The sequence below is a fragment of the Pogona vitticeps genome, chromosome 1 (genome assembly GCF_051106095.1).
Source record: "Pogona vitticeps strain Pit_001003342236 chromosome 1, PviZW2.1, whole genome shotgun sequence".
NCBI classification, from domain to species: Eukaryota; Metazoa; Chordata; class Lepidosauria; order Squamata; family Agamidae; genus Pogona; species Pogona vitticeps.
The window spans coordinates 69,477,188-69,621,366 of NC_135783.1; the positions used below are offsets into that span (position 1 = coordinate 69,477,188).

The 144,179-nt window shown below is 40.3% G+C and overlaps 4 protein-coding genes across 11 annotated transcripts in view; 2 read left to right on the forward strand and 2 right to left on the reverse strand.

Annotated features, from left to right (window-relative positions):
- The first annotated feature begins 11,032 nt into the window (after positions 1 to 11,032).
- On the forward strand, positions 11,033 to 58,327 carry EZR (ezrin). 5 transcript variants are annotated; one of them, XM_078383221.1, is made up of 14 exons: positions 11,033 to 11,363; positions 13,991 to 14,087; positions 31,726 to 31,809; positions 37,841 to 37,936; positions 40,007 to 40,281; positions 41,673 to 41,756; positions 42,283 to 42,429; positions 46,155 to 46,251; positions 50,259 to 50,422; positions 51,799 to 51,929; positions 53,028 to 53,188; positions 54,125 to 54,217; positions 55,708 to 55,959; positions 56,893 to 58,327. In XM_078383221.1, the coding sequence occupies exons 2-14, from the start codon at positions 14,076 to 14,078 to the stop codon at positions 57,055 to 57,057; spliced, it is 1,761 nt and encodes a 586-aa protein (XP_078239347.1). In that variant the 5' UTR covers positions 11,033 to 11,363; positions 13,991 to 14,075; the 3' UTR covers positions 57,058 to 58,327. The 5 variants fall into 5 exon arrangements, with proteins under 5 accessions (XP_078239347.1, XP_078239348.1, XP_020665129.1 ...); XM_078383222.1 differs by having other exon boundaries at positions 11,282 to 11,445; XM_020809470.3 differs by lacking the exon at positions 11,033 to 11,363 and adding an exon at positions 11,700 to 11,970.
- On the reverse strand, positions 58,324 to 114,752 carry SYTL3 (synaptotagmin like 3). Of its 3 annotated transcripts, XR_013540544.1 has the most exons (18): positions 96,950 to 97,234; positions 93,299 to 93,348; positions 92,777 to 93,028; positions 90,900 to 91,115; positions 88,908 to 88,972; positions 83,371 to 83,422; positions 79,492 to 79,558; positions 78,119 to 78,191; positions 74,927 to 75,054; positions 74,070 to 74,210; positions 73,408 to 73,586; positions 70,515 to 70,617; positions 68,793 to 68,963; positions 67,733 to 67,859; positions 65,883 to 65,991; positions 64,489 to 64,588; positions 62,812 to 63,017; positions 58,324 to 59,900 (listed from the first exon to the last, which is right to left on the reverse strand). XR_013540544.1 is itself a non-coding variant. In XM_078383219.1 (17 exons), the coding sequence occupies exons 3-17, from the start codon at positions 92,884 to 92,886 to the stop codon at positions 59,770 to 59,772; spliced, it is 1,878 nt and encodes a 625-aa protein (XP_078239345.1). In that variant the 5' UTR covers positions 92,887 to 93,028; positions 93,299 to 93,348; positions 114,634 to 114,752; the 3' UTR covers positions 58,324 to 59,769. The 3 variants fall into 3 exon arrangements, 2 of the variants coding, with proteins under 2 accessions (XP_078239345.1, XP_072850843.2); XM_078383219.1 differs by lacking the exons at positions 64,489 to 64,588; positions 96,950 to 97,234 and adding an exon at positions 114,634 to 114,752; XM_072994742.2 differs by lacking the exon at positions 64,489 to 64,588.
- A 178-nt stretch (positions 114,753 to 114,930) lies between these two features.
- DYNLT1 (dynein light chain Tctex-type 1) lies at positions 114,931 to 120,755 on the forward strand. The gene is made up of 5 exons (XM_020809516.3): positions 114,931 to 115,082; positions 116,022 to 116,063; positions 119,035 to 119,158; positions 119,392 to 119,469; positions 120,362 to 120,755. The coding sequence occupies exons 1-5, from the start codon at positions 115,056 to 115,058 to the stop codon at positions 120,430 to 120,432; spliced, it is 342 nt and encodes a 113-aa protein (XP_020665175.1). The 5' UTR covers positions 114,931 to 115,055; the 3' UTR covers positions 120,433 to 120,755.
- Positions 120,756 to 126,749: 5,994 nt separating this feature from the next.
- Positions 126,750 to 144,179, reverse strand: part of TMEM181 (transmembrane protein 181) — a 52,999-nt gene continuing 35,569 nt past the window's right edge. For both annotated transcript variants that reach the window (XM_072994770.2, XM_072994776.2), the window contains exons 9-17: positions 143,553 to 143,683; positions 141,778 to 141,869; positions 139,515 to 139,572; positions 137,417 to 137,519; positions 137,263 to 137,314; positions 133,150 to 133,232; positions 132,758 to 132,847; positions 131,598 to 131,664; positions 126,750 to 130,453 (exon numbers count right to left, since the gene is read on the reverse strand). In XM_072994770.2, the coding sequence (XP_072850871.1) occupies positions 130,375 to 130,453; positions 131,598 to 131,664; positions 132,758 to 132,847; positions 133,150 to 133,232; positions 137,263 to 137,314; positions 137,417 to 137,519; positions 139,515 to 139,572; positions 141,778 to 141,869; positions 143,553 to 143,683 (755 nt within the window). In that variant the 3' untranslated portion in view covers positions 126,750 to 130,374. The remainder of the gene's footprint in view (positions 130,454 to 131,597; positions 131,665 to 132,757; positions 132,848 to 133,149; positions 133,233 to 137,262; positions 137,315 to 137,416; positions 137,520 to 139,514; positions 139,573 to 141,777; positions 141,870 to 143,552; positions 143,684 to 144,179) is intronic.

Consider the following 144,179-nt stretch of genomic DNA (forward strand, 5'->3'; position numbering starts at 1 on the left):
CTCCATGCTGTCCAGTTCCAAACTATGGATGGGCAAATTTAAATCTCCCTGTTTTTGTCTTTACAGTTCTTTATCTTTAAATCAGAACTTGGACAGCTCTTCAAAGAGGCTTGTCCTCAGTAAAAGAAGATACTGTACATAACAAACTAGTCAATGAGACACATACTTCCCTTACCTTTCTGAAGATTTAAAAATAATCTTCTGCTGGTTTTGGAAGAATGGTTTAATTTTAGGGGATAAAGATTAAAACTGTCTTTCACCTGGACTGATTTCCAAACATAGTGGAAGGTTTCTAATGCTTGACCTGGAATGTTTACTTTGTTGGGGTTTTTTGTTTGTTTGTTTTTCTACCAACAAGTTGATCCAGTGAGAGATACCATCTAAACTTGCTCTGACTTTCTGTTCCCAGTGTGCCAAGAATAATTGTGGATGAATACTGAAGAAGACAGACCTATTATTGTTGCTGCATATGCACTTTTCTTTCCTCCTTCTTTTGCCCATAGCCCAGAAAAATCACACTTCATATGTCACAAAATAAGCATTAATGATTATTCACAACCAATGACCAGAAGAATCCTTTATTTCCAGATGCCTAGTGCTCATAATGCTCTCCTCAGGTATTATTCTGACAAGGCTTAGAGACAAATTGGACAATATGACAACAGTCACGTTTATTTTAATTACCTATTTGTCCCCATGACACATAGAGCAGAGTGCATATGTCTCATGAATGTGCAGACACGTTCAGAGCCAACAAAGGTATGTGGGAGAGAAGCACACAATTCTCACTCTCCTCCCCCCTATATAAAGTGTCCCTTAGAGACTGTTTGCTCAGCTCAGCTCTGTCTTGGCATCAGTCTGAGGGGAGAAAGAGGTTTAGGTAAGATGGTGTAGCGTTCCCCCTTATTAGGTAATATGAGTCAAGTATTATTCATGTTCTATGCTAATGTGGTTAGGAGGTGGGGCCACAAGAGATGTTAAAAGGCATAGCCTGAAGAGAAGTTAAGTCAGTCAGAATCTGCCTTAGAAATCTGAGAGAGAAGGATAGTTTGGGGTCTGAGGAGTCATTAGTCTGAGTGTAAACTGTGATAATTACTATAGAAGGTTAATATTGAAGCTTGAGGAAACTAGAAGAATGTGCTAATGAATTGTTCCAGAAACTAACTGTAATCAATAAACCTGTTCTATTAAAAAGTATTTACTGAATGGACCTTTGTCTTTTCTGAGTAAAGTAAGTTGATAAGGAGATCAACTGGTGGCAGTGTGTCCAGGGGAGTTTTGGGTTTGCCTTTGTGAGCTCTGTGTTTAGTGAGACAAATGGGGGCCATGAGGGCGAACACCACAGATCGTTCAACTCCTCACACCAATACACTTCTTTTGATGTCATGAACATGTCTTTCCCCCTTCACTTTATCAGTAGTTCCCAGCCTTGGGTAGCCCAGGTGTTTTTGGACTGCAAGCCCCAGAAACCCTGGCCAGCACAGCTGGTGGCAAAGCCTCCTGGAATCTGCAGTCCAAGAACACCTGGGTTACTCAAGGTTGGGGACCACGGCTCTAAGCCAACAGTGCTACAAGTCCCCTCACTGTCTGCAGTGAAAATTGTCACAAACACTTGCCAACATTTCATACAGTACTTTGGCAAAATGACATAATATGTGCCTCAACCAACACCTCTAAAAGTAAGGGCCTTTGTTTATCCATTTGTGTACTAGTGATTGAAGAACAAACCACCCTGGCCGCTGCTGAGAGACTGGCTGCTTAAATGACAGACAATGTGGTGTAATGGTTAATTTGTAGGAGATCCAGCTTCAGATATCTGCCCTGTCTTCCAGGTGACCTGGAGCAACCCATTGTTTCTTAGTCTACCTCACAGGTTTGTTGTAAGAGTCTTCTGAGCTCCTTCAAGGAAAGGAGAGGAAGAAGGTAAGAGCATGACAGTTCAATGTTTGAGTTCATGTCATATACGAGGCCCATCTCAAACTCTGTTTGCTACAGGGTTAATTTAATAACACTATTGAAACAGAAGACAGCAAGGTTTTCTATTGCTTCACTAAAGATGGAACAAAGCAGATAAAATATTTGTTTTCTCCACTCTAATGGTTTAGTTGAATTGAAGGGTTCCATCCTCTCAGAAGCCTCAATTTTCTTGAACAGTATTCAGGAACCCCTTTTAAAGCTAGGATGCAGAATCTGGTAATTAAAATCATCTTCACCCACCCTGCATAAAGGGGATTGCTTGGCTACAAATATAAGCATGCTAATTCAATCAACTGGCAAAGAGTTTTAGCACTCAATGGTAGAGCCATACATGTGTAGGAACATTTGGCTGCCAGATATTTACGACTAAAACTCTCATGGTACTATATCATTTGCCACATTGGGGGGGGGGGGTGAAGGAAGTTGTTGCTGTTGGTGTCTATAGAGAGTAATTGAGTGCTTATATCAGACTTGCACAGCTTTTGAGCTACCAAGGTGAAAATAACTCCAAAGCCAATGGTGGCCATCTGGAAGTCAATAAACTTTTTTGATTATCTGCTAAAGACTGCAGAGGTCTCACCAAAATAAACACTGGTGAGAAGAACTTGGATCAACTTATATTTGTCTTACCCAACCTAGTCATGCCTTTCACCTGTGTTTGACCACAAGTCCCAACATGCTTGCTGTCGGATTACAAGAGTTGTAGTCCAATTCATCTGGAGGGCTCTAAGTTTGAGATAGCTGGCTTCTACAAAATGGAGGGGAAATTAACCCTAAACTAACATTCCTTCTCCTTAGGACTACTGTTGCTGCAAGAGCTTCATACTACATTTTGAACCAGTCGATGCAACTGGAATTCCCATTTAAAAATTTCAGCCCTATAAAATGAATAATGTAACTTTTTTTGCTTCTAGTGTGCCTAAATGGTTGTGTGAATAACTTAAATGATAACTTGATCAACGTTAAATCCTGGAGTAAGTAAAGATATAGGAAGAAAAATACTCTATACTGCATAAGGAGGAAAAAAGTTCTGAAAGCATCCAGGTTATATTTTTAAAACCTGTCGGGTTACATTCAGGGTTAAATAATATGATAAATAGTGTTAAATCACTGTGATTGCAGTTATTATAGGGTGTAGAGAACTAAAGCAGGGTATTTCATTTTACAGGTCTCATCACAAAAATGGAAATGAGGGAAGTCATTCTCAGATAAGCCAGAGTCATCTGAAATTCACAGGCAGGCAGGCAGATGAATACTGTAGACAGACAGACAGACAGACAGACAGACAGACAGACAGACAGACAGACAGACAGACAGACAATAGAATAACTGCCTGCTCAGGCACTATCCATGAAGAAAAGGACACATAAAATGTTTGGTAGTGAAGTGGAAACTTTTGTGTGCAGCTGATGCAACTAATAGGCTAGTGTATTTCCAGAAGGGTAACAATGTGGAGGCTGGTCCAATAGTAACAACAGAAGGGTTTTGCAGTACAGTACTAAGAACAACATTCAAAACTTTTCTTTGGTATCCAACATCACTGAAATTGGGTCTTGCTCCCTTTCCCCTCATTGCTTCTGCAGTTCTCCATGAGGTTAAAAAAAACCTGCTCCAGAAGACGTCCCAGCACTTTAGATCAGAGGCGAGGAATCTCCAGAGGTTCAAAAGGTGCAGATGTCAATCCCGGGACTTAGCAAGACTATATCTACACCACCCCCTACACCTTGAATTGTTTTTACTCCAGGTCAACACTGGAGGGGGGTTTGCACAAGGAAGGGCACCAACTCTGGTAGAAAGATACATGCAGTATTTGGATTCTAGCTTAAGAGATATTTTTAAATGTAAGCCTTCCTTTCCCACCAGATGTCTCCAGATGCTTTGGACTGCAGCTCCTATAATCATAGTCTTCGGCCATGGTGGCAAGGGATGATGGGTGCAGTAGATGAACACATCTAAAAGACACCAAGGTGAGGAAAGTTGGCACGAGATTTTTTTTTACCACAGGAATGAGCATGAAGATAGATTGGGATCTACTGGGAGAGCTCTGGGAGATCTGCAACAGATCAACAGGGATTCCTCAATTCAAATTGTCTAATAGTGAGGAACCCCACATACCAAGTCAAAGTTTACTAGTAATGAACACATGAAAGAAAACAAGAAATGGATTTTTTTAAAGGACATGGTAATGGTTTTTATACTTATCACAAATTCCTGGCCTGATCACAGATACAACAGCACCCTGTTTCTAAATTCATAGAATTATGTCCACCTACCCAAACCATTATTTGGCAACTACTGCTTGGTTTTGTAACCAATGCTGTCAGTGGACTGATTCTAATAGAAACATAAACTGGATCCCTTAGAATTGTCCACTTCTCAACAGGAATCTATTATATCTTATACCATAATAAAAGTACAGTACTAAACAAGACACTTCTGAAAAGAGAGAGTGCCATTGACTTGAATAACTTAATTCAAAACTTTACTTTCATAGAAGTTAGTTTACCAGTTGTCCTTCACAAACCATCTTCTCGTAGCCTCAGACCATTTCAAGGACTGCTTTTAGTCTGCATCTTCTGGGTAATAACTGATGACAGAAATACATGACATGACATTATCCTTTACAGCATCCTCCCATCTGATGAAGGCAGCAGGAAAGATGTAGATTAACAGGAGGGGGAAAAGATGAATGTGAGGCTTTTGTGTCACAAATTTCTCAAGGCCAGCCTTATAGCTAGGCAAAGAGAGGTAGCTACCTCAGAAAGTACTTAGATGCTGGGAGTGGGCAATAAGCATCAGATATTCTAGAAAGAGCTCTGTGTAAGCCCTGATCTGTCTTATACTACTTGAAACAGACTGGTACCCTTTGTGAGTGGAGGATGTTGTCTCGTACACAGCAGTGACAGAAGACTTCAGTACAAGTCCAGTTGACTTCAGTATCTGGAATGGCAGGTATCATCTTGTCCTTCATGTGCAACAACATGTCTTGGGCTTGTTTTGTATTAAACTAAAGTTTTTCAGGAAGACCTGGAAGGAAATTCAGATAGACAGCTGTCATGTCATGTCTGCCATAACTTGCATTTCCACTACATTCAGTGTTTATTTATTTGATTAGTCACTTTGACCATATCAAAAAGCATACAAATCACAAAGATCCAAAGTAAACAGCTAAAAAGAGATAAAATACATTTCAATAGCAAAATATAAAACATGTACATATTTTAATTGAGTGAGTCACCCCTGCAGGGAACCCGTTTCATCAACGTAGTGAGATCTTATGCCCATCACCTTAAATACAAACTTTGCTATATTGCGGACAACTTTCATATTGGCACTCTAAAGAAAATACAAACGTCTAAAGTTCACATTCCAATGGGCTGTTTTCCCCAACAGGACTTCTAGTATGGAGGCATACAGTGACAAGATTTCTGAGTATAGCAGGTAAGATTTTCGTGAATATGTGCATCACGACAAAGTACTTGCTGAACTCAGATACATTTTTTAAAGAAACTGTTATATTTATCAAGGATGGGAGAAAGCTTTTAGGCACTCTAAGAAGTGATGAGTGTTGGTACTGTACCTGATGAAGGATCAGGGTTCCTGTTTCAGTATTCAAAAGGTGAGGGAGACGTTATTGAACATTTTCACAAGATATATCCATATAAATAAAAACCACGTGTAAATCATAAGGCATAAGTATCACACATGAGTCTGATTTGCAACATGTAGAGGAACAGGAAGCCAGAACTGTGGTTTACCAGCACATATGTATATAATCGAATTCATGTATAATCACCACATAAAGGGGACATGCAAATGCAGGCTGAAGTCACCTCCACCAAATATAGACATACTGACAACAAAAGAAAAATACATACACAATATAAAATTTGGCCTGTGCTGTGTAGAGAGCTAGTGTGTATATCAGAAACATGGGCATCTGTGAGGCAGAAGTTGGAATGTTAGTTTAAAAGGACCAATCTGTTAAGCTTTCAGTTTGTTCTTGTTATGTGTCATTAAGCCTCTTCCAACTTACATGAATTGTTGAATTCTAAAAGGTTCTACCAGTAACAACCCCACTAAGTCATGCAGAATAAAACCTGTGGCTTCCTTTGTTGAATCAATATACTGTATCCACGTTAGGTCTTCCTTTTTCCCTATTACCTTCAACTTTTCCTAACATTGTCTGGCACCTTTGTCCATTGGAAATCATTCTGGAATAGTCATTTTCATACTTTCTCCCATGATAATCACTCTGGTTTTTGCTTTCTCCTATCTGGTTCCTCTTTGATTTCTCCTATGATAATTCTGGTTTGTGGTCAATTAAGTTTAATAATTCAGTTTGTGGTGTTTCGAATCCTAGAGGACCCCCCCCAAAATAATTTTGTGTAGATTAACAGTAGAAGATAGTTTTTAATTCGATAAGTTAAACATTAAATTTACTAGTTTTAAAGGAAACCACAGGAGAATCATCATCATCATCTCAGAACTGTACAGCTGGAAGGGATCCTATGGATCATTGAGTCCAGACCCTGTCAAGGAGGTACAGTGGAAAATTAAACTCTGAACCTCTTATTCTGCAGCCAAATACCTAAACCACTGAGCCATCCAAAGAAAATGCATATGTTCCTGTTTTTGACACATTGCTCCCATTGTGTTTGTGTTCACTGACCCCCTCAAATTTGTATTTTTTGTAGTTTAAATTGGCTTCCCCCACCTCGTACTTTCTGGTTGTCTGAGACAACAAATCCTACAATCCATTTTCTGGGTTGTCTTTGGTACTTATTGGATTAATATTACTAAATCAGCCTAATAAGGTGTTTTTTTTTTAAATCACTAGTTTATTCCAAGTTCTGCTGTGATGTATACTCATTTGCGGCCAGCCTGAATCTTTTTAAATAGAATCGCTGCAATACTTGAGAGAGTGAACAAAATACCGACAGAGACTTTTCTTAAAGCATTTAGTTTTTCTCAATAAATACATAATAAACACTTGATTTGGATTTGTTTTTCTTGTTTGCTACTGTTTCTCTGCTCTCAAACAGTTTGTATATCCTCTGTTAGCTCTACCAGTTTTCTACCTAAGTCCCATGCTACAGAATACTGGAGGGCAGTCTAGATCTAAAAAATACTTTCAGCTAGTTCCTTCATATAATCATCCCACTTCTCCTATCTCCATCTGCTACTTTCAACATTCCATCCTGGAGAGACAGGAAGGTTTCCCAAGAGGGAATAAATCCACAGTGACAACTTGTCTTGTAAAATAAGCAGATCATTGATAGAGTTCCAACATTCATTGACTTCCTGCAAGCATCTCATGTCACCCCTTTCCACAGTCTGAAAGCTAAATGTAACTAGCAGATTTGAAAACATGTACTCCTCTTCTTCCCAAAGAACTCTTGATTTGTTTGAAATAAATAGAGTACAAAATAGTGATAACTCTGCCTCTTAGGGCAATTTCAGTTTAGATACTAAACAAGAGGAAAACATGGGTGATTAATGAATAACCTGCTTCGAAATATACAAAGAAAAGTAGTTTAAAGCTTTTCAATGGGTAAACAATTTTGTTTCATGTGAACTACAGAGCATTTGATTGATTATGGCTGTAAATCAATTATCTATTCCACTTACTGGGAATCAGTCCCATTGTAGAACATTTTTCTCAGTGAACATTTTGTGTAGCAATATTTTCAAAAGGCAGCAAGGGCAATACCATGGGCATGCTTTCATATTTTATTTTATTTTATTTTCCAAGAGAAAATGTTCTCACACCCAGCAACATTATTCTAATCCTGAATTGTGCCTTTGGGGTGGGAGGGGTCAGCCTATAGAATACCTTCTGTACAACCCAGATCAAGAGTGCCGTATAGAGGGAGGGGCCTAATTCTGTCCTCTCAGCTGTAGTCCTGTTGACAAACACACACTCCAATTCCCAGAAGTCTCATTCAGCATAGCCAATGGTATGGGACTGTAGCAGTTGTAATCCAGAATATCTGGAACGGCAAATGTGCTGTACTTGCATAACAGGATTGAAGTCTTACCTTCCACTGTACAATAGCTACAGTATTTAACCTCCACATCTTTCAGATACATTAGGTGTGGTCATGCATGTTATGTCATATGTACAGTAAGCTTAGTTTGGGTTTTTGCTTGTTAAGCAGCTGTCAAAAGCATTTTTAAAATGGTATTCTAATACATATTATACCCTTATTTATTTAAAATATTCTTATCCCACCTTTCTCGTTAAAAGGACCCAAGGTGGCTTACATCATTAAGAAGACAATATTTAAAAACTATAAATAGTAATTATACAAATATTTTAAAGGAATTAAACAAGTTCTAAGATTATTATTAGTAGTAGCAGCAGCAGCAACAGCAGTATATTAAATATAGTAAATAAAATAAATACTAAAAACACATTTAAAGGCAACAGAGCACAACCCTTGTACCTCAGTTCTCCAAGCTGAGAGAACTCCAGGGATGTAAGTTTTATTAATGATGTTGTTTCCTAGCAGTAAAATGCCTGAAGACAGTCATTTTGTGATTTATACTTTATTGAGTCACATGTATGTTGCCCTATCTATGCCATCAAGTTGAAACTGACTTATAGTGACCCTAATAGGGTTTTCAGCTGGCTGGATTATTCAGTGGTTTAAGTATCTGGTTGTGGAGCCAGAGGTTGGTATCCACTGTGCCTTCTGCGATTAGAAGCAGCCTGTGTAGTCATGGACAAGCTGTAGAGTCCCAGGATGCCCCCAGAAGAAGGGAAGGGTAAACCACTTCTGTGTCTTCTCTACCTGCAAAAAGCCCTGGAAAGGGCTGCTGTAAATCCAAATTGACTTGATGGCAAATTTATTTAAAAGGCTTTCAAGTAACATATTTAAGTAGCAGCTTTACTGGTTCCAAATCCCAGTGAGTTTCTATGGCTGAATGGGAATTTGAACCCAGGCCTCCTGAGCCCTAATCCATCATTTTATCCACTACGCCAGTGGTCCCCAACCTTGGGCCTCCAGATGTTCTTGGACTACAACCCGCAGAAGCCTTCACCACCACCTCTGCTGGCCAGGATTTCTGGGAGTTGTAGTCCAAGAACATCTGGAGACCCAAGGCTGGGGACCACTGCACTACACCACACTGGCTGAGGATAAACAGAAGATCCTAGCATCAAAACTCCAACATATTTCTCAGGGTTTTTTCCAACCTAAGGATGCTTCTGGAATTCAACCACCACTTCTGACAGCTATTCAGCCTGATCTCAATTTTTAGGTTTATCTAAACTAGACTTTATGTGCACTTCCCTTGCCCCAAATATAAGTTTTACAAGGGTCCAGGCACTGTCACAGTTGTTTTTCATTTGCAATTCCCCTATGTTTTGCCACACCTTCTTCCATTCTGTGCTTCTCCCCCCATAATTAAAGACAAGACAAAATAATGCATAATACCTTTTGAGTAGCAACACAAATTGTCCATCTGGAAGCTTTCTTTCTCAAGATGCTCAGATCCACATATAGAAGTGGTGCTCATTGGAGTGATAAACATGATCTGATTGTACTAACATTATAATTTCTCACCTCCACATTTACAAACTAACTTGTTTTATTTATTTATTTATTTATTTATTTATTTATTTATTTATTTATTTATTTATTTATTTATTTATTTATTTATTTATTTATTTATTTATTTATTTATTTATTTATTTATTTAGTGATTGGAAAGTACCAGCCTTTGTTTGATTATTTAGCCATTCTGAAGAAATAGCATCACATGAGATCAGATGCACCATCAGCTTCTTATTAGTACTTCAGTGTCTCCTGTAGTTTGTTGCTCTGTTGCCTCAAAAGCTGAACCTGCTGCTACTTCTTCACAAAAGAAGACATCTGCTCCATCAGGGAGGGGTTCCAGTAACAGTCTGCTGGGACAAAGCCTCAATGAACACAAAGGAACTTGCTTCAGGGTAGGATTGGATAGGATTAGTGTGGAACCCCAGGAAAAAAACCGAAAAAGTCATGTGATCCTTGGACAAAATCCAAAATGTCAAAGACAGACATGATGTCCAGTTCTGCAGGACTCTTTCTCAGGGTGGAAACTTGATTCAGAAAATGCTGTCTTCTTCCACAAAAGTACAACTGCATAAGGACATTTCTTTAACAAAAGGAAAAGTGGTTGTAGTTGTTATGCGCCACCACGTTGCCTCCCAATAAGTGATCTCCCAAATGCCCTGTCTTCAACTGCACTTCTCAGCTCTTGCAAAACTCAAGGCCATGCGTTCCTTTCAGGGAGTCAGTCCATCTTGTATTTGTTCTTCCTCTTCTCCACCTGTCTTCCACTTTTCCCAGCATTGTCTTTTCCGGAGAATCCTGCCTTCTCACGACAATATGGCTGAAATAGGACAGCCTTGGTTCCAACATTTTTGCCTCTGGAGATAGATCAGGCTTGATTTGATCTAGGACCCACTTTTTCCTCTTTCTAGTAGTCCAGGGTATCTGCAAAGCTCTTCTCCACAAGGAAAAGCACTTGGTTGCTCTTGGACCTGCCAAGGCTAGATCTGTTTGGCAGGTTTGGCCAGTTAAGTAGTCTTCAACCTTCCATCCATAAAATGCATCTATGACTGTTAAAATCATTGACCCGCAAAGGACTTTGAGATCCCCCAGGTTATCTGTCTATTTTAATATACAAAAAAGAATAAAGAGGATCAGACTGCTTAGTAGTAGCAACTAGAGCAACCGAGGGTTTTGTTTGTTTGTTTATCCTTTTCTTTCGCAACATTCCCCTGACTGGAAATGGTTTCTCACCCGCCTCAAGTTCCTGTAACCCGCAAGGGGACGGATGTAGTTTCCCTCTTGACGAACAGCGGTTGCTTGGAGAATCATCTGTGACTGCTGAGAAAACTCAGGGGAAAGCCTCCGTCTAATCTCCGTTCCCTACAAAGGGCAAGGGATCTGGTTACGGAACTTCCGTCTAATGAAGGGTATTTTGGCCAATAATTAGGACAGCGTCAAGTGATTTGGGGGCAGTGAAACACATATACAGAAACTTTAAAAATACTGAAATCAGTACGACAACAGTGCGCCAAGAGTGAAGTTCCCCAGAGATGAATAATCCAGCCCCCATCAGAAGTAAAGGGCGAAACCCCAAAGGGAGAATAAATTACCCTTTCTTCTGCTTTGCTTTGGAGTTCCTGGATACCAGCGCTTATTGTGCTTTTTGGTTGGTTGGGTTCTGCTTAAGAACCGGGAACATATGCTCTACAGAGGGGTATTTTGGTTAACCCTGTTTTGTTCTTGTTGTTATGTGCCCTCAGATCGGATTTTCAGAGACACTAACAAGGCTTTCGTGGTCAGTGAGATATTTAAGACGCGCTTTTACCTGTTTCCACACCTCCAGTGAGTTTCCAAGGTTGAGGGGGAATTTGAACTCTGGCCTTCTGAGTCCTAGTCCATCATTCTAACCACGACACTACGCCAGGTATCCAGTCCTGTCCTATCCTCACTTGATTCCCTTCCCCACTCCCGGCCCTACATGTGTGGGGAGGACGCACCTAGTGGTCTGAACTTCGGTGGTCGTGGGATTGCCACCTCACGTTTTAAGCCCTAAACCAAGACGTCTCCGTAATGGTTGCCCAGCGAATCTTTGCACGACTTCAAGGTTTTGTTTGCTCTGTCGGCAGAGCCCTGTTGCTCCTGCAACGTGACTGCTGCGCCCGCCTGAAGCGCCTGGCCAGTGGCGAAGGAGCCTTCCAGGCTGCGGCGGGAAAGGAGCGGGGAGGCAGCAAGGGAAGAAAGAGCGCCGAGAAGAAACTTTGGTAGGCGGGCTTCTTTCTTCCCTTCCTCCCTTCCGTGGTTAAGAAGTCTCGGTCTCCGGCAGGATTTGTCCGCCTCCCTTTCCAAATTGCAGAGCTACTCTCGGGCCTCCCACCGTTTCAGTCCCGCCGCCTCGTCGTCTTTTTTTTCCCCCAGGTGAAGAGGCGGCAGAGTCCCGGCGAGGAGGAAGGTGAGCGAGGGTTTCGCGCGTTGCTGGCCGGCGCCCCGGGGGACTGAGGGAGGGGGAGGAGGAGGAGGGAGGGCAAAGCACAGGACCTGTGGGGCTTGCCCACTCCGCCCTGTCAGCCATATTGCGGCGGCCAGCGGGGAGGGGCGGGGAGCGACGCCCACGGGGGACCAGAGAGCAGCCGGAGCGGACGCGCAGCCGCTTCGCCCCGGAGTAACCAAAGGACTGGCCGGCGAGGTAAGGAAGGGCCGCCGAACGAAAACAACCCACCCAGCCCGCTTCTCGGGGGTGGTGGTCTGGCGGGAAACAGGAAATAAAGCGGAGGCCTCGGAGGGGGCCACGGGGGGTGCCTCCGGGGAGGAGGAGGAGCGGGCGAACAGGTGTCGTGGCGGAGGGATTAAGGCTTGGCTCTTCTCCCTGAGAGGGAAACCAGCCAAGCAGGTCCTTCGCGGAGCAAGACTTGCGTTTTCCCTGAACGGCCCATTACTATTTCTTCAACAGCTTTCCTCTCCCCACCCTTTCAAAAGGGACTCCTTTTCGAGGTGCATGCTAAGGTGTACCTGCCTGCCTGCCTTTCTTCCCTCCTACCTCCCCCCCCCCCGCCGCCTTTCAGTACCATTTCTTTGACCCGCGCTCTGCTCTGCTCACCTCCCATACCACCGGGAGAGAGTCCCGCCGAATTAAGAGGAGACGGAGCGCCCCGGTCAGCGTCCAAAAGAAGCCCCACGAAGTGCGGCGGTAATTAATATCGGAGGAGCGTTATATAGCTTTGCGAATGCCCGCTCAAGATGACCTATAAAGCCGGCCTGCTTAGGGGTCAGCCCCGCCGGGTTCACTGGGGCTGACCCTCAAGTGAGCGTCCTTCGGATTGCCGCCTTAAAGAACAGGACGAGGGTATCAGGAAATTATTTTTAGTCAGCCAGGTTTTTCGTGTACACAAGAGCGGTAGGTAAAAAGTCTGGACACCGCAGCCCACCTTCCGTACGTGGGAACGAGAGGACCGTGAATGAACCCACTGTAACGCTCGTGCTGCTGCGTCCAGATTCATTCACGTGAGATCCCAAGACAGGCACTTTATACACGTGGGAACTCTCAAGAGTTTTCCCCTCAGACTTTGAAAAGTCAAGAGGCTGAAACGATTCCAATGGAAACCCTGTAGGTTACATCATATGTAAAATTCAACCTATCAGGAAATTCGCCTGGCCCTGCTTGGTTTCAGCGAGGCAAAATGAAGTTGTGATTGCATTTCTTGAACCTGTTGGCAAAATTAAAAAGAGGATAAAGAAGAGAGAGGGAATGCAAGAAAGAAAAATCTTGTAGCACATTAATATATTTCAGTATGTGATATTGTAGATCTAAATCTATTTCTTCAGACACAGTGGGTGGATTTTTGATGCAGGAAAGGTTGCACTGAACTAAATTTATTAAGTCTTTGAAGTGCCGTAATATTTTACTTTCTCACCCAATCCCCTTTCTTTTTCTCTTTAATTTTGCCAACATGCTGAGACAGATTAACAGGGTTTTACTTGGGAAATTTGTTGAACCTGTAAGGTTGCTGTGTTCCTGGAACTCTTATGGTGGATTTGTTGCTAGCAACGTGCTTACTCCAGAGTAGTCTGATCAAGGTCATACTGCTATCTTGAAAAAGGAAGGGTGTTGGTGTAGCAGCTATTACTGTTTCTAAGGAAGAGACTTGATAGAGGTTTCTACTCAATACTTGCTCAGATACTTGCATTAGCTCAACCCCCACATACCTACACTCTCCCTACCTCAAAAAGTCTTGAAATTCTAGTTGCTGCCATGGGCGTGGCTGCACAAGTGACCCTTTCTACTTGCAGTAGGACTCTTCTTTCACTGGGTGAGGCTGTTGGTTTTATGTTTTCCTCTAAAGCAGTGGCGTTACTAAGTAATTATTGGTCATGAGTGAATCATCACTGCTTACTTAACTTGCTTATAACTTCTCTACCATGCCATGCTCATCAGTTTAACTTTCATGTAATAATTATATGGATCCTTTGCTCAGGTCTCTTGGAAGAAAGAAGCAACATTCTTACGCTGCTGCATGAATATTTGCTTTTGGACCAACAGGAATACTTCAAAACTCCAAAATGCCAAAACCAGTAAGTGCTTTATTTCCCCCAGAGGTTTCACTGTTTATTAATTAATGACTGTTCTTTTTTTTCTATGACAGAAGTATTGTAAAATGTAGAGATACAAAAAATTGTTCATTAGGTATATTTAAATGGACTTTAATAGTATCTGTCCGTGTTCCCACTCAAACAAAATGTTGATTTTTTGGTTACAATATGTGTAAGATAACTTATTCTCATGATATGAATGAAATTATAATCATTATAATAGCTGATTAAAATTATAAGTGCCTAATTACCTGACTAATGATATAGTCTTATGCTCATTTCCCTGGAGTAAATTCCATTAACTCCATGGGACTTACTTCTGAACATATGAGATTGGGTTGTCTTCTAAAAACGAGAAACAAGTCTATTTCCTTTAACAAAGTTATCTGGTCAAAGTACATCGAATAGTAGACACGTGTATGTGTGTGTATTTGCATGAGCATTCCATATTTTTCTGTGTACTTACAAAATATGTTTTCTGCTGAGTAATCAATTGAATTGAGGTTGTCATTTTTCCTTAATTTGGAATAAATGTGTGATGCCACAGACGTATTCAACAGAGCTTGCTTCCTAATTCCACTTAGAACTGGCTCTTAGTAATGGAACTGGAGGCAGCTAATGTTTGTGGCTTCCTTCATTTATTTAATTCAAAGATTTAAAAACTACTCTTACAAGAACCCCCGTCCCCAAAGCACTTTCTCTGTTTAAAAACAATCATATTCAGATATACTTCAGGGATGTTCCCACATATATGGAGAGGACCTGATATCTCTCTTCACTTAAGAGTTTTGCCTGGAATAGTTGCTGTGGTCCTCTTCTGACCTTGGACTGTGTGTTCACGCTGAATGACTACTGTTATGAATTACTTTGCACAGGTCACATGGAGACAAAGAATTTGCTTTTTCTGCAGAATTGGTATCTATGAAGCAGTTTAATAATGAACTTGGGTTTCAGAGGAAAAGCAGAATTCATTATCTTGATAAAAGGGAGTTTTTTTTTCAGAAACACACTGAAGTATTAATGTACATAGTTTAAGCTTACTAAATGAGCTGTGGTTTGTAATGCTTTATATCTCATTCTTTAGCTATAATTTGCATTTTAGTGTTGTGAGTTCATGAGTAAGGGTGCTATATGGAAAGCTCCAATTCCGCCTTGCTGCAGTTTAATTCATAGCATGTATTGCATTTGCAATTGCAGTCAGTGTTCACACAGGGGCTGCAGATTGATTCCGGAGTCCACCATTCATACTGGATGCAATGAGATTTGCATTCCAGCCCACAGCATCTTCTTTCTTTCCTTCCTCTGGTCCCACCTCTGCTGATTCTTTTGTGGAATGTAAATGCAGGAAATAATAATAACACGGACCCAGCAATAAGGTGATAGGGTGATCTAGTGCTAATTTCAAATATGTAAGTTTTTTAAAAAATAAAAATTTGGGAGGGCAATAAAGGGAGAGGAAACAATGCGAGGATGTCTTTGGTGAGGACACAGGAGAGGGCCTTCTCTGTTGCTGCTCCTAGACCTTGGAATTCTCTCCTATGGGAAGCTAGGCTGGCCCCATCTTTGCTGTCCTTCCACAAGCAGACAAATACCTTTCTATTCAAGCAAGCTTTCCTTGACTGACTGGCTGGCTCAGTGGGGTTTTAAATGGATTGTTTTACCTCAAATGTGTTTTGGTGTTGCTAATGTTTTTTCATATGGTGTTTGACCTTTTTGTATTTGTACACTCACCACTGTTAGTATGAAGTATTGTCTTTTAATTATGTAAGCTTCCTGAGGTCCTATTTAAGAAGAAAGGTGGGGTAAAAATATCTTAAATAACTAAGTAAAAATTTTTAAAAGCTGCTTTGAGAGCAAAAAAGGGCTGGACTGATTCCAATCAGTCCTTGCAGTGATCAATACAATTGCTTCAAATTCACCTATTTATAAGCAGAGCATATCTCATAGTATTTGACCATGTAGTCACAGCCTTAGTTTCAGTGTATGTATGTTACATTGCCCAAGCTACAGAGAAAAAAATGTAGAATAGCAATCAGTCTATTCCACCCTTCTCTGTGTGGAATAGCAATTGGTCTAAATATAATGTTTATATTTTTGAGATCTGTTGCTTATATAGGATATTCACATGCTTAATTAAAACACTATAGCTTCAGAGATAGGACAGTTGCTTTTAAGAAAAGTTGATAGAATTATATGATAAAGGAATCCACAACTGAGTAAAGGCGATATGACACTTTGGGACCTGAAGCATTGTTTTGTTGCTGCTCAAATATAGATGTTTTCAGTATATTATTGTATTCATTTCTCAAAAGTAACTTTGGTGAGCTTTCTGTGGGTACTATGTGCGTTCCTTGCTATGGTAGCATCAGCTCTAGAACACTGTGCCCAAGGACCATTGTGACTATGCTTCTAGCCAGATGGTTTGTATGGTGATTCTCTCGGGAAACTTACCATATTCAGGATGAAGTTCTGTCCTCTTAAGTAATTAGAGCTTTTGTGGTCCATTTCAAAATCTGCAAAGCTCTTGTCTCATCATGTCTTCTCTCTTGATCTGATCAATATGTTGCAACAGCTATAAGAAAAAAAAAACTACACATAGAACTCAAAACTTGGAAGAAATGCTGCGCTGGCTTGGGAATTGTTTCTCCAGAAAATGGACTTTTCCAAGTTCTGTTAGAGCTTTAGCTACTCTTCCCCCTACCCTCCCAGTACCCTACAGAAGAAAAAATAGTGGCCAAAATTATGCAACCAACCATAAACAGCTAGCGGTGTCTGGGGAAACCAGTCTGCTGTTCATCAAAAGAACTTTAGAGCCTTCAATCATATGCATGCTTAGTTAGGAATAAGTCCCACTGAACTTTGTGGGACCTCACTGTGAGTTAAACGTCCTTGGGTTGGGCTATAAGAATGCTCGAACCCTAGTGTAGCAAAGATCTATAGATGGTTTGTATTTGGAGTAATAATTATGAAATGCCCTTTTTTCCCCTCTAAAAGAGATCATTGCCATTACTGCTACTAGTTGAATTTGGAAAACAGGCTATTGTCTCTGTGAGCAGAAAAAAGAATATCTTCTTTCAAGGAATTAAGACCAGCTTTAAAGCATTTGAAGTGAAGTCTGAAAGAGTGGGGGGGGGGAGTTGAAATTTTTTAGCAATTTCCTGATACAAGCCCACTCCTTTTGAGGAGCCTTGCTGCCACAGTGTATCGGGAAGGTCTAGCTCCCTGATTCAAAGGTTTTTAATCAAGAGCCAGTTGTAATAAGTCAGTGCTATGCTTAAGACCATTAAGGCCATGCTTCTGTGAGTTCATGACTGCTTGTTACTGCTGTGGACTTTCCTCCTAAGTGCAGCATAGTTTGACAGGTGTGGCAAGTTGGACCTGTAAGGAAGGTAATAGTTAAGGCTGTGACTTGTGAAATGGGAAGATAAATACTGTATGTTTGCCAAATACTGATAGCTATGTTTCCACCCTTGGAAACTGAGAAGTTTACTTAATTATGTGTATGTATGCTAAGTATCTTTCTGTTTAAAACTAACCTGTTGTTGCTTAAACAAGAGGATTAAGTGGCATTTTTTTTAAAAAAAAATGGCATGAGGATTATATTTGCTAATATCAAGTTGTTTGCATTTTTATTTTTATTTTTATATTTCTGCAATACTAGCAGCTCTTCAAAAGTATGAATTGCTTTGCACCTCCCTTAACGTTTTAATCTTTGGGATGGTCCTCCAAAAGTCATTGATTGTCACTTTACTGGAGTTGACTAAAAAGAGTTGTGGTAAGTGACCAGGAAAGGGGGAGGCAGGTTTGTGGTTGATAGTCTGATTAAGATAGCCAGTAGTGTGATAGCGGGGGGGGGGGTCATTCTCTGTTTGGAGATGGAGTGGGGAACAGCCAGTATTGTAGTACAGTGGTGCCTCTCTTAACAACGTTAATTTGTTCCAGCGAAATCGCTGTACAGCGAAAACGTTGTAAAGCGAAATAAAAAAGCCCATTGAAACACATTGAAAGCAGGTTAATGCATTCCAATGGGCTGAATAACTCACCGTCCAGTGAAGATCCTCCATGGGGCGGCCATTTTCCCTGCCTGTAAAGCAAGAAATCTGTCCAAAAACACAGCGGGGGGCCATTTTGAGCAGCCGGTGGCCATTTTGAAAACCTGACGATCAGCTGTTTTGATCGTCTTAATGCGAAGAATCGGTTCCCGAGGCAGGGAAACGATTGTCGGGAAGCGAAAAAAGCCCATTAAAACATTGTTTTGCGATCGCAATTGCGATTGTAAAAACATTGTCATGAAGCAGATTCGTCGTTATACGGGGTAATCATTAAGCGGGGCATGACTGTATACTGTGACCAGTCTTTATATACAGTACACTGTATGGTTCTGGTTACTCTACGTAAAGATATGGGAAGAGATCAGGAAAAAAAGGAAAGCAGTATGATCAAGGAGTAGAAGCAACCCTACAAGGAAATATTACAGTGTTTGAGGAATTGTAGCTTAGAAAAAGAATATGTAAAGAAGGACAAAACAAAGGGGGGGAAATTATTTCTAGTGTGGCAAAAGTAGCTAGGGAAATCCCTTTTATAATACTGGAACTTGGCATCTAATGGGTAATATGTGGAAGATCTGACATGAACAAAAGTAAACATTTCTACATGTAGCCACCATTGGTTAATTTGTTTCCACCGGAATGGTGATGCCCATCAAATTAAATGGATTTCAAAGGGGAAGTTCATGGAGGATACAGCAGTCAGTGGCTGCCAGAATTACACATCACATGTCTGTAGATATCATTTCTGAGGAAATTCATAGTGGGAGAAGGCTGTTCTCCTTGTGGGCTCCCCATTAACATCTAATTGCCCATGTTCTGATCGGCATGTTGGAGGTGATGGGCCTTTGTTCTGATCCAGTAGGGATCTTACAAAGGTCTTAATGTTGATGGGATGGGTGAGCTACAGCCAGTAAATCTGTAGACAAGCAGCATTTTGAATCTGTATGTGCTCTATAATTCTGATGTCTTTTCATACAGGGTGTAACAGCTGTTTTATTCATTGTCTCGGATATGAAGTAGGGATACTGTACACTTGTTTCTAAATTTCCCGTGCAGGATATGTGTTCATTCAATTAGTACTGAATTTGATAGCCTTACCTGTTCCTTTATTTCCAAGTGTGTCCGGGCTGTCTTCTGCTTTCTCCTTTTGAGCATATTTTTCCACTGTGCACCTCCACCCCCAACTACCATGGATTATTATTGCTTTCCTGACAGCCTTCCTCTTCCATAATATGAGACTTTCGACACTTTTCAATCTAGCTACATAGAGCGATGAAATAAATGTGGTAATCAGTCTGTGTGATAAGGTTCCTGGTATGACCTCCTAGGTTCTCTCTAGTTATACAGAAACTTTCTGCTGCTTGAGGAGAAGTTCTTTCTTCTAATCAACAAAAGCTGCTTACAATTGTGTTCTTAATTGTGCCTGAGCTGTGTTTGTCTGCCAACACTTGAAGCCATATCTAGGAGAGGTGAACTTGTCCACCCTCTCCTACAGTTAACAAAAGTCAATGAACCAAACTGCTGATTTAGTCTAGAAGGTAAATTGGGAGTACTTGGCGAGCCACCATTTCCTTTCTAGGGATTTGTAAGCTCTGTAAAGTTAGGGATTTGTAGACATGACTCACTGGAAGCTTTTACTAATACACTTCATGCTCAGCTTTCTGTATAATTGAGAATTAAGCAGCTCCCTGACTGATACAATTATTAGGACAGGGAAAGAAGAATCATATGGGGATTACCTTGCTTAAACATATTGTTCATCTAATCAATTTCTAAGGAGTAAAGATTAGCCTTGGAATCCTTCACTTCTTTCCCCTTGCCCAGCTGTACATGATTCAGGTACCACTAAAGAGATGTGCATATTTGTTTATAAGCTATCTGTATTAATAAACAAGCATGTGTGTGTTTGTTTCCACTATAACTCCAAAGCCATGAAACCTATACAACCAAAATTTAAGGTGGGTACTAAAGGAGCTATTAGCATGCACATCTCAAGGTTATTTTTAAAAAGATTACTTAATTTTAAATGCATTTCTCAACACCAGTATCACTTAAAGTCACTAGATGCCAGACACCAGGGTCCTGGTAATTAGGAGGTCTTCTCAGATGTAAGGGTGGTCCACAACAATAGGAAACCTCATGATTTGATCCTAATGTTTGTAACCTAGTTTTGGTTGAGGTACTAAGGAAGAAGTGCTTACATTTTCTCTTCTGATTTCTGTATTGTTAAAGCAGTACAGTGGTGCCTTGACTTGCGAACGCCTTGACCTATGAACATTTTGAGTTACGAACAGCTCCATTCACAAAATTTTCCTTTGACTTGCAAATGGAGCTTTGACTTACGAACAGAAAAAAAGACAGGGGGAAAGGGTGGGAAATTCAAATTTCTAACTGTAGATGGCAACGAGGCTGCTTCTTTGTAGCTCTTTCGCCTCGGCAGTTAGAGAGTGTGCGATCCGAGGAGGCTGCCTACTAAGGTAAGGTGCTGCTTTATACTTTTAAAAATCTGCTCCGGGTATTTTTGCAGCATGATTTTCAGCTGGGGGGTTATGTTTCCGTGCTGTGATATGTCTTGGGGGGTTTTGTTTTTTGGGTTCCCCCCATTTCCAATGGGGGTGGTCTTTTCTTTTTGAAGTGTTTCTCCCCATTTCTGATGGGTCTTGGGGAATTGGTTTGGTTTTCTTTGCCCCCCCCATTTCTGATGGGTCTTGGGGGGTTTGATAGCTTTTTTGGATTCCCCCCCATTTTTGATGTGTCTTGCATGCTTTTTGCTTTGTTCTCTTTGCATTTCTGGTCTGCTCTGTTTTTGCAATGGTTCCTGCATGCTTCCCTTGCTTTTTTGCTTCATTCTCTTTGCATTTCTAATCTGCTACGTTTGTTTTTGCAGTGGTTCCTACATGCTTCCCTTGCTTTTTCACTTTGTTGTCTTTGCATTTCTGATCTGCCCCGTTTGTTTTTGTAATGGTTTATGCAAGCTTCCCTTGCTTTTTTGCTTCATTCTCTTTGCATTTCTGATCTGCTCCATTTGTTTTCTATGCTTTTACAATGGTTCCTGCATGCTTCCCTTGCAAATCAGAAAAGTTTTTGCAAGGGGCTGTGCTGGCTTAGTTTAAAATGCGTGGGTTTAAAATGTATTGGTTTAGCATGTGTTTTAGACTACAAACTCTCTCCCTCCCCCATTGTCTTCTCTCTGTGTGTGTCTCCCTCTTTTCCTGCCCCCTTTTTAAACCCAAGTCATTTTAGGTTAAAAAAAAAATTCCCCCTAGTGGTAGAGGACGGATTAACCGGTTTTGCATTAGTTCCTATGGGAACGAATGCTTTGACTTACAAACAGTGCCTTGACATAAGAACAAAAAACAGCCGGAACGGATTAATCAGGTTGCAGTACATTCCTATGGGAAATGCTGCTTTGACTTATGAATGTTTAGACTTACCTACAAATGCCACTCCATTACGGATTAAGTTAGTAGGTCATGGCATCACTGCATAACTTGCACTTCAGTGTAATTCAACTCTCTGATAAATCTTGCGTGTTCCTGACTTCAAGTACGTGTGTATAGAAAGAGAAGATGAATCAATGTAAATTTGGATTTAAATTCCTGATGTCTCTTGGAGAACAGTGGAGGGGAAGAGAGTGAATGGATACTGGTGATAGTACAGGGTGGAGAGTGAGAAAACATCATTGAGAAATAAAAGGAGTGAAATGCAGTTGCTGTGTTGCAGATTTGACTAGATTTTCTCAAATTCTAGCCATGGCACCTGGTGCTCTTTTAGACCCCATTATAGGGCCTGATCCCTACTTTTTGTTGTTTTTAATGGTCCTGTTCAAATGAGTCAGGAGGCAAAACACATCATTACTATTCTGCTGAAATGTTTACAAGACAAAACCTGCTATTATTTTTCAATGTATCTAGCCAGTTAGTGAAGTTACATTGCATTTTCAGACTGTACAGATTAAAAATATCTCTCTTTGCACTGAGCCTCGTGGTGCAGTGGTTAAACCACTGTACTGCAGCCAAAACTGTGCTCACGACCTGGGGTTCAATCCCAGGTAGCCGGCTCGAGGTTGACTTAGCCTTCTATCCTTCTGAGGTTGGTAAAATGAGTACCCAGCTTGCTGAGGGGGCAATGTTTAGCCTGCATAATTAACTTGTAAACCGCCCAGAGAGTGCTTGAAGCACTATGGGGTGGTATATAAGCAGCATGCTTTGCTTTTTTTTTCTTTGCTGCTGCAGGTGAGTATTTACATTGCATGTAGCCATGCTAAGTGGCACTACTATTGAAGACTTACAGATACAGCCCTTAATCATGAATACTAGAAGAGTTCATAATGTGTGTTAGAAGGCCAGATTTTAAAAAGTTATTATTTTCTAGCTATAACACCCATAAAACCCCCAACAGTAGGGTTGGTGGGCAAGTATTTTTAACCGGTACAAGTCCCATTTAAGAGCTGCTATGTTTTGTAGATCCTGTATCAGCTTACTCAGAAGTAGACCTCATTGAACTCAGCAGTCCTTTGAGTAAGCATGAATAAGATTGTGGTGATGGTAAAGTTTAGTGTTGTTGAGGTATTTTTCAGCATATTTATTTATCTCATTTATAGGCTACCTTTCTCCTGATAAGGGGACTTAAGGCAGCTCCCATGGTTTAAAATTAGAATTAAAAACACGAATTGTACATTAAAAATAGTTAAACTATAAGAGTCATTAAAACTAAATGATTAAAGCCATTTAAAACTTTAAAAAAGTAACTTAAAATAGCATAAAAAGCACTCTCCTGCATTAATTCACTGATACTTACTAGTATTAGTGTTATAGGTCCACACCTACCAATAACTGCCATTTTTGTTCCTAACCCTCTCTGACTCCCCCCCTAGTGTTACCGGACATAATATCCAATAGCACAGTGGTCCCCAACGTTTTCTGAACCACAGACCAGTTGTGGGGGGGGCAGTGGGGCAGAAGCAGCACCAGGATGGAGGGAGCGAAAGACTAAGAAAGAAGGAGTGAGGACAGAGATAACAATGAAAAAGTGATGTGTGTGGTGGTAGGAACTGTTTTCTAACCATGTGAAACTAGAGATGCTAAATGACACGTGTGAAAGTATTGGAGGGGAAAGACAAGAAATTGCATTGGGGCAATGAGGGAGGGTAATAAAGGGGGTTTTTAAGTCAGGCAAAGCCAGGCATGTTTGCTTGTTAGAATATATATAAGACTGCTATAGCATTGATTTGATTTGCATCCCATGTTTCTTTCTCAGAAGTATAGGGCTTAGAGTCAAATTTAATAGGGACTTTAAAACCTTGAGATTAATGTCTTATGCACCTGCTTCTGGAGGGGAAAAAACCCTTGGATACAACCCATTGTATTTATTGAGCTTTGAGATTTCAGTTTAAAAGGCAAAGGTACATAAGTTGGGAGACTATCTTGCTGCAGTTATAAATGCACTGGGAAGTCAGCCCCATAAAGTGCATGATCATTCATTTCTGAGTAAACGGGCATAATGCTGTATTATAAGTCGTTGAAGCTCGTGCTATGCAACAGTATGAAACTAGATGATCTCTTCCAGGTAGATTTAAAAACACATTTTGAATGTACTAAGATCCAGCAGATACTAAGATCCTTAAGGTCTGCATATAAACAAACATTTCACTCATCTTTCTAAATTGTCCTCTAACATTTGAATATAGATTACTCTTCCTGTTGGTAATTTCTTCTACAAATTAGTATGGAACTGCTGGATAGCTCAGTGGTTTGAGTATCTGACTGTGGAACCGCAGGTTGGACATTCAGTATCCCACTGTGCCTCCTTGACATGGGCTGGACCTGATGATCCAAAGGGTCCCTTCAAGCTCTGTGGTTGTACAAATATTATAAAGATAGAAAGGCACTTTTTAAAAAAATAAAGATCTACAAAATCTTAAGGAACAAGATTTTAAACACACTACTGAAAAGTCTAAATGAAACATTTCAGTAACAGTGTTGTTTTTCTGCTTCTTTGAGAGGTCTAAATTATAGTTTGGAATACCAGTTAATTGGTATGAGATGGAAGGGAGGAGTATTTGCCAGGTGTGGTCCTTCCTGTCATTTGCAATGCATATGCAGGTAGTAACATCTGATACCTGTACAGATGGTACTTCTTTATCAAAATGCCCCTGAGCAATAGTTTGATATCCTTTGCTGAACACGCATTCTCTCTTACTCTGGATGAGATATTCTAGTTCTGCTGTGCAAAAGACAAGGGCCATGAAACTAAAGGCTCCCGAAGCCCCAATGGCCACCTGGCATCTTCAGCTGCAAATGCTGAAGCTTTAGAGATTCAATAGGCATTGTTTTATGCACTGTCCAGATATACCTTTGCCATCATAGCAGTCATAAACTTGCTTCTTAAGATGTGAAAGTCAAGTTTCTTAAGTTAAATTATGGAGCCATTACCATGTTATGTGGATTTTAAAAGTGTTCCTTTGAAATTGTGGCTTAGACACAGCACAGTTTTCCTGAGTTCTGTGGCTGTTGAGGCAGCAACTGAATTGGGAATGAAAGAGTGAAACAGCAGAAAGGAAATTTGTTTACAGCTTCATTTGCTGGCTGTGAGATAAAGAGCATTCTTCATTTTGCACTATGGTTTGATTCAGATTTTTGTATGATGGTCATAACTCTTTGGTCAAAATCCTGTTCTGTAGCTCTGCTGGTGCAGCACAATGAGATCACTGGCAGAGCACATTGCCAGTACTGTATTTAAGGATTTCCTGCTTCAATTCCGGGTGTTGTGCAACTTTGTTTCATTGTGTGTGAGTTGGATGCAAGCAAAAACTGAAGCAGGAACTCTTTAATTAGCAGCAATCTGTTGCAACCAGTGATGTTATTTCCACTACACCGGTGGAGCCATGGGATAGGGTACTGGTGACTTTGTCTTCATGTGCAGATGCACAGTTACTTAGAAATGCAAAGTAGGCTGCAAACAGTTTTATATAGCAATTCAACATGGTCTGCAGAATCTGTCTGAAATGGAGCGTGTGGGGTTTTTTTATGTTTCTGCATCAAACCGAACAGAAGCTCTTTGCAGAGGCAATAATTGGGAGGATTACTCTTGATTTGTTTAACAAATCTATTTAAGCAGTAGTAGAATGAGACAAAATTCATGCAATTAGCAATTGTGTGGATGCCTTTTATTTATTAATTGCATCAGTTGCTGTTTTTACAGACATAAATAATATTAGCCAATGTGTAGTTTAACCTCTTAGTCAGGTTATTCTCATATTGACTTAGAATACAAGCAAGACAGTCTCTTGGCTAGGCCTGTTATCATGAATGTTTTCCAGTATAACTTGCATAAAGAGATACATACTGGGAAAAACTAGAGAGTGCATATACCGTACTTGGAATTAATTAAATAAATAATTAATTACATTTATTTAAAATGTTTATCTCACCTTTCTCCTTGAAAAGGACACAAGGCAGCATACAACAATGAAAGACGATATTTAAAGTTGAAAATAATGAGTATATAATGGTGATAAACATTATTAAAAAGCAATATTTAAAAATTAAATCAAGATGGTGGGGGTGGGGGATCACTTGGGTCCCCCTTCCCTCCTCTTCCTATGCCCAGGCTGGATGTGGCCCACGGGCCGTAGTTTGGAGACCCCTGTCCTAAGCCCTCTCTTTAACACCTGAGCCAGCTCATAATGGGAGATACGTATTTTGAGATAGCTTAGACTCAGGCCATTTAGGGCTTTAGAAGTTAAAACCGGCACTTTAAAGTGTGCCTGGTAACTGATCAGCAGCCAGTGGAGCTGCTGTAACCGGGGTTATGTAGTCCCTGTAACCAGCCCCAGTTAGCAATCTGGCTGTTGCATTTTGGATCTGCTGAAGTTTCCTGACATTTTCCAAAGGCAGTCCCATACAGAGCGCATTACAGTAATCCAGCCGTGAAGTAACTAGGGCATGTATCACAGTGGCCAGATCAGATCTCTCAGGAAACCAACGTAGCTGGCACACTAGTTTTAATTGTGGAAACGTACTTCTAGCCACTGTTGAAACCTGGGTATCCAGGTTCAGGAATGAACCTAGGAGCACCCCCAAGCTGAGTTTTGAGTATCTGCTTGTCCTGAAACACAATTCAGTCTACTGTAGTAGGGACATGGAATGCATAAATAAAATTTGGGGTTTTTTGCTTTATTTTTCAAAATACATGCATATGTATTCTTGAGTGCAGGAGATGCTGAAAGACTGGAGCTCTTACAATTATAATATTTGTTTTACTTGATTTTAATTTTTAGCGCTAGTCAGAAACAGATAGATTCTCTTAGAATGTAAGAAGTTGTGTCATGGCTGTCCTGTCCTCTTTCTTCCTACTTTAGCTCTTGTTGTGTATGTATTGTTATTTAGAATACTACAGTATCTAAATGAAGCTTGAGCATATGTTCTTGTAGTATCGTCTCCTTTATTAATGAACAGCTAATTTGCATACAGCTGTTGCAATAAAGCCATCAGTTTAGGGAAGAGTTTAGTACAATTGTTCCTTTTTTCTGTATTTGTTTGGTCTTTGATACAAAGAGTCTTTCTGTTCTCATGCAGTCTCTGTGACACAAAGATTCACAAATAATTTCTCATTCCAAAGCGAACCGTATGAACATAATTTATGAAAATATATATAAAAATCTACCACCTTTCTAATTAAATTGTTTTTCTTTCATTTCTCTGGTGAGATCTGCACTACTGTAAAAACTGGGGCACAAAAATTGAACCTTTTCTGTGAATCCCATGGATTTTTTTTCTTTTATAAGAATATTTATTATGTTTGAAAAGCATGGTGATTATAATCCAAAATCTTGTTTGCCAAAGCTGGAAAGAATCTCTCAGGAACATGAATATGTGTTTGTATCGATTGTGATGAACAACATTCAGTGTTTATTTGCCAATATTATGCCACTAAACATTTCCTTGTTTGGGAGAAACCAGAACTGCATAGAAAGAATCCCTGTGTTCAGAGGAAAGTTAGCAAAGGGAGTATGTGTGATAAAAAAAATTAAAGTAAGGCTGCACTTGCCGAAATGTTTTGGCCAAAGCTTTTACTCCTTGATGTCTGCACATATGTTTTTAAGTTGCAGACATTTGTGTGAAATCATAATTAAGCAGCTTTGACTCTCCAGGTCAAAATTACACTGGCTCCTAAAGCCAGTTAAAGAGTGAAGAGTCCTTTGGTACTTTAGAGCTTATAATTTTTTCCCATTGGAAACAGATTAAAATTTTGCAGATGTGGAAAATCAAGATCTTTTAAAACAAATTCAAGCAGAAATTGGAGATGAGGAATTTGTTAAAATATAAATACAAACAGCAAGAAATCCCAGTTAGTGAAAATGAAGAGAACTTTCACACAACTTCAAATCAAATGAAATATATTATAGCATGTCTAGATTGTTGCTTAATGTAAACTTTCAGTCACTGGCATCCTAAGAGCATTTTCTGTTTTCAAATTATTTGCTGTCTTGTTTTATTCAACAGCCATCTAATAAAATTTGTATCTGGGCATGAGCTATAGTGATTTTTAAAATTTATTGCATTGTTCTGTCAGAAGTTTTGTGGGCTCTCTATTGTTCCATGTCACATGTCTATTTAAATAGTAGTAGTAGGCATCCTTCAGTCTCGAAAGACTATGGTAGCGTGCTCTGTATTGAGGACTTGGAACAGCGTCTAGTGTGGCTGAGGAGGCCAATTCGAGAGTTACAATCTCTTCCACACTGAAGACAAATCCAATCTGTCCCCTGTCCAGCTCCCTGGTTTTGCTTCCTTTGTGACTTCCTCTTTGCCTCGGCCTGCTGGACAAGGGTCTCTTCAAATTGGGAGAGGCCGTGATGTACCGCCTGCCTCCAGGCTGAACGATCAGATGTCAGAGTTTCCCATCTGTTGAGGTCTATTCCTAAGGCCTTCAGATCCCGCTTGCAGATATCCTTGTATCGCAGCTGTGGTTCATTGTGTTATCCTACGACAGTTCAACTACAGATGCTGCGCATTCTAAGAGTTGGTTCTGCTCCTCTCTCCTCCCATCTCTCTGCTAGCTAACAAGTTTCTTAGCATTAACTTGTAACCTTCGCTGGGAAGATGGACCCATGTTAGACTTCTGTCTTTGGTGTATCCAAAGAAAGGCACGCATTGGGAATCTTGAGATAAACTCTAATGTGCTACACCAAAATAAAGCTGTCACCTGGAAGTGAATAAACTACCAAAGAATGTCAAGCCTTGATGAATTTCATATAGAGATAATTACATAGTTAATATATTCTGAAATGTATCTTCTTCCAATCCTTAACTTGTTAAAACATGGGAAAGGGAACTATAATTAGGGATGAGATTTAGGGAGTTTTTGAACTACAGATACTATAATTCTCTATCCTGGAGTTCTACTTCCCTTGCAGGCACCTTTCAAATGCCTCAATGAGATGCACACGGGCAAAAGCCCTAAATTAGAAGGCTTTGAAGCTCAGCTAGGCCAAGTTCCACCCAACCTTCATGCCCAGAAAGAAAGCTTGCAGCTAGTCCTGGGGGTGGAATAGGACGTTCGGTAGAACTCAGCCTACCAAAGCCTCAGAGCTTTCTAATTTTGATCGTTTTCCTAGGTATATCACATTGAGCTCTTTGAAGGTTGAGCTTGCAAGGTAGGTAGAACTTCCAGAATGGAGAATTATGGTATTTTTAGTCCAGAAATTCAAAAAATCCCACTCTTATAACCAAACAGGCTTGAAGAGCTTGACCACAGAATGTGTGGCACAATCTAATGTTAGCACATACCCAAATTGTGTGCAATACAGAAAGTTGACTTCATATATGCAGCATTTAAGGTATGTCATCACTGAAAAGACTATATGTTAAGATGAGAGGACTACTGTCCATAGACTTTTAATATTTGTAAACTGACTCACACTTTACGATGATGCAGGAATCCAAGTGCTTATATATGTGTGAAGTAGGCTTTCATTGTGGTATCGTCTTCCTAATAAGAGGTGTTTTCTGAAAGGCTAGGGTAGTGGTTCCCAAACGTGGATCCCCAGATGGACTAAAACTCCCAGAAGCCTTTACCACTAGCTGTGCTAGACAGAATTTCTGGGAGTTGTAGTCCAAGAACATGTGGTACCCAAGGCTGAGAAGCCCTGGGCTAGGGGATTAACCCGTGCATTTGTGAATGTCTGAGGTATGTAGCCGTGCTATCTTAAGTTTAGTACCTGAAAGTATTTTACCCTTCCCTTATACAAGACAATGGACTGAAGAGAATGCCCCCCCTTTTTAAAGGAACATGATGTCAGTATAAAAGAAAGATTTGTACCATGGGATGGAATATTTTTCAAGAAAATGCCTGTCTTTTCTGAACCTTCCTTAGTAATTCTGTGTGCAAGCTTATTTTATGTGGATACCGGTTTTCACCAAGAATTGAAAATAATATGTAGGAGTTGCTGGTTTTGTTTTTCATAAAGAATACAACTACTGTACATGTATTCTTTCAGGAAGGGCTAGAAAGAAATCTTGTATGATTTCATTGTACCATGGGATTTGGAAGGAGGTTTCCTTAATTAAAATACCTTAAATGTTATATTGATAGGTTTTGTGACTACACTTTTTATGGATATCCTTTGACATTTCGGCGCCAGGTCAAAACCTTCCTGTTCCAGAAGGCTTTTAATTGAAATAATATTAGCTGTGGGTCTGATGGCAATTTTAATTGTATTTTAATTGTATTTTAATTATTTTATCTTTTACTGTATTGAATTTTAATTATTGTAAGCCGCCCAGAGACCTCTGGGTAGTGTGGGCGGCATATAAATTGAAAAAAAAATACTGTACAGAAAGGAAGAGCATCTATTGTTTTAAAAATGGGAAGTAGGTGTACATATGGAATAAATATTTGAAAAATCTGAACTTTATTCCACATTCCTCCATTGTCTTTATTGTGAGTGATGGGGATTCTTATTTCAGGGCAACGGAATCTTCAGCCAATTCTTCCTTTTTTTCCTGGCTATGAATAAGCTAGCTAAGCAGTCTTTCTTGATTACTAAATAACAGAACTTGTTTTATGAACAGAGGAAACAAGGAAAGAGATGATCAGGTGATATGTTGAAATAACCCAAAACTAACATATAAATTTTGATAATTGGGCTCCCCTTCCCACTCCATTTGCACCATCCCTATTGATCAGAACCTAAAGGCCTGATTCTGAAAATGCATAATCTGTGTGTATTATTATAATTGCTTTCAACTGAGATTGGAATGTTTGGAATAAGAATTTTGATCAATTTTCTGATGCTTGAAATCATGATAAATCAATAATAATAGCTGTATACTGCAAATCTCTGTCATATAGATCCCTCTCTTTCATATTAATAGTTCTCTAACTTTGTCCTTTGTGGTGAGGGCTTGCAAACTTTAATTCTTGTATATAAGTCTCTATTTCTGTTAGACACATATTTTTTTCTGGATTTTTTAGAAGGAAAATATCCGTTATGCAATTTATTTCCAAGTATTGTCCTGCAAATTGAACTATTTCTTTGATTCATTTGTTAAACACCTGAGTAAGAGCTGTTACAGTCTTGCTAAGCATCCACACATTTATGGACATGTTGGACACATTCTTGTGAGTGGTTTTGACAGCAGTAGTATACTTCCAGGATCAAAGAAATGAATCCAGACTAGGTGTGTCTGTTACTTTTATGTTCTGTGTATGACCTTTGAGGTTGAGCATTAGGGTGTTCTGTTTGGAAAACAAAAGGTAGGGACCTAAATGGACCATGGCCTTATCTAGCAGAGCAGTTCTTATAGTAGCTTCTGGCCCACTGAGATCAGCAAAAGAGAATTGCTAGTCAATCTTTGTTCCTTTTGATTTTTGTACAATAAGACATTTTGCATGTAAAGACACAGTTATAGAGCAGTATTTAATGTCTCACTGTTTGTAAACACATCTAAATTCATTTCTGCTTTCAGTGGAACATGTTTAGAGGCAACATAACAGTGCATGTCTATTGGATTAATGTTAATTAGCTTGGAGTATAATCAACATCCTTTTTACCTCTTTAAAATCCTAGAATAACTCCAGGTCTCAGTACAACTAGGAGGACTATGTTATAATTTAAAATCTGCCCCTTCATGTTGTCAGCTCTTTGTCCTAAATCCAAAAGGATTTTAATTAACACGGCAAATTCTATACTAATTGTCGCCTTGCTTGGTATAATTGTATACTCTTGAATAATCAATACTGAAAGGTCATCTTGCTCAACTAAAAGCACAATCCAATTCATCACTAAGTTGCACCCATTAGAACATTCATGTAATGTTTGTCCCAATTGCTTTGATGGGCTTAAGGAATGAATCTCCCAGCGGGGTTAGGTACTGATTTTGTCTTTTAAATATTACATTAACTTTTTTGTGTATAGTTTACAAATATATTCCATCTTGGAAAACTATGAGTTTTTTATCTACAAGTTGTAAGCCTGAAGTCTGCATGTAAATTACAAATAAGCTGGCAAACTCTAGAATTTGTGCATCCTTCTGTTTTCTTATCCATTATTTTTGTCACTTTTCTAGGTCAATGTTCGGGTTATGACTATGGATGCAGAGCTGGAGTTTGCCATCCAGCCTAACACTACTGGCAAACAACTATTTGACCAGGTTAGTATGAATATGCATGGTGTTTTCTTTAAACATTTCTGCAGAGGAACTGCATGAATGCTTGAAGATCTGCCTCCATCAAGAGCCAAAATCCTTTTGGTTTTTACTGCATGCAAAGAGAAATTGTGGAAAGAGTCGCTAATGATGCTGTGGCTGTTGCTTCTTGATAATGTGCCTCGCTATGACTGGCACCTTGTCCATTAGTTGTGATCTCTTCTGTCATCTTCCAGGGTGACTGTCCATAAGGTGTAGTAGAGTAGTAATGCGTATTTGATGAATGTGCTAGAATTCCAAAATAAGTTATTTGTTGTACTTTGAAATAATTGAATCCTTCCTTTTAAAAATAAGTAGGAAAGACTATTAGAATGATTTTATTTATTAAAAAATAAGTAAGAGAAAATAATACCAAGGTGGCTGTGTTTAGACATCTGCTGATTTTCTTAATACCCCCTCTATCATCTTGTAACATAATAGTGTTAATAAAGGTTGCTAGATTAATTAGCTACTAATCCATTATTTTTAGGGGCCAAAAGTACAGATTCTGTTACATTGAATCAACATGAGTAATTGTAGAAGGAAGTATTAATCATACTAAAACTACTTAGCACCTGTCACTGCTGAGGGATTAACAAGTGGGGAGAAGAAAATACAGTGTTGTAATGAGGAAATGGGTAATGACTGAATGGTATCTATCCCAAAGAATACGGGGGAGCTTAATGTGTTTGATCTATGTGCTTGGGAAATGGACTCCCATTTTGTTGTGTTTCTGCTGAGCAAGGACATCACAAACTTTGTAAACAGCAGTTCTACTTGATAGTTGGAGATTTCAGAGATTAATCTGTTCTATGTAGCAATATTAGACAAAGACAAGACACAAAAAATATGGGAAGGATTAAGAGAGTGCATAAATGTTCCAGAGCATTAAAAGGGGTGATAGGTAATAAATGCAAGTTATTGTTGTTTTGACTTATATACTGCCCATAGTGCTTGGAGCACTCTCTGGATGGTTAAAACATAATTATGCAAGGAACACTTTGTCCTCCACTGTCAGGTGGATACACAGTTGGCTACAGAGTTGTACTCAGAGGGTGATGATTAATGGCTCCTTCTCGAACTGGGAGGAGGTAACAAGTGGGGTACCATAGGGCTCAGTCCTTAGCCCTGTGCTCTTCAACATTTTTATTAATGACTTGGATCAGGGGATACATGGAATGTTAATCAAATTTGTGGATGACAGAAAAAATTGTGTGGAATAGCTAACATACTGGAAGACAGAAACACAATTCAAAATTATCTAGATAAGCTTGAGCACTGGGCTGAAAACAACAAAATGAAATGTAACAGACTTAAGCACAAAGTACTGCATCTTGGAAAAAGAAACCAAAAACACAGTTACAGAATAAGAGATTCCTGGCTCAGCAATGCTACAAGTGAAAAGGATCTTGGAGCCATTGTAGACCACAAGCTGAATATGAGTCAACAATGTGATATGGCTACAAAAAAGTCAAATGCTATTTTAGGTTTTATTAACAGAAATATAGTTTCCATATCCCATGAGGTACTAGTTCCTCTCAATTCAGCAGTGGTTAAGCCTAATTTTGAGTACTGTGTCTAGTTCTGGACACCGCATTTCAAGAAGGATGCTAGCAAATTGGAACAAGTTCAGAGTAGGGGGAGGAGGAGTAGACTGGAAACCAAGCTCTGAGGAAAGACTGAAAGAATTGGGCATGTTTAGTCTTGAGAAATGAAGACTGAGGAGAGATAGCATAGCACTTTTCAACTACAGTACTTGAAAGGCTTTTCATACAGAGGAAGGACAGAATCTATTCTCGGTCATCCCAGAATGCAAGACACACAATGGGCTTTAGTTACAGGAAGGTATATTTAGACTGAATATCAGGAAAAACGTCCTAACTGTTAGAGCAGTATGGCAATGAAACCATTTACCTTCAAAGGTGATGAGTGCTCCAACCCTGGAGGCATTCAAGAGAAATGTGGACGACAACCTGATTTGTACTCCTGCACTGAGGAGGGGGTTGGACTCAATGGCCTTATAGGCCCCTTCCAACTTCATGATTCTATTCTAACTTGGTGTGGAACAAATAATGTCTACGAAGATTTCTAAATTCATGGGAAGTCACTTCCAAAAGTCACACCATTTGCATAATCGTGCAACAGGATTGGAGTCACTGTTTCCTACTTAGGGACAGCAGGGAGAGGAGATGAAGAATGAGGCAGGAGTGTGCAAGCTTGTTGATGACTTACTCTGTTTTCTCAAAAGGCACAAAACTGTCCAAAGCCAGGGTTAAGAGAGAGTAAAATGCCAGAGAGTCCGCCCTCCACCCAGACTGCAGCATCGAAAAGCAGAGGAGCAGGTCCCCTGAAAGAAGGGCTTGCAAAGCAGTCGTTCCTGATCTGCCATACAAGCTAGCCAAGCTGAAAAGCTGCAGAGAAAGGATGTGATGAAATCCAACACCTTCCAAGGCTACACCTACATCTAGGGGGGGGAAAAATCTTCCCTCCAAATATTAGACTTTGAGCACAACACATCCACCAAGTCATTTCCTCACAGGGCTTAGTTTCCAGCCCCTTAATCATCCTTGTTGCCCTTCTCTGAACTTGTTCCAGTTTATCAGCATCCTCAAGTACTCAAGATCAGGCCTAACCAGTGCTGAATTGAGGGGAACTAGTTCCTCATGGGATTTGGAGGCTATACTGCTGTTAATGCAGCCTAAAATAGCATTTGCCTTTTTTGTAGCTGAATATGAGCCGACATATGTGGGCTCATATTCAGCTTGTGATCTTGAATGATTTCTCTGTTACCCCTGAATGATAGGATTAAGAGGTCTTTCCCTTTAGGATTCTTACATCAGAGGTAAATCAAGAAATGACTTGGTGGATGACTGAAAGAACTGGGCATGTTTAGCCTTGAGAAATGAAGACTGAGGTGTGATATGATAGTACTTTTCAAATACTTGAAAGGCTGTCATACAGAGGAGGGGCAGGATCTGTTCTCAGTAATCCCAGTGTGCAGGACACACAACAGCAGGCTGAAGTTACAGGAAGTTACAGTTGAATATATATTAAAAAACATCCTAACTGTTAGAGCAATACGACAATGGAACCAATTACCTTGAGAGGCATTCAAGAGAAGTTTAGACAACCACCTGGCAGATATCCTTTGATATGTATTCCTTCATTGAGCAGGGAGTTGGACTCAATAGCCTTGTAGGCCCCTTCCAACTTCATGGTTCTATGATTTTACCAAACTTGGAAGTCAGCCTTGAGTTAACCTTGAGCTGGCTACCTTCACCCATCGGGATTGAACTCAGGTTGTGAGCAGAGGCTTGACTGCAGTACTGTAATTCTGCCCTGCAGGGCTAGTTGTTTTATCTTGGTGCAGCAATTGCATGCAAGTGTGAGTAAGCTACCTGCTGTCCTTTTTCATTCATTTTGATGGAGCACCCTAGCTGAAAAGCTATGATTCCATTACTGTGGACTATCAGGTTAGCTAGTGTAATAAACTATGTTGTATAATAGTAGCACTGTCTCATTTTAACTACGAAGAATTAAGAGAAGTTGTATTTATTACATGTTACAAAATTACTTCCTTCTGATAACTTAAGGAGGCCTTCTATTTTTGAGAGGGAGGATATGCAAAGAAAGAGGACATTCATGGAAGAGCAGTATACAGTACTTTTAAAGTTATTTTCAAAGGTATTGCAGGAGAAAAAAAGGGGGGGGGGTTAGTTATTAATATACTGTGGTGGCGCTGTGGGCTAAACCGCAGAAGCCTGTGCTGCAGGGTCAGAAGACCAAGCAGACGTAAGATCGAATCCACGTGACGGAGTGAGCGCCCGTCACTTGTCCCAGCTCCCGCCAACCTAGTGGTTCGAAAGCATGCAAATGCGAGTAGATTAATAGGGACCACCTCGGTGGGAAGGTAACAGCGTTCCGTGTCTAAGTCGCACTGGCCATGTGACCACGGAAGATTGTCTTTAGACAAAACGCTGGCTCTATGGCTTGGAAACGGGGATGAGCACCGGCCCCTAGAGTCGAACACGACTGGACAAAAATTGTCAAGGGGAACCTTTACCTTTACCTATAACCGTCAGCAGTCAGATTTCTGCCTAGCGACATAAGTCTTTATTTTAAAAGCAAGTTTTACTTAAGAACAGAATTTTTAGCGCAGTATTTTTGTTGCCTTTTTTAGTCAAGAAAATGTAGACCACCAGCAGGCTAGTCAAAGTATGTTGCAGAGTGCAGGTTTGCTACTTTTAGGAAGAGGTGGGAAAGACTCAATGGTGTCTGTCACTGCCACCTTATTTATTTATTTATTTATTTATTTATTTATTTATTTATTTATTTATTTATTTATTTATTTATTTATTTATTTATTTATTTATTTATACCCCGCCTATCTGGTCATTTTGACCACTCTAGACCCTATAGACTCTACGACCACCTTCTCTTTCACACACTTGATGATACTATGGAACTGAGAATCAAGTACTGTATTTGCCGGCGTACAAGATGACTTTTTGGCCCTGAAAAACATGCCTTCAAGTGGGGGGGTCGTCTTGTATGCCGGGTGCACTTCAACACCAACAGCCCAGAGCGGGTATATCCGCGCGCCCCTGACAGGTGCCGGGTCCCAGCGTCATTTCCAGAGTCTAGGAGGGAGCTCCTCCGAGTCAAAGCCCAGGCAGAGCTCCACAAATATTTCAGACACTTTGAATCAGACACCTCACGACCCCAGACACCTTAGCTCGCAAACGAACAGGCAGGTTGAAGAAAGGAGACACACGGCACAGGGCAAATGCCAAAAGAATTGAAAAAAGGAAAAAAGAAAATGTCCAGCAGTCAATCCCCTATCATGGCACCAGCAAAAAGAAAGAAATATGATGCAAGTTTTAAACTTAAAGTTGTAAACTTTGCCATGGAACATAATAATTATGCTGCTGCAAGACAATATGGAGTAACAAAAAAGATGGTTCAGGACTGGAAATCAAATGAAAAAGCATTACAGAGTATGCCAAGGGGTAAGTGTGTGTTAAGAAGAGGCACCCCACACTGGCCAGAACTCGAAAAACATGTAGCAGACATGGTGGATCAGCATCGCCAAAATGGTTATGTGGTGACACGAAATACAATACGCTTGTTTGCACTTCAGTGAGCCAAATCTAACTCAGAATACAGCAACAATTTTAAGGCCACTATATCCTGGTGTAGTAGATTCATGGCAAGGCATAATCTGGTACTAAGGAAAAAGACAAAAATTGCCCAAAAATTACCTGCAGATCTGGTTAACAAAGTGGATAGTTTCCATCGATACGTAATACAACAGCGCACTAAACATGGCTATGTGTTAAGTGATATTGGAAATATGGATGAAACTCCAATGAATTTTGATATGATTGGAAATAAAACTGTCCATCAAAAAGGTGAAAAAACTATTTTGATAAAAACAACAGGACATGAGAAGTCAAGTTTTACAGTGGTACTGGCGTGCACAGCTGATGCCAACAAACTGAAACCTATGATTATTTTTAAAAGGAAAACAATGCCAAAACTCAAGTTCCCTGCTGGTTGTTTTGTGTACGTGCATGAAAAAGGCTGCTACTAGAGTTTTCAGTGAGAGCCTGGAGCAACAGTTGTACTATAGAAAATTGTTTTTAAAATGCAAATTCAACTATGATTAATTATCTTTAATCTCAGCTTGCTCAGTAATTTTTCTCTTCTGTTACGACAGTTGATCCAAATGTCCTTTGCTCAGTTCTTCAGACCAGCGGTTCCTTTTGTCACTTGGTGCTTACAATTTTCTCCCTTTATCCTTATTTCCCCATCCCCATTTGAAGGGGAACACAATGCCTGGAATAGTTCTACCAAATTGAACTTTGAAACCTGCGCCTTTTTAAGTGGCAATTGGTTTATCTTGGTAAACAAGGGTTTGGAAAGTCAGCTGCATCTTACCAATTGTTGTAAGAATTTGACCTGTTATGGCAATGAACTCTTCTCTCATTTTTTTAAGGTGGTGAAGACTATAGGGTTACGTGAAGTCTGGTACTTTGGTCTTCAGTATGTGGATAATAAAGGATTCCCAACCTGGCTGAAACTTGACAAAAAGGTAAAATAAATGTTAGTTAATTTCAGTAGACAAGAGTCTTAAACCAGGATGTGTGCATGGTCTATTTATTGTACCATTTGTAATCATACCTATTCTAAATGTACGATATAGGAAACATTAATTTGAAAGGAAAAATGTATTTTTCAATACTGATCAGTTGAATCCAGTAAAAATGGGACATGTACCAAAAGCTCCTCCCAACCACCTCCTGCTTACTTTCCAAAACCAAGTTGTACAATTCCTTGCAATAATGTTCAGATTTGGGCATTGTCAAGAAGAGATGGAAACACAATAATTACTCGTTCTAGCCAGGAAGGGTGGCTGAGGGGCCTAACGCCAAGGGAGGCCCGGAGAGAAAGAACAAGAAACCAGGCCTTGGCAGTGGCCCCTCGCCTTTGGAACAGTCTCTCTTCAGAGAGCTGTCTGGCTCCCTTGCTGGGTGTTTTTAAGAGCCACCTTAAGACCTGGCTCTTTAGGCAGGCTTTCCCTCCTGTCATCACTTGATTCTTTTTATCTTTTCCACATCTTGAACGATATTACTATTGCTGTTTTCTATTTTATTATATCAGTTTTGTGCCATTTTTTATTGTTAGCCACCCGGAGTAAACTTGGGTCTAAATGGGCGGGGTATAAATTTAATAAATAAATAAATAGTGCTTCAGCCACCTCACCTACATTTCTGCATGTCCCTGTAAGCAAGGCAAAACAACAGATAACGTGGTTAAGAAGCTGCACTTAGCCATTAGTCTGCAATGAAACATGTAGGGCAAGGCAGCTGTAAAGTTTTCTATGTTGATATCAGCCTTGAATTGTGGCTGGCAGACACTAGAGAGGCAGCTAAACCAGGCGCTCAATCTAATGTGTTTAGCAATTTCTGCTGTGACTTTCAGAGGTAAAACAGTATTGGGACTTTATTTCAAAGAAGAAATATACAATTAAAGGTTTTTTAGCCTTCTAGTGACTAATGTAGCTTGACACAACTTGAATACTGGCTTAATTTCTATGCATGAAACTGACAACCTGAACTGTTTGTACATAGTCTAGTCCCAGCATGTGCTTGCCAACCCCAGATAGCTGGTTATTGTGTTTATTTCAATTAGTGAAACCTCTTAGTATACACTGCTTAATCTCCAAAGGCTTTGCAGGTCTAGTTGCCAAGCTTCCTAGAATGAGTTGTTCTCATGGATGAATTATAGTGTAGAGGCTAGTCTAGACATACTTGTTCAAATGGTATTGGGTTTTTAAAAAATAGAATAAGCCACTGTTTGTGTCCTTATCTATAGCGATCTCTCACCCAACTTTTAGCAGCCATTAAAGCTGATGCTATAATGAAAACTTAGAGAAAAGCATTTTACTGTAACTGCTTTTCTAATAGTTGAACATATGTGGAAGTACAATTACTCCCCCCCCCCCAAAAAAAATTTCCCTCGGAGAAGGTTTTATTTGCAAGAATACTGTTTTTCCCCTCTCCTCTTTACAAGTTATTCGCTATGAACTGCATAGAATATCTGGGCTGGACGAAGAAACGTTTAAAATTGCAAAGGACAAGTGAGAAGGAAAAGGGAAAGTGACATAAGCAGGGTTGGAACCCTGAATGCAGTTTTTCAGTGACTGTCATGTAGAAACGAATGGGGAAATCCACAATGTAAAATTGTACCATGTTTCCCCGAAAATAAGACAGGATCTTATATTAATTTCTGCTTCAAAAACACATTAGGTGTTTTTTTTTTCCATATATAACCATCTACATACAGTCATGTTATCTTCTTCTGGCTGCTGCACAATGGCGTAGGGCAGGGTTTCACTTAACTGGGGCTTACTTTTGGGAATAGGCTTATATTACAAGCATCCTGAAAAATCATACTAGGGCTTATTTTCAGGTTAGGTCTTATTTTCGGAGAAACAGGATAAAATAGGAACGTATCAGTGATCAGAGTCTGGACTGAATCTGTATGATCTGTAAAATAGAAAATAACTTGTTGATAAAATCTATTTCATTCTATCTAGCAGTTTGCTCATCTTTTTTCATCACCATTCCTTTTTCCTTTCCCTCCCCTAATCCCATTTTAGGTCTCTGCTCAAGAGGTCAGGAAAGAAAACCCCATGCAGTTCAAATTCCGTGCCAAGTTTTTCCCTGAGGATGTATCTGAGGAGCTGATCCAGGAAATCACACAGAAGCTATTCTTCCTGCAGGTGAAGGAGGGTATCCTTAGCGATGAGATCTACTGTCCGCCTGAAACTGCAGTCCTCCTTGGATCATATGCTGTGCAAGCCAAATATGGAGACTACAATAAAGAAATACACAAATCCGGATACCTCAGTTCTGAACGACTAATCCCCCAGCGGTGAGAAGTTCTCTTGAATGAATGGCTAGAGAAAGCAGGCTTCTAGAATTTATCTTTAAAACTGGATGTCCAAAAATGTAAAGTAGGGTTTGTAACTTCCTCACTACAGAAGACCAGTTACTTAGTAAACAGTGATTTATCACAGCCAACATGGGTGTGGGAGGAGATGTTTTATTGAACAGTGTATGGAATTTTTTAGCGAAAATACCTGAAACAGAGAAGCAATAAGTGCACTATAGTTCTTTCAGTGTGATTTGGCAGAACCTAAGATATGAACCTGTAAGTAACTATTCTGGGCACTTTTTCACTGATGGAGACCCACTTGTTAAAGTATTAACCAGAAAATAAAGAGAGTAGCACAATTAACATTGAGCTTTAGGTTTTTTACAAGAAGATATTTAGAAGTATCTTCTAAGACAGTTTAAATGCTGATAATCTATATCACCCCTCTCTTCTAGGATGACCAAGTTTTAGTTTCTGCTTCTCAAAGATCATGAGCTGTGTATAAGAAACTATGAAGTTTAATGGCTTCATCAGTTTGGAAAACTTCACATTTGGTTTTGATGGCTTTTACCTGAAACTATGAGGTCTTGAAACTAGCAGTAGTACTATTTTTTAAAAAAACAAATTTTGGTGGGCTTTGTCTTTTAGGAGTCCTCATTCCTCTCTCATAATTGGACCATATGCCATTTGCTAAGAATGGGTGACAATTAAAACATAAAAAATAAGAATAATGAAAAGAATAAGAAAAGAAATAATAAAGTAACCTGGTATATTACTCTACTACAAGAGAGACCTTCTCTTCACTCTTGCCTATAAGTTATCCTCAAAAATTTCTATATATACCTCAGTATAGGTATGCATATAAATATATAATTGTATAAAATATATAAAGAAATATATCTGTAGCCTGAGGAGCTAGATCTTAATTGACACAAAGCCTGTGGGACTGTGCATATATAGAACAACCTTGTGATGTTTGATACCATGTTTAGTTTATACATGCACTTTTCTTCATGGAAAGAATGATAGAAATTTAATGGACAACTTTCTTTCTTTGTTGTAAACTTTGTAGGCATGCTTTCCCTTGTTTCAGGCTTTGCTAGTAAAAGATTACTATTGTTTTTCTATAAAACTTTTAAAACTCCTTTGAGGGGCTTTTGAGCCTTGCACTAGACTGAATCAATTTTATGTTGTATATATAGCTGATTACACCTTTTAAAAAAATTCCAAAAAGTTCACACACAGAGTTTTGTTTCCTTTTTGTTAGCCTAATAAGGTATGACCACCCATGGATTTTTTTAGGGGGGGCAACTTTGTAAGCTAAAATATTTCAGTGAACCTTCTGAAAAGCTATCAATTTCATAATATAGTTTCTCTTTCTATGTTAGTGTAATGGACCAACATAAACTATCAAGAGAACAGTGGGAAGAACGAATTCAAGTATGGCATGCTGAACATGGTGGAATGCTTAAGTGAGTTATGCTTTTCTTCACCCTTGACGTTCTTAAATGTTTTAGTACAATATTTTAAAAGTTAGATTTTAAGCATCTCCAGGGCCACAGCATTTGACACTATTACTCCACTTCCTGCATTTAGAGAGGAGCTAAGCAGTTATCAGTAACTTCAATAGGTTCTTAAATATAATTTGTTCTAAGCAGTATTCTTTTCTTATTAAGTCTACAGAATGGGCAGCTAATAAACATAGACTTTCTAGTACTTTGCTTCCTGTGAAGCACAATATGACTGATCAGCTATCAAAATTATATTGAAAGTATTGGGGAGAATGATACTAGACTGAGGATTAGCAAAACCAGAAATTTCACAAAAAAATTGATAAGGTGATGCCTATTCTGTAGCAAGCTTTGAAAAGTTACTTTTTGGGGAATAAACTGGCCCTTCAGATATTACAAAGAGTCTTTTGCCCGCATAAAATTGTGTGTCAGTACTAGAAATTTTTGCTAACATTTTTTTGTGTATCACATAACTGTTAACAACCAGAGAGAGTGCCATGCTGGAATACCTGAAGATTGCCCAAGACCTGGAGATGTATGGGATCAATTACTTTGAAATCAAGAACAAGAAAGGGACAGATCTTTGGTTGGGCGTGGATGCACTTGGCCTGAATATTTATGAGAAGGATGACAAGTAAGTTGAAGTTTCATTGCACCTGTGTGAAGCTGAAGCCTTAGTGCTCATGTCAAAGAATTTTCTCATTATCTCTATTTTTCTGGTAGTTTTATCAGAGCAAGTCACCTTGCCTTTCAAAATACTTGCTGAATGCAGTTGCACTGGGATGCACGTGGGCAGAAAGTGACTTGCCTTTGTTTATTTCCATGTGACCTGTTTTCTCTGTAAGTACATGTACCAGCTTGTTACTCCAGAAGGGCAGGCAGGGGTCATATGCAAGAATCCTTATATGGTTGGAAAAGCAAACCATATATCAGATGTGGGTTATAGGGGCTGGAATGAACAGCAGAGTCCATCTTTTTTCAGTTATTTTCAGTGCCACAAAACCATATATGAGTAAGATTAATCACTTATAACCCTGGCTGTTGTTACATAGGCAAAGAGGATACTAGTCATGAATGGTGTTTAAGCCAAAACATTATGTGGAACAGGGAGTTTATATACAGTTCCTCTGGAAGACCTGGAAAGCCAGTTGCCGTAATACTTCTATTCTGTTTGTCAAACTGGTTATCCGATGCAGGAGAGCTATTAGATTGGGTGTATACAATATGCTGAACTATTGGAGGCAGCGCTCTATTTTGCCCAGTGGCTCTCTCCATGCTATGAGCCATTTGTGTGCACTGATACTTAACTTACCAAGTTGGGGTTCATCTGGAAGCTAATTAGGTTGAGACTTCTAGCATACTGTGATTTCCAATCAATCTCTAGCAGTAGGTAGCTATGGGATTTCTAATTACATTGAAGAAAGAGCAGACTGGTAACCAGGCAATGAGAGGAGAGAAATGTTATGAGAACAGAATATTTTTAAAAAAAACCTGTTCCTATTCATATGTCTGTTTGCTTAGAGTACAGAGAAAGTGCACAATCAGGATCTTAGGAATTGCAGGATAATAGTTTAGAGGAATCTGAAATAAGGAGCATGCTTGAAATGCAACAAATCATTGGTCGGTACTCACTGCTTCATAATTTGTGTCCAAATAAAGCTGCAATCTTTATAACCCTACAAACAGGAGATGCATAAGCAGTCTATAAGGGCTGGGAAAAGGATAGGTGGGATGTTTATGTTACTTTAGGTCAATAATTGTATTGAGCTCACAGAATAGCACTCTGATTCAGCTGTGCTATTGTGTGCCCTCACCAAAAAAAAAACAAGGAGTGTCCCTCTAGGTATTACATGGTTGAAACTGCTTCTAATTTCTTGAATGACAGGCCTCTTTGTGCAGCCAAAGTAATGCAAACAGGTTTTACAAGCTCTTTAAAGACTGCAGAAAGGAACATATACCTGTGAAAGAGAACTGGTGAGGGTAGTACACACAACAAATGAAACATTCAACACATCTAGTAGTCCATAATAGCATTAATATGAAATTAATTGGATTCTTTTCTACCCCCTTTATTTATGCATTCAGAACTCTCAGCTCACCTAAATAAATTAGAGTTGAGATGCACAGGGAAGGCTGCAGAGTATAATACGGCTATCTGTACCTATTACTGATACTGAGTATAATAGTGTACTGTATCTGCTTTTCACAGTGGAAACAAATTCTGCTTTTATTTTATTTATTATTTGGTTTATTTATAGGCCACCTTTTTCCCAATAAGGGGACTCGGGGTGACTACATAATCTCATGCCAATGGTTTAAGGTGGTGGATGATGGTGACAAATTAAAATGTAAACATATTAATATTTTAAGAAATTATACTTTCCATGCTACAAAAATAGAGAGTAAACTGGATGACCCCTTGTGGATAAGATTATAGTTCCAAATTAAGGATACAAACTGGTGAACATGCCGACATTTTTAACCCTGCTGGTTAGTTAGAAAGGTCAGAATCCTGTTGGTTAGTTACATCACTGTAATTAAAAATAATAGTTGTGTATTTTAGTCCAGAAATTTAATATGAGAAGTGGTATTATTATGTCCTTCTAGACAAACGTCAAGTTCTGTTTTTTTTTCTCTCTCAAAGTTTAGTTTATTTCAGCAGCCTGATAAAGAGCTAGGCAACCCCGTACTCCCCTTGTATTTGTTCAGTTTTGTTTGTTGAGATCCAAGGATGTGGACAAGGGACTTTGAGGTGTTTGGCCAACCATTTGCAAACTTAGCCTTTGCTGATCCTGCCTTGCTCTATCTGGTGGGAAACCAGAAGGTATTAAATTCCTCTTTGAGGGAGGAAGCAGTACCAGCTTCTTTAAAAGAGACAATCTCCAGGCTGCTCCTGAAGAAGTAGGCCAGTTGCCAACATCCTCTACCAGGACAAGGTGTTTAAGTTAGTGGCTGCTGATCAAGCTCTCTTGAATGAATCTGATTTTCTAGTGCCATGTCAGTCTGGTTTTAGGCTAGAGTTGGAACAGAAATTGCCTTTGTTGCCCTGTGCCAGGAGAGAGATGGGGAATGTGACAATGTTGGTTCTCTTGCACCTCTTACTATCTGAACTGCTGTTGCTTTGCATAATAAGTTGCAAATAGAATAGACCCATTTGAATAACTGGAGCTTACAGAGGAATTGACTCACTAAATCTCCACTGATTCAGTGCACCTACTCTAGTTGTGGTTTTCTATTCTAAGCAAAAGGATTTCAGCCACTGTTTGTCAGTGGTTAATTTTTCTGACCAAGTGGAAGTCACTTTTTCAGAGCAGTTTGCACGTCCCATCAATCGGGTGGCCAAAGTATGGCCCTTTATATGTTGTTGGCCTGCAACCCACAGCATTCCTCACTATTTATCACGCTGGCTTAAGACTGATAAAGGTTGCAGTCCATTGTCTGGAGGGCACATTCTTGCCTACAGAATCAGGTTTCTAATTTGGAACTGCCCTTACGTCCATTTTTGGCAGATGTAACAGTAGTTTGAAGCACCTCTTACCAGCTTAGGTTGATGTACTAACTATGACCCCACCTGGACAGAGGCAGGGTTGCAACTGCTATTCATGCTCTGGTAAAGGTAAAGGTTCCCCTTGACAATTTGTCCAGTCGTGTTCGACTTTAGGGGGCGGTTCTCATCCCCGTTTCCAAGCCATAGAGCCAGCGTTGTTGTGGGTTTTCCGGGCTCTTTGGCCGTGTTCTGAAGGTTGTTCTTCTTGATGTTTCGCCAGTCTTTGTGGCCGGCATCTTCAGAGGACCCAGCATTTGTCCAAAGATAATCTTCCATGGTCACATGGCCAGAGCGACTTAGACATGGAACGCTGTTGCCTTCCCACCGAGATGGTCCCTATTTATCTATCGCATTTGCATGCTTTCGAACCGCTAGGTTGGTGGGAGCTGGGACAAACGAGGGGTGCTTACTCTGTCACGTGGATTCGATCTTACAGCTGCAGATCTATAGACCTTACAGCACAGAGGCTTCTGCGGTTTAACCCGCAGCGCCACCACGTCCCTTCATGCTCTGGTAGTCTCCTTTTTAAAATTATTACAGTGTATTTTATGCGGGGTTGCTTTGCAATCACTCTGGAAATGTAAGCTTCTTGAAAATGGAGTTCTAGAGTGTTCATTGGTACCTGGCCAATATCATCACATTTCCCCAGTATTTTGCCATCTTCACTGGCTGCATGTGTTTCTAAGCTCAATTCAGAGTTGGTTTATTTATTGCACTTCGACTCTGCCCCATAACTTGTGGCTGTTGTTGAAACAAATATAATACGCCTTCAGTAACTTTTCTTTAAACCATATACAATTTTTTGTTTCCAGATTAACCCCTAAGATTGGCTTCCCTTGGAGTGAGATCAGAAATATCTCTTTCAATGATAAGAAATTTGTCATAAAACCGATTGACAAGAAAGCACCAGTGAGTATAAGTAACAAGTATTTCTGCTAATCTGAAAATGTTAGCCTCTACTTTAGCAGTAACATCAGTCTCATTCCTTCCAGACTATGTGTATCAGCAGCCACAACATGTAGATCGTTAGATGCTTCATTGTAGATAATGAAATGAAAGAATATGTTGGCCTTGAAGAAAATTCTTCACATTTAACTTGCTTTTGTTTCTCTGCAGTATGTTTGCCAAAACACTTCAAAAATACCTTTTGACTTTTTGTTGTTGTTGTTTAGTTGTTCAGTCATGTCCAACTCTTTGTGACCCCATGGACTGGAGCGCGCCAGGCCCTCCTGTCTTCCTTTAGACTTTAATGACCAAGATTCTCTTGCTTAGTGTAATAAATTGCACTAGAGTAGGCCCACTGACCCAGTGAGGATTTAGTGAGTTAACCCCTCTGAATTCCACTGATTCAGATGGGCCTATGTATGCTAAAGACAGTTTGTGAGCCCTTTTGGATCAATAGAACTTACAGAGGAGTTGATTCACCAAACCTCCATTGATAAATGGGCCTGCTGTAGTGCAGTTTATTACGTTAATCAACAGAATTTTGTCCATTATAATTTTGTTCTTCCAGGACCACAAGGGCAAGGCTTCACCAATTCTTCCAATCAAAAATCCAGTGTATTGTTTATATCTGAAGGAATAATGTATCCCATGGACCAGCTTTTCTAAATAAATTGTACTTGCAAATTATTATTGGTTTTTTTTCTCTCTGATGCTATTCCAACAGTATGTCTGAAGCCTCTTCAGTAATAGCTACAGGCCTTTGTTGTTATGCTCTGTCAAGTCACTCTTGACTTATGGTGACCCCATGGATAAGTGATTTCCAAGATCTCTTCTCCTCGGCAACTCTGTTCACCTCCTGCAAACTCAGGCTTCCTTTAGGGAAGTCAATCCGTCTTTTATTTAGTCTTCCTCTCTTTGTGCTGCCTTTCGCCAGCGTTATTGTCTTTGCCAGAGAATCCTGTCTATTCATGATTTGCCCAAAGTAGGACAGCCTCAGCTTCAACACTTTTGCCTCCAGAGATAGTTCATGCTTGATTTGATTTAGGGCTCGTTTGTCTACAAAGCTCTCCTCCAGCACCACATTTCAAATGAATCCCTTTTTTTAAATTGTCAGCTTTCTCACTAAATTTTTATGCCATTTGGCCAGGGGTGCAGGCTTCAGTGAGATCCATTTGTTCATGGGAGTGGAGGGAGAAAAGGACTGAAGAGAGAACACACTGTGGTCTATTGCCACTCCTTTGGTGAAACTCTGGACCATGTTAGAAAAAGTTTTGGCCACAGATTAGAAAAAGACCATGTCGAAGTAGATTAGGAAGCTTCTGAATTAACACCACAAGTACACACAGTTTTTCTTTTCTCTGGATTTAATAAATAGCAGTCAGGTGCTGCAGAGAAACAATGTATATACATATAGACTTCCATATATATCTCCCTCTCAAAAAAAAGCAGGGGTAGCATTATGTGAAACAACATGAGTGGATGTGGTTTGAGAAAGGATTGAAATGGGCATGCAGATCCAGAACTAGACTAACTAGCCTTAGCACAAAGGAGAAAATGTTCCTGCCTCCTCAGACTGTGTAGAGCAAATAACTGGACAATACTGAAAACTTCTGTTTCCACTCAGCAAATCAGATTGGCAGTCAGCGGGGATTCAGTGAGATCCAAAAGGGTTCCTTCTTGCTCTTGTTGCATTTAAGCTGCACGCGTTGGAAATGTGTCATTTCTATTGAGTTAAGCATTCATGAATCGTCTGAGAAATTTGTGAAGGTTTCCTTTTTCCATTTTTTTGCCAACTGGAAAAAACTGTACTTTTTGAAACAGGGGCATACAAAAAACTATTGCAGAAGTCAGTGTGGTGAGAAACATGTTTATAATCAAATGTTTTTATGTTTCTATTGTGACATGTATTATGCAGGTCATATGTTTTTACTGTACAGTGTGCCATACAATGTGCTTTGGTTATGATCCACTGTTATGACCTTATGAGATGTATTAGCAGAGTTTTGTGTGCATAGCCCTGGAATATAACCTACACTGAATTTATGTGGGAGTGGAGCTCCCTAAATTCATGAAAATAGCTATGATTCTCACTTCCTGTCTTTTTAAAATGCAGCATTTATGACAGTTCACTACCAACTTGAAATTCCATTCCACACACTTACTATCCTTAGAGGATGTCCCCCTCTAAGCCAAAATGTAGACATTCCATTTTATAGTCAGGTTGTGAGCTCAATGAATTGTTCATTGCCTGCCTAGTGCAGCTGCCCAATGTGAAAGAAGCAATATTTGTATAAAGTCCTCTGTTAATAACACTAACAGAATACAAAAATCATAATTACTTCAAAATTTATCCATTTAGGAGCTGGGGTTATCAACTGTATTGACAATAAAGCATTTGCAGAGAGTTAAAAAGAAGCAGCTGCCTTCTCACTGTGAAAAAACATGCCACCATTTTGTATAATCCAATAGTTTTATTGTAACGAATAGCCTGATTCCCACTAGTAAGACATTAATTTGATGGGGAATAATATTTTTCTGTACAGCAGCCATTTTTTCTATTCTTCCCCCACAGATCCATTTATTTTACAGCAGATGTGGAATCGATTCATTGAAATCAATTCCACATGTGTGAATGACCTCACAGCCATTTGTTCTGTGGCTCTCACAGCCATTTGTTCCGCATTGTTATTTTATTTTAATTTTTAAAAAAGTTTTGCAGTCTGGGTACAGCACTATACCAGAAAGCAACAATTAACAAATAAAAATAGAAACAGAGTTTTGCCCCATCAGCTGATGGGCAGCCCATCATCTGTTTTGCACAGCACCGGGAAGCCCAGAGAAGAAGCAGCGCCCAATGCCCCAGCTGTGGGGAAGCCACTTCCACAATCCCCCCAACAACAGGATCACCACTAGGCTGTTAGGAAGCGGATGAGGAGAGGAGATGGGGCAGCCGAGCATCTCTGGGGAGAGGATGTACCTCCCCTCCTTGCTCTTGTGTTGCTGCTTCCTCTGCTGTGGGATCAGGATGTGGAGCTTCTGGATGTTGCACAAACCAGTTGACGGGTGTCCCAGCTGCCAGCTTCTTTCCAGGGGCTAGCTGGTTTTTTGCAGTGATCAAAGAGGGTGACCTCAGCAACTGGGAAAATTCAGCATCATGGCTTCTTACTGTGTAATATGCTGTTTAAACACCAGGATTATAACTTGTTTTGTTTTAGAATGCAGCTTATTGCAGGGTTATTGGGAAATGTAAACACGCTTTAAGTTTTGAAGGGATCTGAAGCAGACCACCGGAAGGAGCAACAACTTTTGTTTTCCATTATCACAAGGATGTTTCCTACTAGATACCTGAAAAATGGTGCTATTATATTGCATAGCATGACACTTAAAATAAAAAAGAGGCTATTTCTATATCCAGTGACAGGTTTGAGAATGGTTTAGTAGTCTCAATATTCATTGGCAGATGTTGGTTTATGAATACCTTCATTTATTCTAATTTCCTTAACATAATAGCATCAAAATCTGCTCCTGCATTTATATTCCCTATTTCTCTTCTCTGTCATACAGTCGTTAGTGTCTGGGTTTGCTTTTCCATAGAGACAGATCTCTTAAGCACTGGGAACCTTCCACCCCCTTGACTTGCAAACCACACAGACAGTCCCACATGAACATTTTAGAAAAGGCTTTTAGGAAGTGGTATCATAGCGGTTATTGAAAAGATCAGGTTCAGGAATTATTAATAACTTTGAGATGTTGAAATAGGCAATTGTGCATTCGTGTTACAGGAAGAGAACAAGAGCCTCATACAATTATCCATATAAATCACTGTTAATGTGTTACTAACTGGATTTTCCATTACAAAGAACAAAGGACAAAGTAAGACATCTTGAAAAGCTGTGGGATAAATTTATTTAGCTGAAAACCAGGTATATGTTTAGAAAAACCATGAGTTTTGCTCTTTCTTTTATCCTCAGGACTTTGTGTTTTATGCTCCTCGACTAAGAATTAACAAGAGGATCCTTCAGCTGTGCATGGGAAATCATGAGCTTTACATGCGCCGTAGGAAGCCTGACACTATTGAAGTCCAACAGATGAAAGCCCAGGCCCGTGAAGAAAAGCACCAGAAACAGCTAGAAAGGTAAAATAAAATGGAGAGAATGGCTGACTGTCGTCTGTCATATAAAAGATGTCAGGAAAAGGTAGAGATTTGTGACTAAGGTACATATGTCGTGAAAGCAAGTTCATGAGTCATGATCTTCCTACTGTGTTGTCTTGCTGTATCTCACTATAAGAGCTAGTGTAGTATAATGACTAGAGTGTTGGCGTATGGAATTAGGAGAGCAGGGCTCAAATCCCCACTTGGCCACAACATTAACTCACTGAGTGACCTTGGCCCAGTCACAGGCTGGTTGTCACAGAGTTGTAAAGATAAAGTGAGAAAGAGAGAAGCCATATATACCACTTGGAACACATTGGAGGAAAGGTGGGATAGTGAATCCATATACACATACACTCGCAATACTGAGATGAGAAGAACTGGCAAGCCATAATGGATATTATTCAGAAGCATTATTATATTGAATCACAGTAGTTATCTTGAGTGTGGTTGTATCCAGCTGCTAGAGAGGTTGGGTTTAAAGAAATCTTTTAACTGCTCTTATGCAGCAGTATGCAAACTAGCTAAAAACAAACCAGGAGTTTTGTGCATATTAAAATCTCTCTCCATCTATAAGGGGTGGGCAGGTTTGTAGGATCCAGGGGGGAATCTTCTGCCCTCAGAATTCTCTGGGGCCAGAGTAGAATTGGCCAATAGTTGGGGGAGGGCCAAGAGGAGGGCAAGTGCGACCTATTTAAAATTGAAATTGCCAGTCTAGAGACTTCCAAGAGCATCAGTTCACAGTTCTTTTGGTGGCTGAATTTTTTTTTTTTTGAAAAGGCAGCTTCAAGGGGATCTATGTGGCACGGGGGGGGGGGTACAGAAATAACTTTTAAGGATCAAATATACCCTTAGTACCACAGGACTTGTGCTCTCAGTGTGCAAGATAAATCATGTTTCTCAACCATTTTGCTCCTTGTCACATAACATATATTGTATTACGTAGGTGGTTTCTACCATTTTCTCCCAAAAGAAATTTGTGTTTGACCGTTCTCCAGTATGCATGGTGATAACCTTACAATGCTGTTCATATCCATAGAGTGTGGGCTCCCATGGAGCTAATGGAAATTGTAGCTGCAATAGCTTTCCTACCCCTGGTTTATATACATCTTTTCATAAGAATCATTTTATTTTCTTAACATTAGTGTTACTGGTGAGCAGGAGTTAGCCACTAGCAATATATGCAGCATTGCAGATTTAAAGGAGTGTTTATCTACTATATTTTAAGCATCCTGCATAGTAGAATCACAAGAATGAACAAATAAAAACTTTTCAGTCCATCTTATCATGCTTGTGAAGGGTAAGCACAATTGTACTCTCTGAAATTTTTAAATAAATTTAATTTCATATCCTTATAGACAGCAGCTAGAAAATGAAAAGAAGAAGAGAGAGACAATTGAAAGGGAGAAAGAGCAGATGTTAAGGGAGAAAGAAGAACTGATGATGAGACTACAGGAGTATGAACTGAAGACCCAGAAAGCAGAAAAAGGTACTACTCGCATTTGTTCAGCAGAGAAGTGTTCGTATCTGTTTAGATATCCAGCATAGTGGTGTGTTTACAAACCGGAATAAGTTAAACAATACCATTCCTTGAATTTTTTTTCTAATTTAGAGAAATATGCAGACAGAGAAATGCCTTCACAGAACATGCCGATTGAATGGATTTATGGGCTGGAGGGTTTACTAACATCTTCCTCTGAATTTTAGTCTTTGATTGAGTTGTCTTACCCATGCACATTGCCCTGTGAAATGCAACTAGCATTACATCCACTTACATATACAGCATAATGAGTGAAACTAAGCAGTTTCCCAGAAACAACTTCTACATGCTTCTCATTTTTTCTATACATTAACAAAGTTGCCCCATTAGTCACGCTGAAATAAATAAACACAAACATCTCAGGCTGTCCCTTAAACCAGGGGTCCCCAACCCCTGGTCCGTGACCCGGCAGCGGTCCATGGCCTAGGCAGGACCGGGCTGCAGACACAGATCTCCTGCTCCCCCCAAGCACCCACTGCGGGTGAGCGTGCTCCGCCCCTGTGAGTGTGCCGTGTGCACAAGCACCGCTGCACGCATGTGCGCAAGCGCGTTCCACCCCCCTGCAGGTGCACCACACCCCCATGAGCGTACCACGCCCCCCCCACCGGTCTGCGGTTGGGAAAATGTTGGGGACCACTGCCTTTAACAACAATTGTGGCTTTTCCATTGGCCAGAACTGAAATTTGAAATGGTGCATTTGATTTGTTGGACATTCTGATTTGGCTGAAACAACATCTGTAAATGAGATTGTGAAATCCAAATGTATAATATTGACTCTTCTCCCTATAAGCGTGCTATGCTGGTGCTTCAGAATCCGCTACTTGCCTGTATTCCTGTAATTCACTATATAAAGCTGTAACAATTTAGTTTCAAAGTAGAAAGCTTTGTGTTTAACATAAGGCCCCAGATGCCACCTTTCTGAAAACACAGCCCAGTGGACCACAGGTATAGAGAAAATGCTGAATTGGCTTGCCAACCTTTGGGGTACCTTGGTAACCTTAAGCCAGCAGTTTAATCTGAAGGACTTTTGTCTTTCTTTCTTTCCAGAGCTCTCAGACCAACTTGAAAAAGCCAGGCAGCTTGAGGAAGAAAGGAAAAGGGCTCAAGAGGAAGCGGAACGTCTAGAGAATGAGCGTTTGGCTGCTCTGCAAGCTAAGGAAGAACTGGAGAGGCAAGCTGCTGACCAGATGAAGAGCCAGGAGCAGCTGGTGTGTATCCCAAGGCTTTTGGGAGAGAAAGTTGGAAACGCGCATGAATGCTAGCAAATGGATCTGGCTAGCAAATGGTTCTGGAGCATTAAATCAGTTGAAAAATCTTGCCATAATGTAGATCAGATTCATCCACAGTTGTGTGAATCTATATTTCTGAATAGCACGTCTGAGAGTAAGAATTAAAATAGGCTTTATGTCTTTAAAAGATAAAACCTTATTCTTTTCTTCCATTACTCCAGTGGTAACATATGCCAACTGAAGTTTTTAATGTTTTATCAAGGAAGTCTACTTGTAGAGAACAAGTTGCAATAGTTCAGGTTTTATGTAAGTAAGGATGTAATTATGGCCTGACCTGCCTTTCCCAGGCAAATTACTTCTGTCTACCCTGTCCCCAATCTGACAGTAGCACCTCAGTTCCAGAAGCAACTCCAAATCACAACTCTGATTTTTCATAAGTGGGCACAAATCCATCTAAGGCTCTGACTGCACTGGCAATTCATCGGTTTTACATCTGCAGTAAATACAGTACCATTATATTTAACCCTGTAGTTTCAACTTAAACAAGGTCATTTTCCCTTCTGGTTGTTGTGGGTTTTTCCGGCTCTTTGGCTGTGTTCTGAAGGTTGTTCTTCCTAACGTTTCTCCAGTCTCTGTGGCCGGCATCTTCAGAGGACAGCACTCCCAAGCAAACTACACCAGAGCACAGAGTGCTGTCCTCTGAAGATGCCAGCCACAGAGACTGGCGAAACGTTAGGAAGAACAACCTTCAGAACACGGCCAAAGAGCCCGAAAAACCCATAACAACCATTAGATCCCGGCTGTGAAAGCCTTCGCGAATTCATTTTCCCTTCCTTAGATAGAAAGATTTACTAACCAAAAGTACTTCATATTTCTGTAGATTATTTTAACCACCTTCTCTTTGTGTCTAACAAGGCTACAGAACTTGCAGAATATACAGCCAAGATTGCTCTTCTCGAAGAGGCAAGGAAACGCAAAGAGAATGAAGTGGAAGAGTGGCAGCACAGAGTAAGTGTGGAGGGATTGTTCTTAACAGTTGGGCACCAGCTTTCCATAGGGCTACCATTTTTAGACCTTCACAAATGCATTAGTTTTGATTCTTTCTCTCTCTCCTGTCTCAGTTCTTATGACTGCAGTTCTTTATTTGTTCTATTCATTCTTTAACTAGTAAATTAAATTACTCTGATCTTTTATTTACAGCTGTTAGTCTGATAATATGGAGTGTCTGTTGCATAGACTGGAATCCTATTGGTGTTTGCATAACTTGCTGTGACTGATTGTGGCTATTTAACAGCATGCTGGCTGGCTGGTCAGGTGTAATGAGGCACATAACTGAGATGTGCCCTGACACTAGTAGAATTCTAGCTGTAGTAAAATAGGTTTTGGTACATCTGCAGCCATAAAACCAGAAGAAGAACCAAGCTGGATTGGGCCAAAGGTCTGGTGTTGTGGTAGGGGATCTCTGTCCTCCAGATGTTTTGGATTTCCCAGAAGCCTCACTCTACACGGTCACTTACAAAGGACTGTGGAAGTTCAAAACATCTGGAGTCCCACATATACCCTATTCCTGGCCTTGCCAGATCCAGTATTATGTTCACACAGTTTTGCAGTTGAATGCTTGTGTGTAGCCCACAATCTGCCAGAATGCAATTCCTGCTGGCTTTTGTTACATAGCAATGGGGACTGCAAAGTAGTATCATGACAAATGGTCATTGTGTGTCTTTATCTGCTATAAATTTGTCTAACCCTATTCTTAAGCCATCCAAAGCTGTTGCCACTACTACCATGTTTCCCTGAAAACAAGGCAGGGTCTTATATTAATTTTTGCTCCAAAAATGCATTAGGGCTTATTTTCAGGGGATGTTTTATTTTTTTCATGTACAACAATCTACATTTATTCAAATACAGCTGTCATCCTCTTCTGGTTGGTGCACAATGCTGCACAATGGTGGTGTGCAAGGTTTCACTTAACGGACTTATTTTGGGGGGTAGGGCTTATATTACGAGCATCCTGAAAAATCATACTAGGGCTTATTTTCAGGTTAGGTTTTTTTGGGGGGGGGGAAATTGTATATTCTGGAGTAATATATTTCACAGTTTAATTCAGTCATGCAGGAAGTGTGAGAGGACTATGAAGATGCAGCTAAGCTGTATTTATTTAAATTCTTTGTATACCACAGTACAGGCAAACCTCAAAATGGCTTACACAAAAAGATTGAAATAAGAGGCATTTGTAAAATAGTGCAAAAAAAAAAAACACTGAAGGAAAAACATTATAGATTGACTGACTCTGCAATCTAAGACAATGGCATCTGGCTGCAGTTCAAGGAGGTCTAAATATGCGTCTCTTTGGCCCTACTTCCTTAGCTGATCTCCTATGTGCATTTACTTGGGAGTAAGCCTCAACTGATAAAGTGAAACTGACCTCTGAGCTGGATAAGCACAGGATTGTGCTGTTACTGTCACACTGTAGTTTGTTTCCTGATTTCATTTTATAGGCTAAGGAAGCCCAAGAAGATCTTGTAAAAACAAAGGAGGAGCTACACTTGGTGATGACTGCTCCACCTCCTCCACCCCCACCTGTTTATGAGCCAGTGAGCTACCATGTTCAAGATAGCCTTCAAGATGAAGGAACAGAGTCATCTGGCTACAGCGCAGAATTCTCAAGTGAAGGCATATTGGACGATCGCAATGAAGAGAAGCGCATTACTGAAGCAGAAAAGAATGAGCGTGTACAAAAACAGTTGAAGGTAACATTTCTGAGCTTTCCATTTCTTACAAAAGCTTATTCAGATGTATTGCGACAAGCCTAATCTCTCTGGAAATTCAGAGTTGTAATGCGCTAGATTGTCTGGGCACAATTAGAAATAATAGATTGGTAAAGTACTTGGTATGCTGCGTTTTTTCCTACTATGTTGCTGCTGACTACTTTGCAAAGGGGTAGATTGAGTGTATGATGCCTCTGCTTTTCCAGGAGACAAAATACATGACAAAGGGCAGTGGGGCAAGTAAATTGGGATTTTGGTGATCCAGTTGCCATGGGTATTGGATTACTGGGCACCTAATTACTGGGACCTGGCTCCTGCCTATCCTTCTAGACCATAATTCAGAAGTCATCTGGGGATGTCTGGTCAGCCGTAGGTTTATGGATCCTGGCAACCTTTGAATTTAGTCTGACACATTTACATTACTGTATATACATTGACCAGCTTTGAACGTGCAACTCTAACGGCTTTAACACAAGGACTATCAGGAATTGATCTGAACTTGGGTTGGACACTTGCTTCCTCATAAAAATTAGCTCCCAGAGTTCTTTGAAGAAATCCATGCCCATTCAGCAAAACACTTCTCAAAAGTTTCAGCCTGTGATACAGAACGTTATGATCCTGAGCATCTTTCCTAAAACATTCCTAAGGAAGGATAAAATTATATTTAGCAGCTCTGCATGGGAAATGTAGCTGTTTCCGAGAATGGAAGATTCCTGGATACAACTTTGTGTGGTAAATCATTTTGTTTGAAGTGAATTCTCTGTCGCTTGGATGCAAACACAATAGCAGCCACTTCCTTAATGTGTCCTACATTGATTCTGTGCATTAAGTGTTATAAGCACCCATATGTATAGTTTAATTTTACACACATAAAGGTATTCATTGTTGTGTAACATAGTTATTTAAATATTGCAGACATTGACTGATGAACTAGCCCAGGCCAGAGATGAGAACAAGAAGACCCAAAATGACCTCATCCACACAGAGAACATGCGACAAGGACGTGACAAGTACAAGACATTGAGGCAAATCCGGCAGGGCAATACCAAGCAGAGAATTGATGAATTTGAGGCTATGTAAATACATTGAGAGCAGACTTTGGGAAAGGCAGGTTTTGAATGCAGATTTTTCTTTCTGAAGGTATCACTGGCCAGTTGTAGCAAAAAAAAAAAAAACAAGTTCCCCAGGGCATCAGATTATCAGATGCTACCTGAATCTAGCTAATAAAACTATCAACTTTTTAGTGCATCAGGATAGCAGCCAAAGAGTTTCAGTCAAATCATGGCAATATTTGGTTTTATATTAGTGCCAAAAGGCCTCTTAGAATTGCTTCTTCTCTCTCTGTTAATAGTGTTACCTGTTAACATTGCTTGTGTTCAAGCATCTCTGCCATGACAGGTATGTCTGGGGAGGGCACTGCTAGTATATTGTGCCATGTTCCTTGCTTTTAAACACCACAGAGTTGTAAATCTAACATTGTCCACCACCATTGTTATCTTCAGCCCTTGACCATGATTACTGTTGTAGAAATGTCCAGCAGCATATTGGAACCCTTCTAAATTTAACTGAGAGTCTTTTTAATTGCACTGTTGAACTGGAGAAGCTCCCACAGTGATCAGTCAGAAGAAATGTATTGCAGGCATGCTTAAATGCCTTTCTTACATAATAGTCAGTCAGGAACATTGTTGGTCTTCAATATTATTGAAGTGTGGTACTCCAGCTTAACCAATCAGCTGTAGTGTAGTATTTATATATATTTTTGTTAAAGGATGTTAAGTGACAAATATAATTCTAGTTTGGAAAGGGAGGATGAAATTCTTTTGCTTTGTATATTTTGTTACTACTTCAGACATAATATTAAAATAATAAAATGTAAAAGAATTAAATAGTATCTCTTAGTCTCTGGGGCAAGGCACTGTAGGAAGCTGTTTATGATCTAGAAAATATTTGTAAAGATTTTTTTACTTAAGAAGATTGTGATACATGCTCATGATTGAGTATATACAATTTCACTGTACCAATTTTTTCTAACAGATTTTCTAATTTTTTAAAAATGATCTAGTTTCAGACTCCAACCATGAAGGGACTTGACACCTTTTTATTTTCTCTGTTAAAGAGAATTTCTATGGATTTCCTTCACCAAAATGCCCATCTTAAATCCCCTTCCCCCAACAATCCCATCTTAAGCTTTAGAAATCTGCTAGAATGTCAGAGTACTGTACATTGCTCTACATAGAACTTCCTGTACTGCTTTATACTCAAATGTTTAAACCTTTGTATCCTGATACAGTGTTTGGGTGTAATTCAATGTTGTGTAATTCACCCACAAATAAAAAACCTGCAAAGCAAAGTATTGTTTGATTTTATTTTTCTGCAGCAAAATGAATTCATCCCCTTTGGAAAAAAATACATTAGAATAACTGATAGTGGAGATGAAGTAAATAACACAACCCATGTATCCAACTTAGAGGGAATGTTAAAACAGAATGGTTGAAGAAAAAAGAATTAAGTGATAGAAACAATCGTCTCAAGGGTTTATGGGTAATAGAGAACAGCTTTCTGTTCAGGCCCTGACTTCTGTGGTTAAAATGATCTTGGAAAAGTGGACATTTATCTTAAATTTAAATGGGTGTGTTTCATTTCAACTAATTCTGTAGGCTGAAATCGTCTACACTATGGTTTTCTTGTAGATACAACGAAAATTCACTTGAATTTTAAGTACCGGAATTCTGCTCTTGGACTTCAGTAACTGGGTATTTTTCCTGTTTCTTGAAGTATTTTGGCTGCTCTTACAAATGTCCTCCAAATTAATAAACACTGGCATATAGTTCTACCGACTGGAATTCATGCTCACAAAAGCACACAAAGCTGTTGAATGTACTAGCTCAGCTACAGTGACTTAACAGAAGAACGGTAACAATGAAGAATGTAGTAAAGAAACGTGGAAAAAAGAACAGTATTGGGACTGAGCAAGACGCAGCATCATACAGGCACCAACAAAAACTCAACACCTGCTATCGTCACACCAAGCAGATAAGTCAACATGTGTTTACAACCCCAGATGCATATTACTGGTAGGATACATAATGGTATAATAGTCTATTGGAGAATTCATCTCTTTTAAGAGGTCATTTTCTTCTTAAGACCTGCATTTTCCATGACTGGTAAAAATCCATCGGCTTGGGTCTTCTCTAGGTCAGCTATCTTAGCCTTGAGAGAATGAACTTGTTCCCCGAGAGCCAAAACATACTGCACTAAACACCTACCAACAACCTTGGCTGAGCAAGCCAATAGTCATATAGGTGACAACAGGTATAACAAACTGCAAAGGCCCCACACCAGTCCTACAGTTCTGCCATTGCTTAGCCTGAAGCTGGGCCCAAGTCTTTGGAGTCTGCAGAGAGCAATGCCATTAACCAAACCAGATGGAATGTGTTTTCCAGCAGTATATAGAATAGTACTACTTCTACTGAAAACCAACACAACTTAATTTAACTTCACTACCTTGATTTTTTGGCTTGGAGGTTTTCATCTGGCCATAATATTCAGTCCATTGCCCAGAAACATTGGAGAGTTGTAAGAGATCTTGTCTAGCTGGATAGAGATCGGGGGTGGGTGGGTCAGATTTACAGCATTGTGAGGGAGAGGTGAAAACATCTGTTTTGTTTCTTCATGGCATGCATTTTTCAGAGATAATATAACTTGCATTCCATACTTGTTTTGGCAGGTAGTGACCAATGCTACAAATACCCTTCCTTCTGTTACAGCAGGAGACGATCTGAAATTGACAGTTTAGAATTTATAAGCAGTAGCATGAGGGTACAGTGCAAGTGCAAAATCCATCCATGTGTTTGGACTGCTGAGCATCTTTTCCCACTGAAGACATGCTTGAGAGCTTGCATCCATTATGCCCGTTGTGGTTTCTGCAAACATAAGAAAGGGAGTGTGACCCATCTTGATTCTGCTCATTCAGTTGCTTTCAAAATCCTAACATCTCATGCCCCATACAAGGCAACTTAATGCTGAGTTGTAATTCCTTGTACAATTAGTTCAAGGCTCCTCACTTTTACAAAATCTTTCAAAATACATCATTATGTTTGCAAAACAGAGCATATCTCAGCTGAGAAAACTCTTGGTTTCTGCACTTATCTTCAGTGCTGACACACAGAGAACAGAACAACTACAATAAAAACTACAATAAAAAAGCTTACTTTACTTTTTAAACCCAAGCATCAGGAAATAAGTCAAAATTCTTTATCGGGGGGGGGGAACACGTCCCTCCTACAGCAGTAGAGCTTCTCAAAATCATCAACAGTGATCCAAGGACAAAGTAAAGGCAAAAAAACTTCGTTTTTCACCTTTAAGGCCTCTACAATACATGAGCAGTCCAGAGCAGATTGGACCTGAAAGCTTACCTTTTATGTTATTTTAACAGTCCAATAAAGTTATCCTAGACTAGGCATCCTTCAGTCTCGAGAGACTGGTAATGTGCTCTGTATGGAGGACTTGGAACAGCATCTAGTGTGGCTGAGAAGGCCAGTTTGAGAGTAACAATCCCTTCCACACTGAAAACAAATCCAATCTGTCCCCTGTCCAGCTCCCTGATTTTGCTGCTTTCGTGACTGCCTTTTTGCCTTGGCCTGGTGGACAAGTATCTCTTCAAATTGGGAGAGGCTGTGATGCAACGCCTGCCTCCAGGCTGAACACTCAAATGTCAGGGTTTCCCATCTGTTGAGGTTCATTCCTAAGGCCTTCAGATCCCACTTACAAATGTCCTTGTATCACAGCTGTGGTCTCCCTCTGGGGGGATTTCCCTACACTAATTCTCCATACAGGAGATCTTTTGGAATCCAACTATCAGCCATTCTCACAACATCCCCAAGCCAACGTAGACATCGCTGTTTCAGTAATGTATACATGCTAAAAATTCCAGCTCGTTCTAGGACTACTCTATTTGGAACTTTGTCCTGTCAGGTAATTGTCTGAACTATACAATGATTGAAAGATACTTCCTGCACTATACAGTGGTGCCCCGCATAGCGACGTTAATCCGTTCCAGGATTAACGTCGCTATCCGGAAACATCACTATACGGAACATAAAACCCCATAGGAACGCATTAAACTCCGTTTAATGCGTTCCTATGGGGGGAAAACTCACTGGTAAGCAAAGATTCCCCATCCGGCCGCCATTTTCGCTGCCTCGGTAAGCGAGAGCAGGACACGAAAACGCTGCAGGCAGCCATTTTCTGCACCCGGTGGCCATTTTGGAACCGCCGATCAGCTGTTTTCTAAACATCACAATGCGAAGACCGGTAAGTGAAACGCTTACCGATTATTGCAATGCAATGTTTTGCCACCTAAAACATCACAATGCGATTGCATTAGTGACCGCAAAAAACGCATCGCTATGCAGATTCGTCGTTAAACGATGCGCTCGTTAAGCGAGGCACCACTGTACTTTTTAGTGAATGCAGTCACTATTACTACCCAATTAAGATATATATTCCCCATTTTTGTTTAGATCATCTGGAATGCTATGCAAACTGTTTGCTATATAACTTTGTTTGCCAGTTGACCTCGGTTTGGAGTTGCTAATTGGTCCAGCTGCGAAATCATTTGTGTCTGACCAGTTTTTAATTAGATGGGTCTCTGGCAATAGGGAAAGAATGGATCACCACAGAGAGAGTGCCTAGCAGGAAACAAAGCAAGCTGAGAGCAATACCAATTAGTGTTGCTAATGGCATGTCAGTATTCCTTGTCCCTTTGATTGTGGGCCAGAGAGAAGACTGTTATGAGGAGAACCAGAATAATGGAGGATACAATGGGTTAATTGAGTAAGCAACAACTAGGTCAGTGGTTCTCAATGTGTATGGTAGGCCTCAAAGTACGAGTATTGCTGGGGTTAGATTTCCATAGCAACTCCATCCTAGGATGTGGGCTAAGTAGGCCAGCAGCATGCTAACACTTAAGTCTATTGGCTGGACCAAGGACCAATAGGGCAACTATCTATGCTCTAGAAAATGTCCTTCTAAGGTATGATGTGATCACATTCACACACAGAAAAGTTCACATACTGTGGTCCTGTTGACATCACTACCAGAAGAAGAACTTCTTTGCCACCACTTTCTGAATCCCTTTGTAAGCTCCACATCATGTGAGTGGGGCTTCCAAAGACTCAAGTACCCGCAGGGGTAGATTTGCTCATACGGTGCCCCCTCAGTCAGGCTATAACAATAAGGCAGTGTATTATAGTGAGCAGTGTGGTGTGATGCTGGTTTTCATCAGGATTTCATCATATTAGAGGAATCTTAAATCTATCCAGCCCCCACAATTCTAAGGAAAATCCCTCAATATGTTTTTTATCTGAGGAGCAGGAAAGAAGGACTCTAGGAAAGCCATGCCCTCTTATCGTTTTCTTCAGAGTATAGCACAGCCCATATAAAACTAGGTAGAGGGAAACACAGAGAACACACAGATCCTCCACATATCCCTTAGACACTACAGTTTGCAAGAGTCTTTTCATTCTACCTAGCGGAAACAGCACTTTCTCCTCAAGCATTCCGTAATCATCATTTCAATAATCCTTGCGGGAACTTTTCAGTAAGCCTGTGGTATCACCCTCATGTTATAGACATGAGAGAGGCTGAGAAATCCAGTGAATTCATTACAGAGGTGAGATTTAAACTAGAGAATTCCTCCTCTCTGCTTACTTTTTTTCAACACTGTCCCAATTGCAATACTTTGTGTTACACTGGTTTGTCTGGTGTTTAGTAATACCTGTCTATCCCAGAATAGGCAATTCTTTAATTTTATTTCCCTTCCAAAGTACTTACGTGGTCCTAGCCGTGCCCCACCCAAGAACTGATCACGTAAACCGAACAGTGCTTGATCCCAGATGGTTAGGTCCAGACAAGACTGATGCAGTTGAGACATTGTAAACCCACTAAAGACAAACAAGTGATTCCATTGTGGCTGAGCTTGCTTCTTCAGCACAGGCGTCCTTTGTTTTATGTCCCGTTGTCCCAGAATGCAAAGACAACTTCCAAAAGAGAACATTTAAAAATTATTCAGAAAGTATATGATCAACAGTTAGTTATGATGTGTTCTTGTAGAGACAGGGAGCATGCCTGTAAGTGGTGTTTCAGTGATGGAGACAGTTAGGGTTAATGTTCAGAACTAGGTGGAACATGCCCCAACATTCTTTCCTCGACCCTGATCGTCCTCCAAATTTTAATATATTTTTAAAAATCCTTACATGTATGAGATTAGTGCCAGATCACCCTATCACCGAGTCATCAATAGACATGGTAGACGAGTAGACATGGTCTAGAGGGGCGGGGTAAAAATCAAATAAATCAATCAAATAAATAAATAAATAAATAAATAAATAAATTTCCCATATTTCTGCCCCTACTAGTTCTCGGTGAGATCAGCAAAGACAGGACCAGAGGAAGGAAGGATTGACTGGCAGAGGTTAAACCAAAGGAAGGAAGGAGGGAAGGGCTATGGGCTGGAATGCAATTCACATCGCTTCCAGTATGAAGGGTGAACTCCTGAATCAATCTGCAGCTCTTGTGTGAGCACTGACTGTGGTTTCAAATGTAAAATCAGGATGCAAATCAAATTACAGCAAAGCCAAATCAGTCCAATTCGGCTTTCCAGTGTAGTCACACCCTTAGTCTATAGGGAGTTTAGGTCTTTTTCCATTTGTGTGTAGGCATCCTTCAGTCTTGAGAGACTATGGTAACACGCTCTGAATAGAGGTCTTGGAACAGCGTCTAGTGTGGCTGAGAAGGCCAGTTTGACAATCCCTTCCACACTGAAGACAAATACAGTCTGTCCCCTGTCCAGCTCCCTGATTTTGCTTGTTTCGGGACTTCCTCTTTGCCTCGGTCTGCTGGACAAGTGCCTCTTCAAAATGGGAGAGGCCATGCTGCACCGTCTGCCTCCAGGCTGAACGCTCAGATGTCAAGATTTCCCATCTATTGAGGTCCATTCCTAAGGCCTTCAGATCTGCTTGCAGATATCCTTGTATCGCAGCTGTGGTCTCCCTCTGGGGCGCTTTCTCTACACTAATTCTCCATACAGGAGATCTTTTGGAATCCGACCATCAGCCATTCTCACAACATCCCCAAGACAACATAGACATCGCTGTTTCAGTAATGTATACATGCTAACAATTCCGCCTCATTCTAGGCCTACTCTAGGACTACTTATGAGACTACTAGAACTTTTTCATTTAAGTTTTGGCAAACAGGGACGCATGTGTGGAACTGCCTGCACAAAAAAGCAGCAGTTTTCTTGGGATAACGTCAAGAAGCACAGTTCTTGGGACCTGGCACAGTTAGAGTATTCTTCCCACTCCAAGCTACCTTGATCCATGCTCTGTCTACACAATGTGTATTTTCAATAGCTGCAGCATGTCCTGAAGTGGAAATACAGTGATGATGAGAACTTCACTTCTGCCAATGAAATTATTATTAAAGGGACAGAGAAGAAAGTGGGAATACTTTGAGCATTGCTTTGGGGAATGGCATTTTATTTCTCTGAGTTCTGTGAGGCAGCAGAATGTTCAAAAAGAAGAGACCATGAAGGTGACTGTGTGTAGATCTGGCAGAGTGCAACAAAGAGAGGACAGTCTTAAAGAAGCTGCTGCTGCTGCTGCTAAGGTATAGAGATGGATTTCTAATCACATTGAATACAGTCTACATCTGTGTTTGAGTTGTTTTGTTTTGTTTGGCCAAAATCAGATTTCAACATGTTCAGGACTATAAAGAAATACAGCCTCTGGAATGCTAAAGTAGCATGCTCCTAATGAGATGAGTTGCAGGAAATGAGCTGCTACAGTTTGTACCATTTACTGATGATTTCAGCCTTGATTATAACCATTATCTTCAACAGCAATCATATCTGTTGACAAGGAAGTGCTAAATAAAACATTTTATTTAATTGAAAGTACCTCTTTTATCTCATTCAAAATACATCATTGAAAGTACTTCCCCTAATGCTGTCCAGCATTTCTGTCAATTACGAAACTTATCAAGGCATCACACTGTGTTTTATCTTCTTCATATTTCAATATTTTTAACAGCTGGCAAACATCATTTCCCCCCCCCCAAAGCCACTTGCTTTGTGATGCAGAGAAACATTGTGCAGCACAGCAAAGCCATTTTCTTGCTTCACTCACTTGACCGAAATGATGCGGCCACAGTTAGGCAATTTTGAACAGGAAAGTGTTAAGTGCACAGTTAACTCTTTCATGGAAAAGGGTGGAACGCGGAGGTGCTTAATGGCTTGCTAGTACGTGCAGTTATTCTTAGTCTTAACAGAAATGAACATCTCAGGGATAAGCAAACCTTAAGGACTGGGGGACACATTTGCACATCCAGACCTTGTCATTCCTTCAGTCTTGAAATAAAATCTGTAGGGCCAAAAACAGCCAAATACCATGTGGTCACGAAAGATTACATAAATGTAAGAGGGTAATACCTTTTATTGGACCACTAGAAATCAAACAAATTGCAGGCTTTGACAAAGAAAATGCCACTTCTTCAGTCTGCAGAGAGGCTTGAGGCTGCAGCCTCAGAGAACTTATATCAACTCTCACAGACATGTATCACTAATTTCTGGACTCTTGTGTACAAATTTTCTCTCTATCAGTCACGGGGTTGTGCTAAGCCTGAAGAAGTGGAATTTTGCCCACAAAAGCTTGCAGTTTGTTTAATGTTTAGTGATCTAATAAAAGGTATTACCCACTCTTACATTTGTGTAATCCTACCGTTCACAATATTTTGGCCTACAGGCTTCTTTTTCTTCTAAACCAATGTTCTTAAAATCTCCCACACTGGAATGATAGAATAACTGGAAGACAAAGGGGAAGAAAAAAGAATATGGACAACCATACCTCTTAACTAATGCGTTTAAGAAGCCATCAGGTCTTATCATGGGCAAGTTCTTGGCGCCAAGTATCATAACATGAAGCTGGTAACCAGGTTGTGCCTGGGCTTCTATACCTGAAAGAGGAAGCAAGAGCTAAAGGAAAATGCTAGAACTCATAACACTATTCCGTTAATTAAAATGCACAATGACTGTTTACAAGTGAGTTTCCAAAATCACAATGACAGGAGAACTTAGTTCTGTCCAACTCTCTAAATACAAAAGTCATGAACAGAAGTGGTGCAACCCTAATAATTGCCAAGAGTGCAAATATGCACTGACCTATCTCAGAAGAAGCTAACTTGATTAGATTTATTTCTGAATGCACATAGTGCAAAATTCTACTGCACCAGTTTGCTCCCAATACCAAAAACATTTACGCTAGTCAAAAGCTTCCTATCTCCATTTTAGGATCTAGAACTCTCTAGTGGTCTCTTTTCCACTGCGGAAGCTTTTAGGAGCCTTGGCACATGAGGAGGGGCTTTAAAAGTAAAGAGTAACTACCAGTTTGCCTGGGGCACTCCCAGTCCCTAGAGACGACAAGCCACTGGCTAGACTGTAGGACCTAATGAGGTGAATGCTAAAATGATGAACTACATCTGTTTTGTTTTAAATGCAGCACTTGGGAAAGTACCATGTAGCTGAGAAGATAATACTTATACTCTTCTTCCTGCCAAGTCAACACTTTTATGCGTGAAAGGTCTTTGGACAGAGGTATACCTTTAGTCATTGTATACCTTTAGTATACCTTAAGGAATCCCAAGCCAGAATTAAGATTGCCAGAAGAAATATCAACAACCTCCGATATGCAAATGCTACCACTCTGATGGCAGAAAGTAAGGAGGAATTAAGGAACCTTGTAATGAGGGTGAAAGAGCAGAGTGCAAAAAACGATCTGAAGCTCAACATCAAAAAAACTAAGATCATGGCCACTGGTTCCATCACCTCCTGGCAAATAGAAGGGGAAGATATGGAGGCAGTGACAGATTTTACCTTCTTGGGCTCTATGATCACTGCAGATGGAGACAGCAGCCCCGAAATTAAAAGACGCCTGCTTCTTGGGAGGAAAGCGATGACAAACCTCAACATTACTTTAAAAAGCAGAGACATCACCTTGCCAACAAAATTCCCAATAGTCAAAGCAATGGTTTTTCCTGTAGTGATGTATGGGAGTGAGAGCTGGACCATAAAGAAAGCTGACCGCCGAAGAATTGATGCTTTTGGATTGTGGTGCTGGAGGAGGCCCTTGAGAGTCCCCTGGACTGCAAGGAGATCAAACCTATCCATTCTAAGGAAATCAACCCTGAGTGCTCACTGGAAGGACAGATCCTGAAGCTGAGGCTCCAATACTTTGGCCACGTCATGAAAAGAGAAGACTCCCTGGAAAAGACCATGATATTAGGAAAGTGTGAAGGCAGGAGGAGAAGGGGACGACAGAGGATGAGATGGCTGGAGAGTGTCACCGAAGCAACCAACATGAATCTGACCCAACTCCGGGAGGCAGTGGAAGACAGGAGGGGCTGGCGTGCTCTGGTCCATGGGGTCACAAAGAGTCGGACACGACTAAACAACAACAACAACAATACCTTTAGTCATGTTGAAATCAGCTGTAGTGGTGCAGCCTAAACCTAAACACAAGTGTCTTCCATTTCACTATCAGCTAGCTGCAGCTCAAAATGTTATGTAGCGTGAAACTTTGATTTCAGCAATGTAGAAGTCAACCGATCACCCTTCCCCACTTTTCAGTATGGAAGCTTGGTGAGCAACAGGGCCCGTACGTCAGTAGATCAGGTAAGTGCTAGCAAAATCAATACATACAATGCTCTGCATTTTCTTTCAGATGCTCCTCGTACTGGAACTTGTTACCCAGGGAAGGTGAAACCAGCTTTGCACGGACTAGAAGTTCTCCACTGTACTGGGCCACAGAACTTCCAGAGTTTTCAGGCTGTACAGAAGTTGAAAGACAAATAGCGTCATCTTTTTGTTAAGCTATCAACAGAACCCAATAGTTATTTCCTACAGTGAAGACATTTTCCCCTTAGAGAATACAATTTCTTCAGAAAAACAAGCAACCGGGCTTAAGTTACATTCATCCTCCAATGAACAATCACAAAAGAAAGCTTACTGGCATGAAACACAGGAAGCTGAATGAAGCTCATGCTATAGTAGGCAGGCATCTTGCCTTACTTGGGAGAGTCCCTCTTCTAAAAATATGCTACATGTGTTCTCTAATTTGTCCTTCTGGGAACCTCTTTCTATGAAATCTGCACAGAATGGAAGCTCACAAGAATGGCATGGAAGCAATACAGCCATCTACAGCATCCAGTCTTCAGAGGCATACTCTTTTATCCTATGGAGGTTATATTCAGCGGTTAATGTCTAATGCCATTATGGCATTTATAGAGTCATCCGAGCTGATGGTTATCACCATATTTTGTGACAAAGCACTGCCCATCAGAGAACAGCAGAGATGAGAAGAAAGCCCCTCCAGATGCTTGGACAGTCATTTATACCACCTGGACTCTTTTTCATAAGAGAATTTTTTGGACAGATGCTGAATGGCCATACAACAAGGATGCTTTGGTTATGGACTTCTGCATTGCTATGGGGTTGGAATAGGTAGCCCTTAAGAGCCCTTCCAGTGCTGTCAGATATGATTTATGTCCACCTAACTATACAAGACAAAATATGTTTGTAGCACAATGTTAGGAATCAATATTTCCTAACACTGTGCATGTATATACAGACATGCGCAGAAACACACACACATCTGCATATAGCTGCTCTGTTGAACTTTTATTTCAGGAAGGAACGATTACATGATCTGTCTGTTGTATGTCTGATTTTAAAATATGAAGCAATTGGAAGGTTTAAAGACCTTAGTTTTGAGCTGATACCAGTTGAATGACAGAGATGAATTGTCTTCAAAATTGCAAGATTTTAATGGTATCACCACTTCTCCAAGGAACACTTGTTGTCTGAAAGTGCCACAGTGCCACACAGATACTTGAAGTTGTCGCGTCTCCAGCTGGGAGTATTCAACCTTGTACTGTGAAAACAAACAATTCAATTAGTATAAGACATAATCTGCATAGCACACATTTTATGCAGTTGGAACACAAACATCTAGCACATTATTTAGTTTATTAACCTATTTCTGCTAGCTATCACTAAAAAACCAGCTGGATAAATAATGTTATGTGTCAACAGTGTGGGAAATAACATTAACACCGCATTCTGCCTAGTAGGTAGGCCTGTGCACAGTGAAAACATTCATTTTTGTCCTGTTTTCATTTCTTTCAGAGATGCCTTTTCCATTTTGGGTATAGGCTTTTTTTGTTTATTTGTTGTACATTAGCCCTTTCATTTAGCATGAAAGGGTCCGTCTCTGGGGTTATTTCAGTTTCTGTAGCTTTAAAAGGTAAATTATTTTATCCATCTGCTTTAAGAGCAGCTTTCCCTTCACTTTCTAAAATTACAGCATCTTCTGTAAAGTTCTCTTTCTTTGAAATAATCTTTCAGCCTTGCATTTCTCCTGCATCGTTCTTCAGTACATATTCTTTCCATCTTCCCTACACTGCCACTGTTTTGAGAATCTATTCAATTTTGCTTTTTAAGCTTTTAAAAATCTTCACTCACTATTGGGATTATCTAAATAGTTTTATTATGATGATATTTTAATGGTCTTATCTAATTTCTAATGTGTTTTAATGATGACTATTAGGCACACTGAATGCTTTTTAGTGGAGAAGGGAATAAAGATGTAATTAACAATAAAACCTCCAATTTTGGAAATCTACTCAGATACACATTCAGCATTGAGGAAGTAGAGATGCAGTCCCTAAATGACTAATGACTCAGAGCTGCCAGATGTAATGAGATCTCCTAATACTCTTTAAAGTGACAGCTAAGACTTTTACATGAATGAGCCCAAACAGCAATGATGAATAGTCACTGAGATAACTGGAAGCATATCCAGTGCATTTTAACTCCTTTTCAACTTGAAAAGTATTCAGTCCAACTCCCAATTCATTCTATGAGACATACAATATAACATTAATACAAAGACATTGCTCAAGATGTTAAAAGTATGTCCACTGTAAGAGATGCAGTTGGTGTAAATCCATGTTTTGTGGCCAGGGTTTTTAATCTTTAGTATTTTCACTATATCACAATGCAAGTTTTCATAGAAGAAAAATAAATCTTGACTTCTGATCTGTAGTTATTTTACAGGGCTACCTTCAGTTGCCCCTTTTGTTCTGATTGCATCTGTTACTTGTTGGAAGCTAACAGGTGCAATCAGAACAAAAGCGAAAACTTTTGCCAAAAGGTAAAATCCTTGAATGAAGGACCTCTGCTTCCTTTTTTTTTTTTTTAACAGAAAGTGCTGCCTATGAGAAGTTTAGTAACAGGTCAGATTACAACAGATACTCAGCTTTGCATTCAAAAGTGGAGTTCCCTTAAATGCATCAGTTCTCATCACTGAAGAAAAAAATCATGCTATTAGCTTCTTGTTATAAGTTCGGTGTCTTGTGCAGATTGACTCTAGGTCTGTCAAAGGGTGGCCAGATATCCGGATTAAAAATATTGCTTAATGTACCTTTAATGTTTCTTGATACACAGGATCCAGTGTGTTCTTTTTGAGAGAGGTCTTCCTTTTACTCTGAGCAGATTTATCAGGCAGCAAATAAGTTTTAATGTACCTTGCAAAATCAAAGATGAAGACAACAGTTAGGAGCCATGAGAAAGGAAGGGCAGAAGGAAAGAGAGCCATACGGCTGCTACTACGCTTCTCCCTTAAATTGCATGGATCTGAGCAGCACGGCTTTGGTTAAACACAGGGCTTTTTGCAATAAATAAATATTGTGCTGCTTTTCGTCTCTGGGAAGTGGCCTGAAAAAGGTGGGTTTTGGGCTTAGCTAGGACCCTGTTGCTCACAGTGCAGCAGCTCCTGATCTGATGGCAGCAACCCCCTCTCCTGTCACGGCCGTTTCATAACTGGTAGGATGCTGGGGCGTGCCTGGAGGCTGACCCTGGTTGGGGCAAGGTGTGTGTGTGTGTGTGTGTGTGTGTGTGTGTGTGTGTGTGTGTGTGTGTGTGTGTGTGTGTGTGTGTGTGTGTGTGTGTGTGTGTGTGTGTGTGTGTGTGTGTGTGTGTGTGTGTATCAGTCGTTTATACTTTGTACTTACAAGAGGGTGGGCATTAGATTTATACATGGATTTTGAACTACATGGCGGTCCAGCACCTCCAGCATTCTTGAAGGGAGAAGTGTAGTTGATCTCTGCAGAATCCCCCACCCTGCACACTTCTTTTCTTTTTGTGCCATGCTGGTTTATCATTTATCAGTTTATCATTTATTGCACACAATCTTCACAACTACCTGCCACGGAAATCAGATGAGCCAGCTTCAAGGTATCCTGCAGTATACAGAGCCTGTTCTCATACACACATAGATTCATGCACAGCATCCAGTATAATGATAATAGGAGCTTGGAAAGTAGCTTTTAAAAAAGCCATGGGTGGTTGTTATTATGGTTTCAAGACCCCAAAAGCAGTTAATCACTTTGTTTTGTTGCCTTTGTTTTGTGTGTCTATATTTACCTATATTTTCCTGATAACTTCGCAAAAACCACTTTCATTCTCTCTGGGCACCAATGGAAGAATTTTCCTATTCCCCGCACTCTTAAGAACATCCATGAATGCAGGGACTAGGAGTGCTTATATAGATACATTCCTACTTTCTAACACTGCACTTCTCTCTAGGGTGAGGAACTGAGACAAATAATTGTGGGCTTATATTATGGAACAAAGCCAGGAAAGCAAGATGCATAGCTGGGAGAATTAATATGGTTTTATAACCAGACATTCCTGAAACAAAGAGATCATTTCTTTCTAGATACAAGGTTAATGTAAAGTCTTCTACTTTTGGCCTCAAGCAGAGATAATCATCTTTCCTCCTGCTTCCATCTTTCCACCCTGTACCAGACACGGAAAGAGCCTTCAAAGTTCAATTAGACAAATAGCCTGACATTAAAACTAGAATCTTGTGCACTTATTTGGGAGAAAACGGTGGAAATCAATGAGAATTAGTGAACATATTTAGGACTAGACTGCAGAATTCTGTAGGTCTGGGATCTCAATATATGAAGAGCTGCCTTCCTAACCACTAAGCCTTGCCCATGAGGTCCCGATCACAGATCAACCAGTAAATTATATCATGTTGTTGAGACAAGGCAATATTGGTAGCGGCTTCCTAATGACAGAACTCTATTACTTGGGAAATTTTGCTTCGCCCCCTCTGTGTTATGTTTTTAAACATAGCTTTTGAAGACTTGATTATCTACACTTGATTAACCTAACTTGAACAAAACTTTTCAATGATTTTTAATTGTTTTTTATTATCAATCAAATATGGCATTGCTGAATTATCACTGCTACTGGGTTTGTAATTTTTAATTACAGTATTTGTTTTATGATTATGTTAATGTGCAAACAGCCAATAGCAGCGGTACGGTCCTTAAAGTTAATTTATAAATACTAAAATAATTAAATAACACTAGGCTTAAATAATCTTGACAAAGATGCTTATTCAGCTTAAGCCCTACTTTAAAATTTTGGTTTAAACAGAAATAGATTCTATAGCTCGATTTCCTATTATTGTAACATTATGTTGCCCCCTGCTGGTCAATGAATGCCTGCAGCAAAATAAGCTTCTGAAATGACACCAATGGATTTACAATAACATGCCATCAAGTTGATTTCAACTTATGGAAACCCTTTACAGGGTTTTGGAGGCAGAAGTGACTAAAATATTTGCATTGATTGGCATCTTGTGCTGGTCTCTAGATATTTGTCTCTCACTTTTGCTTGATTAAGATTTCTATATATGTTGAAAGCTTGCTCCTACACTAGCTGAAATAAATCTAATAACAATAATGGTTTATTTTGTACCATTAATTAGGGGGAACACAACAGTCACTAGCAAAATAATTTCCTTACATTGTCCAATACAGTCTTCCTGTGACTATTTCTTAATGTTCAACCTGAACATTTCCTTCTCTTCCTCTGCAATAACCAGCAAATACGCCCCTTCTTTGTGGCAACTGTTTAGATGAAAACTGAAAGCTACCTTAAATAATGAAAAATGGTCATTTACAGATCCAGTGAAAGAAGATTTTCCTTCTTTGGCTGAAATTCTGTTGCATAGCTCCAGATATACAACATGAAGCTGTGGAACAAGCTCAGAAAACGGCAGCACAGCAGAAGTGCTACTCATGAATTACCTCTGCATGCGTACCATGCAATGGTAATGACGGGAAGTGCACGATGGATTGTGCAATTAAACTGCACAATCCTTGTTGCCTGAGTATAGTGCCAGGCAAACTTACACAGGCATAATTTTACATTCATGAAGACAAACGGGAGTTCAGCCATTGTCTGGCACTGACATTTTAAGCCTTATGCTTTGGATTGGGCAACCAAAACAAACTTACGCATTGCATTTTTTCTTTGCCTTCTCTCCATAAGCCAAGTTCTTGCAGGCCTTGATGCATACTTCTAAAATGCCAACTTTGAAGTCATATCTGAGGGCAAATTCTATTTCACCGCTGACATCAGCTTCCTCAAAGTTGCCTGCCTCAGTGCATGTGCTATTAATGCTGCATAAACTATCCTGTAACAAGACAAGGAATGAATACAATGGGATAAATTCAACTTTAATCCCAACTAGTCCTACTGAGATGAGTGGTATTTATGGGTCAAACCCCAATACAACTCATGTTCATTTCAAGGTGAGTTCTATTATGGCTTGAGCCTCAAGTACCACTGGGACTAAATTAGCCCATCACAAAAAGCTGGTAACACATAAACATTGGTATGCCTTTTAAGTCTAAGTCGGTGTACATTAGCAGGTGAGAGCCTTGGAATATATAAGGCCACTTGTAAATGCGGGCAATATTAACATTGATTTGAGATATCGTAGCATCTCTCTATGAAAGAGATGTTTCATGAAGCTGTGTTTATTCCTGAAAGGCAGAAGGACTTTTCCACAGTTTGACCACAAAAGCAGTAGTGGTAAATTTTTAAGCTTCCGGGGTATAATGTATTCATCATGTGAAATGATGAAAAACAGCAAGAAAACAGGATCACTACTTACAGATCGTATGCCTTGAGAAAACAGAGTGTCACTCTTGGGACTCAGTGGAACAATCTCTTCACTAGAGTTTCTTTCCAAAGCAACTTCAGGTTTGCCTTTCCCCCCACTTATAAGACGGTGAAGAGTTGGAATACTATTTGCCTGAGAAATCCAACACACTACGTTTTATTATTCATTCGTTTGTTTGTTTGCTTGTTTGTTTATTGTACCCCACATTGCCCCCTAAAATAAACTCAAAGCAAAAATAATTAAAAACAGAGAATATTATGAATTGTTTAAATGACAATGAAAACAGTTCACGTTATAATAAAAAAGTATTCTATTTCATACATTAAAACCAAGAGTAAGACAATTCAGTATAAAAGTGGGAAAGCAGACACTTAACTCATAATGGAAGTGTGCAAAATGGAGGTCCTGGCAGCTTGCCTGAAGCTTTACAGAAGCATTTAACCTGAACTCTCTAAGAAAGAAGTCACACAACCTGGGTGGCCCTGTTCCTTTACTTGTTAGAACAGTTGATGCAATCCAGCCGTTTACAGTGGATGCAGGACCTCTACTCAAATGGGGCACTGTCCCAATCACTTCAGTGGAGGGGGAAAGGCTTTCACACCATCGAAAAAGACTTTTATATAATTTATTAAATTCAGAGAATTTGTTTAATTATCTGGTTGAAGAATGGTGTTTTTTCTGTGTGGGATTTTTTGTTGTTGTTGTCTGGCTGATGATTTTGATACTAGTTTAAGTGCAGTATGTTAGGTCCACATGCATATTTATTTTTAAACAGTTTTTCAAAATACTCAGACATTTTTATATATATAAAGAGACTTCTCCTCAGGTCATATATATAAACTGAATACCCTGGATGCAGTATTTATGGCAGTATCAGAGAGACTTCTCCTCTCCTTCACTGGATCCATTTGCTGCTGATAATCCGCAGTTAGAAAACATTTCTCAGCTGTCACATCATTCTGGGACTTTGACATTTCTATAACGAAAAAACGTAGAGAGAGAATAGAGAAAAATATCAAACAGAAATTCATTTATGTTTATAAAGTTAGTCTCATGCATTACAGCATATTAGGTTATCAATCTAGTACAACTCTTCTGAACCTTGGGGGGGAAGTTATCTATTTAAACACAGGGTGTAACTACACAGGGATTTCTGCCACTGTTGGTCCCCTCTAGGGAAGAGCTGATTCACTCCTTCTTGTGATCTCATGATGAATGTGCCAACACAAACCAGCCTGTTTCCAGAAAGCTCATACCTGCAAATTTGTGACTCTCTGACAGGAACTGCTCTCTTTTTTTAGGTGCAGATATGATTGCTCCATTTTGGTTTGGTTCCAGTATGTTTGATCGCTGGGATCGAGAAAAGCAAATGGCTTACAGCTTTCAATTTCCCAATACTGTTAAGTAATTTAAGCAGACAACCTATCTACTCAGTGATGCTATGAAATTAAATTCCTCTGCACCTCTGTGAAGAGGAAGTTTTTTAAAGCCTATTCGGGCAGTCCTGATGCACTGTACGTTTTAGGGGCGGAAATGAAAGCTTCCTCTTGGAAGGAAGACACATCTGAGTCAGTACTTGGCTCAGAGTTGGAGCTGTCCTCTCTGCAAGATTGCTGCTGTAAACATACATAGAGGTATCAGAAGAAAACGTATGGAACACAAGCTTTAAATAACATAACATATGAGCAATGTATTTTGCAGTTTTAGAGGAACAATAAGATTACATTTCTTTGTCCACCTGGGACTTAATGTAAAGGGAAGTTGCCTAAGATAGGAAAGGCTCAACAGAACACATACTTTGCATATAGAAGGTGCAAGCTCAATTATGGCCTCTTCTGGCAGGTTAGGAAAGAAGGTTGCCTGAAATCCTGGGCAATCATTTCTAGTCAATATGGAGCTAGAGGACTTAAGAGAAGGCAAACTTCCTATATTTCATTTCAAGTATTGTTGGTATTACATGGTTTCAGAGGCATGTCTGACTTACAAACCCATTCCATCAGTGTTCTTAAAAATAATAAATATTTACCGATTGCTTGCTTCCAGCAAAAGGGTTGCATAAGAGACCTTACAAAGCTGTACTTGACATTCTCCAAATTGTTAATACAACATGTCTTTTCAACTCAGAGATAAGAAAAATTACTTCTCTGGATAGTGATCTACTGGCTAGAACATTCCAGTAGCCATGATGCAAAAGAAAGAGAGAAAAGGAAGCAAGAGGAAAAGAAACCAAAGGAAAGGAAAGACTAATTTTCCAAACAAATGTCAAGTCCACTAAAGCTTAGTTCTCACATGATTAAATGTTCCTCCATAGTTGTAAAAAAAAGCTGATGCAGCACCTAGACAGAGAAAAGTGGCACATTGGAAACCAGAAAACTCTGCAGATCCATCCTGCTTTCCATATCGGTCAACATGATACCTGTGTTCAGGATCTAAGGGCAACTGGCCACTATTTCTTGGCAGCTGGTATTCGGTACTACACTGCCTCTAAATCTAAGCATTCACTGCAGCCACCATGGTGGATTGCAAGGAAGAAGACTAGACGGGTGAGCTCATTTCCTGGACATCCTTTCCATCATGTGAGCGGATGACTGCAGTTCAGAAATTGGTATAATCTCTAATTGAAATCATCTCAGTGAAATCAAGAAGGCGAATATTTACATCCAATTTGCTTCAAGACCACTCAGTCACAGGCCCCGTTAGGAGGAGAGACTTTGAACAGAAATGGGCAAGAGAATAAGACTGGCCACTTTAAACATGAAAGGTTTGGGATTGATAGTGAAAAGAAGAATAGAAGCATTATTGCAAAAAATAAGGTGGACATTGTCTTTTTGCAAAAAACTCATCAATCAGAAGACAGAGTTAACAAACTTAAGATGAATAATATAGACATTTATGAAAAAACTTTGGAACATCTAAATCTAGAGGCGTGGCAATCATAATTTTTTTAAATTGTGAATTTGCAATGAAACAGGTAGTAGAAGATTGTAATGGTAGATTTATAATAATACAGGGTAATATGGGTTTGGAAGAATATACTTTGGTTAATGTTTACGCACCTAATATTAAACATGGAGATTTTTATGACATGGTTATTAAAGAAATTGAGAAGATAAAGAAGGGTTATGTTATTCGGCAGGAGATTTTAATATGGTTATGGATAAGATAAAGGATAAAACTTTTTATGATTGGAATGATGTTCTCCAGAGAAATACACTATTGAGCAAGAAGGTAAAAAATAATCATTTGAAGGATATTTGGAGGGTAATGAAAGGTGAGGAAAGAAGATATACTTATTTTTCAGCAGTACATAATAGTTATTCCAGAATAGATTTTATATTCACATCTCAAGATTTAATTTCTAAGACAGTTAACACTGAGATTAATTCTATAAAAAAATCATTCTGTGATATACTGTAAGTATGATGTGTGTTTCTAAGAGTACAATCTCCTCTCCTGCAATCAAACAGAGAAACCAGTTCTGCCAGTTTATAGCAGAAGCTGACTCTATACAGTGCCAACTAGTTGGCAACCATGAACATCTCCCTGGAGCACTCTGCAACTTTTAAAAAAAAGCCCCCACTCAGTTGTTATTTCCCCTTAAAAATAAAGCACTCAATGGGTTCTTAGATACATAAACATGCAAGGTGTGCTTTAAATGATTAAAAAGAAAACATGCCCATGGCACACCCCAACAGAGAAGGGAAGAACTAAGTGGAAAATTGTCTCAGCACTGCAGTCAGAACTATTTTCATTTGCAGTACATTGTTAAGGTGGTGCAGCAAAGTCCCTGTCACTTCCTAGAGAAGAAAATCCATGATGACTCTGGTTCTGAGGCAGGTCTGCACACTCTTAAATTTTCATTAGGCTGCATGTTTTACTACTTTGACTGTGCATCCTCATCCATTAAAGACACTCAAACCTAGAGAAAGTTAGTTGAATGCGCTGCTAAATTTCCTGACCCATTTTCTTAAAGTGCATGGTGACAAACTAAAATGTGTGGTACCTTGCTTTAAAACACCAAAGCCCCTAAGAACACTTACTTTTAATATGTGTAGTAAAAGATAAAAAGAGGTTTTCCACAGAGCTGTGGAAACTTTTACGATGGTCAGATTCCTGCAACGCACAAAAAGGGGGTGGGAACAAAAGATAAAGTTATCATCATTTAAAACATTCTGTTGTCAAGGCTTTCCATGCGACATGCCCACAAGCTACTGCAAAGGAACTGTGTGTACAAGAATGCAAACAGAGCTGTCCTTTTGGTAGCCAAGCAATTAGCGGAAGTTGTTGGAATGAGCAGAACAGGTCACATTTCCAAAAAGAACAAAGAGATTATTTTGTACTTACTGAAGCATAGATATCTCCAGTAATTATATTAGGAATAAAAGGGGGAAATCCCTGGTATGCTGTTATAATGTCTGCAATTTATTTTTGCAGAAGTCTTTCTGTAGAACACAGAATCTGACAATTTGAAATGGATACTTACAGGGGTGGAATGTGCTTGCATCTGCCCATGTGCACATAACACCAGTATCTATCAAATTTAAAGCTAGCTAAATTCTGTATTTTATTTTATAAAATCATCTACCACACCTAGCAAGCTTAGCTATAGTCTCGAAGCAGTGAGCCATGAAAACTCACCAGAATTTAAAGACACACACAACCAAGCACCTGTAATAAACACCAGACACTTGTGTTATAAGAAGATGGTGTCTTTGAGCTTGAAGCTAGATGCTTCATTTGAACAGGTGGCAGTTCAAACTCAAAAGAAAGAAAGAATTTCATTGTCATGTTTACCATTCAGACAAGAAAATGGAAGTCTATATGACTGTCGAATTGAACCATGCAGCGAGTTTTTCATTCACCCAAAGCCCTGATGTAATCAAGCAAACTGCAGTAGGAAGTACATCTGCCTATTCATTAATTTTCATACAGTACTTTCTGTCAACTGAGTTGGATTTTCCCCCTAGGGACTACAAGCCAGACGTAGCCACAATGGCTGCACATTCCTGAAGCCTAAATTCACATGATCATGTAGAAAGCAGGGAAAAAGCAGAAGGACCCTATTTGAGGAGTACAGAATCATCCATCTGTTCCTCAAATATATTTCCTCCAGCCAGGTTCAATTCTTATATGGAGCACAGCTGAAAGGAAAATGGCATCAGGGAAAACAATGCAAGAAGATAACCTGGATAGCTCTCCTTAACAACTTTGCTCTTTAAATCCCACCTTGTTCATCCATGACGGCAGCAAATCTAAGTTCCAATGAATGGATCTCAAGCTGCCATATTTAGTCCAACCCTTAAAAACTTAGAGGACAGGTTCACTATCACAAGTCCACCAGGCAGAAAAGTAACTTTTAGGATCTGTATGCACACAGGACACACACAATTTTCATTTTAAAAGTATACATTACCACTGTATTGACTCCAGTTGTGGATTCAGCAAACGGAGGAGGTGTTGGAGGAACCACTGATATGTTACTGAGGATTCAAGGGAAAAGGAATGAGACCAACCTTATTGAAGCAGATTTCTGCAATGTTCCATTGCCTCTTCCCACTTTTCCAAATCTGGTCATTTAAAACTTCATCAGCCATCACAAAAGCATATGGCTCTCAATTATTGCTCAAAATAAGTGTATCAATTAAAAGGTAATAGTATAAAATAGTATTAAAATTAGTAGATACATGCTATGATTCCCAGTGTGGTATAGTGGATAGGGTGATGGACTAGGACTCTGGCAAAGAGGGTTTGAAGCCCCACTCTGCCATGGAAACTCACTGGGTAAGTGGAATTGTTAAAACCACTCCTTAAATATCTAATTTATCTTGAAAGCCCTATTAGGGTAATTATAAGTCAGTTCTGACTTGATAGCACAGAACACACACACAATACAATGACATAACTAAAATGAATAGGCCAAAACCCAGTCAGCTCAGCATCTCAAATGGATTGTAAACAAAGCAAGGCCCATAATCTCTTGGTAACCAACAGCACAAGTCAGGATTCTCATCGCTTAAACCGATGGGCATATAGTTCCAATTGATCCAGCCATTCATTATCTTATAGAAAGGATGATGTGTGTACTTCAAATTTCACCAGCAGTGTCAGCCACCAATCTAGTAAGGAGCAAGTGTGTCTTTGAAGAGATACCATGTACCATAAAAGGTTTGAAGCTACTGTTATTTTTATATTTTACAAAGGTTGTTGATTACCCCTCTGTTGGATCAGAAGTCAGGATGAAGACCAGTATGTGTGAAAATATACATACAAACACACAAATCTGGTCTCTGAATATCCATCATACTGGTGAAATCAACCACTTGAGTGCCATGAGTCCACATGATACACCTATGCACCACTGGTAGGAAGCAAGATACAGTAGTTTGTTTTATTTATCTTTAATGTATAGAGTTAACTCAGGTCAAAATGATATTGTGGCATACCATGTTCATAAGGGCAATTGTGCAAGCAGTTTTTGCATCTTGCCAGCTGTGCATCAAACATCTCAGAGCACACCTCGGAGCATGACCAAATAATCTGGGCGTGTCTGAATGTATGGCCACCAACTGATACTCCACAATTCCAACAGGATTTTGGTTATACAGTGTTACAGTGCAAGCATGTTACAGTGGAAGCATAACTATTTAGATGCAAGTCTCACTACAAAGCATATTTAGGATTGCAGTCCATAAGAGCTACTAGGACATTTAGTATTAGAGTATGGAAGTAGTGAGTAGTGAGTAATGAATGGAAGTAGTCACGCCATTCATTACCTGTAACACATTTCCTTTGGAGACAAGGGCATTAACAAAATAATTTTTTCAAACATAATGCCATTACTTTTTTTAGTGTAACAAGAAATGATTGCAATACACTGATTTTCAAAGTACTCTAAGGGGCACTTTGGGCTATTTTTGTATTTCTATTTTAGCTTTATTTAAAAAAACATATTACTGTACTTTTTAAACACTATGTGACAGCAACAAACCATTCTTTTAAAAACAGAGAGTAATCTGTAAATGACTTTACGAAAAGCATTCAGAGCTCTGTCTGGTACACACAGCATATCTAAATGCAATAATTAATGTTCATCAGCAAAGCCATTGGAAATTACATGAAAAGGGAGGCAATGTCTTTAAACGCGTTTTTAAAAACTTTGTTTTCCATACGTATGAAATATAACATTGCAAGACTGGTTACTGAAGCGAACATGGCCAAAGAGCCCGAAAAACCCACAAGAACGAACATTTAACAGCTTAGCAGAATGTAATAATAATAATAATAATAATAATAATAATAATAATAATAATAATAATAATAATAATAATAATAATAATAATAATAATAATAATAATAATAATAATAATAATAATAATAATAATAATAATAATAATAATAATAATAATAATAATAATAATAAATAGCTGCTGTCAAATTGACTCCAACTTATAGTGGCCTTTTTCAGGGTTTAAGATTCCCTTCTTCTGGGGGGACTGTGCAGCTTGCCCAAGGCTACAAAGGCTGACTCTTCTCCCAGGAGGCACAGAGAGGAATCAAACTCCCAGCCTCTTACCTACACTGCTTAGCTATCCAGCCAGCTTAGTAGAATGTATGGAAACACAATGCCTACTCACCAAATTAAATTTTAGCTTAAACAATAGCAGGAAAAGAAAAGTACTACATGTCAACTAGTAACTAAGGGCCTAAGTTCAATGTTATGGTTAAGTATTTTGCTGAGAAAACATCATTCCAGGTCAAGTAATAAACTCAAAACATTCAGTGAATAATATCTATACAGTCAATTTACTGTCTACTTGTCACATTCCTGTAAATCTTGGTTATTTATTTTTCACCTTTAGTCTTTAGTCTTTCAGTAGAGCTGTAAATGTGAAAGGTATTTAGCAAGAATTTACTGAACATTTACAAACAACTTAACCCCTCCATCACTTTTATCTTAATAATAAGCTCAATAGCCTACTTCATTGTGGTTATGGCCAAAAGGTTATAACATCTGGCCTTGGAAATGGCTCCCTAAGGACAACAGCTCCCTTCTATTCCTCAGAAGACACAACACAGAGCATGCCATTCCTCAGTGTTGAAGGAGGAGGCAGTTCTTTGGATGGCTGTAGCTGAACTTTGTCATAATCTTAATATTTCCTAAATACTTGAGATCGCAGGTTTCATTAATCAGCTTGACAGAGATGTGTTTTCTATCTATCTATTCCTTCCTTCCTTCCTTCCTTCCATCTGAAATATTTATATGCTGTCTTTCTCCTAAAGCAGTGGTCCCCAACCTTTTCCTGACTGTGGACCAGGGTGGCATACTTGTGGGGGTGTGGTGTGTTAGCAGGGACCAGAGCATGCTTGCACACATGCACACAGTGCGCTCCTTCGTGCATACATGTGAATGTGAGGGGGTGCCCCACCTTCCCCAGCTGGTCTGCGGGGTTAAAAAGATTGGGGACCTCTGTCCTAAAGGATCCAAGGCACAGTATTAAATGAAACAATGTTAAAAGCTAAAATAAATTATTACAATGATAAAATTGCAATAACAGTGTTTGATCTACACCGCATTCAGTGATGCTACACTAAAAGTCATGTTGATTAAGCATCTTCAGCAAAAGCAGTTTTTGAGCTACATGATACTTGATTACTTATTCTGAAATCTAAGGAAGACTTCCAAATAGTGCCTTTCAGATCAGAACACAAATGAAGGAGGCCTAGACATTTTGCTGCCAGAATTCCCCTTGCTCCTCTCAGGATCTCTACAGTGTTGCTGAGAATGCAGAAACACAATTTACTTATTTAATTTATTTATTTAAAATATTTTACCCCACTTTTCTCCTTAAAAAGGACCCAAGGGAGTAGCTTTATATGATATTGGATTATGACTAGTATTTTCTGTGCAAAAGATCCTGCATCACTCACCCCAAACTGCATGCTGCTTCATTAGTATCCCAAAAATATTACTCCTGCATGCATGACAGTACATGTAAGTTTCCTATGGGCAACTGGCCGGCATTGTCCAAGACGTATGCTAGACTAAGGAGGCCTTTCCTCTGATACAACATGATTCTTCTTAGGTTCTTGTATTTTGGCTAATACAGTAATGCTTTGCTGAATGTATGCAATAAAAAGTCTCGCCATTTTGTTTGCTGCATTACAAATGTTTAACAAAGCACTGGTATTTTGTGGAAGTTTCATGTGAAAGTATATTTCATATTGTATAATAAATCTCTTAATATTGCATCACCCTTTTTAGGACAAATCCTCCCCCTTGACTTGACTTTACCTTAATTTCTGGTAAGTTGTCAAGAGCTTTGCGCCGGCAGTTTCACGTTTACCTTTGAAGAAAGAAAATACCCCCATAAAGTTCATTTAGTAGCAATAAACGGTTACTGACATACTAATTCTTTTAGCTGCAATTTTTTGTCACTTGTTTTTCTTAATATACTTCAGTTTGCAAACTCTTAGAAATTCTCAACATCAGTGCATGTTTTTTTAAAGGCTATGAATGTAATGTTTTCATGATTCTGTATGAATTGGCACATGAGAATTGAACCAGCACAAAACAAATGATGGTAGAAATCAAAACTACAGTTGAAAAACATTGCCATCAACAATACCATGATAAGAAAGTAGGAGATTTTCCTTTCTACATATAATACAATTTGAACAATTGGAGCTCTGCATAAATAATAGCCTACCACACAAATAATTGTATTAATACAAGAAATATTATTGCTTGAAAAGTTTTGGACTGACAACTAACTAAGAGAAAAGCAATACTTGTACTTCAACTATTAATCAATAACATGCAACACATGGATGGCACATAAAAAAAAACTGGAAAATAAACCAAGAACAGTGGATGCCCATTCTTAAAAGTTGAAATTATAATATGCTATATATTTAGATAAATTATTAACAATTTACTGATCTGGCAATAAAAAATGATTTCTCACAGCGACTATCTGATCCTCCAGACTATGCCAGCTAAAGAAGGAACTAGTTATGCCTCTGCAGGTCATGCCACAAAAACCCTGCTGCTTCAGGTTTACTCAAGAGGACTTCTGCGTAAATCAGAAATTTCCACTTCCATGCCAGCAAAGCCTGTAATGCCACTACAGACTTGGCAGGACTTTGGGCAACAGGGCATTAAAGAAACAAAGTGAGAAAGAAAATAACTGTGTAAAGGTTAACTATGTCTATTTTGTTTTGTTATAAGGAATGGGAACTCATCCATTTTTCTTAACAGAACCTTCATAGGCATCCTTCAGTCTCGAGAGACTATGGTAATGTGCTCTGTATGGAGGACTTGGAACAGCGTCTAATGTTTTGACGCTGTACGTGAAGCTGGAGTGTCCTCTCCAGGGCACGAGGCCTGGATAAAATAATATGGAGTATAGGCTGTTACCCAAGCAGCAAATCCCCCCCTCCACATCACTGAAATAGTCCAATGGAAAGGCAACAGCCAATACAACTGGTTCCAGCGAAGTCGCAGGAGTTGGCAGAACGACACACACTGCCTCCGGGACTCCGGCTCCGGATTTTGCCTTGAGGTTAACTCTTGAAGCCTTTTCCATCGGTGGATATAGCCACAAGGCAGTGGAGGTTTGAAGTCAGAGTTTTTTATTATTGTTGTTGTTGTTGTTGTTATTGTTGTGGTGGTGGTAAGCATTTGCAATTTCATCTCACCTCCGTTTTTATTCTTTGTGTGGACAAATACTGCATTAAGGTACATTATTCAAGGGCCAGCATTGTACAACTGTACTTATCTCACCCTTGTCGTAGAGGAACATCCCCTCATGTGTTTCCCCAGTGCCAACAATATTGCAGGGCTTCCCAGAGTTCCAGCCTACTTTTTGTTCAAGAAAGAAAGTTATCTTTCTCTACAAGTGGGCAGCCTGTCTTTGGGGTGAAAGTGCGGTGAAAGACAAGAACCACATTCTGAGTGCCTGTGGTGAGCAGGGCAGAAGCGTATGCCTCCCTCCTTTTCTCTTCCCATCACCTTCTCTTTCTTATCATGCCCTCTTCTGCCAAGGAGCTAAAGCAGCTGTAGCCCTCCAGAGGTTTTTATTTTATTTTATTTTATTTATATGCCGCCCACACTACCCAAGGGTCTCTGGGCGGCTTACAACATTTTCACAAACAATACCCATCATGTCCAATCTGGATGGACAATAGTAAGGGATTATGAGAATTGCAGTCCAAAAACATCTGGAGAGATTGTGAAGCAAATGGTTAAAAAAAGGTAAGGAACATAATCCTGAGAAACACAGTCCCGCCTGTTTACTTCTCTGCAAATATTTTTCCTTGAAGTTACTACAAGTATTTTGGTGGGCAGAAAGCACAAGAGAAGCACTGAGACGTACTCTTAGCCCAATGCTATGCTCCAGTCTGTGCCATGTTAACCACTCAGCATAGGCATTGCTGACACACCAGGTGTCTACAAAAGTGGCCTGCTACTGAGGCCAAGAGTAGCCTCTGGGACTCCGGCTCCGGATTTTGCCTTGAGGTTAACTACTGAAGCCTTTTCCATAAGTGGATATAACCACAAGGCAGTGGCGGTTTGAAATCGGAGTTTTCGTTCTCCTAGATGGGCTGCCTTCCAGGCTTTGGACCCAATAGTCCAAAGAATTTTAAAAACGATGGTTCCAAAGCAAAGACAAGTGCTTTCTGTATACTTGTTTCCAATTTGCTACCAGTAAGGAAAACAAGGCAGGCCTCCCATGTTTGGCCTGCTGGGTAACAATACCTTGACCAAACTTTGTCATCCCACTTTGTGATGCAGTTCATCACCTTTATAAATATCTGGTCCAGCAGAGACTTTTTGCCCCTCTCTGAGGTAGAGCCATGTTGTCCTCAAGAGACAAGAATCTGGAAAGCAGCAGAGGCTCGCTGTCAGCATAAACAAAAAAGAGAGAGGAAAAGACCCCAGAAGACGTTTCCTCAAGCAAGAGATCCAGGGCGGGGAAGTTCATTCTAACTTGCTGCTTATGTTGCATTTGTGTCTCTCCACTGAAAACACCAGCAGGGTTGGCAATTGATGACAACTCCAAAGAGGGAAAAGAGTCAGAGGCATAACACCATTACCAGGTAAAGTATTCTAACAGTTTGGGGACTGAAATGGGTGGCAGGGAAGGCCAGGGAGTGTTCCGGAGGCCAGAACCTAGCTTCTATAAATAAACAATTTACATTTGCATAAGGAAAATCATGTAAGTTTCAGCAGGAAATTAATTATCCTCGTTAATGATGTGCTGCTTGCATTCCTGGGCACGCAGCTGTGTGGGCAATTTGGAGCACAGTCAGGAAGGCAACCAACACTTTCTCAGTGAGTGGTAATTTGCTGCCATGACTTACACAATTCCACTTATGCATGCTTAAGTAAGTAATAAAATTATGGCATCGCTCAGTGGCAAAATACATGTTTGACATAAATTAAGACTTTAGATTCAATCCTGGCATCTTTAGCTGAAAGTGTCAGGTGGCAGACAAGCGAAATAATTTCTGCTTGAAATTTTGGAGGGAACTAAACAGACCAGTAATTTGAAACTGATAATACAGCTCTGTAAGCCCATTAAGAATCAAACTAGATATTGGCCAAAATCTTGTTCAGAGCAGCGTAAGGTAAGTTTTAAAAAAAGTAAAGGCTCCCCTTGACATTTTAGTCCAGTCGTGTCCGACTCTAGGGGGCAGTGCTCATCCTGTTTTTCAAGCCGTAGAGCCAGCGCTTGTCCAAAGACAGTTTCCGTTGTCACGTGGCCAGCGTGACTAGGGAATACCATTTTACCTTCTCACCGAGGTGGTACCTATTCATCTACTCGCATTTGCATGCTTTTGAACTGCTAGGTTGGCGAGGAGCTGGGACAAAGCGATGGGAGCTTACTCCGTTGTGTGGATTCGATCTTACGACTGCTGGTCTTCTGACCCTGCAGCACAGGCTTCTGCAGTTTAGCCCACAGTGCCACCACGTCCCTAGTGTAAATGTGTCTCCTGGGCCCAGTGCTCTTCAATATTTTTATTAATGGCTTGGATGAGGGAGTGCAGGGAATGCTTGTCAGATTTGCAGATTATGCCAAATTAGGCAGAATAACTAATACCCTAGAACAGTGGTTCCCAATCTTGGGCCTCCAGATGTTCTTGGACTACAACTCCCAGAAGCCTTCACCACCACCTCTGCTGGCTAGGCTTTCTGGGAGTTGAAGTCCAAGAGCATCTGGAGGCCCAAGGTTGGGGACCACTGCCCTAGAAGACAGAAACAAAATTCAAAATGACCTTGATAGGATGGAGCATGGGGCCAAAAACAACAGAATGAAATTCAACAGGGATAAGTGCAAGGTACTGCACCTCGAAAACCAATTGCAGTTACAAGATGGGGGATATCTGGCACAGCAAAATTACGAGCGAGAAGGAGCTTGGAATTGTAGTAGATCACAAGCTAAATATGAGCCAACAGTGTGATGTGGCTACAAAAAAGACGAATGCAATTTTAGGCTGCATTAATAGAAGTATAGTTTCCAAATCCTGCGTGGCGCTAGTCACCCTCTATTCATCACTAGTTAGGCTTCACCTTGAGTATTGTGTCCAGTTCTGGACACCACACTTCAAGAAGGATGCTAACAAATTGGAACAAGTTCAGAGGATGGTGACAAGGATGATCAGGGGGCTGCAAACCCAGCCTTATGAGGAAAGGCTGAATGAATTCGGCGTTTAGCCTTGAGAAAAGAAGACTGAGGGGTGATACAATAGCACTTTTCAAATATTTGAAAGGCTGTCATACAGAGGAGAGGCAGGATCTGTTCTCGATCATCCTAAAGTGCAGGACACACAACAATGGTCTCAAGTTAAAGGAAGCCAGATATCACGAAAAACCTCCTAACTGTTAGAGTAGTAGGACAGTGGAACCAGTTATCTCAGGAGTTGGTGAGTGCTGCAACACTGGAGGCATTCAAGAAAAACGCTTTACGATTGCTCCGCATTACAACGAATCTGCATTACGATGCTCTTTTTGCGATCACAATTGCGATCGCAAAATGATGGTCTAAATGGGGGAATTTCGCTTTGCGATGATCGGTTCCCTGCTTCAGGAACTGATTCTTCACAAAACGACGTTTTTTAAACAGCTGAGTGGCGGTTTAAAAATGGCCGCTGGGTAAATAAAATGGCTCCCCGCTGTGTTTAGGGATGGATTCCTCGCTATACAGGTAGCGAAAATGGCCGCCGTATGGAGGATCTTCACTGGACACTGAGTTTTAAGCCCACTGGAACACATTGAAAGGTTTTCAATGCATTTCAATGGGCTTTTTATTTTCGCTTTATGGTGTTTTCGCTTAACTGCGATTTTCCTAGAACTGATTATCGCCGTTAAGCGAGGCACCACTGTAATCACCTGGCAGATATGCTTTGATTGTATTCCTGCATTGAGCAGGGGGTTGGACTTGATGGCCTTGTAGGCCCACTTCCAACTTCACTTTTCTATAATTCTATGATAATTTGTTGTATCTACCAGAACAATGAAAATGACATAAGCAGTAGCCATTTTTCTCTAAAGCAAAAGAGTATCAGTAGTTATTATACTAACTACATACAGGGAAGGAAGAGTACATTGTACTTGGTTAAAGCTCTACCTATCTCCTCCTCGATTGCTAACTAAAACAAGCTGAATATTGCAACCATATGTATGCATATTTATTCATTAGATAATCCATTGTTTATTTTAGATTATACATATATCTTGCTGAAACAGCAAAAAAATTAAAGGAAAATAATATGTTAACAGTTTATCTTGCATTCAACATTGCAGTTTCTGGTGCTTTTAATAGCTACCTTCAGCCGGGAATTTCTTTGCTCGCATGTTAAAAAACCACTCTCCTGTTTTCACTTTAATATCCCTGCAAAAACAAACAATACATATTGTAAAAGTCTACCCAGTGAGTAATATATCTGTGAAGATTCTCAGTCATTCTGGTGAGGTTATCTAGAAGTTGAGTCATGGTAACTGGACTTCAAAAATACTAATAATAAATCCTTTTCTTATTAAGAATTAGAAAAGGATTTTAAAAAAATTAGTTTAAGGTGGTATATGACTCCGTTGAAATTGAATGTAATAAATTCAGACTATTTTAAGGCCTGTTGGAAATGTGATGAAGAAATTGGCATATATTATGATATACAGTATGGTGGGAGTGTAAATGGATTCAGATATTTTGGAAACTGATTTTTAAGGAAATCTGCGATATATTTGGAAAAGATGTTGAAGTCAATTCTAGAATTGCTTTGTTGTCAATTTTTGATAAAATAGAACTTGATTATTGCCCAGAGGAATTTATTTCCAATTTTATGACAAGTGCTAGAATATTAATAGCTAGATTCTGGAAAGCTAAAAATGATATTAAATTAGAAGATTGGTATAAAGAAGTATGGGATATTGCATTAAATGACAGATGGACTACTGAACTTAAGATGAAAAGAGGGGAAATAAGTTCAAACATTTTTATGCTATTTGGGGTAGATTTGTTGAATTTGTATTAGTGAAAGGAAAGGGGAAGCCTCTAAACAACAATCAATACAATTTTGGAAAGGAGGTTTGTATTAAAAGTATTGTTCCAAAGGGTCCCGTGGGTATGGGGGAGCACTGTGGTTTAGATTGTATTAGTAAGTATTTTGTATTTTTGTATTTTTGTATTTGTTATTGTTTTCAAAATTTTAAAAAAGAATTAGAAAAATCTCTCACATAACAAGGGTGGAGGCCTTAGATACAATCGGTCTCCTATTTATCATGATGTCCTTTCATCCATCCCCAGACGATCAGGACCACACACCAGAAAGACCACTGTTGTTAGTGACCCATGACAATGGGTGGAGAAGGACTGCATAAGTGAGATTTTCACTCACCCCCAGTCCTTTGTCCATCTAACGAGCCTATTCAGACCAGGTGGAAGTGCAACCACGGGTCTCCTAACAACTCTCCTCGGACTGAAGGAGCTACTTGGATGAGTAGTGAAACATTTCAGCCTAATAAGAAAGACATCCAGTTACCATGACTCAACTTCCAGATCTACCCAGTGAGTTTCATGGATCAGTTGGAACTTTGCACCTGGATATCTATAGTCTCTGTCCATAACTGTAAATGTTACTCCACACAGGCCCCAATAACCTTGACATTTAGTCCAGTCGTGTCCAACTCTAGGGCACAGTGCTCATCCCAGTCTCCAAGTCGTGGAGCCAGCTTTTGTCTGTAGACAGCTTCCGTGGTCACATGACCAGTGTGACTAGACACGGAATGCCATTACCTTCCCACTGTGGTGGTACCTATTTATCTACTTCCATTTACATGCTTTTGAACTGCTAGGTTGGCAGGAGCTGGGACTTCGTCGTGTGGATTCAATCTTATGACTGCTGGTCTTCTGACCCTGCAACATAGAGGCTTCTGCGGTTTAACCCATAATGCCACCACTTTGGTGAGCTTCTACCTGCAGTCTAAAGCAGTAGTGTAAGGTAACAGCTACTGTGAGAGCTATCACACAGGATATGGAACAGCTGTGACTTGACCTTATGCCCTCTTTTTACTAAATGCAGTCCTCCTCATGGCTTTAGTGTTTAGTGAAGAGAGTTTAATCCTTTCCTCCCACATCAGCCTCTTGATGCATCTCACCCTACAGTTATTATTATTTCTATTGTTATTTATTTATTTGATTCCCCAGAAACTGGGACTTGAGGCATCTCACAAAATGATTTTTAAAATCACCTTGATTTGTTTTAGAAAGCCATTAACAAATGACTCAACTCTGTTTGAGCAATGTCCGGAAAAATGCTTACTCTAGAGCATAGCAGACAGTGCACATCCACAGGTAGGGTTTCAGAGCAACACGACATCCAGAGCATACTTGATGACTGCACCCGTTGCACACCGCCCCTCTGTTGAGCAGCATTCCAAGAGACTTCTGACAGCGGGCACAAGACCTCTCCTGATAGTCATGGTTGGTGTTTTTTTCCTTTTTCCGCCAAAGTTGCTGAAGCTGCATTTTCAATTTCCTGTTATCATCCAGGGAAAAAAAATTAAAATACGTACATATTTTCATATAGGTGATTTTGAAAATAAACAAATAAATGCTTCCGGGATACCTGTAACCTGTAACATAGCAGTTTCAAAACAGCTGCATGGAAGGACTTTCCTTAGTAATGCACTACAAATGGAGCAGTCAGTAGAGGCCAACTCTTCTACTAAATGTCTCCACTGAAGGATGTTACCAAATAAATCAAACTTGAACTGCATTTGTACTACAGATAGATTTACTGAAGAGACCCTGGTTTTTTTTTTGCCCACCAATAACAACCAGACTGTTGGGCATTAGATACTGTCTTCTCCACAGTGGTACTTATCAGATTCCCTCTTTAGGATGGACCCAATTTCCTGTTACCCTTTAAGTGAACCTTTTACAACTTCAGAGCCTTTGGTCAAGAATGTTTTTAAATATTTTATGTAATATTTTAGCTTTAATTCCACTGGATTTTAGATAATAAAATTAAAAATGTCTTGATCATGGTATTTAATAGTTAGCATTACGCTAAAGAAATTATTTAATGTCATGGATTTTTCTGGAAAAAAAATTATTCTCATTATAAGCCACTTTGAGGGGAAATACTTAAACAAACAAATAAATAAATAAATAGGAAATAAATAAACAAACAAATTTACAATTTCTTTTTCAATAGCATGAACACAATGGCATGTTATGCTGAAGTAACTGTTTGACCTTAGGAACTGGGGCTTACTTCCTTGCCCCTCACCTAGAGAACTTTTTTATTTCTTCAAAAAGTTTCTGAATCATCCTACTGCAAGTCCACATAGGTGGTATGTTTAGCATGTTTTTCTGGAAGAGCTATTCCATCAATTTATGATGTCTGTTTTATATGTCTGTTTGTTGTGTTTTCATCACCTATGTATTTTCTATTTAGTGTGTTTTGTTTTACAATTGGTCATTATTGGAAGGTAGACAAGGGTTTAACTGGCAAATCTGTTTCCTGATGTACTGTATCTGAGGAAGTCTCACTGTGGGAGGGGAAAATGGTTAATCTTAGAGAATATACACTGACTTTAGCATCTAGTTTGGCCTTAGTATTCCTGATAATTATGTGCTGTTAAGTTGATTCCAACTTACTGCAATGCTTGCCAGGTTTTTCTAGGCATGAAGTACTTATAAGTAGTTTATCACTCCCTTCTTCTGGGAGTGCAGCTTGCACAAGGCTATATAAGCTGGCTTGTCTCTTGGGAGGCACAGTTGGGGAATCAAACTCCCAACTCCTGACTCACAGCCAGGTAGTCCACTGAATTATCAGTGCTTACAGTATATCCTATTGCTAATTATAACTAAAGCAAACTGTTGACCCACCTGAATGGTAAGTCAATGGGTCTACTACTGGTCTACTCTAGTTAGGACTAATAGGATATTTGTCAAGCAAGTTCAAAATAAATTATTAGCACAATGAGAAGATTTGAGCTGTGTGTTTTGTAAGAATTATCATGGCCCCATTACATTAAATAGGTGTTTTCCTACAAACTTTTTCACCCAGAATTTCATCATTAGAATGATTCAGCTAAAGAGATGAGAAGAATACTGGGAAAACACTGGATGACAAAAATCAAAGCAAACAGAAACAAGAATAAATAATCACATCAGATAACTGGAACATACCTTACTCTTTCTTCATCCACCTTTCTCAACATCTGGTCACGGTACAGAACATCTAAAATAACCTCTCTCTCCAACCCCTTAAGTACGTTGAGGTCTGGTGCCTGGGACATTTTGTGTTTTTTTAAAGCCGATCTTGATCTTCTATGGATCAAATTAAGCCACAAATAGGATTCAACGGTCAAAAGAGCTGTGTCTCTTCAACTTCCTGTGTCCTTTTTTGCTTTACGGATACAGTTGTATTGTTTCATACCTCTGAAGAAAGATGAAAATAATCCTTTCCAAATTAAACCATTATTTTCAAAGTGTCATCAGCTGTTAATCACAGCTGATGAGCCTGTGATGTTTTGTTGGGTTGCAGTTAGTTAATCTAGTGTCATCTGGAAACAGGAAGACCTTGGGCTTTCACTCTGTTCCAGATAGCACTCAAACTGATAAAATGATAGAAGTTTGGTCTAGATTAATACATTGAGGTGTGTGTCAAACTAAGAAACAGCAAGAGAAAAAGGGAGAAATTTCACATACCGCGCTTTATGTTTATGAATGTCCTATTAACAGATGTTATTTCTCAAGACCTACAGAAAAAAGTAAAAATTATCAACTTCATTTCACTTCTTTTAACTTTTAGTACAGTGACAGTTTCCATTTCTATTTAAAAATAAACATATATTGCTAAATTTTAGAAGAGGTAACCATTTTAGTCTGTGCTAGCATATCAGGCAAAAAAAGAGAGAAAAATTTGAAATGAATTAAAAAATATGTGGCACACTAAAGACTAACTGCTGTATTTTAATGTGAGCTTTCATGGAAGTTATATGAGGAAGTGGACTTGTTCATGAAAGTTCATATTAAAATAGTCTTCAAGATGCCACAATGTTTTTGTCTTCTTTTTAAAATATTTTTCCTTTTTTTCTCCTGATAAACACACAGTATATTGTGCTGACATGCAGTTGATGAAGTCATTGGGCCATAGCTGATGTAAGAAATATGATTGTTCATCATATGGACTTACAGTATTTTAATGTGATAAGCACCACTACCCATCACAGTGTTAACTTACCCTGGTGCTAAAAAGAGAAAACCAAAATATTATAAAGATTTATGTACAGGCCATTTTTCTTTATGTAAATTAGGGGAAATAATGAGAGGAGGAAGAGAATAAAATTATCAAGTATCAAGATGGCATAAAATTCACAGATTGCCTCCTACCCAAATGGAAAAATGAAAGCATTTTAACTGCAATACTATCCTTCTGCTTACTCACTGATGTTCATCTTATTCTGTTGAAGTGAGGCATGTAAAACGAGTGTCATGTATAAGAGAGATGCTCCAGAGTCTTTTTTTTTAAAAAAAACCAAAACAACCAATTATTTATAGGCCTTAATAGGTAATGGCCTTGTCATCAGAATTGTGTCTGCAGAGGTAGATAAAAAGGTTTTCCCCAAAACAATGTGGTTATCATCGACAACACACTTCCCACACCAATCCAAACAATGTCATTTTCTTTCTGGCATGACACACTGAGAGCAGCTCACGGGTTAGCCCTGTGCATAAAACACCAAGGAACAGGAAAAGTCACATCTCTATTGATGTATAAATGACACAGTGAAAAACTTAGCGCATTTTAATAAAAGCATCAGTATTTGGGGAAAGGGAGATAAAGCTAGAAAAAGGAGATTAAAAGTAAATTGTATTTTAGTGAAAGTTAACTCTCTATCTAGAGTTCTACAAAATGTAGGACAAGCTTCCCTACCAACAATTGTCAGAGGAGACACAAGAATGTGGGTTTTTAATGTAAACTGCCCAGAGTAGATACGTTCTAGATGGGTGGTATATAAGTTTAAAATAGATAGATAGACAGACAGACAGACAGACAGGCAGGCAGGCAGGCAGGCAGGCAGGCAGGCAGACAGACAGACAGACAGACAGACAGACAGACAGACAGACAGACAGACAGACAGACAGACAGACAGACAGACAGACAGACAGACAGACAGACAGACAGACAGACAGACAGACAGACAGACAGACAGACAGACAGACAGACAGACAGACAGACAGACAGACAGACAGATAGATAGATAGATAGATAGATAGATAGATAGATAGATAGATAGATAGATAGATAGATAGATAGATAGATAGATAGATAGATAGATAAGTCACTGCAGTTCTAACCAAAGGTTCTGTCTCCATGCCAGTTAATTAAAATGGCATGTAATCTGAAGGTGCCTGGATAGCTCAGTGGTTTAGGTAGAGGCTGGGAATTAAATTCCCCACTATGCCTCCAAGCCTGTGTGGCCATGGGCAAGCTGCACAGTCCCAGGATGCCCCCAGAAGAAGGGAATGATAAACCACTTCAGTGTATTCTCTACCTGGGAAATCCTGGAAAGGGTCACCAACTACCTATCCAAAAATTTTCAAAAGCCTCTAACTAGAAGTTACGAAGAATCTGCTGCGAAATGTACTCATAGGCATTGAAGGAGATGGCTCAGAAAAAAGAGATATGAGCCTTCCAACGTTAAGAGTTTATGTATAGTACAGAGGAAGGAAGGGGCGTTGCATAATGCATAACTCACTACTCTTTTCACACTGTGCAACAACAGAGAAATTGTCACCTTTGGAAGTTAGAAATTCAGATTTAAATTGAGAATGCACATACTGTATAAATATTCTTTCTTTTAATGGAGAAATAAATACTCTTGATCTTCATCACCAGAAGAATTTTTTGTTTTATAATTCAGTGAACATTTTTTCTGCTAGAAAAAGCGACATAAATATTTTCACCTAGTATTTATTAAAAATGCTGTATCAAAACAACGGAAAATAGGCAGAACTGGCCAGCATACTTGGTCCATCCGCTTATTATGACTTACCACAGGACTGGGTAGACTGTGGCCCTGCAGGTGCTATTGGGAAAAACCAGCCATCAGCCCTAACTAGTAGAACTAACAGTGAGGGATAGTGAATCATGCAGTTCAATATATAGATGGCCACAATTTTTCTACCCCAATTACAGCACAATAGTACTACTTCAACCACTATTCCAACTGGAGAAAAGGTAACCTATATTGACTAGCTTTTGTTCAGAAAGACCAAGGAATCACTTCAAAGTCTGAAGCTCAATTTCTAATATTGTGTCTGTTTAATTTCTCTTAAGGTACAGGTAACACTAGCATGTATATCTTAAACAGTTTTTTAGCTTGGCATATTGCTCTAATTTAGACAGAAATTCTTGTAACAGTTTTCCAGTTACCTGCTACATGCACTTGTCTCCCAGGATTCTATAGTACAGTGCAGCTGTATATGCTCTATCGCCATTAGTTAGTGAAATTTAATGTAATTGGCCTTTATTTAACAATAAAAGCAACAGAAACTGACATTACCTGGGCAACATCACAGAAGGTCTTAAAACATGGGCCTATATCCTATTGCTGTTATAAACTCTCATTTTTCCAATGATTCAACAAGACTTATGTAAGTCTTGACTTAGTATTCAGCAACTGATCCAATAAATCTACTTCTTTGTTGGGACTAGCTATAGGATACCGGTTATGTCAATTGGTCAAAATGTTCCACAGATGTATCTGAGTAATATAAATCGGAATCCTGTCAAGCTAAGCCATGATCTGACAGATCATCTTCTCCTAAAATTGATCTTAAATATCAAGTTTGTAGCTAAAGCAACATTGAATAGGAACCTCCTGGTTTACAACACATAACTGTAGCAACTATATTGTGTCACAACAACTCTAAATGACATATAAAGGCATGTTAGAAAGAAGTAAAATCAATGCATCTAGAATGTGTTATCGTATCAACAATCATGAGAACTATGAATCTTCAACAATTATGGTGACAGTGTACTATCTAATTAAAAATGAAATAGAAGGAAGGAAAGTTGCTTCCCTTATTGGAAATAACTGGTATTTTTGTATTTTTAGAATCCATTAACAAGGTTCCCAGTGTTTTAAACCTATGCTACCTTTGAATAGAAATGTCTACTATCTGAAATAAAATGTTTGATTGCTAATTCACAAAACCCTGAAGAACAGTATGTTCTCATTCTGCTAGGAACACAGTTATAACAAACATAATGAGTACAGCACTTGCCTCACAAACATCTATGTACCAATGTATGAAAAAAAGTCCCTCTAGTAGGAAATATTAACTTACCTTTTCGTCCTACAGAAGAAAGAGATGCACCATGATTCATATAACTGGAGAAATTTTTATATCATCTTCCCATGTTTTTTTTCCTGGCACCAATTTTGACCGAGTACCTCTGGACACATCACTATATCATCCTACAACCTTGTGTATCAAAAGTTAACTGCCATTAATGTAATTTCAATCACAAAGAAGCTCTAAGTGCCTTAATGATCTGGGAGAAGGCAGTTCACTGTGAGAAAAGAACAAGCTGTGTTCATTAAAATGTACTTCAAACCTCTATGCCACCCAACAGGAAGAGCAGTAGCTGTTAAATACAATATTTTCAGTGGCTTCCCCCCCCACAACTCACCAGTGTTAGATGTGTGCAATACTGCAAACCACAACTTCCGTGAACAGTCAAAATTAGAACAGAGAGATCTTCGATATATCATTTACTAGAAATGACAGGTGTTTTCCTTTGACAAGAATGTTATTTAATATGTATTAATTATTAATGTATCTATTTTATTGTTTTACCATATAAAATAAACTTATATGCTTGTAAGGTGTCAACATACAACCCCAATCCATTTATAATTCATGTAAGATCAGGTACATAATTCATATCTGGAAATGTCTCAAATGCAGGCTCCAAGTCGTTATGGGGGCTACAGAACCTCAGAAGACCTGTGTAAATCTATTCTTAATATCCTTTTAAAAAACAGAATATTCATATACGTGCACAAACTAGTTTTGACATCAAAGTTTTTGCTCTTTTTGTACTTGTTTTTAGGAATTTTTGGAGCACTGCTTCCCAAATCCCCCTGCCAACATGAATATTTTAGTGCTAAGTAGTTTGTGGGAGTCATTGGGCCTGTGCAGACTGGCATGTAGACTGGTACATGGATTACTGTTGGTATGGTTTTGTTAGAAGCAAATGATGGTGACCACAGATGTTTCTATTCGGGTTGACCCATCCTGTCCCTTTAAGAACTGTTGTACACCTTTCTTGCACAGCATTAGGGCATGTATTATTCTTGGTTCAACATGATCCTAATGATCTCATTGTGCACCCTGTGTGGTTAGTTTGACTCCAAATGGAGCTGTGAGGAACCTTAACCAGAGGTGAAACCCTGTGATGTAATAAGTTAGTTGTGTCTGTGAAGATTCTGTTATCCAGGTGAGGTTATCTGGAAGTTGAGTCATGGGAACTAACTCTAAGAAAAAAGTCCAGTTGCCATGACTCAACTTCCAGGTAAGTTAGTTGTGATATTAAAAGGGAGGATGGATAAACCATCTCCTCTGTTTTTGTCTCTTTTTAAAATATTTCCCTGATGCAGCTCAATTCTAATACCATACTAGATTGATGCATTGCTCTTTCCAAATGGCACTTTGTTTAATCAATAACAATAATTAAAGAAAAGCAACCGCAGCCAACTGAATAATGGCTGTGAGAAAAAGTGGCAAAGATGGCTATGTCAACTTCATAGGGTCCACCCCACAAGGCAGCACACCCCCAGCAGGGCTCTGGTAGGGGAAAGGGGGCATTGCCTCCCTTCCATCTCCCCAACCTTCACTCCAATGAGGACTCTCATATCCACTGGGAATTGGTTCCAAGCCCCCTCTGTGAATACTGAAAACTAATAATAGCAAACTCTATACATATATAAGGGATGTGGTGGCACTTGCGGGTTAACCCGCAGAAGCCTCTGTGCTGCAAGGTCAGAAGACTAGTAGTCGTAAGATCGAATCCATGCGACGGAATGAACTCCTGTCGCTTGTCCCAGCTTCTGCCAATCTAACCTTTCGAAAGCATTCAGATGCAAGTAGATAATAGGTACCACCACGGTGGAAAGGTAACAATGTTCCGTGTCTAGTCGCACTGGCCACGTGACCACAAAAACTGTCTATGGACAAATGCTGGGTCTATGGAAACGGGGATGAGCACCGCCTCCTAGAGTCGGAGACGACTGGACTAAAACGTCAAGGGGAACCTTTGCCTTATACATATACTGACATTTTCACGTTCCATCCATTAGTCCAAACATTGAAGCAGTTTAGCCCCTATCTGGGAATAAGATTCTTCAGGTAAGGGAACAAAATTTCCTTCTAAGGTGTTCTGCATTTATACCAAATCTTGAATATACCATCTTTCTATATGCTTCAAAATCTCTAGCCTGCTCAAGAGGCATCTGAGAATTCTGTTCCGCTAAATCTCCACTTATTTGTGATCTCAAAACTATCATCCTTTCATCATCCTTGATATCAAAGTCCCAACATGCCCTCTCAAATGAAATGAGGAAAGATTCAGGGAAATCTCCTTTCCTATATTGTGGAAATTTCTTTAGGACAATTTCTGACAGATTTCCCTCACTAGAGTTGTTATTGTTATTCTGAGCAGTTAATTCTAATTGTTTCATTTGTATTTGAAATTCCATTTCTCTTTGTCTTAATTCCATTTCTCTTTGTCTATTTTCTTGCTCAAATGCCATTTGTCTGGCCTCTTGCTCAGCTTTGGCTTTTTCTCTCTCAATTTCTAATTGGTTTTTCATAGCTAGCTCCCTCAATTTAAATTTTTGTTGTAATTTCCATTTCTTTTTTTAAACATTTTGTTATTTTTTAAACCATACTTACCTACAAGACAAACAAAAACCTACAAAACAATAACACATAAGACTAACAAAACATACAGGACTAACAGAACATACAAGCAGGGAGGTATTTCTCATACCAGCTTATCTATTACATAATTTCTGACTACAGGAATAATATGTCCGTGTGCATCTACACATGTTATACTTCACATCCCTATTTTGTATATCTAATTAGGTATCTAACATCCTAAGTTTATATTAAATTTTATAAATTCTCTTATCTGCATTTCCATCCATCTAAATCTCATCATAAACATTCCTCATTTCCTCTTTAAGATTACTTATCCACCCATAATATCCACACAGGCCTGTTCATTCCTCAAAAATCTCCATTCTTATAAACAGAAAAGTATATGTCTAATCTTATCAACATAATCACTCTTATAATTCACACATATTTGGTATTTCAATATACATGCCTCACAAACAAAACATCCAATATTATTTTTCATCATCATTTCTAAAGTTCATGAATCACATATGCTTATCTAGCATTAAATTTCATATCTGGCCAAGTTTGGTTATAGTATATTAGTCATGTTGCTTTATATGTTAATCATATGTATCTTAAACCAATTGATTTCTATTATTTGTTCAGCAAGTAACTTCCTCCTTTTTCATTTTTATTTATCAACTCCAGTGTTATCAAACCAGGATTGGCCTCTCTAATCTTGTCAGCATTGTCACTATTATAATCACACATATTTAATGTCTCAATATGGCTGCCTCACAAACAAAACATCCACTATTATTCATCATAATTTCTAAAATTCATGGATATCAACCAGAATTATCCTCTTGCCACCTTTTCTTCATTTTTTTTCTTTTCCCAGTTTTGAAATGCCATCTATAATATTTCTTTAAGGCATGTTCTATACGGTTGACTAAATTCATCTCCATATAGTCAGTGGTTTGGTTTTGGAGCAACATAGTGTGTGATCTCTGATCGTAGATTTGTGCCCTCAAATTTGCCAATTTCTCCCCCTTTACATTTTTTTCTTTTTGGAACAGTCTTGAGATACTTTCTCCCTTCCCAGCCCCCCCTTTCACCTTTTTAGGCAACTTTTGAAGAAAAGGAGTCTTCTTCTCTCTCTCTGACGACGGGAGTTGTTGCATAAGTTCTGTGATTTGTCTGTACTGCTTTGAGGCAATCTCTCTCTGACGATAATGGCTGTTCATTAAAGATTTGGTTAAGTTTGTCCTTACTCTCTATCTTTTCATGCAGAGCATAAAAAGTCATCTTCAAGTCTGTTCTGATCTCCGCAAGCTGGAGATATGCCACAGTTTAACTAAGCTGCCACCAACCATTCCCTATAAGAAGTCACACAGACCAGGGATGGATTTTTAAACAAACAAAGGAATAAGGTTTATTTAAATAACACACAGGGAAAATAAAATGATCAAGTGAATAAGATACAGTAACGTGGCTTAGTCTCAATCATACATACACCAGTTTGGTTCACACAGAACACCTTACATTAAAGCACAGACCCTGAACCTATCAGTTCTGGCTACCTATAAAGGGACCTGAACCTATCAGGTAGGTACTGACTGACACACAGTAGTACCCTGTCTGACACACAGACTCCCACACCAGCTTCTTCTCTCAGCTCTCCTTCTTCACACAAGCTCCACATATATATACAGTACAGCCCCTCCTCCTGATGTCCCGCCTTCCACTCCCCATAGGCTGGAACTTTCCCTCCAAACCCATGACAGACAGGTAACATCAGTGCTGTATGTAACACCTCCCCTCTTTATAAGTTGTTTTGTAGGGGGAAAGCTAAAGTGCTTTTCTCCAAAAAACAACCTGGATCCAAAACATACAAAAACAGTTATACATTAACATACAATACCATACTTACTTATACTTACACTAGGATAAACATATCAATTAGGCATTTAAACATTTACCATTTACTATACATCAAGTTACCTTTATTCATACATACCAAGTTCAAAAAACAGGTACATTTAACCTTTGGTCACCAAAATATATACATAGTCCATGTTTCTTTCGCCGTCTTCATTCTTCGGGTCTTCTTGACAAGGCGTCAGCAACACAGTTCACTGACCCTCTGACCACCTTCACTTCAAAGTCATAGTCTTGCAGGTTTAAAGCCCACCTCATAAGTTTACTATTGTGGGTTTTCCTTGTCTTTAACCATTGCAGTGGTGAATGGTCAGTGCACAGAATAAAATGTCTTCCCCAGATGTAAGGCTTGGCCTTCTGGATCGCGTAGACTATGGCCAGGCACTCCTTCTCCACGGTTGCCAAATGTCTCTCACCTTTCTGGAGTTTCCTACTCAGGTAGGACACTGGATGCTGGTCACCATTTTCATCCTCCTGGCAAAGAACTGCGCCTACCCCGCTGTTAGACGCATCGGTGTAGATGATGAACTCCCGGTCGAAGTCTGGAGTACGCAGCACTGGATAGTTGATGAGGGCCTCCTTCAACCTCTGGAACGCCTCCCCACAGTCGCTGGTCCACGGGATGCGGTCATCAGTCTTCTTTCGCGTCAGATCGGTCAGCGGAGTCGATATCTCGCTAAACCTCGGGATGAACTTTCTGTAATAGCCCACCAACCCAAGAAATGATTTGACTTTTTTCTTGGTGTTGGGTCTAGGCCAATCACGAACTGCTTCTATCTTGGCCTCTAGGGGTTTGATCACTCCTCCCCCTACTATGTGACCCAAGTATTTTATTTCTGGGCTACCCAGCTGCAGTTTGTTCTCTTTGCAGGGCCTAGGCCAAAGCACTTCCTCCCCTGGGTTAAAGCGCCTCTCCCTGCCTTTCTGGTCATCCCAAGCTTTCTTTCTGACCTTTTGAGCTTGCAGGGTCTCTGCTGCTAGCTCTAGGTTTCTCTTTAGGTCATTCCTTAAAGAGTCTATATATGTCACAACATCTTGTGGGTCATCCTGGGTGATCTGCTCCCAATTTTGTTTGATTAAATCGAGTGGCCCTTTCACCCTTCTCCCAAACAAAAGTTCAAACGGACTGAACCCGGTACTGGCTTGTGGCACTGATCGATAAGCAAACAAAAGGGATTGCAGCTTCTGGTCCCAATTGTTTGGATTCTCTGCCAAGTAAGCCCTAATCATGCGCATCAAAGTCCCATTGAACTTCTCCGTTAACCCATTACTTTCAGGGTGATAGGCAGTGGTTTCCTTGTGCTTAATTCCACAGATTCGCCATAACCGTTTCATGAGCTTCGATGTAAACGATGCGCCCAAATCTGTGATTATTTCTGAGGCAAATCCCATCCTGGACATATACCCCACCAAGGCATCTGCCACTGTGTTAGTTTCAATGTTAGTCAAGGGTATGGCTTCAGGGTACCTCGTGGCATGGTCCACAATGGTGAGAATGAACCTGTTCCCCCTCTTTGTGGCCTTGGGCAAAGGTCCCACAATATCCACCCCTATGCATTTGACCGGAGTGTCAATCACAGGCAAAGGGCACAACTTTGCTTTGGTCCTGTCACGGTTATTCCCCTGCCTCTGACACACATCACATTGTTTACAGAACTCCTTGATCTGCTTCCCTATTTCAGGCCAGTAAAAATTCTGTGTGATTCTCTGCTGTGTTTTGTTCACCCCTAAGTGCGCAGCAAACATGTCAGAGTGCCCCCTTTGTAAGATCATGGGGCGATACTTTTCAGGTACCACTAGCTGACTTCTGATCCCATCTCCCCCTTTTGAGATATTCCTCAGGGTCTCTCTATATAAAATTCCCTTTTTCTCTCGAAATCTCACTGGGGTTTCAGGTGTTAGCTGGGCGTCTGTCACCTGTTCAAAACACTTTTGGAGAGTGGCGTCTGCCTTTTGCTCTTGGCCAAATCTGCTGTCCGTGGTCAAGGTTTCCACCACAGCCTCGGAACTCCCCTCTGCTTCCGTCTCGGGCTCATCAGTACCCCCTTGAACTGTCCCCGTGGTAGCTTGTGAGCGTGTAATCACTAGCACCCGTTTCACATGTTCAGCCAGGTCATTTCCCACGAGCACGGCTGCTGGCAGAGTTGATGAAATCGCTAGCCGCCAAACTCCCCTCCAGCCTTGAAAGTTTACAGGTACCTCAGCTACTGGCAGTGAGATCACCTGCCCCTCAATCCCTGCCACCTTTATGCTCTCATTTGGGATTATATACTCCCTAGGAATAATATCTGGATGGCACAGGGTCACCTGGGAACAAGTATCCCTTAGCCCCCTATACCGATGGTCAAGTATTCCTACGTCCACCCCTGCGGTTTCAAACAACTGCGAATCTGTTCTCACGAGTAAGCAGCGCTTGACCTCCACAAGAGGACCATTTTCCTCAGCCTGATCAGCAGATGTAACTGTTCCAGATTGAGTAGCCATGGCAACAGGCTCCCTCAGTGACAAGGAGCTTTGCTCTTTCTGGACACAGAACACAGCTTTTGGCTTGGTTCCAATCAAATCATGAGGCACATTTCCTTTTAGCTGCTTTAATTTCTCACACTCTGAGATTAGGTGGCCCTTTCCTTGACAGAAATAACATTTTCTGCTGTATTTGGAGTCTTTCTCATCTGGTTTTGGTTTTCCCTCCAAAATCTGAGGTCTTTGTTTCATGTCTGAGGGCTTCCCTTCACCATGGGCCCCTCCCACTTGCTGGTTTTTCCCTGGTCCCTGAGAGTACTTGCTGTAGGTTTCTTTAGGTTTACCTATCGATTTCCCCTCACCTAAGGGCTTTCTTATTTGGGAAATAAAATCTGCGATCTCGGCCGCTTCTGCCACAGATTTCGGTTTCCTTTCCCTCACCTGGAACTTCAGTTCCCCATGCAGGACTGAATAAAACTGTTCCAGCGCTATCAGGTCTTTGAGCTGCTGGTAGGTCTCTGTTCCCTCCTGAGATAGCCATTTCTCTAGCAGCCTCACCAGTTGGGCCCCCACCTGGGTAAAAGTCTGCTCTGGTTTCTTGGTGAGTGACCTGAATCTTTGCCTCAGCTGTTCCGCATTTATCCCATGTCTGGCAAACACCAGTTTTTTAAACTCTGCGAAATCTTTTAGCAGTTCCTCTGGCATCTCTGCATAGACTTCTGCCAGGCTGCCACTGATTAAAGATCGCATAATGGTCATCTTCTCAGTTTCCCTTACTGAGAAGTCCACAAACGCTCTTTCCACGAGGGAAAAGAACACCTCAGGGCAATCTCCCTTGTGGTATACAGGGAATTTCTTCAGGTCAGTTTTAGACAATTGGCCCCCCTCAGAATCTCTATTGTTATTATTGTTCTGATTCATCAGTTCCAATCTTCTTAACTCAAACGCCATCCGTTCTTTCTCCAATTCAAATTGTCTTTGCCTCTCCCTTTCCCTTTGCTCCATTTCCCTCACCCTCAGTTCATGCTGTTGGGCTAGGAGCATTTTTCTGAGTTCTGGGTTCTGTTCTCCCATGCTGTCATCCTGCACTGAGCCAAATTCATCCTCAGAACCTTGGTCTACCTGGGGTTCTTTCACTTCACCCATTTCTGCCATTTGGCTTCGAGTCAAGGGCATAATCCCCTCCCAGACCAGGCTGCTTTCAAAAGTCAAGCCTCAAAATAAAGCAACCACTTTTTTTTTCTTTTGCCTCAGAAACAGCCTTCTATAGATTGCTGCTGTTCCTTCAGCACTAACTTGCAACTGTTGCCAGCCAGAGTCCACCCCCCTCTGCTAGGCCTCTCAGCAGACAGGCTAGATCACTGCTACTTCACTCAGTTTTGCCTCAGCTTTTTCCCGCCAAAACAGGTTGCCTCAGAGCTCCCTAATCTAGTCCCACCAATCTGAGGTTACACGTTCTTCCACTAGCGCACCTCCCCGTGAGGTAAGCCTAGAAGATTACCTACGCGCTCTCAGATTGTCCCTGACTAGACCCCCCTTGCTCTGGGCACACTTGCCAAGGCTTTGCTGGACCACTGGACAACTGGACCAGTCGTATCCCACACGCTGGACACCAATCAATGTGACAACCCCAGACCTACTGGGATATGCCACAGTTTAACTAAGCTGCCACCAACCATTCCCTATAAGAAGTCACACAGACCAGGGATGGATTTTTAAACAAACAAAGGAATAAGGTTTATTTAAATAACACACAGGGAAAATAAAATGATCAAGTGAATAAGATACAGTAACGTGGCTTAGTCTCAATCATACATACACCAGTTTGGTTCACACAGAACACCTTACATTAAAGCACAGACCCTGAACCTATCAGTTCTGGCTACCTATAAAGGGACCTGAACCTATCAGGTAGGTACTGACTGACACACAGTAGTACCCTGTCTGACACACAGACTCCCACACCAGCTTCTTCTCTCAGCTCTCCTTCTTCACACAAGCTCCACATATATATACAGTACAGCCCCTCCTCCTGATGTCCCGCCTTCCACTCCCCATAGGATGGAACTTTCCCTCCAAACCCATGACAGACAGGTAACATCAGTGCTGTATGTAACAGTCCTTACTCTCTATCTTTTCATGCAGAGCATAAAAAGTCATATTCAAGTCTGTTCTGATCTCCGCAAGCTGAGACTCGAAATGATTGATTATATTGAATTGACATTCTTGAAGAAGTCCCTTAAAATAATCCATTGTGTGTTGCAATAATGAGTCTCCCCCTCCATCCATGGGTGTGGCAGTGAGCAGGTTAATTACTCAGATTTCCCTCATGATTTATTAGCTAGTCTGCACTTAAAGTCTTACGAGAGGGGACACCAAGGATGTTATTTGATTTATAATCCACCTTGTAGCTAGATGCAGAGTCATGTAGGTTAAATTATGCAGTTATTTAGAGTTCTTAAGTCCTGACTTTATAGATTTATGAAAAGCCAGTTTCTCTGGGAGGATGGGTTAAGAGGGAAAGAGAACAGAGTTGGTTTCGTTTCCAAGCTGTGACATAGTAAGAAAACTCCGATGTTGCAGGCATTAACAAAGTTATGCTGCTTGAGATCTTCCTTCTCATCAGCTTTCGAAGAGTAGATTTGATCATTTACTTGCTGTAGCTTAGCAGCAGATCGTTAATCTCTGTTCTGCAGTCAGATAATAAATCTTATACCTCCCCTCTCCGAGCAGCTAACTCACCATCATGGCGACTTCACGAGACAGTTGCGTGTGGGAAGGAAACTCTTCCAAAAGACAGATTGCCATCTGAAATTCGGCGGTTCCAAAGCCCCCACTTGCAACAAGTCCCACTCTCCTGTGGTAACTTGCCCCCCTTCTCCTGGGGGGGTCCTCTGACTCAGAGTAAACCCAAGGGAATCCAGAGCCCTGGAATTTCCCCTGTTCTCGCTGCTCATCGCTCCGCCCTCCTCCCATTTCTCAAAATCTTGGGAGCTTAGATCCTTTTGTCTCTCTGAGGCACTCTCATCAATTTCTTCCTGTTCCATTGGGGTTCCATTTCCCTCCATTTCTTGAGGTAAGCTCTCTGCCTCATGACTCCTCTTCTGGCTACGTTTGGGGGGGCATGTTTACTTCTGAGATAATTAGTCTTGAGTGTTTGTACTGATTTTTAAAAGGACCTGTCTTTCTGCTTTTAATTCAGTCACTGAAATAATTTTATATCTCAAGCCTCTGCTTGGGTTTTTCTATTCCCCTCAGACTGCTCTGACCTCTGGCTTCCGCTTTTATCCACCAGCGCTTCCTTAGAGACTTGGATTTTAAGCTAGCCACAAGGTCTCACAAATCCTGAGGCAAATACAAAGGATTTTTTCCTTTAGAGTTGTTCCTTATCTTAGTCCCCCCCAGATCTGGGATCAGAAGCCCCGCCACTAAGCTTTTCCACAAAAGCTCTAGCAGGTCACCCACTTCTTCACCACAGACCTCTGACTAAAAGGTACCCACGACTCAAGAAAATTCACTTTTAAACTCTGGCTTTACGGGATTGCTTCGTATCCCACAGCTGGACACCAATTGTGATGTTCACCCTCGTGGCCCCTGCTTGTCTCCCCAAACAGAGCTCACAAAGGTAAACCAAAACCTCTTCTTCACAAGCTGCCACCAGCTGATCTCCTTATCAACGTACTTAGAAAAGATAAAGGTCCATTCAGTGCTGACTTATTAATAAAATGAGTTTATTGATTCCAGATGGTTTCCAAGATAATTCATAAGTATATTCTTTCAGTTTCACCAAGCATCAATATTAATCTTCTATTTTAAATATCACAGGTTACTAATCACTCCTCAGACTAATCACTCCTCAGCTCCCCAAACTATCCTTCTCTCAGATTCCTTTTTTTTAAAATATAATTTTATTTTATTTTTTACATAAAGGGTGACATAGGGACATGGGGGTTAGAGTTTGTGAGGGAAGGGGATTTGTGAGGGAGAGGGGAAATCGTAGCATACTAATATCCAATCTATACCTATTGCCATATCAAATCCAAAATCATTCTATTTACTCTTTTCTGCCTTATGTATAAGGTTCACATTTCACTATATATATTCAGCTACTACCTGTTAATTCAGTCCATTTATAAAATAAGTCCCATCTTTCTGTTGCCCTTTGCAAGGATTGGTCCTTCATAACTTCCGATAAGATGTCCATTTCGGCTATTTCCCGTATCTTTTCCATCAGATCTTCTTGTTCCAGCACCGCCGTACTTTTCCAATTTCTAGCATACATAATTCTGGCTGCTGTAATAATATATATAACTATATGTTCCTTTGACCTATCTATGTTATTGGGTATCATGCTTAATAGAAACAATTCTGGGGTTAGTGGTACTTTACAAAGCAGAATTTGTTGTCACATAACATGCACTCTTTTCCAGTATTTTTTCGCTACCCCACACGACCACCACATATGATAATAACTTCCCATTTGTGTTTCACATTTCCAACACTTATTTGATACATCAATATACATCTTTGACAGTTTTTCAGGGGTCATATGCCACCTATAGAACATCTTATATATATTCTCCTTAAAATTAACTGATCTTGTGAGCTTTATGTTATTTTGCCATATTTTCAGCCATTGATCAATATCAGTGTTGTGTCCTATATTTTGTGCCCACTTAATCATAGGTTCTTTAACCGTTTCCTCTTGCATTTGAATTTCCAACATATAATTATACATTTTCTTAACAATTTGTTCTTTTGAACCCAATAACAGTTTATCAAAGATAGTTTGTTCGAAGTAGAAACCCTCTATTTTATCTTTTGTATATCTGGATTCTAGCTGAATTCTAGGCCACCAGTCTAAATAAACATTCTGCGACTCTAATTCCTCTTTAGATCTTAATTCACCGTCCTTTTTTAATAGCTCTTGATATCTTAGAAGGTTTGCTTTTGTCATAAGATTGGATTGTGTGAAGTCTTCTATGGATGACACCCATGCAGGTATTTTATAATAAACTTGTTGTACAATTTTTCTCCACGTTACCAACAAAGCTTTCCTTATCATATGTGAATTAAAATTTTTTTGTTCTTTGTCCTTTTTATACCATAAATAAGCATGCCAGCCTAGTTGTAAATCATGTCCTTCCAAGCTAAGTAATCTATCATTTTCTAAAGTTATCCATTCTTTTATCCAATCTAGAATACAAGCTCTGTAATACAATCCCCAGTCAGGAAGACCAAAGCCACCCCTCTGCTTAGCATCTTGCATAGCCTTAATTTTAATTCTTGGTTTTTTTTCCTTGCCATATAAATCTCATAATTATCTTATTGAATTCTTTAAAAATGGCTGCTTTAACATGATAGGAATTGACTGAAATAAAAATAAGATTTTTGGCAAGGTTCTCTCAGATTCCTAAGACAGACTCCTCTAGACTGAGACTCCCCTCAGGCTCTGCCTTTTAACATCTCTTGAGGCCCCACCTCTCAGCCACATTAGCATATAACTCATGAATATCACCTATCTTATTACATAACTTAGGGTAAACGCTACAGCTAGGTCTGGTAATACATGTGAAAATAGTTTTTAAAATATTTTCAGACCGTCAACAGGTGAATCAGTGTATACTGATCTCATTTATATGGGGGTCCCACTGTGCTGCTTTGCATATTATGTTTGGCTCTTTCATCCTATTCATCCACTGTAAAGGATGATCAGTCACCAACAAGAACGGCACCCCTAACAAATAATATTTCAATGTATTTATGACCCACTTGACTGCCAAGGCTTCCTTCTCTATTATTGGTATATTTCTGTTCTCTAGATGTAACTTGTTACTCAAATACATTATTGGGTATTCAACCCCTTATTTCTCCTGAGCCAATACAGCCCCAATACCTCTATCTGAAGCATCTGTTTGTACTATGAATGGATGTTTGAAATCCAGGGCATATCGTTTAGGTAACTCATTAAGAATGCTCTTAAGAGTGTCAAAGGCCTGTTGTTCTACCTTTCCCCATTTCACTCTCCTTGCCATCCTTTTCTTTGTTAGGTCCGTCAGAGGTGCTGCAATTTCAGCAAAATTGGGTGCAAACTGTCTATAATAGCTGGCTAGGCCTAAAAATTGTTGAACTTCCTTTACATCTCTTATGTCCTGTTGTGTCTTGGGATCAACCTTGCTGTGTCCTTCCAGGTTTTCGCAGTAGCATGGTGGATGCAACAGCAGCTGTCACAGATAACTTCCCTCCCTCCAATTAGCATGGATGCGGGGTAATTGGGGTGGGGGCGGAAACCTTCGACGAGAGGCAGGTTTTTTTAATGTATATATACACGTGTGTGTGTGCATGTTCTTTTTATCCATTAAATCGTGTGGAATAACTGCGGTGTCCTGACTCTTCTTTGGGCGCTCAGCGCCACGACTTAACATGTCCCAAGAAATGTACCTCCTCATGGGCAATCTTGCATTTTGAAGGATTAACAGTAAGCCCAGCTTTTCTCAATTCTTTTAACACGGCTGTTATGTGATTTAAGTGTTCATTCCAATTATGACTAAAGATTACAGTAGTATGTCATCTACGTATGCCCTAGCAAATTCACTCATTGGCTCTAACACCTGATTCATAAGCCTTTGAAAGGTAGCTGCTGCCCCATGTAACCCAAATGGCATTTTTTGGAATTGGTACAGGCCTTTGGGGGTCACAAAAGCAATCTTTTCCTTATCTTCTTCTCTCAAGGGAATTTGCCAATATCCCTTCGTGAGGTCCAGCAAAGTCAGGTATTGTGCGCCCCCTAGTCTTTCCAGCAAATCTTCTATTCTAAGCATAGGGTACGCGTCAAACTTAGAAATTTCATTTAATTTTCTAAAGTCTATACACAATCTCACTTTCCCATCAGGTTTTGGTACAACCACAGGATAACTCCTTCAAGGACTGTGAGATGGTTCAATCACTCCCAGGGCTATCATTTCATCTACTTCCTTATTTATAGTTTCTTTCAGGTGAAAAGGCCAACTCCTACTACCACTTCGGATTATAACATTTGGTTTGGTGTTGATCTGATGTTCCACACAAGTGGTATTTCTGGGTCTACTAGAAAAAACATCTCGAAATTCCCTTTCTATGTCTCAGATCTGAGTTACTTGAGTAGTGTTTAAATTATTCCCTAAGTTAAACCCTTGGTCACTTGCCGCACATACTGAAGCTTCAGGACCTAAATCTTCCTCTCCTATGTCTCCCCACAAAACCTCTCTCTCTTTCCACTCTTTTAACTAATTTACATGAAAAATTCCTGTTTTTCGCTTTTTGTCTGATGTTTTGATCTCATAATCTACCTTTCCTACTTGTTTGATAACTTCATAAGGTCCTTGCCAACATGCAAACAATTTAGTGTTTTCTGCAGGTAATACTAATAACACCTTCTGACTGTGTACGAACTGGCGTGGCCTCACTTTGACATCATATCTCCTTTTTTGTCCCTGCCACATTATCTCTAGATGTGTCTTGGCTATTTCTGACACCTTTCTCAGATGTTCCCTCATTTCCATTACTTGTTGCACTGAAATGTGCCCCATCTGTTCCACTCTCCCATTTTTCTTTGATTAGATCCAATATCCCCCTGGGGTTCCATCCATCCATCATCTCAAAGGGGGAAAATCATGTGGAAGCTTGAGGAATCTCTCTAACTGCAAACCAGTCTTACCACATCCCGTATCGATCAGCACCCTTTTTTCCTGTCCATTCACCCGCACAATTACTTCCCATCCTTCTCTTTCCGACCCCCCTATCAGAACCGATTCAGTAATGGGTCCTACCCAAGAACAATCCAGGCCAGGGCATTCTCTTTTTACATGCCCGGGATGCCCACAGTCGAAACAAACCGGTTTGCCGTCCTTCCCCATCTTCAGCCCGGTGCCTGGTTCGAATAAACGGTGGTCATACATGATCTGCCGCACCGGTTTGGGTCGCGGTGGACTGAAGCTCAGTTTCCTGTTGTTGATTGCTCCTTGAGGCGCAGTAGGACGTGGAGGAGCGCTGCTACTGCTAGTCGCCATCTTGTCCTACGGGCGGAACTTCTCTTGGGCGGGGTTATGATGTTCTCTCCCTCCTTCTTCAGCCATACAGTAATCTTCGATCAGGTGAATCGCCTCCTCCAATTGCTTTGGCCAATTTCTCTGTACCCAATTACGGAGATTCGTTCCCAAAGTAGTGACTAATTGTTCCATTACAAAGATCTCCAAGATCTCCTCTTTTGACTTTTCTTCTGGATGCAGCCCCCTAATTAAATTAGCCTTCATTCGTTGACTAAGGGGGCAAGGGTGCCTGCCTGCCTTCAATTTAAGCTCCCTAAATCATTTCCTGTAAGCTTCCTCTGTCAGATTTAGAGTCTGTAGTATAGCCCCCTTTACCATGTCATATAGTGCCACTTCTGCTGAGGGCGAAGTGTCAACTACTTCTTGCAGTACACAGGTTAAACAGGGAATCTATATCAAAGTCCATTGTTCCTTGGGTCATCCCGCAGCCGTGGCTACCTGTTCGAAAGTATGCAAATACGCTTCAGGATTGTCTGTAGTGCTCATTTTTGGAATACGGATAGGCATGGGTCCCGCAACCCATGGGTTTTTTACTTCTTTGGATGTTCTTTCTCTGTTTTCACCCTCCTTATTTTGCTGCAGTAATTGTCTGGTTATCAATGCTTGTTGTTCAGCTAAATTCTCTATCAATTTCTCATCTCTTAATTATCTGTCTCAGTTCGAGAATTTCTTCATTTCCCGCCACTCTGCCTGCCCCATGTTGGGTGCCAATGTGAACAGGTTCTTCCCTTCTCTGGAACGGACTCTCTTCTTCAGCGGGAAATAATAAAGGCGTAGCCTTTATAACCTTTAAACTTTCATCTTTATTCTCTTCCATATGCACCAGCACGTTGCTTACAGGAACAAACGTTTCTAACTTAGGCAACAGGCCACAACCTTCTGAAACACAACTTTTGTCATAGTCCCATGGACTCAAAGGGGTTGCCCTCACGCCATTCCTTGGCTTCTGGCTTCAGGAGAGGGGCGCCCCGAATCGCACAGATAGTCCCACAACATGAGTGTCGGACCCACCCTCTCTCATCAAGTTCTTCAGAATGTTGGTATTTCTCTGCTTCCCACTCACGTTTCAACTCAGCTTTTCTGGGCGCCACGATCACAGTCCACTCTTGAGCCACCACTCGTTGAGATCTTTCTCTTTCCTGGTCAGGATCAGGCAGCAAACCTCCCACTCTCAAATTTGGAAAGTCTCTTATCAGACCCTGAGTGCACACTCTTTCAAACACCTTTCTCCGTTCCTCTCCCTTCTTTCTTTCATACTCCTCCACCACTGAGGACAACCACCCTCCTTCATTTATCCCTTCTTCCCATACTGACACCTCTTGTTCCTCCCACTCCTTCTGTCAAGCAAATCTCTGTCTTTCCCGCCTTGTCATCAAGGTTTAACTCTCCTGCCTTTTTAGTAACTGTCACCAGGTCACTGGGATGATCCCTTCCACTCTGTTCTCTTTCGCCTTCTACATCCAGGGACGGCACTCTCTACTCCTCCTTCACAGCCCGGTTTCTTTTTTTTTTCCTTCCGGGCCTCCCTCGGCGTCAGGCTCCTCAGCCTCACCTCCTGACTCGCACAAGTGACACGGGTAGATTTTGGTGGGAGTAGGAGTTCTGCCAGGTATTTAGGCCCTAAACCGTTTAGGGCTTTATACGTGAGCATTAAAACTTTGAAGTCAATGCAGAACCAATTAACACATTTTTTAAATAAACTGTTTAATAACTGCAAAAAACCCTCTAGAGAATGCAATTTGTTCTCTTTTTTTTGGCAAATATCACTGGTCCTATGTTCCTGTGTCTGTTTTTTGTAATACTATGTGCCAGAACTGAGTTAGGAAGAGTGAAACAAAGCAGACAGAAGACACACTTTCCTAAGGGGACCTGAACAGGATGCAACGCTTTCCAAGTATACAGCCCACCAAGCTAGCCAAAAACAGAGATGAAGGCAGGACAAATGACATGGGAAATGATGCAGTTCAAAGAACTTATTACAGCCAATGTAAGCTTAGTGTTTGTGGGATGGAGCAACAGAATGAGGTCACCCTTGGCAGACCCCTTGCGAAAATAGTCTGAGGAAGTGAACTTGTTTGCCAAAGCTCATGCTAAAATACAAGAGTTAGTCTTCAAGGTGCCATAACGTTTTGGTCTTTTTCTTTTGCCATATATGTTAGCACAGACGAACACAACCACCTCTTCTAAAACTACCACTTGGTAAATGTTTTCCTAATAGATTTAATTGTCAGACAGGCCTTTCGGGTTGTGGTATCTCTACCCTTTGGAGAGCAGAACTGGCAGGACCAAGCCATGTTGGACAGGAATGTACAGACTGGTTTCACTGGTCAGCTCTGGGACTTAACGGGTCCTCTAGACGCCACTGAGACCGCCAAGGGTTGGGCGACAGCCAGTCAACAGTGACAAGTCTTTTAAAGTCTGTTGCAAAACTACTTAAGTCTTTTAAGATGGAATTTATATCGCCGCCCGCCTCCCCATCCCTACATCCAGTCATACGTCGGGTAGTGCCGGTTTCCGATGTCCAGCAACAACAAACCCATTGACCTGTCATTCCCCCCCATACACACACACACAAAACCCCGCTTCCACTGTCCCCTCAAATCCTTCCCCTTGTGCTCCGAAGCGTGCAACCTCCATGCTTTTTCGCTCGTCGCCTGTTTTAGACTTGTCTGGTTGAGGTTTAGCGCTTCTTAAGCAACCAAGTCAGGCTAATCTCTAGCGAGCCCATCTGTCCCTATGGCCGCCAAAGCCGTTAGAGGCGCGGCAATTTATGCCAAGTACGTCACAAACACAAAGGGACGGAAAACTGCTACACACGCAAGCGCAGAAACAAGCACAGCGACAGTAACGGGGCAACCGCACGAGACACGCCCGCCTGCGTCGCTCGATTGGTCGAGAGCCTGGGACGGTCCTGCGCAGGCGCGGAACGGGAAAGAAAGAAAGAAAAGCCACGCCCGTCGCTGGGCGCGCGCATGCTCGCCGACGACGGTTGAAACAGGGACTGGGGCAGCAGGTTTGGAGGCGGCGTTGACGCCTCTGGAGGAGCCGCGAAGATGGACGAGCTCCAGTCTGCGGAGGAGGTAACGGCGTTGAACGGCCGCGCTCCGCCTCCCGCTCTCCCCGCCTCGGCTCCCGGGGGGAGGGCAGAGAGCCTTCGTAGTTCTGTCCTTTTTTCTTGCCCGCCGCCGTAGCTCCGTGAAGCCGCACGGCCGGGAAAGAGCGAGAGCGAGGGAGACGATGCCGGGTCGCTGCCCCGGTCAGGAGCCGCCTCTCTTCCCCCCCCCTCCTTTGTTGCTCCTCGCCCTCGTCGCTCCGGGCGGCGGCCCCTCTGGCTCTCCTCCTCCTCCTCCTGGGCTCGATCTCGGCCCCTCGCCGCCCTTCCACCCCGGCGGCTTCCCCCGGTCGGTGCTCGGGCGATGCCGCCGGCGAAGGAGCCGGCATTGTTCGGCGCGTGTGACAGGGATCGCCTTGCCGTTCTGGGAAAGGGGGTTCCCCCCCCCCAAATGGACATGAGAGAAATTCGGAGGAGGAGGAAGAAGAGGTGGCCAGGGCGGGGGGGGGGAATCTTCGTGCGAGGATACGGTCGGGTTGGAAGGAGTGGCTGAGGGCTGCACAAAGGCGCTTCTGGGCGGCGGCGGGGGGGCGTTTGCTCTGAAGTGGAAGGAATGGGTTATATGGCGGGGGGGGGGCAATATGTGCTCTTTTATGCCCTCCTTCCACAGACAGTTGTAGGTGACTGCTGCTGGGATCCATAGGTGTGCAGGTTGGGGGATGCCACCCATCCTTTCCTATGAAAACCTGGCTCTCTGCCCGCTTTTAGAGTTGTTCTTTCCTGATTGCTTAGGAATCCTCGCACAAGTGATGGATGGTGCTATAATGGGTGAGCAGAAACAAGGTGTTAGATGCTTAGGTATCTAATTATACCTGATATTAGAATGATCAACTACTGAATTTTTATCAGTTTTGTACAATGCATATTTTACGTTTGCTTTAAAATGTTTCTTCTGATCTTTTTTTAGACTGCCTTTATTGTGGATGAAGTGAGCAACATTATAAAAGAGGTAAGATCATCTTTATGCCATATTTTAAGAACACAACATGGCATGCTCAGTTTAATTTGTTGTGTTTTCCCCATTCATAATCAGAACCCCCTTGCTGATTTATGCTTGAGTAAAGAAGAATCATATAAGTCTTTGTAGCAAATTGCCACTCATTAATCAGGGTCTTATTTTGATTGGTTCATACCTTTTGCCAAGTAGTACTTCAGTAATGAGTAGCAATTTGCTGCCAAGACTTATGTGATTTTCTTTACACAAGCATAGATTAGCAATAGGATTTTGACCTGCAACTGTTAAAACACATATATGTAATATCCACAGTGTTAGAAATATTTGATGTCTTAGGTAAAGGTAAAGGTTCGCCTTTACATTTAGTCCAGTTGTGTCCGACTCTAGGGCACAGTGGTCCTCCCTGTTTCCAAGCCGTAGAGCCAGTGTTTGTCCATAGACAGTTTCCGTGATCATGTGGCCAGCACGACTAGACACGGATCACCGTTACCTTAAAGTTTGTATTGTACACTTATTTGTTTAAAAGAATTCTGTTTGGATAAGTGCTATTCCATAAGGCATTTAAAAAAGATTTTCAGGGAATAGCCATGTTAATTTGCTGCTACAACAAAGAGTCTTACAGCACCTTAAAGGCTGACAGGTTTATTTGGGGTAAAATTGTATGGACTGTAGCTACAAACTGTGGGTTGCTTAAAAAAAAGATAGCAATCTAGTAATACAATTTCTGTCTTGTAAATGAAGTAACCAAAATAGGTCTAGGTTCACATAAGCTGAAATCCTGTTGTAGTAAGTTGCAATTAGTGTAGGGCTTTTGAGTCAATTGAACTTAGGAGTTGACTCACCAAATCCCCACTGATTCAATGAGCCTTCTGTAGTTGCAACTTAATATACTAAGAAACATGATTTCAACAATTATGTTCTTAATTCAAAACAGAAAGCTGGATACAATAAATGTGGTTATTTCCATGAATGAAAAAGAAAAGAGCCAGTTCTAAGCAAGCCTTTCCATACATGCAGGAGTGTCCCCCTACTCTACCCTGATCTGCAACCCTTTATACTGTGTTGGATTTCACTGAAATCCAGGAGTGGCCTTTCAAAGGATGTAAGGAGCTAGTATATATGTGTGTGTGGGGGGGGGGTTTACAAGAAGGAAGACTGTTGTGGCTTTCAGTACTGAAGAACTAGAATGCAATTCTCAAATGCATCTTCCCGCATCCACCCACCACTATCTTCATCCTCGGGGTCAAAATATTTCCTGAACAATTTCTGGCATGACAGAAGGAAGATTTATGATAGGTGGAGGGGGGGCTTTTTTGAATGGAAGCCCCACCTGCTGGTAGAATGACACTACTGGAATACTACTAGAGATGGGTCGGAATGGATTCAGAGCCTTCTATCCGAATATCACTGTGCGACAGACAGCACAGCTGCTGCTTGGACTCTCCTCACCTCCTGGACTGGCGGAGCACCACTGTGGTCCTTTATTGCCAATGGTGCACCAATCTGGGCAGGAGCTCGGCCAGCAAGTCCCCACCTCCACAAACAGTTGTCCACTCATTGGCTGCACAGGGAGAATCCTCATCCTGCCTCCTTGCCAAGTGGACGACTGCCTACGGAGGTGGGGACCTGTCGTCTGAGTTCATGCCCCAATTGATGTGCTGCTGGTGATGAAGGACCCTGATGGCATGCAACTAAAGGTGAGTGTTTCTGCCTGTATGGGAAGTGGGAAGAGAGTCTGTGTGGCAGCCGTGCTGCCTCACACCATTATTCGGATAGAAGCTTCCGAATTAATTTGGGTCCATCTCTAAATACCACCTTTTGCATCTGCCAGGTTCCATATGAGGTCTTTTGACTCCCAGCCTATACTGTATATCTGCTGTCTATACTGTATATCTGTGGTCTTTGCACTCTGGATAGCCAAATACAATACATCCATAAAGATTTTTTATCTCTCTTTCTAATGAATAAGCGTATCCGATTTAGGACTTTGCCTTATATAATATTACTTGACCTCTAACCTGATCTGCAAGCTGTTTAAGTCTGCTTCAGTTGCAGTGGTGACATCAGTGGGATTGAAGTCTGTGTTTAATTTCTGTGCCTTACCCTGGGAGTTAGCTGTTAGTGACTTCCAATCATGTAGTTGCTAGATTTATGGAAAATGTACCACTGTTGTTAAGCTACCAGTGTTTTGTTTACTAATCCTTTATTATGGCAACCTCCTTAGCAATTAGTGAAGGTGTATGAACCTGCACTAAATATTCTATACAGTACTATAGAGAGTTCATGCATTCTTTCTTAACACTTTGTAACTTAGTTGTAGGTGAAGTGACAGTGAATGAAAAACAATGTATTCTCGATGGTTGTTGTGGGCTTTCTGGGCTGTTTGGCCATGTTCTTAATGAAAAAACACTTTTCTTTTTCTTGTACAGACCACCACCAGTCACTATGACAAATATGCATGAAAATTTCAGTCTTTGGAAATAGTCTACTACTCCAGAGGTTACAGCGCAAACGAGCAGTTTAATTTTGCAGTCTTAGTTTCACTTTGTTTTGATGGAATTCATTTTTAACAGAAGCCCTGTGTAGTTGCACAGGGGAACATTCACTTACTGATTGTAACCTTTGAAATTAATGCACATATTTTTAAATCATGGGCTAGTATACTGTTCCCAATTGTGTGGCATAACCATGTCACATATGGAGCAGGAGGTGATGTTCTGGGAGAGAGGGGCATTGTGTAATACAGTTCGAGAGCATGAAGAAACTAACTGGGATGCCTTGTGTACAATAACGTGTGTGGAACCTTTAGCTGTATACAGTCTTACACAGCTCCTCTAATGCTGGAACAGCTTGTGCAATGTCTAGTTATGGCTGCTGATTGTACCAACAGGCTGCTAGCCATGAGTTCTTGGAGTTACAATTCACCGGCAGAATGGTGGTAAAAGGAACCTCTTTTCATTTGTAGGCCATTGAAGGGACAATAGGTGGCAATGCATACCAGCACAGCAAAGTGAATCAATGGACTACAAGTGTTGTGGAGCAAATTTTAAGCCAGCTGACAAAGCTGGGGAAGCCATTTAAATATGTTGGTAAGTTAATATTTTCATATTTTTATTATTAATTTGACAAAAATGGGTTTCAGTTAAAATTAAAAACTAAAGTTTAAAATAGGAATTGAAGGGGGAATAAGTGTTGAAACTGTGGTTTGACCTTCGAAGGTCATAAAAATGGGATCACATAACTGACTTTATGGCTCAAAGCAAGTAAGATGTAACATATGTGACCTTTTCCTAACAGCATTCTTGTTTTCTGCAACTTACAGTGACGTGTGTGATTATGCAAAAGAATGGTGCAGGTCTTCATACAGCAAGTTCTTGTTTCTGGGACAACTCTGCAGATGGTACAACAATATTTTAAAACTTTTTTCTTGGATACATCCGTGAAATGTTTTATAGAGTGTTTGCATGACTTATGGAAGTAGCTTCCTTTCGGAAGAATCCGCTGCAACCACTTACCCTCTGGAAACAGCTTCTGATTCCAGCAGATGTAAGTGATTAGGGAGCAGGGTTTTATTGTTGCTAAGAGTGATGGTAAATTATGTCCCAGTGCTGGGAGTGATGTACTTCAGATAACTAAATAGTCTGTGTAGCACTGTGTTGTCTTAGACTTATTCAGTGAACATGATTTTCAGCAGTTGATATGGAAAGAACTGTTTTTACTACACATGGGAGCTTTGTGTTCATATCCTGGGGGATACGAATACGAAGCTTGGCACCACAGGTGCCGCAGTGGTCCATTCCGCCCCTCCCCCCCCAAACCAACCTAGTTCACTCACCAGGCTCCTTGCAGCACAACACCTCCAAAGGCAGTGACATCACTCCAGTTTCAAAAGTAGTCCTGCTGGCGCTGCCCCACCTCTCCCCTTAGCCAGCACACAAAGGGAGCAGGGAGACTTTTCTTCACGCTTCCTCTTGCCAGAGCAGTTGGCTGTGGGGAGAGGCATGGCAGCACCAGTGAGACTTCTGCGATTGGTGTGATGTCACTGCCGTCAGACGTGTGCACTGTGAGGATCCCAATGAGTGGACTGGGCTGATTTTGCGGGGCAGAAAGGGAGCATTGTGGCACCTGTAGTGCAGAGCTTCATATTCTTATTCACCAGGGTACATATACGAAGCTCCCATGGCTAGTTTTTACTTTGCAGAATCTCAGATGCATTGCTTTAAAGTAGATGCACCAGTTTATCTTTTCTACGTATAGTAGAATTACCCTAACACAATGTTGTTCTTTTATAGGAACCTGCACTGTGAGATGGGAAAACAAGACTATGTACTGTATTGTCAGTGCCTTTGGACTTGCAATATGATTGCCTTGGAATTCTTCAGCCTTTGTGTCATCACTTCCATTTCATAAATCCACTAAAACTGTGAATTCAATGAGCAGTGCTATTTTTAAGAGAACTTCTGCTTTCCACCAGTGAAAAATTGGGAGAGCAATTTCAATACCTGTTACACAGACACATCACCCTTTATTCATATCCTGCACCCCCCTGTCTTAACACTGTAAGACTTTCTCAAGGTGCTAAAACCTGAAACCTGCTGCAGTTCTTCAGCTTTATTCCAACTGGTTTGAATAAGATTAATTTCCACACAATAGGTTTGTTTGTTATTAAATTATTGAAATGCTGAACATGTGTGTGTGTATTTGTAAAAGCATCAGATTGAAAAAGCAAGAGTGAGGCTCACCTGTAGCATTATTCATCTAAAAAACAGGATTATCCTCCTTCCTGCATTTCTCTTGTGCCTTTGAACCAAAATGAGCTCTTGGGAGGGTCTGAGAGACCTCTCAATGATCCCCATCAACCTTCTTGATAAGGCTGGAAGTCAGCTTAGGGTTTACCCCTTCACTTTTAAAAAGCACAAAGTGGAACAAAGAGCATTTTGAGCGTTAACACATACTGGCTGGGGGTTTCAAGGAGTTTTTTTTAAAAAAAAAACTGCAGTGGAAGGAGGCATGGGTTACCTTACAGATATTAAAATGGCAGAAATATTGTTACAGTACAGTGTTGTTTAAGTCAGACAGCTTGAGGTGCCCTAATTCCACAAAGGTTATAATGACTGAAAAAAATGTATGGGCAAAATCAGTTGAGTCTTTAGTGGACTACTGACATATTAAAAAGGCCTGATGAAGATTTCTGAAGGACTCCAGAAGTTTGGAATTGTTAGCAGAGATGAGAAACTTCCAGGCCATTGGCTCCATCTAGCCCACGCTGGTTTTCTCCTCATGTTGTGAGAGGAAATCTTTCAAGACTGGAGAATCTTCATTGCTAGTGAAAGGCAGCCTTCATCACTGAGAACAGGAAATTCCACTTTTGGTTCCCATCAATTTTTTGGAGGTAAGGGGGGCTCCTGCATATGGCTCTTTAATGCAGTGATGACATCACTTTGTACACCAACTGAACTAAGATAATGACCTACACACTTTGATCCATCGCTCCTGGATGAAACAGACGCCCTGGATCCATTTCAGTCGGGCTTTAGGCCGCACCATGGTACAGAAATGGCATTGGTCGCCCTGTGCGATGACCTACTGAGGGAGGCCGACGGGGGCAAAGTGTCTCTGTTGGTCCTCCTCGATATCTCAGCGGCCTTTGATACCATTGACCACGGTATCCTCCTGGGGAGGCTGTCCAAGCTGGGAATAGGTGGCCTGGCTCCGTTCCTTGTTGGAGGACCGTCCCCAGAGAGTGCAGCTTGGGGAGAGTGTCTCGGCCCCATGGAGCCTCAACTGTGGGGTTCCACAGGGGTCGATTATCTCCCCAATGCTGTTTAACATCTACATGAGGCCTCTGGGTGGGGTCATCAGGGGGTGTGGAGCTTTGTGTCATCAGTATGCGGATGACACTCAGCTCTACATCTTTTTGCCAACCGCAGGAGATGCCGTTCTGTGCCTACAGCACTGCCTGGAGGCTGTACTGCAATGGATGCAGGAGAACGGGTTGAGGCTGAACCCGGACAAGACGGAGGTGCTGAGGGTGGGCCCCCCCACGGTTGGGGATTTGGGAAACTCCCTCTCTTTTGGGGAGGTGACTCTGCCCGCCAAAGATGGGGTCCGCAGCCTGGGGATCCATCTGGACCTGGCGCTCACCATGGAATCCCAGGTGGCGTCCGTGGTCCGTACTGCCTTTTTTCATCTCAGGCGGATAGCCCAGCTGTGGCCTTACCTTGATGTGAGGGCGCTTACTACCTTGGTACATGCGCTCATAATCTCAAGATTAGACCACTGCAATGCGCTCTACGTGGGGCTTCCTTTGAGGCTGCTGCGGAAACTACAGGTGGTGCAGAATGCGGCGGCCAGATTACTCAGTGGAGTGAAAAAATTCCAACATATTTCGCCCACTCTGGCCTCATTGCATTGGCTGCCCATCCGTTTCCGCATCGACTTCAAAGTGTTGATGCTTACGTACAAAGCCCTAAACGGTTTAGGGCCTCGATACTTGGCGGAACGCCTACTCCCACCAAGATCTACCCGTGTCACTCGTGCGAGCCAGGAGGTGAGGCTGAGGAGCCTAACGCCGAGGGAGGCCCAGAAGGAGAAGACAAGAAATTGGGCCTTCTCAGCGGTGGCTCCTCGCCTCTGGAACAATCTACCTCCTGGGATTCGCGGGGCTCCCTCGCTGGGTATCTTCAAAAATCAATTGAAGACATGGATGTTTTGGCAGGCCTTCCCATCAGACAACTCCTGATGTTCTTTTCCTTTCTACTGATTTTCTATCTTTCCTAAGTTTTTATTATTTTGCTGCTTTGTATATGTATATTTTTATTATTCTTTGTCTGTTAGCTGCCTAGAGTGGTCCTTAGTTGACCAGAGAGGCGGGATATAAATAAAATACTGTAAGTAAGTAAATAAATAAATAAATAAATAAATAAATAAATAAATAAAACCATCAAGGACCAACAGAGTCTCTTTATCAGAGCACAGAATTCCCTGCCAAAGTAATAAGAGGCTTGTGATAGTAGACTCCTGCCCTTTTGTCATCTGATCAGCCAAACCAGTCATGGGGATAATCTAGCCTCCAGACCTTGCTGAACAGCAAGAACTTCAAAAGTGATTTTTCCCCCTGACTTTATTCATCAGTCATACAGTTATATGATTTTTTGTATTCTGTAATGCCCTCATATACAAGACAGTCATGTGGCCCTAAGTATGTTTAGAGAGATTAGAAATAGGAACCACTGAACTATTCTTAATAGCCCAAACCCATTTGTTGCTCCAACATTTCTAAAGACCATTTTCATTGTTCTCTTTATTTGTAATTTACTTTCAACTCATAACTTATTCTCCCTAGCCCCTTCCTAATAATGTCACGTGGCTTATCTGTGGCTTAATTTTAGGGTGTATTGTTGATCCTCTTACAGGGCATATAATACCATAAGTCTCTAGCCCAGTCCTATGCAAAAAAGTTTGGAATATACAGATTACGTGGGATGTTTTGTTTAACTTTTACCACTGTCCACAAAAGTCACTTCAAATATCTGTTTTAATTAGCTGATCTGATAGCCACAATTTTTCATGAGAAAATAGTTATCTATCTATCTATCTATCTATCTATCTATCTATCTATCTATCTATCTATCTATCTATCTATCTATCTATCTATCTATCTATCTATCTGTCTGTCTGTCTGTCTGTCTGTCTGTCTGTCTGTCTGTCTAATAATAAAATAATAATAATAATAAGTTTTATTTGTATGCCGCATTTCTCCTAACCAAGGGACTCAAGGCAGCTCACAGCATTAACATTCACATATAATTCATATGTCAGGTTGTTCAGGTGCTAATAAGTGCCATCCAAAAAAGGTGAATTCATTTTAAAAAGCAGATTCCATTTTCCTGAGGGGTATTCAATGTCTCCTTCAAACCCGAGAAATCAAGAAAAGCTCCATAAATGAACATAAATAGAAGGGTATCGGTTTCACTGTTACAATAGCTTTTACTAACAGCAGTGAGACTAATTTGATATGCACATATGGAAAATAGAAGTATGGCATTTATTATTTGCAGGAAGTTACACAGGATTTATAGGTACAGAGATTCAGTATAAAACTTTATTATGAACACATTGAACACAATTGTATTATGCAGTCTCCAAGCACTTGAGCACCAAATAGTTACTGAAAATCAACTTTAATCTTGATTTTGTATTACTCCTCAGGGAATGAAATCTCTAATAATCTTGGTTACTCAAGTTCGTTAAAAACATTTCCCCTGAAGCATGAAGTTCACAGATTAAGACAAATCATGCATAACCTTCCAAAAAGCAAAACTGTATTTACAACTTCCCATTAACATATCCACTTTGAAAATGCTCTAGTCATATTTTGGTATAAAGTATTTTCTAGAGATTTACTTCATTTTACATCTGTTTATAAATGTTAAGTACAATGATGCAAGGACCTCATCATATCAGTTACTGGCACAGTTGGAACATATGGCTAAAATACAACACACAGGATCACACCATTTAAATGTCACACCAGCCTTTTGCCTTAGTCACCAGTTTAATATTTTCCCATTGAAAGATTGCAATCCTTTGCCCTTCACATGGGAACAATGTCCAGTGAACTCAGTGAGATTTCTGAATTAATATGTACAGGATCAGATAGCAAGCCTCATGTTAAAAAAACAGAATATTAATGAATTTTTAAACATATATCCTATTCCCAGGTATATGCCACTGAATGACATTTAGAATGTAGTTGAAATTACTGTTTTTCATGAACACTGTAGTGCGGGGGGGGGGAAGCTCTTTGGAGGGAGGGGGGACTTCTTTTTTACAAAAAGAAAAATATTTAAAATAACGCTTTCTTGCCGTTCGTGATGTCATTAAATGGCCAGATTTGATTGGCAATATGACAGTTATGACATTTCCCTTCACTACCTGATCCCCATCTGCGTGGGATCACATATAATACGGAACAAAGCAGCAGCTATTACAAGGGAGATAGATGATACAGCAGCAGCACACAGTGTCACCATCAGGGAAAACCAGTGACACTGATTAGATTATTTTGAAGGTAAAATATTTGACAATTTTGGGTTGTGGGGATTACCACCAAAATTTCTAGTTTCTATTAAGAAAAACACACAGCCAAGACAACTCTAGTTCTGCTGCTCTCTCAGCTTTTTACTGGCACGTTTTTATATTTTCTTGTCACTTGTAAGGACAAGCATTTAAGTCTTTTCTTCCTGCTAGTTTTTGGTATATGGTATACAAGCATATGGAGGAAATGAACACTGATTAATAGATATCTTTAATGGAATGAATATAAACTAGAAGCACCTCAGAGAGGTCACAAACATAATAGAGACAATGCCAGTATTGTCTGAGATAATGAGTACATTATTGTATATATTTTGCTTCCACCATACATTAAGCAAGCACACATGCCACAGAAGCCATTTCTTCTCAGTGTGAATTCTCAGCACAAATCCTGCATTTATTTGTAATAAAGCATCTAGTGTTTTACATGAGGTGCTATTTTCTTTTGCTGCAACAGACTGATTCCTATAAATATCTCCTCAGGATTTAGTTCTGAGGGGATCTAGCATGAATTCAGTTAAAAGCCCAGCTCAATAGGAATGGTCTGTTGTCTGTTCTTTTTGACACCAACTGCATACCATATCAAAAGGCACTTCCATTAACAGCTCCCCTAGCTTAGGGCTGCCAGATACATGGGTACCAAAAGGAGGACATAGAAAGACAAATAAGAGGACAGAGGAGGACATATCGAATGTTTCATTTAACAAACAGGAAGGGGGCCTACCAAGAAACAGCAGCTTCCAATTGGGAGCAAAGCAAATAAAGCTGAACCCACCCCGGCCCGGCTGCGGGATCCCCTGGCCCCTCACATTCTGCACAGGCTCAGAGGCAATCTTGCTAATCTGGATGCCCAAACAAGGCTCTGGCACAGGCAGGGGGAAAGCGGCACCAGGCAAAGCCAAATGAGGCAGCCTCCCCTCTCCTGAAGGTCATAAGTTCCAGGCTGGGGAGTGTGGGAGTTGGAGAGTCCAAAAGGGACTTTGAACAAACACAGTCTGGGCTTTTGCTTGCCTTCCCATCGATGCGCTCGGGTGCTGTTTGCTCCTGCCTGTTTCGGCAGGCGGCACTCTGCTCATGCTGCCTTTCTGAGCTCCATGCGGGCATGGCAGATTGCCCACCAGCCACAGTGGCAGCGGGAGGGGGCGATGGCTGAGCTCCGGCACCAGCGGCAGGTAACAGTGGGTGGGTGGGGGTGCGGAAAGACAGGGGGAGGGGGGTCCATCCAACTCTCCATCTCCCATCCAAAATAACACATACAAAAGCTAGACATTTTAAAGGTTTTTAGCTTTGCCTGCCAGACGGAGGACATTAGGCTAAAAAGGAGGACATGTCCTCCTTTTGCCAGACGTCTGGAAACCCTATCCTAGCTGCCTGTTGGGAAAGCATACAGCCAGGCTAGAGGATCTCCTTTTTAGATAACTCCTTGTTATCTAGGAATGCAATGCATCCTTCTCAACTGTAATATCACATCAATATAAAGACTTAATCATAGAACCATAAACGAAGGGAATTGGAAAGGGCCTACAAGGAATCCAACTCCCTGCTCAATGCAGGAAACCAAATCAAAATATATCTGACGTATGGTTGTCTGATTTTTTTCTTGAATGCTTCCAGCATTGGAGCATAGTAAATCTAAAAATAATCTTGTCTCCAGACTGGTTAATAGAAAACAACCACATTCTGACTTGATCCCTCCACTACCTCTTGTTGTTCTTCATCAGCAACACAGAAATAGTCCCCATTCCCTCTGAGCATTCAAAGTTGCATGGTGAGATTAAATCTCTTCAACAGCACAAAAACAAAGTCAGCCTCCTGCTGAAGATGTTTTTTAAAGCAGCTGCTTCATCTCTATAGTGAAGAACCTTGTTTTTAAAAAGTGCCTAACTCAGTCAGGCACCATTTTAGCTTTGGCAGGCAAACAGTTTAAAGACAATAATCCAAAAATGCATCTTAACATTTACTTACTTTGTAAGTTTAAATTTTGTAAGTTAAACATTAAAAGAGATTTTTTTGGCAGTTTGCAAAACCCTACAACATTTAGTAGTAGAACACAGCTAGAGTTAAGCACTTCTAACTTTCCCTCACTTAATGGGATAAAACTATCTTTATTCTCCAACTGAAATCAGTGAAACTTAATTACTGTTTAAAAGGTAACCTCCTCACTTTGCAAATTCCTGAAACTGAACTAAATGAACTATAGAGACATTTAATTAAAAAAAAACCAAGAATTCATTCATTTCCCTGAAACAATATAAAAACTAAAATCACTGTGTAAAGACTAGATTTATATTAAGCAAATTAGACACTTTAAAATGTAGGAAAAAGAATACAAACATCAAAAGATGAGTAGCACAGGTTTTTTTACACATTACTAGGAGTTAGGTTAGGAAAAATACATTTCTCGTTTTTCAGTCTGTTTCGTATTTTGAACACACTCCAGGTTCTGATTTTAATTTATTGTTAAAAAAAAAAAAGCAGCACTGTGGCATCTTAGCACTCTAAAATGCTAAGGCCACAGAAGAAAACATCTGAAATGGTTTACTAGATGTCTGACTTTTGGTGACAGTGAGATTTTAAACTCAATGGACCTTACTATAATATATATTGAACGTTTGCTATGTGAAATACAGTGTACCTTATCCTAACTTTAGTTTAATCACAGACAGTGGATGTAATTCTGTGACATATTTATGCTGATGTAACTTCAACAGTGTAAATATGGGCAGCAAGTTGCCACCAGTTAAGAAGTCGGTGCTTGTTTTTCTTTTCTGCCAGATCATGCAATAGTTGTATGACAAGAAAACAAGGCCCAACTTCCTAATAGGCAGCAGTTTTCCTCCTGAGGTTTTCACTGTTGGAGCTATGCAAATAGAAATAAATAACAGGATTCTGGGCATTGACTGCAAAAATAAATGAACTAATCTTCTTCATATATCAGTAGCCTTGTGATATTTATTCCACATTTCTCCATAAGTGTGATCCAAAGCACTTTTATGTGCATGGTAAAACCTCCTTGAGGGAAAAATACTACACTGAGGCTGTAAGATGTTGGGCACATAATGAAAAGACAAGACTCACTGTAAAAAACAGTAGTGCTGGAAGAACTTGAAGGCCACAAGAGAAAAACTAAAATTGAAATGGACTGACTCAATAAAGGATGCCACAGCCTTGAGTATTCAAATCTGAACAGGACTGTTAGGGGTTCATGCCCATCTCTAGATAGGACCTTTTGGATGTCACTAATTCATAAGGTCATCATAAATTGGAAGCAACTTCGTGGCACATAACTGCACAAACCTCCTTGAATACACTGAACAGTCAGCGCCAAGAGGGGGTTGGTGACAAAAGGTTCTTTCTATCACAGCCTGTGTCTTGAACTAGAATGACCCATTTTTGCTGCCTGAAGTTATGTTAGGACAAGGTTTGCAAAAGGCCCTAAGAGACCCCAAGTTACAGAGACCAGAGGTCTTATTTAAACAGAACTCATGAATCTCAAGTTGCTGATCAATTTCACATCGAATTTTGAAGGTCATTCATTCATATGGTCACCATAAATTGGAGGTGATTTGACAGCACATTAACAATGACAACACAATAGCCTGTGATGTCAGTGCAACAGGAACCTACCAGGATTCTTTATGAATATGAGCAAGGTATTCTAAAAGCACATGAAACCTGCAGAGAAATTCTCTTAGATAGGTTGATATCCATTACAATTAGTTTTTTGTGATACCAATTCATAGAATCCATTTAAAACCAAAGCTAGCAGAGTGGGTGAATAAAGAGACAGTCACAATAAATTATGCCTGGAAATATCATTTTGGTATTCTTTTCTTAGGTTTCGTTGTGTACTCTTCCAGCATGGGTAAGAAACAAAACCACACAAAGTATACAGAAGCAGACATTTTAAGTATGTCTGAAGAATTACTTAAAGATGTTTCTCTCCGAAACAGATCCAAAACGGCTTTGATTAAAACTTTATTGAACCAACTGTGGGCAGGTCCAGTCACCACAAAGAGGATTCATGACTGCATTGCTATCACATGCAGAGAGCAATTTGCTAGCACTACATTCATGCAATGAGACAATGCATCCCATGTTATCAGCACATGAGGCAGCTATGAAATAAAAACTATTCAAGTAGCCTCTGTAAGATCATATTACATTGCTGTTTTCCAATAATTTTTCCAGATCACTCCAATCGGAGTGCTTCTGTACAATCTTAAAGCTTTATAGTTCTCTGCCAGCCCAGAGTTAGTCCAACAAAATGGATCAACCACCATTTTTTTGGATCTCCCCCAATTAAATAAATAGAATGTCTTACCTAAATATAGCCAACGGTGCACCTAAAAACTCATCCAGTACACTCTAAGCTGTTAAGCTATTTAATATATCCTTACTCATAAAGATGATCTAGGGAGAAGTGCGTTTTAAGTTATAGATTGTTCCCTATACAGTAATTAAAAAATATCATCTGCTCATTTAGATGTGCAGAAGATGCTAAGGTACTAATATCTGTGACCGATTCAAATGCTAAATTTTTGAATGTTGCTGAAATATAAAAAAGCAGCCTTGGAACAATTCTAATTGTGCCTATTTATACAATTATATAAAACTACATGGATCTCAGAAAAACCTGAATGACTGTGCATTATTCACAAAAGCACATAACTGAAAAAACAGAACTCCTTCATTTCATGAATTCAAGTCATAGGTAGCAGTTGTAGTTCAATACAAAATATCTTCTTTCCATCCTTGAAAAAACTAAAAACTGAGGTTTCCTAGTGGAAAAAGTGCCAAATAGTCTTAAACCTCAATGTAGGTTTGGTACTTAAAGATGTTGGAAATATGACACACTTCCCCACCTGAAAAAATTTGCAACTAAATTATAAGTTCCCGAATATCTCCCTCCATGTAAATCTTTGATTCAGTATTCTGACCTGGTGGCATCCTATCACAAGTGTTTTATACAATTAGTTGTTGGTCTTTTGTCCTTTAAAATGAGAAAGAAAGAGATATATATTTTGCTTTTGTTTTTATGTCGTATCCAAGTCCTCCCTTCCTCAACTCTTCAGTTCTGGGTTTGTAAACAGAAAAGGAAAAAACAGTCTTTTCACAGAAGGCTGTACTGACAGTAGACATGACAAAAACATTGAGGGAAACATTGCTTCTTGTTATCATAAAGCAAGTCATTTCTATGCAAACTTTAATCGCTGTCCGATTCTTCTTTGTATTTGGCTCTGATAGCTTGGCCGTTCTGAAGGGGCATTTCTTCATAGTCGCTCCTGTCCAAAAAGAGATAGTTGAGAACACTACAGATAAAAGAAACATAAAACTACAGTTTCAGGCAAGAAAAAAAAAGAATGCTGAAAATGGAAAAGGTAAATATGATGTTTTCACAAAAGAATGAACAGAGCAGTCCTCACTTGAGGTTCATGTGCCATTTGGATGTGAAGACTGCACTAAATGACTTACTGGACCTCCAAAACAGGTGTGCAGACAAGGCCATAATTAAAGAAGAAGAAGATGAAATTAAGTTGGCTGTGCTTTCTCCACGACAAAAATTAATCAGAAGTACTGCACATTGTATGCAACTGGGAGAATATCTACAGCATCAAAGACTAATCTTAAGGATATACAGTGGTGCCTCGCTTGACAAGGATAATCCGTCCCAGTGTAATTGCTGTAGAGCGAAATCCTTGTCAAGCGAAATAAAAAAGCCCATTGAAATGCATTGAAAACCGGTTCAATGTGTTCCAATGGGCTAAATACCTCAGGGTCCAGTGAAGATCCTCCATAGGGCGGCCATTTTCCATGCCTGTGCAACGAAAAATTCCTTCCTGAACACAGTGGGGAGCCCTTTTAAACAGCCAGCGGCCATTTTGAAAACCCAACGATCAGCTGTTTTGAGCATCGTAATGCGAGGAATCGGTTCCCGAAGCAGGGAACTGATCCTCGTAAAGCGGTTTTTGCCCATTAAAACATCGTTTTGTGATCGTAAAAGCGATCACAAAAACTTCATCGTGAAGCGGGTTCGTCGTCAAGCGGGGTAAGTGTTAAGCGGGGCACCACTGTAAAAGTAGCCAACAACCACCATATCCTTCTTTTGTCTTTGAAGATAGTAACTGAAACGACTTTTTTTGTCCTCCCCTTAGTAATTGTCCAGCAACCATTTAGATTCGGAACACTGGAAAGCCATAGTGGCTGCTTAAAATGTTGCAGCATATTATTTCAAGACATTCACTAAGCACTAAATTCCTCATGATTTCCTTTTATGACACAACCAACACTCATTGCAAGGTGGTCCTTTTTTAAAGGAAAGTAAAAATCCAAAGTCAAACATAAAACCCCATTCCTCATACTTTGCAGAACAATTGCATGTATATAATTAAGACTACATCGAATCAATTACATTTTTGTTAACCTTACCCATATATCACATCATCATCTGAGTCGTTCAGCATAGAGAAGGCAGGGTTGTCTTTCAGCTGAGACTCTAAATAAAAGATTTTGCAGGGAAAAGGTTCATTTAACAAGAGAACAGCTCCTACTTGGAGAGACAATCAAGTGTGCCACATTTTAAATATTTTCAATACAGTAAAAAAATTACCTCTACCCCAGATTTTATTTTACTGAACATCTTTTGATTGACATCCAACTTCTATTATACAGTTAGTTTCAATATAATATTGTAGGACACCAAACCAAAACCAATTAACTGAAATAAATAGAATATTCAAGGCCAGTTTCCACTTTCTTTATAATCAAAGACCAATTTGAAGATGCATCTATACTGCCCCTTCCTATTGACTATCTCCCCCCCCCCCCAGTACTTTCATAACAAAGCAATGACCCTTAGGGTCAGCTATGATACAATGCTATAATACTCAACAGCATTCAAGTCACTAAGTCTGCTAGGATCAGCTGGAATCCATGCAGTCACCCTTTCCCACTAATGCATCTTATAGTTCGCAAAGAATGCACTTCACAATACCAACCTATCACTAGATACATAGAACTAAAACCTTTTCTTTCCAGAATTCCCAATTATTCTGTGCCAGTTTGAAACTAGCCTTTATTGCAATTCAAAGTCAGAAGTATGTTGCATTTGATGCTGAGTGTCAGGTAGCAATCCACTAAAGGTGGGGGGGGGGGTTTGGATCACAAAACTAATCCATTGCTCAGCCTCATATCAGAGGTACACTTAGATTGTCAGTTGTTGTTATCGGCTGTTTCTACTGGAGTCTCCTGACTTGTTCTGCCCATCTAAATGTTTTAATGGGAAACTGCCCAACCACATGTTCTGTAACTTCAGGGTGCTTTACATATTTAAATACTTAAGCTTCAAATAAAAGGGACACACCTCTCTTCTTAGAATATAAACAGTGAACAGTAAACAAATAAAATGATATGCATAATAAAAACAGATGGCCCATGCACCAGTGCACGTGTCATTTTGCTATACTGAGTATCATCTAGAACCAATGCTTATGAAGGGGGAGTCAGTGCTTGAATATCCCCATCAATAGTATAGCATGCCACCTTTTTGCAACACAATTTGGTCATAAGAAGCAACAAAGCTAACTTACCATAGAGGGCATTCTTCGATGGAGAATACACAAAGGCTAATGTGTATAGATAGAAGTTCAATAAACCATAGAATGATAAGAATTCTGCAGGTGTTAACAGTCAAGGATATGATACCAAATAATTCAAGATGACGATATCAGAGAATGCAATTAAATGTTATTATTCACATGTAAATAGGAAATAAAATATCAAGACCCATATTACTAGTGACCAAAAATGCAAGTTGCACCAGGTACTCCATTTGAAAATATAAATCTTAGATATAATTGACCACGGAACCTTTCTTTAATCAAGTATGAGCTTGTAGAATGCTAATCCTTCAACTAGTCTTATCCACACTTATACAACATCTTCAGTGTCTCAGTAACAAGGTGTCAGGATAAAAGGATATAATTATGATAGTGCGTTGACAGTTCAGCTACAAAGTTGTCCTGCAGAACCTGTGCTCCAAAACGCAAGTAAAGTATAGCAATGCTGCAAGGGTGGGTGGGTGGGGAAAAACAAAGAGTCACTCTACAACTTTGCAATTCTTCATAAAATTAAACTTCATTTCAACAAATAATAAGTTAGTACCAGGAAAAAGAGTAGGCTCCTAATGACCAGTAAACTTAGAACACAGGAAAGACCTGAACATCAAAATGCAGGTGTCCTGATAAATATGAGATGGGATGTGAGGAATGTAAAAAGGAAGAATGCAGCAATAGTACAAGAGGCAGCTACAGATTTAAGATTTGCTCTGAGCACTATGATAAAAGTTACAATAAATGTCCTAAGGAGTGAGGCAGGGAAAGGGGGTTAGCAGTAGAGAGATGTTAGAAGGGGACAAAGAGAACTATGAAGAAAAGGACTGCTTTCAGTCTTGTAGGACCTTTTTGGAACCTAGAATCCCAATGGTCCACTGATGTGGCTTGAAACTTTGTAGAGAATCATACACTTGTAGCAGTGTATGATTCCGAATGCAAATTCTGCAATGCAGGATGCAGCTATGGCATTGTTAACAGATTACTGCCCTCTGCTTAAGTACCTTCAGTAAAAGAGAAGAACAGGTTAATTACTTGTAATTGTGGCTCTTCGAGTGGTTGTCTGTGAATTCACATGCATGGATGTTTCTGCATGTGCATGAAACTTGTTGAATCATTCTAGAGCTCAAAGCAAAAAGCTGTCTCTCAGTTCCCCATTTCCACCATTGTCCATGAGGGAACAATGGGTGGGGTGTGTGAATTCACAATCACTCGCAGAAACAGTTACAAGTAACCTGTTTTTCTTTGTCATGGTCTCTGCAAATCACACATGTGGGTGACTGACAAGCTCATTTACTGCCTAGTGAGCTTGTGAGTCATCAATGAAATGACTGCTCTCCTAAACACAGCACTGAGTTAAGCCCTGACATCCAGCTGATAATACGTGATGAATGTCAAGGGAAAGCAGTCAAATGTGCTGTTTGGTCTTTTTCTCTTTATGTTTGGAGCTGCTTTGGTTGTTTGTACTTCTTGTGATGCAACTGCTGCCTGTAGAACTGTAAGGTTGGTGATAGCAGAGGCCTTTAGTGTTTGCATGAGAATTTTAATGATGGATATGAGTAGGGTATTTCCACTTTTGTCAGTATTGTCTTTATTTATATGGTGTATAGAAACCCATTCTTTTCGCAGTATACCTCTCATTCTGTAGGCTTTCCATCATTTCATCAGTCTTTTCATTGAATCAGGCAAGCAAAGCATGAGCCTGGAGTTATGGTGTTTCTTCCTCCCAAGCAGGCACAAGGCACACCAGGTTTTCTTGTTATTTCTCTGCAGACTGCAAAGGAGGATCTACCGTTAAGTTTCAATGGCTGGTCTGTAGATTTCTTTTGAGCTTCTGCTTTGGCTTCAATTTCTTAGCCAGTATAGACTCAGACTCTATAAGCTCTTTATGCTTCTTCAAAGTCAGATGGATTTCAGCATTGAGGAAGCTTTGGGAGTGGTTGGCTATGCAGATTGTGCTCTCAATGCCAATGGAATACCTTCTGTTTCAGATGCCATTTGTGCTGACTTGACTTCCTTGGGTCTCTGTTCATCCTGGTTTTTATTGCCTGCATCCGACTGGACTGCCTCCATAGGTATTTGTCTGGAAGGGGGTCTTACACACACATGCCAGAGAGATGGAAGAGGTTTGTTGCAATAGGGACCTATGGCCAGCAGCAACTTTTCCCAAAGATGGGATTTGAACCGGGATTGTCAGTTTTTATTAGTGACTTACTTAAATTTATGGTAGTGCTGTCATGTTTGGGTTTATGTGACACTCACTGAGGCAATACAAGCATTTAGAATATCCATTGGTGAGTGGGATCTTGTTGTCACACATGGCACACTTTTTGAAAGGCCATAAAGTTCAAAGACCTCAAATGACAAACAAATGCTAACTAACAAACTTAAGTTTTAGGGGAACTCACACACGTTCAAAGGGGACAAAGATGAAGAAGAAGACAAACAAACGAAGGTAAGATTCAAAGTTTAAGCTGTGGAAAAAACTCTAAGAACACATTTTGAGGAGTTTCCTCAGCGATGGCTAAAGAGAACTGAAGGACAGCCACTGGATGTGAGAATATGTGCAATGGAGAGCGGCTGCCGTAAGAGTCTTTTTCCTTTGAGCTCTAGGATGTTCTAATGAGTTTTGCGAAGGTGCAGGAACTCCCACGTGTGTGACTCACAGAGACTACAATGAAGAACACATGGCTTCCCAAGACAGCTGTTCTACTACCAAGGAGTTTTCGTGAGCAAGACGTTTCTTTTTAAGTTTAGACAAGTCCTGCTCTCTAGAGTATACATTTTTCTTAATGGTTAAGATATACGGAACCTAATTTGTGGTAAGCTATTGTAGATGCAAAATATAAGAGAAGGGCCATTTCCTTGAAAACTCTGTTAGGGTGTCCATTTGTGAGCTTCCCATAGGCATCTAGCTTACTGCTAGACACCAAACATTGGATTAGATCACACCTAATCTGATCCTGAAAACAGATCTGTGTATCATGCTTCTATCTCCTAATAGTTAAGCTGATTCAACCTCCTTGCCAGAGAATGATTATAAAGTTAAAAAATTTAGACACAAATATTTCAATGCATTATTCATTGACCTGAACCTAATGGTAGCAGTTTAAACATTCCACATGGGGGCAAGGCATGGTGAGCTTAATAAAAAGGAATTAAGAAAACTGCAGCATGTTCCTCCTCAAGGCAACCTGATGGATGTGGGGAGGGAAGGAGAAGAGAAGTATCAGAAAGGGGCGGGGAGGCCCTGTCACTGCCCACTATTAGCATAAGATTTTTGAAGACTAACTCCAAAGAACTGTGGACAAACCAACATTTTTAAAAAGACTTCCTACACCTGCTATTTGTTGTTAGATCTATTGCTGGCTTTAACACATGGTATTTTGACAATTTAACACTTGAACTGGCCAGTGCATTTGCTTGATTCTTTTATTTACTGTTTTGTATTTTTATGTTTGCAAACCATCCCAAAGGCAGTTGCTGGTTTTGGGATATACTAATATAATACATAAACATATATAAAGTTTAGTTTATATACTAAGTGAAATCACAGAAACAGGTTAATCTGAAAGGCAGTCACTTTCTAGAGCCTTTGGTCACCCTTGCTATGATTCTTTTATTTAATTAGTAATTCAAAGTAAAGCATGTTTACAGACAGCATGGCTACAACCAGTGCTGGATAGGAGAATCTGAGGGCTGGAGTCCAACAACCAGTAATTTTTCCAAGCTCTGCTCCGGTTATTGAGCTGTGCCTCGATTTCCAGGTTCAAACAGGGAATACTTACCACTGATACACTATCTAACAATTACCTTGTCAGAAATGCAAGATTTGTTTTGGTGAATTATAGCTTTAATATTTGATACAATATAGGTAAATGTAAAGGTTCCCCTTGACATTTAGTTCAGTCGTGTCTGACTTTAGGGGGTGGCGCTCATCCCAGTGTCCAAGCCATAGGGCCAGCTTTTGTCCAAAGACAGTTTCCGTGGTCACGTGGCCAGCATGACTAGACACAGAATGCTGTTACCTTCCCACCATGGGGGTACCTATTTATCTACTCACATTTTTACATGCTTTTGAACTGCTAGGTTGGCAGGAGCTGGGACAAGCGACAGGAGCTCACTCCGTTGTGTGGATTCGATCTTACAATTGCTGGTCTTCTGACCTTGCAGCACAGAGGCTTCTGCGGTTTAACCCACAGCGCCACCACATCCCTACAGCACAACATAGTCTGACTTTATCACCTTCCACACCTGAAATAATCTTGCTGCTTTTCTTCTTATTTTTATGTTTTTATGTTTGCAAACCATCCCAAAGGCAATTGCTGGTTTTGGGATATACTAATATAATACATAAACATATATAAAGTTTACTTTATATACTAAGTGAAATCACAGAAACAGGTTAGTCTGAAAGGCAGTCTGACTTTATCACCTTCCACACCTGAAATAATCTTGCTGCTTTTCTTCTTATTAAAACTTACCTAATGACAAGCACAACAAATGTCAATGCTGTCAAGAATTTCAGTCTGAGATCTGAGAAAAGGAGAGAGCAAAGTATTACTGAAAGGTACACACCTGTTTCATTGGAAAAACAGTTCCGCAGCAATAAAAAAAACGGAACAGAAGAAATCTTACCAATGTAGGGCATGTTACGAAGTTCTGAGCATGCTCGGATGATGAGGAACAAAAGGTACAAACTGTACACAGATGCCACCACAAGAAAGAAGATTTTCATCCCCTGTTGCAAAATTATATTTAGAAATTGTGTTAACGTTATTCTGACATCATTGTGCTGCCTTCCTATCCTCCCCACTCCTGACCTTTCATACTATACAGAGACCGTCTACACCATTTCTGCAAGTTGCCCCATCTGTCTGACACATGTAGGCAAAAAGAGGACAATGCGGTGTTCTATGTCAGCCTTGCTCAAGTTGGTTCACTTCTATAAATTGAACCAGGGTACAATTCCCATTATTCTCAAACAGCAGATCTGGACACAAAGATTTGGTGCACACATTTAACTTGCTACATTTAGACCACTTTGCATAATTAGAAGGACAAGAAATTTTTATGTAGTGAAACAGCTGTTCATCATTTTGGCAGCAGCCATGAAAATAAACTGAAGGAAGCTGAGCCAGCTACACAGTTGTCCCCAAATACAAGAATATAATTTACTTGGATCCTAACCGAAGTGGAGCATTTAGGCACCTCAAAGAGCTTTCAGAAGGAACTGGAAAGAGAGTATTCCAGCAAGAGAAATAAAGCTCTATGACTATCTAAGAAAAAGCATTAATGCTCTCTCATATAAAGCATTTTTGCTTAATATGTAACCTAAAATAATTAACAGAGGCAGAATAGTACAATGTTAGTAGAAGGAAGCCAAATTGCACCTGAGACACCAAACGATCTTTTCCCCTATGTAATCCCAGAAGGCTCACAGCAAGTGACTGTAAGGGGCAGCTAAAACAGAGAAGACCTTGCTTTTGGACCAAAGTTGCAAGAATGAAATTCGGCTCATTAAATGAAGATTACTTGTCTACTTGTAGCACCTGTAAAAGGCCACATCTGAAGCCTAGGGGATCCCCAGGGTTGGCACACCATCTACACTGTACTAGCAGAAATGCCTCCTGTTCAAAAAAAGAGTGCCTTTGGATCCACGCCATTACATGTGCTTAACTACACTCACATTTAATCTCAGCTTCTCAGATAAGAACAGCTTTGCATGGTTTCCAAAAAGCAAGACAGGCAGGTTCAGGGTTTTACAAATGCTCACAGAGAGGAAGTACTGGATTTAACTAATAGATGAGCAAACTACAGCTGAGGGCCTCAAATTATGAGGGGCCTTTAAATACAAAAAGCTCCCATTCCACCCCCAAATCCATTAGAATAATGTACAATTTTTGGTAATGCTTTGGAGCAAAAGTAAGATTCCAACAGAATAAGCAATCCTTTAACATCATGTAATTTTCTTTCTTATCTCAGAAATCTATATCACAAGGAAATTTTAAAAAAATATATATTTTTGCAACACAATTAGGTATTTAATCTTGTATTTTAAAAGTTATATGAAATGAGTCTAAAATTTTTCACCACAAAAAGCATATCGGGTGTCACTCATTCCTTGAAAATTAAATATTGCAAAATTAGTACCAATTTAAAGCGGCAGCCTATATAGTGGTGCCTCGCATTGTGACATTAATTCGTTCCAGCGAAATCGCTGTTGAACGAAAATGTCGCAATGCAAAATAAAAAAGCCCATAGAAATGCATTAAAACGCGATTAATGCCTTCCTAGGGGCTTCAAACTCACTCTTCAGCGAAGATCCTCCATAGCGCGGCCATTTTCGCTGCCTGTTAAGTGAGGAATCTGTCCCAGAAAACAGCGGGCGACCATGTTTTTTCCCGGCAGCCATTTTGAAGCCGCCAATCAGCTGTGCGAAAATGGTCACTTTGTGATGATCGGTCATCGAAAAGCAAAAATACCCCATAGGGAACATCGTAAAGCGATCGCAAAAGTGATCGCAAAAAGTTGGTTGCAAAGTGATTTCGTCGCTAAATGGAGCGCTCGCTAAGCGAGGCACTACTGTATCTATTACTTTAAAGTTTGGCAAACTGCATTACGGACATCAGATGGACAAAGGAGCAGATAGAAATAGCTCACCTTTTTTTCAATTTGTAGTAGTCTATTTAGCATTTGTCATAAAAAGCTGTAACACTGTTTCACCCCAACTTACCTGAAAGCTATTTGTGTCAATTCCATACTGGTACGTTGGGTCACGTAATTCATTGGCACTAAAAGAAACCAAAAACACCAAGATCATGAATGTACAGATTTGTATGTATCATAGTAAAGCTTATTAAAAATACATAACAACTGACATTTTAACATATTTGGCCTTTTCTGTCTCTACACCCAAATTAGGCCTACTGTTTCCTAGATGCTCTAGAATATAGCTCTATAGCTCTATTTCCTAGGAAGAGTTGAGAAAAAGATAAATTTCAATTTAATTATGTAACTACTAATGGAAACTTATCTACACAAAAATGGAAATATAAACTTGTTTCATCTGAAACACTACAAATGCCGACACGAAGCACAAGGAAATGTTTCTAAATCATAGACCTACTTGTACTAAACAGGTTCTGTTACATTTTTATATACCCATGACACATATCTATACATCTTACATTTTCTTACCCCTGTATTTATATATTATGAAAACACTGGTTTTCAGCTTCTCTTCTGATGCACCTACCATATTTTTTGCTCCATAAGACACACGTTTCCCCCCCCAAAAAAGGGGGGGGAGTCTGTGCATCTTATGGAGCGAAGGTGGCGATTTTGCCCCCACTGGCCCCTTCCAGGACCCTTGCGGGGCTCCCCCCACCCCCCCACGGGGCCACTGCAGGCGAAATCACCACCTTCTGGAAGTCTTTTGAGGCTTAGGACGCTTCAGAAGAGTCCCAGAAGGTGGCGATTTCACCCCCTCTGACCCCGGGGGGGGGGTAGGGTGAGTCTCTAAAGGGTCCTGGAACACACCCTAGGACCCTTTGGAGGCTCACCCTGCCCCCCCCGCTGGGCCAGAGGGGGCGAAATCGCCATCTTCCAGGACCCTTTTGAGGCTTGGGAAGCTTCAGAAGAGTCCCTGAAGGTGGCGATTTCGCTCCCTCTGGCCCCCAGGGGTGGGGAGGTGGGGGGAGCCTCCCAAGGGTCCAAGTCTGCCTTCCAGGACCATTGGGAGGCTCCCCCCACCCCTCTACGGGCCCAGAGGGGGCAAAATTGCCACGTTCTGGAACTCTTGAGGCTTGGGAAGCTTCAGAAGAGTGCCTGAAGGTGATGATTTCGCCCCCTTTGACCCCATGGGGGGGCAGGGTGAGCCTCCAAAGGGTCCTGGAACACACCCTAGGACCCTTTGGAGGCTCCCCCCCAGAGGGGGCTAGGGTGTGTTCCATAAGACGGACCTCTCCATAAGGCTCACCAAATTTTTAGGAGAAGAAAACAGATTAATTTTTCCCTGTTTTCTTCTCCTAAAAATTTGGTGTGTCTTATGGAGAGGTGCGTCTTATGGAGCGAAAAATACGGTATTTAGTTGTCTCCGTGATATGCTTCGTGAACTAAAATTGGCATTCACATTTCAGTTTCAGTTTTACTACAATAAAAATAAATACCTACCTCCTTGAAAATAACTTTTTTAAACTAATGATCACAATATATTTCCTAAACAAAACAGACATATTACAGAACACCATAAACAATTAATATATGCTCTATAACATTGTCATCTATTAATATGTGCTCTATAACTCAGAATGAGAGCAGTAAAAATCATGAAATTATAAGCAGCTATAAATTCTACTGAAACTTTCAAAAAATGAATTCAGTCAAATTTTTCTGCTATTACCACTTAAATAAATTTGTTTATTCAAGTAATATAATAGATTTAATTCTTTCCTTCATCAAGGTAGAGAACTGAAGCACTTTAGAGAGAATGGAAGCCATAGAAACATAGATAACGTTGTCTATGATAAGTATGTTATCTCTAATAAGAACTGTTGGGAGCATCATTAATTAGAAATATCAATTATTGAAGGAAAGTTTAAAATGAAAGCTGTGATTTACAATAATAACAGAAAAAGACCAGACATATGTAAATAGGGTAGGCAATCAGTACCACTAAACAAAAGCTGTTTTAACATCATTGATCAGCGCACGTATGAACACAGCAGTCATTTGAGAAATTTCTAAATTAGTGAAGCAAAGGAGCAGAACAGAGGAGCAGAAACTTTGCCTTTGAGAAACAACTGGAAGCAAGACTGGAAATGCTCCCTGGAATGAAAGGCAGCAGCATGCAGTCATCCAGGGGTTGGAGTTTAACTCCCAACAGCCCTAACCAACATACCTAATGAAGCAATATCCAGAGGGCAACATACTTCCTATCCTTGCATTAAAAGCACTGCTTTCTTTGTTGAAATAGTGGAAAGCAGGGAATTACTTACGTCTGCCATATTCCTAATGTAACAGAAGCCAGCCACAGAAGACCAACAATGAAGAGTTTAGGAAAATAGAACGTTAAAAACTTCCTTTCTCCCTAAAAAGAGAAAAGACAAATTAAGAATACTAAACTTGATTTTTCAGACATGAACTAAATAAACTCTTAGGAGGCTGGAAGCAAGGTTAGCAACAATCCATGTCAGAGTATGCTGTCCCTCAGCTTTAATAAAAACTTGAATTTGTATTCAGGGCTACAGGGCCTTGCCTCTGCCCTCAAAGTACTGCCTACTCTCCAAACATGAGCCTCATGTTCAAGACTGCAACCAGGTGTTCTTTTCTACTTAAGAGGGTAAATTTTTTCATCTAAATGTTATGACAAGAAAAAGCCACACATGGCTACTTTTGTTTTCACCTTCTAATGAAAGTGCTGCCAAATAACCAGATGTCCATTTAATTATTTGTATTTATTTATTTATTTACTCTTAGTTGACTCTTCAGTGAAAGCCTCCCAAGGCTTGAGACCTGATGATGCATGAGACTTCTTTGGAATGTTTAATGCTAAAATGGGCCACACAGTATTCCTACACACGGCCATGGGGCATACAAAACATTGCTTCAGGAGCTAGATCCAGTTGGTATCCTGGCTGTTCCACACCCTGCTTGCAGAAGAGAAGCTCCTTTTGGATGAACTAGGAAAAGACCTTGCTTTTAAATAGATATAATAGGTCAGAGTTTTGATACTGATCAAACCTAGACATGTAATTGACTATATTCACTGAATATACAGTAACTCAGAAGTTCTATATTTAAACACTCACATAATTGTAACTGTATATTCCATATTACATGCTGTCAAGTCAGAACCAGTTTATAGACATCCTAATAGGTAAATGGGATATTTAAGTAGTTGGTTTTGCCAGTTCCATACCTGCTGGTGAATTTCCATGGTTGAGCACACATTCAAATCGAGGTCTCCTGAGTTCTAGTCCATCATTCTATCCACTACACCACACTGAGAAAAGTAATTTTATACCCCAATACAATATAAGGATTATTTAGATATGAAGTTTTGTTATTCTAGGTCCAGTGGGTTTTTTAAATGCTATTACAATGGAATATTCTACCTCTTCCTTCTCTTTTGCAGCCCTCTGAGCTGCCCAGAGGTAGGGAGGACACTCCAGTACATCAGAGCAAATTCTGAGGGCAGGTGGACGTGTTCAGGGAGATGGGGACCACTCATCTCTTGCTTCCACTTTCTGAAGCAGTTCGACCAGCAAAACAGTACTATAAGGTCCTGCCTTGTGTTTGTGGTTTTTATTACTATAGGGAGATCTCAGGTTATGCATTTTCATTTGTGGATTGAAACACAAGTAGATGAGAGCAGGGGGAACTAACTACACAGCTATAACTATATACTGGAGTTGGCCCACAGCGACAAGAGCTCAAATCCCTGCTCAGATAAGAAGCTCACTTGGAATTCTTAATGCATCACATCTGCCTGACCCACCTGACAGGGTTCTAAGAGGTTTAATAACACTTACTTTGAGGTCCCTGGAGGAACGGCAGGATAAAAATGTTGCTAAGTAAAGGAACCTCACTGTTTCGGATGCAAAACCATTTTGCTGACCCCTTTGCAATTAGATTCTCTTAAATCTATTTATCCTAAAAAGGTTTTGACAAAAATGTTTATCCAGTATAAAAAGTGAAGAATGTAGGGAAATCATTTTTGAAAAATAAAAGACAGAATGTAAATGATGCTGAATTATCATCATTCCCTCACCTGGACTCTGATCCCATGGTAGACGCAGAGCCAGAAGAGAAGCAACGCACAGAGGAACAAAGACTGGAAGAGGTCATCCAACATCCCAGGAAACCAACTGTTGATGAGGAATGAGAGGGGGAAAAATGGATCTGCAACAGAACACATCAAAGAGGGTCATAAGACATACCCTGCCTCTTCAAAGGGTCGTTATATTCCCCAAGCCACTCCCCAGTTTAAGCTAATGGAAGGAAGAACTGATACAATGCAACATGGAAAGTGCCCTTCCATGTACCAGTTTTAGCACACATTCTACTTTCTACAGTGTTCTTAGAAGAAATGTAGTGATATAATTCCTCCTATAAAAGCTGGAGTGAGATCCAAAGCACAGCACACATAACAAGACTAGCAGAACCTAACTTTCACAACACCTACTTACTCAGCATGTTACTCCAGTACCCAATCTCCTATCAAGGGTCATGGTACCCTCCTGAACCCAGTGGCTTGTGGTTCAGGAAACTAAGGAGGAATCCCCCTGCAAGCTTTGGAGAAGCCCAGAACCTACACGGCTAAGAGGAATCGCAACCTTTCCTTGTTCCTGAGGATTATCAGGCACTTGAGATTACCTGAATGAAGGGGGAAAAGGTT

Excerpts from the sequence above, each read along its gene's own strand:
- EZR (XM_078383221.1), top strand. Across the intron at positions 54,218-55,707 it reads TGGAAGAGTGGCAGCACAGA|GCTAAGGAAGCCCAAGAAGA; the intron begins GTAAGTGTGGAG and ends TTCATTTTATAG. Across the intron at positions 55,960-56,892 it reads GTGTACAAAAACAGTTGAAG|ACATTGACTGATGAACTAGC; the intron begins GTAACATTTCTG and ends TAAATATTGCAG.
- SYTL3 (XM_078383219.1), bottom strand. The coding sequence starts at position 92,886 with ATGTCCCAGGCACCAGACCTCAACGTACTTAAGGGGTTGGAGAGAGAG. Across the intron at positions 65,992-67,732 it reads GAAAGAAAATGCAGAGCATT|GTATAGAAGCCCAGGCACAA; the intron begins GTATGTATTGAT and ends TTCCTCTTTCAG. Across the intron at positions 59,901-62,811 it reads TGGGGCACGGCTAGGACCAC|AAACCACAACGGGCATAATG; the intron begins GTAAGTACTTTG and ends TTATGTTTGCAG.
- DYNLT1 (XM_020809516.3), top strand. The coding sequence starts at position 115,056 with ATGGACGAGCTCCAGTCTGCGGAGGAG. Across the intron at positions 115,083-116,021 it reads AGCTCCAGTCTGCGGAGGAG|ACTGCCTTTATTGTGGATGA; the intron begins GTAACGGCGTTG and ends ATCTTTTTTTAG. Across the intron at positions 116,064-119,034 it reads TGAGCAACATTATAAAAGAG|GCCATTGAAGGGACAATAGG; the intron begins GTAAGATCATCT and ends TTTCATTTGTAG.